Genomic DNA, 112808 nt, shown 5'->3' on the forward strand with positions numbered 1-112808 from the left:
GGAGCAGTGTGGGGAGTGCCCCGGGTGACAGCGACACACCAAGCACAGGGGGAAACCAGTCCAGATTGGGGTGGGTCAAGAATAATAACTGATAAATGATGTGTCATGATCTTTAGATATGACTGGGGATGAATTAGTGACAAATAGAAAACTAAGCAAATAAAAATGCAAGAGGATTACTTTCAGGGAAAAGTTCCATAGTAATCTAGTCTATGATATGACTCAGCTGTGATTATTATGACACTGCCATATTTTTAAAAAGTTTAATCACATCTTAATAATTTAACACTGAATATGATTTAACCAGATTACAATATCAGGGAGATGGGTGAGAGGAAATATATTTATGGTGGGCAGGAGGAAGAGAGGATTCAAAAGATAATGGTGGCCTGGTGCAGTGGCTCACACCTATAATCCTAGCAGGCTGAGGCCGGCGGATCGCTTGAGCCCACGAGTTCAAGACCAGCCTAGGCAACATGGCAAAACCCTGTCTCTACAAAAAAATACAAAAATTAGCTGGTCATGGTGATGCACACCAGTATTTCTAGCTACTCGGGGGTCTGATGTGGGAGAATCACCTGAGCCCGGGGAGGTCGAGGTTTCAGTAAGCCATGATTGTGCCATTGCACTCCCGCCTGAGGGAGAGTGAGACCGTCTTAAAACAAGCAAACAAACAAAAAACCATCAAGGAAAAGCATGAAAACATGTTCATATTAAGACATGGAGGTAAATACAAACAAATCAGCCAAGAGTTGGAAAGACTATCGCGAGACAAGGAAAGTGGGGTAAAGGCAGGGTAGGAGGGCTACTGTCTTTCATAATAAACCTTACGGAACAACTTGTTTTCAGTATGCGTTAACTGATTTTTCCCCCTAAGATGCAGGATATAAAACTGTTTACAAAGCTACATATTTTAGATTGATCCCCCTTCACTTTTCAGGATCTAGGTAGGGTTATAGCCAGTTTCCACTATGTGGAGAATCTGCAAGGCTGGAGATCCTGTATGGGTCCAGGGTGAACTACATCAAAAGTAGTTTTTGGGATCGAGGATGCAGTTCACTATTATTAAGTGTGATGTATTATTATTCAAAGTACTGTTTACTGTGAAAGTATGATGAATTCAGTAATGGTTATACTAAAATAACATATTTAAGTACAGAGTCAAAATATGGCTCCAGGTCTCCTTAGATAGAATACTTAAGAATTGCTAGGGACAAGGGAATTGTTTAAAATGCAGATTCCTGGGCCCCACTCCAGGCATGGGGCTTGCAGTCTTCATTTCTAACAAGATCCTTAGCTGCTGTTGAAAACTACTGCTTTCATTTGTTTTGTTTTTTTAAGAGACAGGGTCTCGCTGTCATCCAGGCTGGAGTGCAGTGGTGCAATTACAGCTCACTACAGCCTTAATCTCCTGGCCTCACGTGGTCCTCCTGCCTCAACCTCCGGGGTAGCTGGGACTGCAGGCGTCAGCTGTACTAGGCTACTTTTCAATTTTTTATAGAGATGGGGTCTTGCTTTGTTGCCCAAGTTAGTCCCAAACTCCTAGGTTCAAGTGATCCTCCCGTCTTGACCTCCCACAGTGCTGGCATTATAGGCGTGGGGCACCATGTTTGGCCTGAAGCCCTACTTTAAATGCCTATTGTATCTGACCAACTCACTGATGCTTATTCCTCAGAAGAATACCAGTTCTGTAACCTCCAAGCAGTATCATAAGACAAAGCTTATTAGAAACTCATTGACGCCAGGTTAACTAATGTGCTGGATTTTTTTTTTTCCTCCTCTTCCATTACTTGAACAATCTGTTCAACGAGCAATATTCTAAAGCCAATAATTGATCACTTTTCCTCTTGATGCTTATACTGTAGCTCATACCGTACTGAATCCCTGGCAAGACCTCTTTTTGGTTATTTGATCTTTTTAGGCTGCTTTTCCAATTTCTGTGTTTCTGTCACAATTATTCACCCTGTGTATCTCACACTCTTTACTACTACTTATGTTTCTTTAAAGACAAAGTCTTGCTCTTTTGCCCAGGCTGGAGTACAGTGGCAAGGTCATAGCTCACTGCAGCCTCACACTCCCAGGCTCAAGTGATCCTCCCACCTCAGCCTCCCAAGTAGTGAGGACTACAGGTGTGCACCACCATGCTGAATTAATTTTTAAATTTTTTTGTAGAGACAGGGTCTCACTATGTCTCGCAGGCTGGTTTTGAACTCCTCTCAATCCTCTACCTCAGCCTCCCAGAGTGCTGGAAGCAAGCCACTGTGCCCAGCTGCTGGTCACCCTTTCTACACTAAAAACTATGGATGTGTCAATCAGTGCTGAGATGCTCTGATAAGCTCCCAAGAATCTGTTTCCCCAAATCACCACAAAACTGCTTGTGTAGCCAGTATAGGAGCCAAGGAAGTTGGCCACTAGGATCCCCTGAATTACTTTTTTTTTTTTTTGAGATGCAGTCTCGCTGTCGCCCAGGCTGGAGTGCAGTGGTGCAATCTCTGCTCACTGCAACGTCCACCTTCTGGGTTCAAGTGATTCTTCTGCCTCAGCCTCCCGAGTATCTGGGACTACAGGTACACGCCACCACGCCCGGCTAATTTTTGTATTTTTTGTAGACATGGGGTTTCACCATATCGGCCAAACTCCTGACTTAGTGACTTGCCCACCCTGGCCTCCCAAAGTGCTGGGATTACATGCGTGAGCCACCGAGCCCGGCCCCTGAATTACCTATGACTTTATCAAGGGACAGGGTCACCTGCATTCTTAAAGCTGAGCTGATGACAATTCCACAAATGTTAACTGAACAAAGTGCCACACTAAGTGCCCGTGTCTGAAGATGAAAGAGACACAATCTGTGTGTTCTCGGAGCTTCTCCAAGGTGAACTCTTCTGGGGCTTAACCTGCAACTGGCCAGGAACAGCAGCTTAAACTCTCATCAATAGCTGTGCTATTTCAAAGTACTGGCATTCTCCCAGGACACCCCCCAGGGTGTCAAAATTTAGCCAAAGCAAACTCCAAATGAATACAAAGTCCTTATTTTCTCAAAGGAAAAAAACAAAACAAAACAGAACAAAAAACCCCCCAGATTTATTTAGCTTCAACATTTCCCCTGATCTAAAGAGAAAAATGTCAAAAGATACCTAGGACATATACACAAGCACCCACCCTCCAGTGAACTCAGATAACCTAAAAGAAAAAAGGGCAAAGGTCTGTTCAGCGGAGAAAATTATCTTCGTTTTTGAAAGATGTTTCCACGTCCCATTCCACGTCCTCTTCCTCTTGCAGCCACTGAAAGGGAAGAAGAGAAAACAGGAGGCCAGGTCAGTGTGGTCAGTGAATGCTCATAGCACAGAGTAGCCAGGGCCTAGGACACCAGTTAGAAGGGTTCTGAAGGGTTACCTGGTCCAACATCACCCTGGCCATGGCATTTCCGACACCCCCCGCCTTTTTGAGACAGACTCCCACTCTGTCGCCCAGGCTGGAGTGCAGTGGCATGATCTTGGCTCACTGAAACCTCTACCTCCCAGGATCAGGTGATTCTTGTGTCTCAGCCTCCTGAGTAGCTGGGGACTACAGGCGTGAGCCACAACACCTAGCTAATTTCCTGTATTTTTAGTAGAGACAGGGTTTCACCATGTTGGCCAGGCTGCTATCGAACTCCTGACCTCAGGTGATACGCCCACCTCGGCCTCCCAAAGTGTCAGGATTACAGATGTGAGCCACCACACCCGGCTGACAGCCACTGCATTTCAGAGCGGGGATGGAGGCAGAGGGGCAGGGGCTGGGGACTGGCATCAGAGCAGGAGGTAGTACCACACTCTTGCCTTCCAGTCCCACACTGCTCTCTCCAAGAGGCTGGGAGGTAGCATGCTGAGGGCAAAGAAGGTGGTCTGAGAGCTACAGAAGAGAAATCCCTGGGGCTGGCCTTGGCTGAGCTAAAAAACATAGATGTACTGAATTCATTTTTTCAATTCTGAAACAAATATACTTAAGTGTTAACATGTGTTAGATCTGGGAGAAGGGTTATTTTTTGTATTTTTTTCTGAGAAAAGAATTATTTCAGGCTAGGTACAGTGGCTCACGTCTGTAACCCCAGGACTTTGCGAGGCCAAGGCAGGCAGATCACTTGAGGTCAGAAGTTCGAGACCAGACTGGCCAACCTGGCAAAACCCCATCTCTACTGAACACACAAAAATTAGCTGCACGTGGTGGTATGCGCCTGTAATCCCAGTTACCTGGGAGGCTGAGGCAAGAGAATCACTTGAACCTAGGAGTCGGAAGAGGTCTCAGTGAGCTGAGATCGAGCCACCGCACTGCAGCCTGGGCGATGGAGACTGAGTCTCAAAAAAAAAAAAAAAAATTCACAGTAGCAAAAAGAAAACACTCTCCATATCAACAGCATGATAAGACTGTTGTTCTCCTCTGTAACCCAGGGGTTCTAGGAGAAGCCAGGGTTTGAAGGACAGATAAAATTTTTTTTTTTTTTTTTTTGAGATGGAGTCTAGCTCTGTCACTCAGGCTGGAGTGCACTAGCATAATCTTGCCTCACTGCCACCTCCACCTCCCGGGTTCAAGCGATTCTCCTGCCTCAGCCTCCCGAGTAGCTGGGACTACTGGGACCCACCACCACGCCCGGCTAATTTTTGTATTTTTAGTAAAGACAGGGTTTCACTGTGTTGGCCAGGCTGGTCTCAAACTTCTGACTTCGTGATCTGCCCACCTCAGCCTCCCAAATGCTGGGATTACAGGCATGAGCCACTGTGCCCGGCCCCTCACACTATTTTATCTTTAAACTCGAGCTCTCATCCATGGTTCCCGGCTCATAACTCCTATAGTCCTCGTGATAGTCTTTTGTTACAACGTTGGGGCACTTTAGGCCTCAGAAGCAGGACTCGGGGGACAGAATCTCTCTCTTGAAATTTCTCCTGCACCCCTTTCACCTGCCCAAGGCCAGACCCTAATCTGAGTGTGGGTCATAAGACCTCACCCCAGAGAAAGCTCCTGCCCTATACCCTGGAGGAACAGATGCTGCACAGAGAGGCCAAAAAGAGTCTGGACAGGCCTTGCGGGGTCTCCCCACCCTGTCTCTTCGTATTAGATCACACCCTTTTTGTCTAATGGCATTTCCACATGGTTGTCCATCCTTTAACCATGTCAATCCAATGAAGTCTCCATAAAAGGCCCAAGAGGACAGGGTTAGGGGAGCTTCAGGACAGCTGACCACGCGTAGCCTGACAGGAAGGTGAACAAGAACTCATCCATGTGCCGGGAAGAAACTCCATGGGGATAGAAGCTCTTGTGCTTGGGACCCTTCCAGATCTCACCCTATGCATCTCTTCATGTGGCTGTTTACTTGTAGCCTATAAAATATCCTTTGTTATAAACCAGTAAACTTAAGTATGTGATTCCCGAATTGTGTGAGCTACTCCAGCAATTAATCGAACCCAAGGAGGGAGAAGTGAGAACCCTGACTGAAGCTATTCAGATGTTCTGGAGGCCTGTGCTTATGAATAATAGTGGGGGGTGCAGGCGCAGTCTTGTGGGACTGAGCCCTCAACCTGTGGTTTTTCAGGCTATCTCCAGGTAGACAGTGTCAGAACTGAAGGACACCCAGCTGGTGTCTACTGTGGAACTGACTGCTTGCTTGGTCACAGAAGTCTTCTTTGTTGATGGTTGTGTTGTGAGAGGAGAGGAAAAACACAGTTTGACTTTTTTCCTCCCACATACATAAAACATGTATAGCAGCTACAGATACCAATGCCTTCCCTGGCTGCAAACCTTTTTTATCAACACTAAGACAGTTTCCAAGGGCCGAAATTACTTTGTGGCCTAATCTAATCAACATGACAGAACTTTTCATGAACCTAATATAAAACCAAATTAGGCTAACCAAGAAGCAAGGCCAGACTAGCGGAATGGGAAAAGGACAGTCCCACTTTTGGAATGTACTAAAAGGCGGCTTTATTTCTGAAAACGGAGCTCCACTATCAGATCTCCCTAACTACATGCAGGGTGTCCATCCATAAGACCCAGTTTTGCTAGGAAATGCGGCTGTCACACTCCACGAGTCAGCTCATGTGCTCCGGATTGTGTGCTCGGCAAACTAGACGAGGGCAAGCTGTCCCACACCTCTCACACAGAACTTCTAGAAAGAAGGGCCTCTCTGGGTGTGGTGGTTCACACTGGTAATCCCAGCCCTTTAGGAGGCTGAGGCAGGTAGACCATGTGAGGTCAGGAGTTCGAGACCAGCCTGACCAACATGGTGAAATCCCATCTCTACTAAAAATACAAAAATAAATAAATAAAATAAATTAAAAATAATTAGCTGGGCATGGCAGTGCACACCTGTAATCTCAGCTACTTCAAAGGCGGAGGCAGGAGAACTGCTTGAACCTGGGAGGCAGAAGCTGCAGTGAGCTGAGATCACGCCACCACACTCCAGCCTGGGTGATAAAGCAAGACTCTGTCTCAAAAAAATAAAATAAAAAAAGGTCCTCCTAGAAATTTATTATAGGAGATTCATCAACCCTTTCACTTAAGACAGTATTCCAGATGCAGCAAGACAGAGAAGGCCAGGCAAAGCCTCATGGCCCCACAGGATCTCTCCATGCTGCAAGGGGAAGGGGTGGCAGTGGATGTGGAGAGAGCAGAGGTCAAGCCCTCTCTGTTCCCAGGCAGTAAGAGGGCCCCTTTCTACAAGACACAAGACAAACCTGTATTTTAAAACCTGTGCATGAAGAGCACCTACCTTGGGCCTTGAGAATAGCAGCTTTTCCTCGGCCAGCCCCTGAGCCTTGGTTTTTATTTTTCATGCTCTTTAACATTGGTGCATTCTTCAGCATGTCAGGCAAAATCAGAAAGCGGATTTTGCTGCCACGGATGTATACCTGCTCCAGCTGTGCCACTCGGCCATCTCTGTATGTGACTGTGATGTTGGACATCTAGAAGGAAATCAGTGGCTAATCAATTAACAGTCAACAGCACCAGTGGTGGGGAGGGCCTTGACTGGTGGGAGGCGGAAGTCCAGAAAAGCAGACTGACATTGTGAGAAAGCTGGTGAATTACACAGCAATCATCAGTACTAACTATGTACACTAGGGACTGCACTGAGCACTTTACCTAAACAGTTCTCACAACACCTCCAGCGTGGGTATGAGCGCTCCCATTTTTTTTGAGATGGAGTTTCGCTCTTGTTGCCCAGGTTGGAGTGCAATGACGCGGTCTCGGCTCACTACAACCTCTGCCTCCCAGGTTCAAGCGATTCTCTTGCTTCAGCCTCCCGAGTAGCTGGGATTACAGGCATGCGTCACCATGTCCGGCTAATTTTGTATTTTTAGTAGAGGCGGGTTTCAACAGGTTGGTCAGGCTCGTCTCGAACTCCTGACCTCAGGTGATCTGCCCGCCTCGGCCTCCCAAAGTGTTAGGATTACAGGCGTGAGCCACTGTGCCCAGCCGAGTGCTCCCATTTTTACAGGTTAAAAAAACCAAAGCAGTTATCCAAGGTCAAACAGCAGAAATGCAGGGAACTCCAGATTCGAACCAGTTGGCCTAGCTTCAGAGCCCTGGCTGTGCAGCAAAGATGTGAAGAGCTCTTGAAGGTGCTAAACTCTAACTAAAACAGCTTCAAACTGCTGGTCCAAACTGTCTTCCCCTGCATTGCCTGGCACTCAGATTTCAAAGGCATCATGAAGGTCACGAGTATATACCAGATGTGGTTCTGACCCTCCAGAGTGCATACTCTAGAATGTGAGACAGAACCCTATAGCTTGGGTGACTAGGGACTGAGAAATGGAGGTGGTACCACAGGGCCTACACAAAGGGCCTGAAATTACTGGAGGGGTATGAGGCAACAGCTTGCACAAGGAAAAGAGCAGGCACTGGACAGGGTCATTACTTCAGATAAGAGTCAAGTTTGTCAATAGAGGAAAGATCAATAGGGTTAAGGCAGCACTTAGGAAAGATAAATGTGTCAACAAGGATAGACGGTAGGATGGACAAATGAGGAGCCTGAAGGTGAGACCAGCTTGGCATGGGAGGGTGATACCAATCTGCCAGCATCAACCTCAACAAGTACCACGTTTACAGAAAAAGCAGCTCACTGTATAAACCTTCTAAAGGGAGAGGACTATAATTTATTCAGAATGGGTCAGCCCATGTTGTAGAGAGATGGGCTGTCTCCCAGATTTCTGTCTAGCTAGATGCCATCTTATACTCATTCATTCTTTTCCTCAAGTGCTAACAGGCCACCCAGCCTCTGCTTGAACACTCAGCGAGAAAAGAACAACTATGGGCCGGGTGTGGTGGCTCATGTCTGTAATATCAACACTTTGGGAGGTCAAGGTGGGAGGATCACTTGAGCCCAGGAGTTTTGAGACCAGCCTGGGCAACACAGTGAGACCTCATCTGTACAAAAATTAGCTGGGTGTGGTGGCACGTGCCTGTAGTCCAGCTACTCGGGAAGCTGAGGTGAAAGGATCACTTGGTTCTGGGAGGTTGAGGCTGCAGGGAACTGTGATGGAGCCACTGCACCCCAGCCTGGGCCACAGAGCAAGATTCTCTCAAAAAGCAAACAAACATAACTATGCTCTGGGGCCACCCCTGTGGTATATGAGCAGTTTCTAGAGGAATGGTTTCTAGAGCTTCCACCCACTATCCCTGTTCTACCTTCAGAGGCACCAGGGCTCCAGTTTCCCATAAATCTTCTGCTCTAGGCTCCTCACTCCCAGCCTGTTATCAAATTTTCATCCAGTTCCCAAGTCCTTACCAATCCTTTTCTTCCCCTGAAGAATACCATAACCTCTAGTGCCACAAATGAACACCAGGTATGGTTAGACTACCCAAGAGAGAAACTGGATACAACTCAGGCTCACCTGAATCTGCTGACAATTGAAATGTGTTTTGGGGCTGGGTGCGGGGGTTCATGCCTATAATCCCAGCACTTTGGGAGGCCAAGGTGGGTGGATCACCTGAGGTCAGGAGTTTGAGACCAGTCTGGCAAACATGGTGAAACCCCATCTCTACTAAAAATACAAAAATTAGCTCGGTATGGTGGCAAACACCTACTTGGGAGGCTGAGGCAGGAGAAAATCACTTGAACCCAGGAGGTACAGGTTGCAGTGAGCTAAGATCACACCACTGTATTCCAGCCTGGGCAACAGAGTGAGACTCCGTCTCAAAAAAAAAAAAAAAAAACAGGTGTTTTGGAGACTGTGCCACACTCATGACTCTGTAAAATAGACCTAAAGACCTATAGGTGAGATCCAGCTCTGCCATTTGTCAGAAGTGTAACCCCAGATACATCTCCAGGCTTCTCTGAGCCTCCGTTCCCTCACCTACAAAGCTGAGGAAAATACAAGACGACAAAGCCAACATTTACTGAACACTTATTAGACATCAAGTGCTGGCCCAGGTGATTTCCCCACAGCAGCTCATGTCACCCCACAAAATCCTACAAGGTAAAGAGATGAAGTGACATAGCCATTCAGAGGCAGATCTGTCCCCAGAAATCCATGCCCTTTCCCCCTATTCTCCTGCTTGAGGTCACACCATGCTTACATGGCCTGGCTGGAGTTTGAACCCAGTTCTGTCTAACTCACACTCTTAACCACTGCATCTGATCACACCTCCTGAAATTGTTAAAAAGTAAACTAGGCCAGGCGCAATGGTTCATGCCTGTAATCCCAGCACTTTCGGAGGCCAAGGTGGGAGGACTGCTTGAGGTCAGGAGTTTGAGACCAGCCTGGGAAACATAGCAAGAACCCATCTCTACAAAAATTTTTAACAATTAGCCAGGTGTGGTGGTGCATGCCTGCAGTCCCAGCTACTTGGGAGGCTGAGGTGGGAGGATGGCTGGAGCCCAGGAGTTCAAGGGTACAGTGAGCTATGATTACAATACTGCATTCCAGCCTGGGCAACAGAGTAAGACCCTGTCAAAAAACAAACAAACAAACAAACCAAAGTAAACAAGCTAAAGTATGTCTAAATGCTGTCTCTATTGCCTAACACACAATAGAGACTCAGTAAATGCTAAATCTGATTGACAGTTAAAATGTGTTTTGGGAGTTGTGCCACTGCTAAGCCATACTCCCTCCAGCACATAGGGGCACATCTCACTCCTTTCCTGACAGAAGCCGTTGCATAAGTCCAACAAGACTTAATCTAGGCATTTCCATAAATGAACTATGTCCTGGCTGAAGCAGGAGAGTCCAGTGTCATCTGACTCCTATTTTAACCCTAACAATCAGGCTCACTACTGCTCTCGCTTTCCCTGCAGCAATGGCTGAGAACAGCTTGCTGTGGACAAAACCCCACAGTCGGCCAGGCGCGGTGGCTCACGCCTGTAATCCCAGCACTTTGGGAGGCCGAGGCGGGCGGATCACAAGGTCAGGAGATCAAGACCACGGTGAAACCCCGTCTCTACTAAAAATTACAAAAAATAAGCCGGGCGCGGTTGTGGGCGCCTGTAGTCCCAGCTACTCGGGAGGCTGAGGCAGGAGAATGGCGTGAACCCGGGAGGCGGAGCTTGCAGTGAGCCGAGATCGCGCCACTGCACTCCAGCCTGGGCGACAGAGCGAGACTCCGTCTCAAAAAAAAAAAAAAACCCCCACAGTCTAACGACACACACGCCTGCTAGAGCTTGCTAATAAGCCTGAGCTGTGTTTGTATGAGAAGCCAAAGGCAGCAACTTTTGAATGAACCAGATCTTAATCAAATCCAGGCAGGAAAACCCAGTTTAATCAACTTTCCTCAACAGCCACAATGAAACACAGATGGTATAAGCCAGGTACTCAACTGAAATGACATCCTGAGTGGGAGAGAGAGAGAGAATTTTTGTAGCACAAAGCGATGGGACTTTCTTAGATACCTAGGGCCAAGATGGAGAAAGTTAGCTCCAGGACTGTGAAGGTGCGTTGGGGTGTCTCAGGCATGTCAATACACCAGAAATGCATTCTTTAGGACAATTTCACACATAAACAAAGGCAGAGGCACTTGGTTGCCACTGCTATAATAGGAATACCAACCGATGCCATCTACCTATCTTTGTTCTTAGGAAATACAAAAGTATTATGGGGTAGAGGAGTATGATGAATGCAATCCACTCACAAACAGTACAGGGAGAAAAGTATATGATAAGTTTAAAAAACTGGTTTTCCTTCAACCTAGAGGGCTAGGTGTCTAAAGAAATTCAACCACATTGAATTCAGAGATTTCAAAAACTTTCCTAGCAATAGTTATGGGCAATTTTCTGATCCAATCATGTGAGAGCTTCTTTCGGGTTCTCATTTTTATACAGTGACACAATACTATATTCCATACAGAGACCATTTTTCCAAAGACGGCTATTATGCCACAGCCAAGAAAACAGATTTCAAACAGTCCCATCAGCGATTGGGTGGTCATGTCAAAGCCCCAAAAGCACAACGTCTGCCTGTGCAGAGTTCTGCACCACATTCGCCCATCAAAACTTCTAAGAATTGGCCGGGCGCGGTGGCTCAAGCCTGTAATCCCAGCACTCTGGGAGGCCGAGGCGGGCGGATCACGAGGTCAGGAGATCGAGACCATCCTGGCTAACACGGTGAAACCCCGTCTCTACTAAAAAAAAAAAATACAAAAAAAAACTAGCCGGGCAAGGTGGCGGGCGCCTGTAGTCCCAGCTATTCGGGAGGCTGAGGCAGGAGAATGGCGTAAACCCGGGAGGCGGAGCTTGCAGTGAGCTGAGATCCGGCCACTGCACTCCAGCCCGGGCGACAGAGCGAAACTCCGTCTCAAAAAAAAAAAAAAAAAAAAAAAACTTCTAAGAATTAAGTCACATTGAATGTAGTGAAATGGGTTTGACCATTACTCTCTGTATTTGCTTGTATCATTTATAATTTGGTTCCATTTTTATAAAATTGGGGACATATTTTGGAGTCTTGTTATTTTTCTCACTTACGCCAACAGTATTTTGACAGACATGCCATATCCTGCAGCACTGGTGACCAGTGCTTGGCTTGCAGCTTGTTGGAACGAGGAGAACAAAAGCTCCCTGCCTTCCCAGCTTAACCTCAGATGCACACCCTATGACCATTTCAGGGACCTCATCCTGAGTTTCATATTACATATTTCCTTTTCTTCCTTAAAAAAAAAAAAATTATATATATGAGACAGGGTCTCACTATGTTGCCCAGGCTGGTCCCGAACTCTTGGGCTCAAGTGATCCTCCTGGCCCAGCCTCCCAAAGTGCTGGGGTTACAGGCATGAGCCAATACGCCTGGCCATATTTTACATTTTCAAATGTCAAAAACATTGCTAAGATAACAGGATACCTTAAAACTACTTGAGGGACCATAAAAGACAGTGTATTTTGTACAGGGATGTTGTCGAGGATATCATGTAATAGTGTCTCCTGTATCTGACTGCCAGGGAAATCCACACGATTGCTATTTTAACTTAAGAACACTGGCCGGGCACGGTGGCTCACACCTGTAATCCCAGCACTTTGGGATGCCGAGGTGGGTGGATCACGAGGTCAGGAGATTGAGACCATCCTGGCTAACACAGTGAAACCCTGTCTCTACTAAAAAAATCAAAAAAAAAAAAATTAGCCGGACGTGGTGGCGGGCACCTGTAGTCCCAGCTACTCAGGGGGCAGAGGCAGGACAATGGCATCAACCTGGGAGGCAGAGCTTGCAGTCAGCTGAGATTGCACCACTGCACTCCAGCCTGGGCAACAGTCCATCTCAAAAACAAAAACAAAAAAGAACGCTACGCTTTTTGGAACTGATGATCTTCCCTGCTTAAGCTTACACTGGAATGTAACTTGATTCAATGTACAGGGATTCAGGTTTACATTTCTGGATACTGACTGCTTGGCTTCATTTTATGTTCTACCCCAGCTTACCTGCACCATGATCTAAATATCTACTTTTATCCTGACATAAATTTTTTTAGAGATAGGGTCTTGCTCTGTCACCCGGGCTGGAGTGCAGTGGTGCAACCAGAGCTTACTGCAGCCTGAACTGCTGGGTGGACTCAAGTGATCCTTTTTGCCTCAGTCTATGGACTAGCTGGACTATAGGCATAAGCCATCACATCCAGATTATTTATTTGTTTATTTATTATTTTTGGAGACAGAGTCTCACTCTGTCACCCAGGCTGGAGTGCAGTGGCACGATTAGTTGGGACTACAGGTGCCCACCACCACACCTGGCTCCTTTTTTTGTATTTTTTTTTAATAGAGACGAGGTTTCACTGTGTTAGCCAGGATGGTCTCGATCTCCTGACCTTGTGATCCGCCCGCCTTGGCCTCCCAAAGTGCTGGGATTACAGGCGTGAGCCACCGCGCCCGGCCCCACATCCAGATAATTTTTAAACCTTTTTTGCTTTTTGGAAGAGACAGGGTCTAACTATTTCTGAAAGGGGATAGAATAAAAAGTAAATACTAAAACCCCAAAACAGGGCAGGTGTGGCTCAGGCCTGTAATTCCAATACTTTAGGAGGCCAAGGTGGGAGGATGGCTTAAGTCCAGGAGTGCAAGACTAGCCTGAGCAACAAAGTGAGATCCTCTATTTATCTTTTCCAAATCTTTGTGGTGTGCGTTTGTGTGTGTGTGTGTGTGTGTGTGAGACCAGGTCTCACTCCGTCGCCCAGGCTGGAGTACAGTGGCACCATCATAGCTCACTGCAGCCTTGACATCCTGGGCTCAAGTAATCCTCCCACCTCAGCCTCCACCTGAATGGCTCGGACTACAGGCGTGTGCCACCACACCCTTATTTTATTTTATTTTTTATTTTATATGTCATGTTATGTTATGTATGTTATTTATGTTATGTTATGTTATGTTATGTTATGTTATGTTAGAGACAAGGTCTTGTCATGTTGCCCAGGTTGATCTTGAATTCCTGGGCTCAAGTGATCCTCCTGCCTCAGCTTCTCAAAGTATTGGGATTATAGGAGTAGCCACCACATTTGGTCCCACTCCACTTTTATAACAGAAAATGTTATTGAAGAAGCAAGGGAAAGTGCTAAGAGGATGTTCTCATTCCCAAAAGGCAGAATGATTGGATCTGGGAAGGACAGACAGTACGGGGCACTGCAGGAGCCATAAGTCTCACAGCCTGAGATATGCTGAACAAACTAAACTGTGCTCAGTGTTCATCCACTGCCAGCTTTAGCTACACCACAGTCTGCTGGCTCTTATTCAATGTGCCTAGGTTTTGGTAGATCCAGTGAAGCCTCTACATCCTGTTATGGGCTAAAAAAATCCATTGTTGAAGTCCTAATACCCAGCACCTCAGAATGTGATCATATTTAGAGACAAAAAATCTTTACAGGCCAGATGTGGTGGCTCATGCCTGTAATTCCAGCAGTGTGAGAGACCAAGGCAGGAGGATCCTTGTGGCCAGGAGTTTGAAACCGGCCTGAAAAACATATCAAGACTCCATCTCTACAAAGAAATTTAAAAATTAGCTAGGTGTGGTGGTGCACATTGGTAGCCCTGGATACTTAGAGGGCTGAAGTGAATAGATCTCTTGAGCCCAGAAGTGCAAGGCTGCCATGAGTTATGATCAAACCACTGCACCCCAGCCTGGTCAACAGAGCCAAGGCTTAATCTCCAAAGAAGAAAAAGAAAAAGAAGAAAAGAAAAGAAAAGAAAAGAAAAGAAAAGAAAAGAAAAAAGGCTGGGTGCAGTGGCTCACGCCTGTAATCCTAGCACTTTGGGAGGCCAAGGTGGGCAGACTGCCTGAGCTCAGGAGTTAGAGACCAGCCTGGGCAACATGATGAGACTCCGTCTGTATTAAAAATACAAAAAAATATTAAAATTAGTGGGGTATGGCAGCCCATGCCTGTAATCCCAGCTACTTGGGAGGCTGAGGCAAGAGAATTGCTTGAACCCAGGAAGGTGGAGGTTGTAGTGCACTGAGATCGTGCCACTGCACTCCTGCCTGGACGACAGAGCAAGATTCTGTCTCAAAAGAAAAGAAAAAAAAAAAAAAGGGCTGGGCGCAGTGGCTCACGCCTGTAATCCTAGCACTTGGGAGGTTGAGGCGGGTGGATTGCCTGAGCTCAGGAGTTCGAGACCAGCTTGGGCAACACAGAGAAACCCTATCTCTACTAAAAATACAAAAAATTAGCCGGGCATAGTCCCAGCTACTTGGGAGGCTGAGGCATGAGAACTGCTTGAACCCGGGAGGCAGAGGTTGCAGTGAGTTGAGATTGTGCCACTGCACTCCAGCCTGGACAACAGAGTGAGACTCTGTCTCACAAAAAAAAAAAAAAAAAAAAAAAAGGCAAGCCGGGCATGGTGGCTCACATCTGTAGTCCCAGCACTTTGGGAGGCTGAGACAAGTGGACTACAAGGTCAGGAGTTCGAGACCAGCCTGGCCAATATGGTGAAACCCGTCTCTACTAAAAATACAAAAATTAGCTGACATGGTGGCAGGTGCCTGTAGTCTCAGCTACTTGGGAGGCTGAGGCAGGAGAATCGCTTGAACCTGGAAGGCGGAGGTTGCAGTGAGCCAAGATCGCGCCACTGCACTCCAGCCTGGGCGACAGAGCAAGGCTCCATCTCAAAAAAAAAAAAAAAAAAAAAAAAAACTTTATTTAAAAAAAAACTTTATGTTAAGAAAAGTCATTAGAGTGGGCCCTATTTCTACATGCCTGGTATCCTTATAAGAAGAGATCTAGACAGAAACACTACAGAGTGAAGACCAAGTGAAGACACAGGGAGAAGAGAGCCATCTATAAGTAAGGAGAGAGGCCTGGAACAGATCCTTCCTTCACATCCCTCAGAAGAAATCAGCCTTGCCAACACCTTGATCTCAGACTTCCAGCCTTCAGATCTAGGAGAAAACAAATTTGTGTTGTCTAAGCTGCCCAATCTGTGAAACTTTGTTATTGGCAGCACTAGCATACAAATACAAGCAGGGAGGCAGGTGGCTGCCCCCCCACCATTGGTCAGGCATGTGACATGCATCTACTCATTTCTTCCGCACTATGGTTCCTTCTGAAGCCAAGGAGCTATTTTTATCCCTGACTTAGAAGAGGGACCAGAGGACGAAGGAGGTCCAAAGCTCACCCCAAGTCACCCTAGGTGGCAGGCTGCAAGCTGATTCCAGGTCTGTCTGACTCCAAGTTCTGTGCACTTTGTGTCACGTGGACTGCATCTCTGAATGGCCACCGAGGTTATCTGGTTAGACACCTTCATGTTATGGATGGGATGACAAAGGCCCTGGAAACCCAGCAGGTTGTCCAAATACATATAGCTAGATGACAAACCCATTAAGATTCACTAACCCAAGTCCTGCATTCTCCTTACCAAATTAAAGTACCTTAAAGTGGATGAGCATGCCTTAAGCCAGAGGTCTGGATATATGAAAGAGAGATGATAAACCTATCTACTGTCAATAGATAAACTGATCTATTGACAATGATGCAATAAACCTGAGTCACCAGAGGTCTACTTCTCTGCATCCAGGGAACTGACCAAGCTTGTCAACCTCGCAGGAAGATGATAGACGCTCAAAGCTACAGAAAAATCACAAATAAATGAATGGCGCAAACCAATAGATGGTCAGGATACCTGACCGTGGTGTAAGACGCTTTACCTCTCTGACCTTCTCATCTGGAAAAAAGCAGTAAACACCATACGTTGAACACTTACAGTATGTGAGGCACCGAGCAGCTATTGCACACATATAGCTCATCTGATCTTTGTAAAAGTCCTGGGGGTGTGGATATTATCCCTGTGGCAGTCTTAAGGGTGTGCTGCTCAGATCTCCCTCCAAAAGAAAACAGGCTATGAGGAGTGAAGGCAGCCGACAATCTCCATCTTTGCAGTCCACCATGGCATTCAACTTGGGGAGAGAGGCTGTCTCCCCAGGCTGCCAGCCAATGGAATGAACACACCAGGGGTGCCAGTCTGCCCATTTCTGCCCCATGTTAGACTCTTCTAATGAGCAATCACTGCCTTGCTGAGACTTCCTCAAAACTACACTGTAGTCTAAGGTTCTTCCTGCTCAATCCTCCTTCTTTCCCCTCTCGTTTCACCAGTCAGACCAGCATCACGGACTGAAAATTTCCCTGCCTACTACTGTTTCCTTGTTCCTTTATCCTTTATTGTCATTTCCCCCAATAAATACCTTGCATAATTCTGTCTTGGCATCTACATCAAAGAACCCAAAATAATAACACTCCCGTTTTACAGATGAGAAAACTGAGTGATTAATACATCTAAGGTCATATAATTAGGAATCAAACCCACATCTCTCTCTGACTCCCAAGTCCAAGTTCTTAACCAATGGTTTAAAGAACAAAGAAAGTGTGAAGATACAACTGAAAAACAATGCTATAAAAATTCAGATGACTATGCAAAAGGCAAAGCTGCGCCATGAGAAGGACACCGTATCAAGAAACTACTCCATTATTTACTATCAGAGTGATGAGTCCTTTAATCTCATTCTCCCTATTTTATGGATGACAAGACTACCACCAAACCTGCTTACCTCACAAGGTAGTTGCAATAATCAAATGAGACTCCTCCTCCAAGAGAAAAGGGAAACAAACACAGTATGTGAGAAGATTCTCCTAACTGCAAAGCAAGTGGAGGCAAATGGATAATGGCTCTGAACCTGAAGGATTCTACTGAAGGAACTTCTCCCAAACAGGTCCCCAAATTTGGGGATGGAAAAAACAAAAAAGGCGAAGTAAAATATTCCAAATCTCCAAATGGCTTTTCTGCCTCAAGACTATGTGTTTTGTTCATGCCCACATCCCCAGAGCCTATAACAGCACCTGACTGGTATGTGTTAGGCACTCAGGAAATCATTGCTGAATGAGAACAATTTACAGAAGACCCCCAACCCACACCTTTCTGTCCTTCAAGACACAGGGCCATTCCTCCCACACAGCCTCACATGCAAAGCAGAATACCTGGCAGTTCATGTTGTCCTCTGCTTCAATGAGCTTCCCCCGATATACCTCACCGGTGTTCGTCTCACATGTCACAATGTGGCCCTCGGCCTCGTGCAGCACTTTAATTGGCACACCAATAGACATCTTGGCAGGAAGAGAGCTCTACAGTGAAAGAGACAACAGTCAGTTCATCTTTCAGAGTCTGAGAAGGCATGCGGCACACGTCATGCCTCCTTCAAGGCCTGGCACTCCATAAAACTTAGCAAAAACGCCAAAGCTGCATTTTCTATCAAAGAAAAAGAAAAAAGAAAGCTCAGCTCCTGGCTTGGAGGAAACTATCTGGCAAATATGTGCAAGATGTCGGGTGAGGAGGAATGGTGGGGTGGACAGAAGTAAAAATAGGAATGAAAAGAGAGCATCTCCCATCGACCATGTGTCCCTGCTACCCTATGTCCCTTAATCTTCAGCTAAAGGACCATTAGCGAATACTGTGTGTGTAGGGGAGGGGGATTGGAATGTTAATCTGTTGCACTGTTATTTGTCAACCCTTAATTGTAGATTATTATATTTTGAGAATCATAACACAGGCCTGAGCTGTCCAATACAGTAGCTCATGTCCACATGTAGCTATTTAAATTAAACTTAACTAAAACACAATAGAATTAAAATAAAAAACCCAGTCCCTCAATCCCAGTGGCCATATTCCAAGTGCTCAACAGCTACATGTAGCTGGTGGCTACCCTACGGAAGGAGCAGATACAGACCTAAGGACCATGCATATCTAGGAGAGGAGACTGTACTTTTAATGCAGCTCTTTAACCCTTCCCTTACTTTACCATCAAGGATATTGAGAAAATATCGAAGTGACAACGTGCTATATGCAGGAAATGCCCGTCATGGAGGAAAATAAGGGAAAGCACCTGACTTGACCTAATTAAAAGCATCAAGTAGTGAACTTTTTATTGACATGAGCGACGACTCAAAGTTGGAACCTAAGTGCACCTAAGACAGGAGAACATGAGGTTGAAAAGACAGGCTCCTTTGGTGAGGATCCCTGGCTTTCAGCCTTAGGAGCCTAGATTTTATGCTGAAGATAGTGGGGAACCACTGCAAAATTATAGGTAAAGAATGACACAATGAAAAGGTAGCAGCATTTATTTACAAAATGGATCTAACGTAAGGTTTAGAAGCAGAGAAACTTGTTAAAATTTCTGCAACAGTTAAAACTGCTGCAACAGTGTGGAAAGCATGACGGGACCACTGCCTGAAAGGGAGCTGGGGGCAGACATGCAAAGAACTTTTTAAAAAATGACCGGCTGGGCGCGATGGCTCACGCCCGTAGTCCCAACACTTTTGAAGGACGAAGCCGGTGGATCCCTTGAGCCCAGGAGTTCGAGACCAGCCAGGGTAACATGGTGAAACCGTCTCTACTTTAAAAAAAAAAAAAAAAAAAACCCTCATAGGATTTGACTTCAAGATTCAAAAAACTCATAGGAAATAACTTCAAGATTACTGCCTGGAAACTTTGAAAAACACTCACCTGGAGAGATACAGAATGTAAGAAGCATGCACATTGAGGGAGCAGCTAATGAACTTACTTCCAGGCGCTAGTGAGGCGACGCTGATGTTTGGGTGGTCCAAACTTCCCGCTTTCTTCCCTCCCCGAATCCCGCAGAGTTCATGCATTGAGTCTTTCTCCAGCCCCCGGCCCCTCACAGGCACCTCGACCTCCCCTCGCCCGTCCCCAGCCTCACCGGTTCTGGCCTACTTTTCCTTCTCTTCGGTGCACGGCGAAAGCCGCTACGGCGAAGGCGTGAATCAAGAGAATGGCGGGCCCAGCTCCCAGAATTCCACTCGTTCCCAAAATGCTGCGCGCAGGGCCCGCCTCCTTCCTTTCCCCAGTGGTGAGAGCGGTGTCGCCTCCGCTTCCTCCTCACCCCGCGTGCCGGCTGGGAAACTAAGGCACCAGTACGATAGTTCCGGCACCGGAAAAGAGGGCCGAAGACTGGGCCCGGGGACCGCCGCAAACAACGACCCTTGGGGCCGGCAAAGAGCCAGAGAGGGTGCTTGCACTTCCAAGCGCCCCACACCAAGGACAGGCTGGACGGCAAGGCGGAGACTCGGGGCCTGGGCCCTCAGACCGGGGGCAGCAGGAGGTTGGGCCAAGGGCCAGGACTTCCCCTCACAATTTAATTTTTTGATCCCAGCACCGCCAGGTAAGGGGCGCCCTGAGTGAGGCTACGTATCTCGTACGGATAAAGTTAGGTATAGAGTAGAGAGGAGGCCGGCTCAGGGTCATCCCTAAAGGCAGTTTAAGGAGAGTTGTTTGGAGCCTCCGGAATACACTGGGCCGGACCAGGGTTTACAGCTAAGACTGGCAAAGGAGCGGGCCCCGGCAGAGGCGGGGCTTGCTGAAGGGAGGAGCCTCTGTTCACGAAATGCACGGGCTTTGGGGCGGGGCTCAAGGAAAGGGGCGGAGCTTCCGGGTCCGCGTCTTGTTGGGCTTCGCGGCTGCGCGAGGATTGGACGAGAGGGCTGGGTCACTCGACGCTGAGGCGGTGAATGGCCGGGGCAGATTTAAATCGGGAGGCTGGGGGCCTCTAGGATCAAAGTTTGGGGCGGGGCTTAGAGAAAGGGCGGGGCCTCCAGATTCGAGACCTGGAAGGGCTGGGGCGGGGCTTGGGGCGGCCCAGCCACCGCCTCCGGTTCTCCCCTCCGCAGCGGCGGCGGTGGCGGAGAAGGAACTCGACACGCACCGACCGCCCTACCGCCCCAGCCGAAGCGGAAGCTGTAGCCCGCTCTGGGCCGGGGCCATGGGCGCCCCGCGCCGCCCGGGTCATGAGGACGGAGGCGGAGGCAGCGGGGCCGCCGCTCGAGCCCGGTCAGTGCCTCTCTGTGGGCCCAGTCTTCACCCTAGGAACGAAGGGGACCCCGCCCTAGCGCGGGGCAGGGTCCAGCCGCGCGACCTTGGGCCGACTCCCGCCTCACCCCCACACCCGCCTCGCTCCAGTCAGTGGGGGTTTCCTGACACTGGCAGGATTGCGACCCTTGTCCGCATGGTGGGAGGGTCCGGGTAGAAGGGGCGCCACCTTCCCCAGAAGCGAAAAGTCCTACTGGAGCCGCCTTGGGAGCTCTCGTGCCTTGGGGAACCGTGGAGGACTGAGGCTGGGAAGGGCAGGAAACTGGCCGAGAGCACCGAGTAATGAAAGGGCCGGTGCTCTGGCCTCCCAGAGTCGGCGTTTTGTCTTGCTCCTGTTCTTCCCCCTCTGGTTCCCTCTGCCACGCGGTAGCCTGAGCCCCTTTGGGGCGGAGACTCGGACTGGTTTTCAGTGTCTTGGCAGTTAGTTTGCTTGCCCAAGAGGTAGGGGAGGGGGAAGACGTGATTCCTGTCCTGCTGAAGGCGCAGGGTTGGTGAGGAACGGAGTGCTAGCTAGTAAACTCTCAAGTGAAGTGCCAACTGTGGGAGAGGTCAACAACATGTGGGACCCTGACCTTCAGGTGTCACTCCCAGGGAGTGTTCTCTTTTGTGTTTGCTGTGTGGAGTGGGGGGGGATTTACATCCCTCCTCCTCCAGTTGTCTAGCCCTGTGATCTGAGACAAGATACTTGCCTTTCCTGAGCCTCAGAGGAGGAAAGGCTTACATTCACAGGGACCTTTCTATGAGGCAGGCAGGCGCTGTGCGCAGTTGTTTACATGCAGTGCCTCATTAATCCTGATAACGACCCAGTGAAGTAGGTGCCCACTGTGATTTGCACTTTTTCAGCTGACCAGACTGAGTCTGAGATGGGTTAAGTATTCAAGGCTAGCACACTACCTGCCTTCCTTAGTGACAACCACTAACTGAGGTCAGACCAGGGCCTTCCAGGCAGCCCCTTGGCTCCAGGCAGCAACATCTGGCTGTGACTTTGTGTTCAGAAGGCTAAAGCTGTTACGGGGACAAATGCCAAGGCCTCGCCTAACATTATCTCCCCCAACATGAGCATCTCTAGGTCCCATCTGCCCTTGCCAAGACTGGAGATGGCCCTATGGGGCCTGCCAGGCCTCAGGATCAAGGAGTTCTCGATTGCAGGGCAAGAGGAGGAGGGGCAGCTGAGTCTCTGAGAGAGAGCTGCTGTCCTGTGCCACATTTTACAGCTGGACACGGAAAGGCATGGACAGAGTCACAGCCTGGCAGAAGATAGCTCAGCTAGTCAGTGTCACAGCTCAAGCCACAGAGTAAGGAGGGAACCTCACACAGAAGGCTGTAGTCTGGACGCCTGGGGGAAGAGGGGTGCAGAGCAGTGAAGTGGCAAGTAGGCCTGGGCATCTCAAGGTATGAGGTCTTTTTGGAAAATGCCTTCCATTCCCCAAGCATATCTAAGTGCCTGCTCTGGGCTGAGGGCTGGAAGGAGGCAAATGCAACCTCGTCTCCATCTGCCACTGAAGAATTCTCATTTTGTGCGATAGAGGAAAGCAGAGCTCTCCCACTGCTCAGCATTTTATGAGTCCCTAGGAGTTAGGGCTTAGGTGGGTTTTTAGTCACCTTTGTGTCCCCAGAGCCTAGCAAACAGTGAGTGCTTAGTAAGTTCATTTCTTCTGACCTGGCACAGTAGTAGCTCACCCCTGTAATCCCAGGACTTTGAGAGGCCAAGGCAGGAGGATTGCTTGAGCCCAGGAGTTTGAGACCAACCTGGGCAGCATAATGGGACCCCATCTCTACAAAAAAAATTTAAAAATTATCTGGGTGTGGTAGTGTGTGCCCATAGTTCCAGCTACTCAGGTGGCTGAGGTCAGAGGATCCCTTGAGCCTGGGAGTTCAGGGCTGCAGTGAGCTCTGGTCACACCACTGCACTCCAGCCTGCGCGACAGAGTGAGACCCTGTTTCAAGTTCTTTTTTTTTTTTTTTTTTTTTTTTTAATGAGATGGAGTCTCGCTGTTGCCCAGGCTGGAGTGCAGTGGCGTAATCTTGGCTCACTGCAACCTCCACCTCCCGGGTTCAAGCACTTCTCCTGCCTCAGCCTCCCAAGTAGCTAGGATAACAGGCTCTGGCCATCACACCCGGCTAATGTTTGTATTTTTAGTAGAGACGGGGTTTCACTATGTTGGCCAGGCTGGTCTCAAACTTCTGACCTCAAGTGATCTGCCTGCCTTGGCCTCCCAACGTTCTGGGATTACAGGTGTGAGCCACCGTGCCTGGCCTAAAAAAGTTTATTTCTTCCAGCAAATATTTATTGAGTTACTACTAAACATCCAACACCAGTGACTGAGAATAACAGGGAACAAGATTGGCAGGTTTCCTGCTGTCTCAGTTCATTTGTGCTTCTATAACAAAATAGTCAGGACTGGGTAATTTAGAAACGATAGAAATTTCTTTTTTTCTTTTTTGGAGATGGAGGTCTCACTATTTTGCTCAAACTGGTCTCAAACTCCTTGTCTCTTGTCTTGGCCTCGTGAGTAGTTGGGATTACAGGTGTATGCCACTGTGCCCAGCTCTAGAAATTTAATTCTTCACGGTTCTGGAGACTCCGAGGTCCAAGATGAAGGCGCTGGCAGGTTCTGTGTCTAGTAAAGGCCTGTTCCTTGTAGATGGTGACACCTGCGTGTCCTCAGTGGTGGAAGGAACAGAAAGGCCGTAAACACTGTACCTTTACATGACAGAAGAACAGAAGGGCAAAAAAAAATGGCCCATGCTAGTTTCCTCCAGCCCTTTTATAGGCAGTAATTCACTGATGAGGGCAGAGCCTTTCTGACTTCCCAAAAGGCCACACTTACTTATATATTTATTTATTTATTTATTTTTGGTTGTGGATATCTTCCACACCCATCTTTTCATACCACCACAATGGAGATTAAGTTTCAACATGAATTTTGGAGAGGATACCATAGCACCTGCCTTCAGGAAGCTTGCAGTCTAGAGACAGAGTGGCTTGATCTATTGCTACTTTTGCCAAGCACCGTGAAGGAAATGAACAGGATGCTGTGAAGGAGAGTCCCCTCGTTTCTCAAAGGCTTAGTTAGAAAAACCTCTAAGAAGAGATTTTGAGCTGGGACTTGAATGACTAGAAGGGACACAACTTTGAGAAGAGCAGCCAGGAGAGAGTTTCAGACAGAGGGAGCCTCACATGCCAATGCGTTGGGGGTAGAATGAAGCCTTAAGGAGTTCACAGGTTAACTAGACCACAGGTGAGGGCGGCCGGCCGAGATGAGGCTGGCGGGGCAGGTTAGGCAGGGCCCCACACACAGGGGAGTGAGGGGAACTGGGGCTGCCACAGCAGGAGGGCTCCTGGGGTGGCTCTGCACAGAGCTGGTCACATGGTCCAGGAGAGACCTGCCAGATGGGGAAATAATGTGGGCTGGGTTTTCACGTGCTGAACGAGTGTCATGAGTGAGTAACAGCAGAGATAAGTCTCCTCCTCTTTAGACTCTGAACTTTGTCCAGGTTCACGAGATGGCTACGGAGGAGGGTCCTGCATGCCACATGCCCAGTTGTCCCACCTCAGGGCTTTAGCACATGCTGTTCCCCCATCCCCTCTAAGGCACACCCCTACCGTTTCCCCCAACCTAGGCCTCTATTTTGTTATGTTTGCTTGTTTTTGCTGTCCATCAGGATAGTTAACTTTGTATCACTCACTGCTGTATCTCCAGTACACACACCAGGCACTTACTAGGCTTTGGGGAAATATTTGTCGACTGAATGACTGAATCAGACCAAAGTCCCCCCTCGTCTGCCCCCTGCCCGTTTAGGGATGGCCAGACTCATTCCAGCAAGAGGAAGTCAGCTGCCCAGCCCACAGCCAGCCAGCAGCGGCACAGTTGGGTCTGGAATGCTAGGTCAGGCTCTTTCTGCTCCACCTCACAGCCTGGCAAAGACAGACCGAGAGGTTGCCCAGGGTTGGTGGGGGGTGGAGCTCACAAGGATATTCCATATGCTGCACAGCTTACCTGACAGTTCCCTTCTCCTGGCCATGGTCTCACACCCTGGCGGTCCTGGGGTCTTTGGAGTCAAGCAAACCTCCAGGGGCCTCGTGAACTCAGATATACGTATCTGCTGAGTCCCTCCCATGTGCCATTCCTGGAATGAAAGCAGGAAACAAAACAGCCCCTGTTGACCAGGCGGGGTGGCTCACACCTGTAATCCCAGCACTTTGGGAGGCTGAGGTGGATTATCTGAGGTCAGGAGTTCGAGACCAGCCATGGACAACATGGTGAAACCCCATCTCTACTAAATTATAATAATCAGCTGGGCGTGGTGGCGCGCCTGTGGACTAAGGCTACTCTGAGGCAGGAGAATCACTTGCCACCTGGGAGGCAGAGGTTGCAGTGAGCCGAGATCATGCCATTGCACTCTAGCCTGGGCAACCGAGTGAGACCCCGTTGAAAAAAAACGACCCTGTCCCTCCTCCTCAGAGTTCCCACCGAAAGAAGGCCTCTGAGTAGGCATGGGGGCAGTGACTGCACATGTGGGTCACTGGGCCCAAGAGGGGCAGCACTGGAGAAGTGATATCCAAGGGCAGGAGTTAGGCACCCAGGAAGCCAGGTATGTCCAGGCAGAGGGACCAGGTGTGCAAAGGCCCCTGGGGTGTGAGGGATTATGACAAGCAAAGGCAAGGGTGCAGAGGGTGCTAGGGCAGCAGCCATGGAGGTGTTGTCTTAAGAAATGTGGGACCCAGCTCACTGGAGGATTTTCAGTAGGGCTGACCTCTCTGGCCAGTGTTTTGGGGAGATCACTGCTTCTGTAGGAGCCTGGATTTAAGGGGGTTGCTGAAGGATTGTGGGAAGGTCCCTGAGCAGCCCCTGCAGGGTCTAGGCAGGAGGCAGTGACACTGTCTCCCATGAGGGTGGCAGTGGTGGGCTCTGCGCTGAGGGTCTGTGACTTCCCTCTGTTTCTGCACAGGGGACTTTGTGCAGCTGCCTGTGCCAGTCATCCAGCAGCTCTACCACTGGGACTGTGGCCTGGCCTGCTCCAGGATGGTGCTGCGGTGAGTGGGGCCGGGGCTGGGGGCTCCCCATCTACATCTCCTGCTCTGGCTTGGGAGAGACCTGGGTGGGATCCATTGTCCCTGTAACTGTCTTTGGTTGGGACTTGCAGGAGGCCAAGCTTCTACCTGGTCCTAGTCCCATCTGCAAAAGCGAGCAAGGGGTGGACCAGGCCTTCCAGGTCTCCATCATAGTAATGCCTGGGGGCTTGGGGTGGCCAGGAAGTCCCAGGTGTCCAGGCCTGTCCCACAAGGCCGCTCTGTGACTGGGACAGGAGGCCCTCCACCCCCGGCCTCTGGCTCCTGGGAGACTGGGGTGTTGGCCGTTAAGCGGAAGCTGTGTGAATATCCCAGAAATCTGGACAGTGAGAGCCAAGAGGGACTGTAGCCGTCACCTTGTACAAGAGTTTTTCATTTGGCTTCTTGGAACCCCAGGGCAGCTGTACCTTCATCTGTTTTACATCCTGGAAATCCCAGCCACATTCAATAAAAGGGTTCTGTGCCTAAAACTTTGAAAACCACTGATGTGATCCAGGGACCTCATCTTAGAGATGAAGCTAAAGAGGTCAGAGAAGACACGACTTGCCCAAGGTCACAGCCCACAAGACACAAGAGATGTGAGAAGCAGAGTCCAGGCCTGCAACTCTGGAGCCAGGATGGTGCCCCAGGCAGCCTGGGCAGTGTGTGGGCAGGACCTAGGGGCTCATGATGAAGGAGGGAGACTTCTGGGGAATGGGACCTGTGACAGGGGCTCTTGGGCCAGCAGGTAGAGGGTGACCTGGTCCAGTTAACCCTCGAGAGCAAGCTGAGCTCCCCACGCATCTCCCTGCAGGTACCTGGGCCAGCTGGACGACAGTGAGTTTGAGAGAGCCCTGCAGGAGCTGCAGCTGACCAGGAGCATCTGGACCATCGACCTGGCCTACCTGATGCACCACTTTGGTGTGAGGCACCGCTTCTGTACCCAGACCCTGGGCGTCGACAAGGGCTACAAGAACCAGGTGAGCGACCAGCCACTGGGCCTTCCCATGTGGGGACACACAGAGGTATAAGGCCACTTGGTTCCAGTAGTTGGAAGAGGGAGCAGTCAAGGGCTAGACACCCAGGTAGATACCCAGGTGTGCAGAGACCAGGCAGCAGCAGCAGAGAGGCTATAGGCAGGATTTGGGAGCCAGTCAGAGCAGGTGCCTTTGCATTCTGGCCTGCCCAGAGGATCTGAGTACTAAGTCCTGGCTCCTGTCTGCCTGCCTTCTACAGCCCTCAGAATATGCAGAGGCCACTTCCTACGTTCTTTGCTACTGCCACAAGGCAGGCCCAGGGCCTCTGAGAACATCACTGGCTTCATCCAGCCATCATATGCACATTTTTTTTCTTTTCACCAGGAGAGCCAGCTTTTAAGCTGGGTAATTGGTAGTCTAGAAGAAAACCAAAATACCATCTTTTCTTTTTTTTTTGCCTTTTGAAAAATAATGCCAACATAGCCATGCCAGCAAAATGTGTTCCGTGGACCACACCTAGCTAAGCCAAGCTGTAGCTGAGCTGTCCCAGGTGGCTCAGCCTCATCCCCCTTGCTTATTCGCTATGGGCTCCTGCTCATGCCTGCCAGAGTGTACAAGCCCAAGGGTGATCGATCCTCCCCAGGGAGCTGACCTGAGCCCAGCTGCTCACCCCTCTCAAGCATCGTCCTCATGCCTCTGTGTGGTCCTGCATCCCTGCTCCTGCTTAGGACAGACAGCTTTCTGATCAGGCTTGCTGCACGTACCATCTGCCCTGGCAGGTGGGGCTCCTCTGCCCTCCTGTTGTCTCTGCCTCCGTAACATGCTCTTTAGTTCCTTCATCCAAATGGAGTGAAGGCAGCCTGGGTGGTGGCTGCTCCAGCTCCCTCTTCTCTGTTCAGTCTTTCTACAGGAAGCACTTTGACACAGAGGAGACCCGGGTGAATCAGCTGTTTGCACAAGCCAAGGCCTGCAAGGTGCTGGTGGAGAAATGGTGAGCCCCCCGACCTTCCTACCCGCCCTTCCTCTCACGCCTGCTCACCCACAGATCTGCAGTGGGGAGGCCTCGGGATAGTGTTCAGGAAAGGCTGGAACTCTGGAGCCAGGCAGAACTGGCTACCGGGTGGCTGTGGGCACTGACTTGCCCCCTTGAGCCTTGGTTTATGGAGATCACTGGGGCTTCATGACCCAGGCTCTGACTGGGGATGGATCCTGAGCAGGTGCTGGAGGGACAGGTGAGCGAGAGAGATTGCATCCAGCCCTTGGGCTGCTTGCAGAAGGACAGCATGGGACACAACACAGGACCCCTAATGAAAGGGTGATGGCCTAAGAGGAATGTGCTGGTGCAGTGATTGACAAGGGACGGGGAGAGGGACGACCCAGTGTGTAGGGGCTGCTGTGACCTTACAAGGGCCTCCCCTTCTCATCTGTATGCATTGGGGCTGGATTCAGGAAGACCCCGGGTGCAGTTTGCCCCAGTGTGAGTGGCATTCTTCTCTGGACTGTGTGAGAGTGGGGCTCAGACCTGCTGCCTCTAGGTCCTGGACAGGCTTTTCTCAGATTTTCCCTTTCTTTGCAGATTTATATTTTCATTATTGACCTGCTATAATCACATGATAGGTGATTTAGAAAATGGGGGTGGGGTGGGATCTCCATTCATACTATGACCACATGGGCACATGTTGGAAGGAAAGGCAGCAAATGTTTATTTAGCGGCTGTCAACAGGTGCCATCTCCTTGAGTGGAAAAGCTGTTGCTGTCTCCGTTTCTCGGGGGAGGAAACTGAGGATGAGAGAGACACCCAAGGTCACCCCCAGCATCTTGACCATGGCATGATCTGAACCCATGCTTGTTATTCCTTGAAGCCTGTAGTTTTTCCTTCCAGCCAGCCTCCTGCTTTTTCCCTATAGCTGAAATTCCACTCTTGTACACTGCCACTGGGAACTCAGCCAGCTATTTTGTTTCAAAGACCAAATGGAAAAATGGCACGTTTCCTTGGCCAAGGCAGCAATCCAAACTGCCACGTGACTCAGCTGTGGCTGAAGCTGGGCCAGGCCATGTGGTACTGATGCTGCCACTCCTAAGGAAGGCACCAAGTGGGTGAGCAGCCCCTCCAGCAAAGATGCAGGAGCCCCTGGCCTAGAGCTCCCCCTGCCCACAGCCCCATCTTCCCTCTGCCCCTCTGGGTGTTTTCTTTTGTCTTTTTTTAAGAGACAAGGTCTTACTCTGTCATGCAGGCTGGAGTGCTGTGCTGCAATATTGCAATATAGCTCACGGCTACAGCCCAAGACTCAAGTGATCTTCTTGCCTCAGTCTCCCGAGTAGCTGGAACCACAATCTCATACCACCATGCCCCATGCCTGGTAAATTTTTTAATGTTTTTGCAGAGACAGTTATTGCTGTGTTGCCCAGGCTGGTCTCTAATTCCTGGGCTCAAGCGATTCTTCCACTTTGGCCTCCCAAAACACTGGGATTACAGGCGTGAGCCGCTGTGCCCAGCCCTGCTCTAGGTTTTCATGTGGATTTGCTGCCTAGTGGAAGGTACAGGATGGGGCAGCACCTTCTGTTAGTGAGGGAGGCTCCAGGCAGATGTCATTGCTGAATTGGAGCTCCCCTGGAAGTAATGTGGCCCAGCCCTTCCTGGGCAGCCCCTTCTGCCACAAGGAGCCTTAGGAAAAAAGTAAAATAACTCTTTCAGAGAAGCATTTGGTTTTGAAAGTGTCTGAGCCATGCGTGGCTTAGATTTAGGGGATTAGATTGGGCAGGCAGTTTTCAACGTAAACTACATATGATTTAGGGTAGAGGAGAGACAAGGCTGGGCAAAAAGAATTCACTAACCAGCCTGGGGCACAGGAGGACGATGGTTTCTGTGTGCTGCTCTAGTGGCCCTTGACTGGACCCACCTGGAGCTGAACTGCCCTCCCCGTGAAGGGCCTGACAGGGCCAGCTCATCTTTGTGCACACTCAGACACGCACACCATACCAGTCTCCTGCTTGGCTCTAGGCTGAGCCTGGGCCACAAGTGACAGAGCAGGGAGTTCAGGGCAAAGGGAAGAGGAGCCGATCTCCAAGCTTTGTAACAGAGAAACAGGAACAAGCAGGGATCCAGTTGAGGGATGGGGAATGGGGGCCCAGCAGCACCAGCTGACCCCTCTCCTGCCCACAGCACAGTGAGTGTGCAGGACATCCAGGCGCACCTGGCTCAGGGCCATGTGGCCATCGTGCTGGTGAACTCTGGGGTGCTGCACTGTGACCTGTGTTCCAGCCCTGTCAAGTACTGCTGCTTCGCCCCCAGTGGCCACCGCTGCTTCTGCCGCACTCCTGACTACCAGGGCCACTTCATCGTCCTGCGCGGCTACAACCGGGCCACTGGCTGCATCTTTTACAACAACCCAGCCTATGCTGACCGTGAGTGCTGGGTGGGGCGGGTGAGGCAGAGTGGGCCACATTCACTGTTCTGTATGGCCAGTGCCCATGATTCCCACCCATGCAATCTAGTGTGGCCAGGGCCTCCCTTACCACCTTTTCCCCAAAGCCCCTGCTCCTCCTTTACTCTTGTCACTGGAGCCACCCCTCAGGCCATGCAGGCAAACCTGCAGCAAACTATGCCAGCCTTCTCTACAACCTGGCCACCTCTCCCTCCCACACCACAGGCCCCACGCCACTGCCCAGGTCCCTGCCTCACCCTTTCATGCTGCACAGGCTGCACCCCTCCCCCAGCCCCCAGGATGGCCAGCACATTCCTCAGAAAGAAGCCGGCCAGAGCCAGCCCCTGCTCTAGACCCATCCTGGCCTGCCTGCTGCCCTCCAGGCACAGGGAAGGGCCGCCCTGACTCTCATAGACTGGATTCACAGAGACAGCCCCTAGACGCCCTGATCACATAAACTTACCCCATCTATGTGGCCTGGAGCATGTTTCTTCCCCTCTCTGGGCCTCACTTTCTCTAACTGCTCAACTGGGGAGGAGTCAGAGAAAGCTCATGAAGACCAGGATGGGCAAGGAGGGCTTCCTGAGGGTGGAGGACTTGAGCTGAGAGGAGTGGCCATGCGGGTGGAGCACAGACCTCACCCAGCTCTCCTGGGCACTGTGTTGGTGGGGTAGGTGCTTTCTCACAACCCACTGACCCCGTTTTGCCCTCTCCACCCCCAGCAGGAATGTGCAGCACCAGCATCAGTAACTTTGAGGAGGCCAGAACCAGCTATGGCACAGATGAGGACATCCTCTTTGTCTACTTGGACAGCTGACAGCAGGAGCCTGGTGTGCCCAGGCCCTTGGACCCCATCCCCACCCCAGCTGGGCCCACTCAGGATGCCCTGGCCCAGGCCTGGGGCTGCTGGGGCTGGAATGTGGAACTGCAGCCTCAGCCCATCTGGCAGAGCCCCAGAAACTCTGGGATACTGTGGCACAGCTGCTTTGTCTGCCAGTGCCGTGTGTTGTCATGTCGCTCACGCCAAGCACCTGCTGGCTGCTGGAAGCATACCCCAAGACCCCAAGCCTGACTCCAGCTGTGCCCACAGGAAGTCCAGTCCCAACAGTGCCCTTGTTGCCTTTGAGCCAGACCCAAGGCAAGGGTCTCCACACAGACCGCAGGGCTGAGTCTGGAGAGAGAAGTCCCTTGACTAATGCCACTTGTCAGGACAGTATGAGAGTGTCTGGAGACAGCATAGTTGACCCCAATCGCCCAGAACTGAGGACCCCTCCAGGCCCCTCTCTTCTGGAAGTGCTGCATATGCCCCCATGCCCCGTGGGTGACGACACCACCGTCTCCTGCCTACCCATGGGCCCAAGTTTCTGTGGCTCGTTACAGGGTGTCTGGCCCCTGCCACCCAGCATAGACACACCTCACAGCTGCCCTGCCGTGCAGTGCCCTGGCCCCTGGAGACGCTTAAGCCACCCACAGCCCTCCAGGTCCTCCAGCTCAGATGGAGGGCTCTCGGGGGTGTGGCCTGGGCCTAAATCCCACTGGTAGGCCTGATGGCTGGCGGCACAGTGCGTGCTCTGGGAATAAACAGCTGCCCTAGACCCAGAGGGATCTCCACACCCAGGAAGCCTCCTGACACCAGCCTAAATCCTGACAGCAGGGTCTGCCCTCTGAGTGTGGGGAGCCCCTAGTCCTTTAAGGTTGGCTGCTAGGGCCTGTGCTCCAAAGCAATGGGCAGGGGCAGCCTGCAGCTACCCACGCAGCCTGGTCTTCACACGAGGTTGCACATGATACTGGGCCTCTTTTATCTTGACGGAAAAGAGGGGTTCCTGCCTAGGATCTTACAACACAGCAAGTAGCATAGAGCTCTTTACTTCCTCTTTTTTTCTTCTTTGGTTGGGGTCAGGGGTTGTTTGAGATTTAAGTTTTCATTTTTGAGGGGTAATCACCTTCAAGTATAACAGTAATCGTAAGAGTGAAGGTACTTTGGAACCACTAACACCTCTGCACAGGGCAGTTAGCCAGCTCAAGTTCTTTTTCAGAGAAAGGGACTTGGCCAGCGGTTTAAGTATCTGCCCCTTCACCTCACAGACGAGGCAGCTGATGAGGCAGCTGGCCCAGTCTGGGGAGGCTGCCCAGGACAATGGTGGAGCTGGGCCTTGAACCCCAGTCTGTACCGAAAAAACTAAGGGAAATTGATCATTTTCAAAGGGGCAACAGTGATACCATCCCTGCACTCCTGGGTCCTGCTCTTACAGTGCCCAAGGCAGGGCATGGGGGCAGCTGGCCCCTCCCCCACCAGGTGACTCTGGGGGCAGAGGTGGGCTCTGTTTAGGAGGGCGGTCAGACCACCTAGCCAAATTGCTCCTCAACCCTAGACAAAGCCTTTGGCCAAGAGGGAGGTGCTGTTAGCTGGGCAGCCCTTCTGGGTTTCAGAGACCGGTGTTGGCTCCAGACTGGTCTCATCTCCATTGCCTTAATGCCAGGTGGCCCAGGAGTGCCCATGCACAGCAGCTGTAGGGTGTGGGCATCTTCAGGAGTGTTCTGGTAAAATTGTGAGGATAGCTGTGTGAAGGAAACCAGTGGAAGGAAATGAAGTTTTCAGGATGGCGGGATGTGATTCAGACACAGTGCACATGCTGTTAGGGCTGTCACTAGGGAGTGGCCTTCATGGAGGGTGGTAACAGCACCTCAGTCCATCCAAGATGTTTAGAAATAGTCTGCGGTCCCAGAGGACGGCTTCTCAGGGCACGCCACAGTTAAAGGTCACCTGCCTGGAAGATGAATGAGAAAGCTGCCCGTTCTGAAGACCCACCTGCCTAGGGAGGGTCACAGAGGCAGGATGTAAGCCACACTGTGTTGCATTCTTGCACAAGTCATGAAAATGGGGCCAGAGAGCGAGCCTGGACATCGGGGACTTCTGCCCACAGCACATGACACCCACAGCTGCCCAGCCTGTCCACGTGCTGGGGACCAGCACAGCACCTGAAGCCATGTGTGACAGTGAGCTTTGTTCATTCTAGCCACAGGGGGATGAAAGGGATCTTTTGCATCGCAGAGATTTTATATATATTTTGTTTGTAATGAGCCATTCTCAATAAACATTATTCTCACTGCAAAATGGTGGTAGCCCCTGGCTGGCCTCTGTGAAGCTGTGTTGATCTGCAGAATTCCTGTCCCTAAGTTCTCAGCATGAGCACATGGGAACCCAGGTCCTTGTCTTGCCATACCCAGTTTAGCTGGGACTGGAATCCTGTTTTCTGTTTTCTAGGGCCATATCCATCCTATTCAGGCCTGGATGCTTGTGGCCGTCCTGGACAGGCAGTACTAGGGGTAGAAGGGCCTCGGGGCTCAGCTCAAGTGAACTGCAACAAATGCAACTACAGGAGACACCACAGAATGAGGGGGATGTTGAAGAGGAGAGACAAAAGTGGGTGGGATGGCCGGGCACGGTGGTTCACACCTGTAATGCCAGCACTTTGGGAGGTGGAGGTGGGCGGATCACGAGGTCAGGAGATCAAGACCATCGTGGCTAACACGGTGAAACCCCGTCTCTACTAAAAATACAAAAAAAAAAAAATTAGCCAGGCGTGGTGGCAGGTGCCTGTAGTCCCAGCTACTCAGGAGGTTAAGGCGGGAGAATGGCATGAACCCAGAAGGCGGAGCTTGCAGTGAGCCGAGATCGCACCACTGCCCTCCAGCCTGGGCGACAGAGCAAGACTGTCTCAAAAAAAAAAAAAAAAAAAAAAAAAAAAAAAAAAAGGGTGGGATGGTGAGTGCTGGGTGGAGCTGGCTGCTCAGAGCATGCAGAGTTGGGGTTGAGGTCTCAGACCAAGAGTGCAGTAGCGCTATCTCGGTTCACTCCAACCTCCACCTCCTGGGTTGAAGCAATTCTCCTGCCTCAGTCTCCTGAGTAGCTGGGATTCCAGGCACACACCACCACGCCCGGCTAATTTTTGTATTCTTAGTAGACATGGGTTTTACCATCATGTTGGCCAGGCTGCTCTCGAACTCCCGGCCTCAAGTGATTTGCCTGCCTCAGCCTCCCAAAGTGCTGGGATTACAGGCGTGAGCCACTGTGCCTCGCCAATGTCATCACTTTTAAAGGAGCACTTCTATTCCTTCCCATCCTCCCTCAAACACATCATCTTGTCTGTCTCCACTGCTGTAGCCCCAGTATCTGACACCTAGTAGATGTTCAATAAATGTGAGTAAATGGATAGTAGGCTGAAATGATACCTGTTTCAGCAGCTTTCCTGTACTTTTCAGAACTAAAGGTGATCATTAAGGGGGAGGCAGAAGGCCAGGCGCGGTGCCTCATGCCTGTAATCCCAGCACTTTGGGAGGCAAAGGCGGGCGTATCACCTGAGGTTGGGAGTTCGCGACCAGCCTGACCAACATGGAGAAACCCCATCTCTACTAAAAATACAAAATTAACCGGGCGTGGTGGCGCATGCCTGTAATCCCAGCTACTCAGGCGGCTGAGGCAGGAGAATTGCTTGAACCCGGGAGGTGGAGGTTGTGGTGAGCCGAGATCGCACCATTGCACTCCAGCCTGGGTAACAACAGCGAAACTCTGTCTCAAAAAAATGATAATAATAAAGGGGAGGCAGAATTTGAATCCTTTGATGTCACCCAGGATCCAGGAGACATTCTCTCCTACAAAGAATGGCGGAAGGAGCAAGACGTACTGCCCATTAGTACATCTGGGTCACTTCAGGTGACCCAGGCATGGTGGTTCATGCCTGTAATCCCAGCACTTTGGGAGGCAAAGGCTGGAGGATCACTTGAGACTAGAAGGTCAAGACTTGTGTGGGGCTGGGCACAGTGGCTCATGCCTCTAACCGTAGCACTTTGAGAGGCTGAGGTAGGTGGATCACTTGAGCCCAGGAGTTTGAGACTAGCCTGGGCAGCATGGCAAAACTGTCGCTATAAAAAATACAAAAAATTAGCCGGGCATGGTGGAGGTGCCTGTGGTCCCAGCTCTTCAGGAAGCTGAGGTGACAGGACGTCCTGAGCCCAGGAGGTCGAGGCTGCAGTGAGCTGTGATCATGCCACTGTACTCCAGCCTGGGCAACAGGGCAAGACCCTGTCTCAAACAAAAAGTGGCCAGGCACAGTGACTCACACCTGTAATCCCAATACCTTGGAAGGCCAAGGCAGGCAGATCACTTGAGCTCAGGAGTTTGAGACTAGTCTGGGCAACATGATGAAAGCCCATCTCCACCAAAAATACAAAAAATTACCCAGGCATGGTAGTGCACACCTGTGGTCCCAGCTACTCGGGAAGCTGAGGTGTGAAGATGCTTGAGCCAAAAGGTGGAGGCTGCAGTGAGCCATGACTGCACCACTGCACTCCAGCCTAGGTGACAGAGTGAGACCTTCTCACTAAAAAAAAAAAAAAAAGAAAAGAAAAAAACTTTTAAAAAAGGCCTCATGTTATTCAAACTTAGGATTCCCCTCTTATTACAGCTTTCTGCAAGTGCAGGTGTCTCCTGGCCTCCACCCCCCTGGTTGGAGAATCAGTGCAAGAAAATGCTGGCACTCTGGCTTACATCTAGTCTGAGTCAGCAGAACAAAAATCAGAAGAACAAAATCCCTGGGGCCTCAACCAGAAAGCAATATGGCTGTGGAGTCAAGGGATCTCCAAAGCTGAAATAAATAAGAGTCAGTAATGATGGCCTTGCCACCTGATACAGGGCTGTGGATGGGTTGAAAATACTGGAAACTCATTTGAGTCACAAATTGCTGCCACACTCTTTGAACCCAGAAGTAAGTGTGCCCTTATTTAATGGCACAGAACCAGTCTCTTGCCCACAAGAGTCTCTTGTCCACAATCCCTAGTCCCTCACTCCCTCTCTAACTCAACCTCAGCTGCTCTAAGGAGAAATGATGAGGGCAGGGATGAGGTCCCCCTGTCTTCAAGGGTGACCAAAGGCCATGAGCACCTGAGTAAGCTAAGGAACACTGGGGACAAAAGTGCCTCAAAACGTTTATGTCTCTTGGATATGGGTGCATAAGCCACCGTCCTACCTGGCCTCATGGGGGAAGGGGAGTTTCCAAATTCAACTGACAGGGTTTGGGCAAGTTTCACAGTGCAGAGAGAAAAAGCCAAGTGCTGTGGGGCCCTTTGGGACAATTCAATGTCTTGTTTTGTTGCATCTATACCTGAATTTGTGGTAGGAACTGGTGCTTCTCCTTCCAGCCCTGAAGTGCCAAAGGGGGTTCTCTCAGTCAATGCTAGTGGGATAAACTCCCCTGCCATTTAACCCCCATGGATGAGTCAGGTTTTAACTCAGTTTCTCTGCCCTCTGATGTCCAAAACTTTCACCATACAGATGATGTCCTCTTGGATGGCAAGTCAAAAGTCCCAGTCCTGGAGATCCTGATCATAGGTTACCACATCTCCACCAGCAGTGGGGACTGACAATCCCTGACAAAATTCCATTTCTTGGAATACAACTGCTGATTCACAAGGTTTTTTTTGTTTGTTTTTTTGTTTTTTTGTTTTGTTTTTTGTTTTTTGAGATGGAGTCTTGCTGTCACCTGGGCTGGAGAGTAGTGGTGCGATCTCGGCTCACTGCAACCTCCGCCTCCCAGGTTCAAGTGATTCTTCTGCATCAGCCTCCTGAGTAGTTGGGATTACAGGCACATGCCACCACACCCAGCTAATTTTTGTATTTTGAGTAGAGACGGAGTTTCACCACGTTGGCCAGGCTGGTCTCGAACTCCCGGCCTCAAGTGATCCGCCAGCCTTGGCCTCCCAAAGTGCTGGGATTATATGCGTGAGCCACTGCACTCGGCCAATTCATGATGTTTAGTCCTTCCAGGAGTCAAGGAAAAGCTTCTGGTGGTCCTTCCACCACCACCAAAAAAGAAGGCTCTGCACCTTCTCAGACTCCTTGGGTAATGGAGACAGCATGTGCCTCACTTGGGCATCCTACTTGGTCCTTTACATCTGCTAACTTGCCAACCAGCACCCTTTAGAGCAGGGCCCAGGCCGCAAGGCTGTATTGGAAGCTGTCTAGCAAGCCCACTCTCTACCTGTGGGTCCTCAAAACCCTAATGATCCCTTTAAGCTATATAAGGTCTCTGTGACTAATTTTGCTAATTGGAACCTTTGGCAAAGGGAAGAAGACTGCACCCAGAGGTGCCCCTGTTTTGGACTTACTGCCTGTCTCCCTGACACAGTGGCCAGGTACACCTCTTTTGAAAAGCTTACTATCTGGGGTCTTCTTACAACAGAATACCTGACCCACAAAAGGCTGGCTTTTATGGAATGGTGTACTTAAGAGGGAAACGGTGTATTTAAGAACACAGCTAGTCTAGCCCTGCTGACATCTCAGTTTTACATGAAAAAACTGGCAGCTAACCCTTTGGGGGACACTAATATCGCCCACTCCACCAAAGCAAAATCACTGGCTCAACAACAGGAACCTCAATTCACAGAGGTTCTCCTAAATGCCAGGGCCTGGTTCACTGATGGGCTGATGAAGTGGAAGCCTCATGGTGTCCACAGGGCTGCTGTGGCTGTTCACCCTCAGAAGCAGCTGTGCAGAATGGAAAATGGATGAGTAACTCTGCTCAGTAGGCCCTGAGCCAATACTCCTCTTGGTAACCCTTGTTATATTTTTACTGACTCTTGGGGCATTGCCAATGGCCTAGGTGTTTGGTCTGACACTTAGAAAACCTCAACTGGTGGATTAAAGACATCCATCTTTGGGGTCATGAACTATGGAAATAAGTTTTGGCTGTGATTGCTCTGTCTGCATCACGCATGTAGATGCCCGTGGTTGAAGCCTGTTCTCTGATGAGACCAACTGAAATAAGGCTGTTGAGGGAGCCTGCACTAGCCATATTGCCATTGGGATCCATCATTGTGCTGGACATGGCAACACATCCACCATCACGGACTGGGCACAATGGCAAAGACTATTTGTGTGTGTGTGGCGGGGGGGTTTGCTTGTTTTTTTAAGATGCAGTCTCACTCTGTCGCCCAGGCTGGAGTGCAGTGGTACCATCTTGGCTCACTACAACCTCTGCCTCCTGGGTTCAAGTGATTCTCCTGCCTCAGCCTCCCAAGTAGGTGGGATTACAGGCATGCACCACCATGCCCAGCTAATTTTTGTGTTTTCAGTAGAGACAGGGTTTCACTATGTTGGCCAGACTGGTCTCGAACTCCTGACCTCAAGTGATCCATCCGCTTTGGCTTCCCAAAGTGTTGGGATTACAGGCGTGAGCCATTGCAGCCGGCCAGAAAAGACTATTTCTGATGCAGAGGCTACCACCACATACCAGGCTGTGATTCCTACCAAAGGTTGGCCCATTTCTTTTGCAAAGGAGGAGGTCATCTTACATAGGACATGGCCCCAGCCTACTCATAGCAGATCAACTTCATTAGACCTTTGACCTCTTGGGGCTATTGATGGTGCCTTACCACTGTTTCAGGTTATTGGATTGTTCCAGTCCTATCAGCCAACTCTGGGCACACCGCTGCAACCCTTGAAACTAATCTGTGTCATGTTTTGGCTCTCTAGACCATCTGCAGTGTGACAATGGTGCGCCTTTTATCACAAAAGCCACTCAACAATAGTCGTGGTATTCAAGAGATCTTCCACACTCCTGCCATCATGAGCATCTGGCATTGCTGAGTATTAGAATGGCTTCCTCAAAAATCGGGCTGGGCACAGTGGCTCATGCCTGTAATCCCAGCACCTAGGGAGGCCAAGGCAGGCAGATCACCTGAGGTTAGGAGTTCGAGACCAGCCTGACCAACAGGGTGAAACCCCATCTCTACTAAAAATACAAACATTAGCCAGGCATGGTGGCGGGTACCTGTAATCCCAGCTACTCTGGAGGCTGAGGCAGGAGAATTGCTTGAATATGGGAGGCGGAGGTTGCAATGAGCCGAGATCGCGCCATTGCACTCCAGCCTGAGCGACAGTGCAAGAGTCCGTCTCAAAAAAAAAAAAAAAAAAAAAAAAAAAAAAAAAAAATTCAACTCAAGGTCTCTACTCTACTTTTCTCCCTCCCTCCTGGTCCACACACTTTCATAAAGCATTTTGTTTTGTTTTTGTTTTTCGAGACGGAATCTTGCTCTGTCGCCCAGACTGGAGTGCAGTGGTGCGATCTTGGCTCTGCCTCTTGAGTTCAAGCCGTTCTCCTGCCTCAGCCTCCCAAGTAGCTTGGATTACAGGCACACGCCACCACGTCCAGCTAATTTTTGTATTTTAAGTAGAGACAGGGTTTCCCCATGTTGGCCACGCTAGTCTTGAACTCCGGACCTCAAGAAATCCATCCACCTTGGCCTCCCAAACTGCTGGGATTAAAGACGTGAGCTACAGCACTCCGCTTTTTCTTTTTCTTTTTTTTAAGTAGAGATGGGGTCTTGCTATGTTGACCAAGCTGGTCTCAAACTTCTGGCCTCAAGTAATCCTCCCATCTCAGCCTCCCAAAGAACTGGGATTTCAGGTATGAGCCAATGCGCCTGGCCCTATTAAAACATTTTGGTTACCAAATGCAGCTCTTTGAAAAGGCTACTTCCTAGAAAGGTGTATCTGAATGAAGAGGTGTAGGAAGGTTACAAAGACCTATTTTCAAAATTTGGGATTCTGATCAGACTCTTCCTGGGCACATTGCTTCCTTGCCTTCCCCTAGCAGCAACCCCAGGCCAGCCTGGTGGGCACACCTTCTAGATGGCAGTCTAACTATAAGGGGGCCTAGGGGCTCAAACCTGATTGTGTTTCAGACACCTGGATTCTCTTGTTGGACTGACATGGTCTTAGAGCATAAGAATAATGACCACTTGGGCAAGTACGCTGCTCACCAAGACCCCTTCGAGTGGTACATATGGGACAAAGCAGGGAACATAATGGGTCTCTGTGCATTTTATAAAAATGCCCTTGTTCCTCTTGGACCTGACTCTTCCACTCAAAAAGTCTGGGTGGGCCGGGCGCGGTGGCTCAAGCCTGTAATCCCAGCACTTTGGGAGGCCGAGACGGGTGGATCACGAGGTTCAGGAGATCGAGACCATCCTGGCTAACACGGTGAAACCCCGTCTCTACTAAAAAATACAAAAAACTAGCCGGGCGAGGTGGCTGGCGCCTGTAGTCCCAGCTACTCGGGAGGCTGAGGCAGGAGAATGGCGTGAACCCGGGAGGCGGAGCTTGCAGTGAGCTGAGATCCGGCCACTGCACTCCAGCCTGGGCGGCAGAGCGAGACTCCGTCTCAAAAAAAAAAAAAAAAAAAAAGTCTGGGTGTACGAAGCAGGTAACTGGAAAAAGAGATGGCTGGTACTGGTCAGTCCACTCACCTCTTTTTCCTTAAAGAGGTGACTATAGGTACTGGAATGAGACACTGATTTGGGAGCAGGCGCAGCAATTCTGGCACCTAGGTAGAAAGTACTTTGGATTCCAGGAGATAAAGAGGAAGAGGCATTTATGATCTTTGTCCTTCATAATTGCCCCTGAAGACTTTCTTATGAACATAAAAAAGATCTGGTGCAGCTCTCCCAAACTTTTGCAAGCACCTTAAATTTAACTGACTGCAAAGCTGGGCATAGTGGCTCCTGCCTGTAATCCCAGCTACTTGGGAAGTTGCAGGGGCGGATCGCTCGAGGCAAGGAGTTCAAGGCTGCAGTGAGCTGCAATGGCACCACTGCACTCCAGCCTGGGCAAGACTGAGAACCTGTCTCAAATAAAATAAATTTAACGACTGTGGGTTCTGCCTTGCCCCATCAGATGGCTTTGGCCACTGTTTGGTTTGCTCACCATTCCCATTAACCTTACTAGAAGTCCACTGGAAAGAGCAGGGGATGTCCCTGGCTCCTGCACCTTCCATGAAAATCACCAGTTGTCATTCCCATCCCTATTCCCATAGACCCCACTCAGCCATTCTGTGTCCGTATTCCCATAGACCCCACTCAGCCATTCTGTGTCCCTATTCCCATAGACCCCACTCAGCCATTCTGTGTCCCTATTCCCATAGACCCCACTCAGCCATTCTGTGTCCCTATTCCCATAGACCCCACTCAGCCATTCTGTGGACAGAACAAGTGCTACCTTGCTGGCGGCATGGACAAATGGGATAGATCGGACTAACTGCTCTCAGGCTGTCCTTCCAAATACAAGGACTAGACTGAATTATTCAAAGTAAACTGGGGGCCAGGCGTGGTGGCTCACGCCTGTAATCCCAGCACTTTGGGAGGCTGAGGCGGGAGGATCACGAGGTCAGGAGATGGAGACCATCCTGGCTAACACGGTGAAACCCCATCTCTACTAAAAACACAAAAAATTAGCCAGGCGTGGTAGTGGGCGCCTGTAGTCCCAGCTACTCGGGAGGCTGAGGCAGGAGAATGGCGTAAACCCAGGAGGCAGAGCTTGCAGTGAGCCGAGATCACGCCACTGCACTCCAGCCTGGGCGACAGAGCGAGACTCCGTCTCAAAACAAACAAACAAACAAACAAACAAACAAACAAACAGGAAACTGGGAAGCTACTCGGGAGGCTGAGGCAGGAGAATCACTGGAACCCAGGAGGTGGAGGTTGCAGTGAGCCGAGATCACACCACCGCACTCCAGCCTGAGTGACAAGAGTGAAACTTCACCTCAAAAAAAAAAAAAAAAAAAAAAAGTAAACTGAACTGGGAAACCAAAGCCCTACCAGGTGGCCAGGACCTGTGCCCCAACAAATGTAGGTCCCACTTGGGGGACCCCCAACAATTATAAACATTTTCTAGGGGTAACTCTATGTGCCCTTATGACTGCACTTGTGTGGAAGCTAAACATTAACTTGTCATCCTCCCCGAAATAGTGTCTGGCCTCTTCAGGGTGGTCAAAAGAGACCTTCAAGTGTTAAGCAAATACCACCAATAGATTATGTAGCCCACAGACAACTATGGACATTTTTGTTTTTGTTTTTGAGATGGAGTCTTGCTCCAGGCTGGAGTGCAGTGGTGTGATCTCAGCTAACTGTAACCTCCGCTTCCCAAGTTCGAGCAATTCTCCTGCCTCAGCCTCCCAAGGAGCTGGGGTTACAGGTGCCTGCTACTACACCCAGCTAATTTTTTTGTACTTTTGGTAGAGACGGGGTTTCACCATGTTGCCCAGGCTGGTCTCGAACTCCTGACCTCAGGTGATCCGCCTGCCTTGGTCTCCCAAAGTGTTGGGATTACAGGCGTGAGCCATGGCACCCGGCTGACGACTGTGGAGATCTTTCTAAAGTGAGGCTGCTCTTGGTTACTCAGGGGAGCTTCTTGGACTGATAATTGACTCATTCCTTAATGTGCACTATAGGGAGAGTTATCCCTATGATGGGAGTCCTCTGATTAGGAAAGGTGATGAAACATTTGTCCCTAACTTTAGCTGGGTGATCCGTTGTACCACCTTGGCCCTGGAAGGCATTCATGTCAGTGGCAACTCACTGGCCAGGGTGGAGGTGGTATGGATGACAGACTTGCCCTAGGCTTCCTCCCTGTGAACCACCAGTGGAGATTATGTAACATCTAATATATCCTGCTGTACCTGGATTAATGACTTGGGCTGAGTGGAAAGGTCAATATTTGAGAAAGTCACTTGGCTTACTTAGGTAGACCTTGATGGTTTATAGGATTTGTTCAGCCTATTGAGTTGAAAACCCTGGGGTCAGCTGGGCGCGGTAGCTCACGTCTGTAATCCCAGCACTTGGGGAGGCCAAGGCGGATGGATCACAAGGTCAGGAGATTGAGACCATCCTGGCTAACACGGTGAAACCCCATCTCTACTAAAAATACAAAAACAAAATTAGCCGGGCATGGTGGCGGGCGCCTGTAGTCCCAGCTACTTGGGAGGCTGAGGCAGAATGGCGTGAACCTGGGAGGCGGAGCTTGCAGTGAGCCGAAATCGCACCACTGCACTCCAGCCTGGGCAACACAGAGAGACTCCGTCTCAAAAACAAACAAACAAACAAAACAAAACAAAACAAAACAAAAGAACAACAAAAAAAGAGAAAACCTTGGGGTCAGGACTGGGGTTAACATTGCAGGTTGGACTCATTCTGCTGTTTGAAATGCTGTTCATTAAATTAAATTCTGTAAGACACACTGAACTGATTTGCTCTATGCCTATTGGCCAGATTAATCAGTGACTGATAAAATGGCATACCCATAAGAAAACTGTCAGAAGCCAAGACAGTATAGAAATGAGGGGTGAATATTATTGGGAGATAATTCTTCACAGGTCTCTCACATTTCTGTATGTGTCTTGCCAGCTAAAACTATGAAGGCCTTTGTTCTGGACTATCTTTTCAAGGAAGCTGGTATGGCCTTGGAAGACAGACACAGGCGCTTTGCATCCATATAGCAAAGGACAGGTGTTCTTGTGACCTTGGTGGAGATAATGCCTCCCGTTAGTGCAAAGGGAAGGCATACCAACCATCCAATATAAAAGACACAAATTCTGTTAGCTCTCTTCCCTCCTCCTTTCCTCAATAAAACCCACTGCATGTGCAGGATTCACTTGGTCCTCTTTGTGTTGCCCTATGGGAACTAGGCTTGGGAAATGGCTGTAAGAAAATGCTGGTACTCTGGCTATTACTATTGCTGTAATAAACTGTCCTTTGTATCTGACCCAAGAGTGTCTTGTCTAGTTGGGTGCAGTGACTCACGCCTGTAATCCCAGCACTTTGGGAGGCCAAGGCAGGTGAATCACCTGAGGACAGGAGTTTGAGACCAGCTTGGCCAACGTGGTGAAACCCCATCTCTACTAAAAATACACAAATTAGCTGGGTGTGGTGGCAGGAGCCTGTAATCTCAGCTACTCAGGAGGCTGAAGCAGGAGAATCGTTTGAACCTGGGAGGCGGAGGTTGCAGTGAGCTGAGATTACACCACTGCACATCAGCCTGGGCAACAGAGCGAGGCTCCGTCTCTTTAAAAAAAAAAAAAAAAAAAAAAAAATGTATGTCTTCTGTGAGCATCTGTGAAACTGCAGTAGGCTAACTTAGCTTGCAAACAGAGTCAAATCTCTTGACTATTCAGTTTTTGATTTGAAGTTTGTGCTTTCTAATATTTCTTCATGACTCAGTCTTGGTAGGTTTTGTTTTTAGGAATTTGCCTATTCATTCATTTACTCATTCACTGATTTGTTTTTGAGACAGAATCTCACTCTGTTGCCCAAGCTGGAGTGCAGTGGTACAATCTTGGCTCACTGCAACCTCTGTTTCTCCGATTCAAGTGATTCTCATGCCTCAGCCTCCCAAGTAGCTGGGAGTACAGGTGCATGCCACCACACTCAGTTAATTTTTGTATTTTTAGTAGAGACAGGGTTTCACCATGTTGGCCAGGTTAGTCTCAAACTCCTGACCTCAAGTGACCCACCCACCTCAGCCTCCCAAAGTGCTGGGATCACAGATGTGAGCCACCACGCCCAGCTGGAATTTGCCCGTTTAATCTAGGGTATCCAGTTTGTTTCCATGCAACTGTCTGTAGTACTTTATAATCTTTTCTACTTCTGTAGAATTGGTAGTAGTGTCCTGATTTTCATTTCTCATTTTAGTAATTTGAGTCTTTTTCTTAATCTAGCTAAAGGTTGTCAATTTTGTTGATCTTTCTGAAGAAGGAACTTTTGATTTTGTTGACTTTTTCTTGTTCTTTTTCTATTCTCTAGCTCTGTTCTTACTGGCTTCCTTCTGTTAGATCTTTCATTCGCTCTTTTTTTAGTGTCTTAACGTATAAATAATGTGTATAGTTCAGTTGCTGTTTTTTTTTTTTTAAGAGACAGGATCTTGCTCTGCTGCTTAGGCCAAAGTACAGTGGTGCCATCATAGCTCACTTAGCTCACTGCAGCCTCAAACTCCTGGGCTCAAGCAATCCTCTCACCTCAGCCTCTGGAATAGCTGGGACTATAGGTGTGCACCACCATCCCTGGCTAATTTTTTAATTTTTTGTAGAGGGGCCAGGCGATTCTCCCACCTCAGCCTCCTAAAGTGCTGGAATTATGGGTGTGAGCCACCGTGCCCAGACTCTTCTTTTTAAATGTAAGCATTTATAGCTATAAGTTTCTTTCAGCACTGCTTTTGCTGCATCCCATAGGTTTTGGTGTGTTTTTGTTTTCATGTGTCTCAAGATATGTAACTTTCCTTATGATTTCTTTTTTGATCCATTGGTTGTTTAAAAGTGTGTTGTTCAGGAGGGGTAGCTGACACCTGTAATCCCATCACTTTGGGAGGTTGAGGCAGGCAGATCACTTGAGACCAGGAGTTCAAGACCAGCCTGGCCAACACGGCAAAATCCTGTCTCTACTAAAAATACAAAAATTAGCCAGGCACGGTGGCATGTACCTGTAGTCACAGCTACTCGAGAGGCTGAGGTACAAGAATCACTTGAGGCCTGGCGCGGTGGCTCAAGCCTGTAATCCCAGCACTTTGGGAGGCCGAGACGGGCGGATCACGAGGTCAGGAGATCGAGACTATCCTGGCTAACATGGTGAAACCCCGTCTCTACTAAAAAATACAAAAAAACTAGCCGGGCGAGGTGGCAGGTGCCTGTAGTCCCAGCTACTCGGGAGGCTGAGGCAGGAGAATGGCGTAAACCCGGGAGGCAGAGCTTGCAGTGAGCTGAGATCCGGCCACTGCACTCCAGCCTGGGCGACAGAGCGAGACTCCGTCTCAAAAAAAAAAAAAAAAAAAAAAAGAATCACTTGAACCTGGGAGGCGGAGATTGCAGTGAGCCACGATTGTGCCAGAGCAAGACTCTGTCTCAGAAAACAAAAAGTGTGTTATCTTCTTTTTTTTTTTTTTTTTTTTGAGATGGTGTCTCACTGTCGCCCAGGCTGGAGTGCAGTGGCGCGATCTGGGCTCACTGCAAGCTCCATCTCCCAGGTTCACGCCATTCTCCTGCCTCAGCCTAATGAGTAGCTGGGACTATGGGCGCCTACCACCACGCCTGGCTAATTTTTTGTATTTTTCTTAGAGACAGGGTTTCACCATATGGGCCAGGATGGTCTCGATCTCCTGACCTCGTGATCCACCCGCCTCGGCCTCCCAAAGTGCTGGGATTACAGGCGTGAGCCACCGCGCCCGGTCGTTGTTTAATTTTTAAAAATTTCCAGTATTTCCTTTGCTACTGATTTCTAGTTTTGTTCCATTGTGATGGGAAAATACACTTTTATGACTTTAATCTTTAAGTTCACTGAGTCTTTTTTGTGGCCTAAAATGTGGTCTGGTCTATATTTAATAATGCCTTAGCCCTTTTCTTTTTTTCTATTATTAATTTTTTTTTTTTTTTTTTTTTTTTTTTTTTTTTTTTTTTTTTTTTTTTTGAGACAGAGTCTCACGCTGTTGCCCAGGCTGGAGTGCAGTGGCGCGATCTCGGCTCACTGCAAGCTCCGCCTCCTGGGTTCACGCCATTCTCCTGCCTCAGCCTCCTGAGTAGCTAGGACTACAGGCGCCCGCCACCGCGCCCGGCTAATTTTTTGTATTTTTAGTAGAGACGGGGTTTCACTGTGGTCTCGATCTCCTGACCTTGTGATCCGCCCGCCTCGGCCTCCCAAAGTGCTGGGATTACAGGCTTGAGCCACCGCGCCCGGCCATTAATTTTGTTTTTAATTTTATAGAGACAAGGTCTCTGTTGCCCAGGCTGGTCTTGAACTCCTGAGCTCAAGCGATCCCTCTGCCTCAGCCTCTCAAAGTGCTGGGATTACAGATGTGAGCCACTGTGCACGGCCTCCTTTTTTTCTTTTGGGCACACTGAAGTTCAGCTACTCCACCCTCGATTCCAGCAATAAAGCTGTAGCCTGGCAGGAAGGTGGCCTGCCAGAACTGAGAATTTCTAGGGAGAAATTCTTGAGCCCAGCCACCTGTCATCTTACCGGTGAGAAAACTGAGGGGTCAGAAGGCATCATCCAAGATTACAGGGGTCCATGGGCCTACCGGCCATGTACACTGAACCATTGCAATTTCTTGTCTGAGAGACTGCCCCATGACATCAGCAATGATCACAAGGAAACAAAAACCTCCACCACAGATTCATTCAAATGTTTACTGAGCATCTACATGTTCCAGGGATGCCTTAAACCCTGAAATGACCCTGCCTGTGCAGGGCCTGCCTACTCTAAGATGGGCCTGACTGTTCTGTTTCCAGGCAATGAGAGTTGCGATAATCAAAGAGTTGTGGTGCATTTATTCATGCCTATTTCACAAATGCACCAATTTGTCACCTAAGCTAGCTTGTGTATTAGGTTGATTACACCCTCTTTCTAGAAACCAAAGACACTAAGTTTTATTATTATTATTATTTTGAGACAGTCTCGCTCTGTTGCCAAGCTGGAGTGCAGTGGTGCGATCTCGGCTCGTAGCAACCTCCGCCTCCCAGGTTCAAGCGATTCTCCTGCCTCAGCCTCCCAAGTACCTGGGACTACAGACGTGCGCCACCACGCACAGCTAATTTTTGTATTTTTAGTAGAGATGGGATTTCACCATGTTGGCCAGGATGGTCTCCATCTCTTGACCTTGTGATCTGCCTGCCTTGGCTGACACTAAGGTTTTGAAAGCTAAAGGACCAGGCAAAAAAAGCTCACCGTGTCTGTGGGACTGGAATTTTTTTTTAAAGGTACAAGGAAGCCATTAGGTAAAGTGAAAACCTGCAGCACAGAGAGTTCAAGGAAGTTACTGCAGAGCTGTGGCCAGGCAGCTCCATCAGGGTTTCTCATCCCTGGTGGCTGTCCAGGAGTACCCTAGCCCTGCCGTGGAGGTTTCCATATAATTCAGCTGCTGGGCCAGTGAAGGGATGAGACTGCCTTCTCTGATTTGGGAACAGTAAGTGGGGAATTACAGAATCTCAACCCCACCCCCCAACTTGATACTCTGGTCAACTGCTGTTTGAGACTTGGCAGATTGGGCTCTTGCTGTGTTGTGTAAGGACAGGGCTAAATAGGCACGGCACTGAAAACTGCCAAGGGGCTCCCTGGCCCATCTAATCTGTCTTTTACCACTGTCTTGACGTAAAACAGGAATATGGTCCCTTTCTTTTTTTCTTTGGAGACAGGCTTTTACTCTGTTGCCCAGGCTGGAGCGCAGTGACGTGATCTCGGTTCACTGCAGCCTTTGCCTCCCGGATTCAAGCAATTCTCATACCTCAGCCTCCTGAGTAGCTGGGATTATAGGCACGCGCCACCATGCCTGGCTAATTTTTGTATTTTTAGTAGAGATGGGGTTTCACCATGTTGGCCAGGCTGGTCTTGAACTCCTGACCTCAAGTGATCCACCCGCCTTGGCCTCCCAGAGTGCTGGGATCACAGGCATTAGCCACTGCCCCTGGCCCAGTTCCATTTGACAGATGTGAAAACCAGGGTGTAGAGAGGTGAGTAATCTGATGTGTAAAACGGAGCTCAACCACATTAGCAGAACTAGCAGAATTAGTAGGTGATGGATAGAGATATACAAGGATTTAGTGCAACAAATGACCTTCTATGATGATGGAATCTGGTCAGGCAAGTCTGATATCCACAGGACAAGCCATCAGAAAGGGCAAGCTGGAACTCTGGGCACAGGCTGATGGCTGGCCTTGCACATAAATTACTATTGCTGCACCATGCTGTGGACTACCAACTACCCTCTTTACCCTGACTCTATGGAAATAGAGTCATTAATGCCTTTAAGTTCAATCAAACTAGAGAAGAATTCTAAAAAATCCAGAACCAATGCAGAAAACTCATCTTTAAGATTCTATTTGTTTAGAACCACTTCTGGCACCAAAATCTGTATCAGTCAGATTCAACTAGAGAAGCAGAACCAGTAGGGCATATATTGAGATTTATTGCAAGGAATTGACTTCAGTGATTGTAGAAGTGGCTAGTCATGTCTATACTCTGTAAGACAGGCTATCAGGAGGGGCAGGCTGTCAGGAACTCTCGCCAAGCGCTGGGCTGCTGTCCACAGGCAGAATTTCTTCCTCAGGGAAGCCCTTAGCTCTGCTCTTTAGGCCTTTTGACTGATCAGGTCAGGCTGACCCAGATTATCTGAGATAATCTCACTTACGTAGTCGACTGGGAATGGACTTTTGTCATATCTACAAAATACCTTCACAGCAATACCTAGATTAGTGTCTGACTGAATTACTCGGGACTGTAGTCTAGCTAAGCCGACACATCCAAAGACCATCCCACTCACCACAGCCTTGCTGTAGGCTCAGGGTCTCTGGATCAGCCTTCAACCTCTTCCCACTGGTGTACAGGATGGACAGCATCATCTGCCTAACCTCAAATCCACCTGCACAAGCAGTACCTGGGCATTTTTTTTTTTAGTTGAGGTAAAAGTCACATAACTGAAACATTCTAAAGTATACACAAATTCACTGGCATTTAGTACATTCACCTCTACCTAGTCCCCAAACATTTCCAATACCCCAGAAGTAAACCCCTTATCCATTAAGAAGTCACTCCCCAAGCCACCCTCCCCCTGCCTGGGGATTTTAAAGCCAAGCTGGACAATGTTATTGGGGATAACTTGGACGTGTTACGCCTGCCACCCTTGCTAATCCACTGGGGCAGAGGTGTCTTCCTCACCCCAAGGCAGGCACTGAGGCCAGCTACTCTTTCACGATGGTGGGTCTGTAGTTGGGCTTGACAGCTTCAGCGAGCTCCCGTGCGTACATCTCATACCTGCCCGTCATCTGAAAGCAAAACAGATATACTTTTGTACTTTAGAGGTTCTGGTTTTATAAATCCCCATCGCTTACACGCCACCACCTCTTGCCACTGGAGGGCAGTCATGGGACATGAATGCATCAGGAAGGCTCATTGACAGTGACCTCTTGGCACTGATTCTGGTACTGTGGCAAAGTTCACAGATGCCACGATGACTCATACAGCCCAGTCTTGGCTGCTGTGACCTCTTCGACCTGTCTATCCGGAAAGTGTGGTCTGCTGAGGCAGGAGGGAGAAGGGGAGTCCTGTGGTCCTGTTGCTCCCCAGAAGAGCAGCCTACAGCCCAGAGAGGACCTGCTCCAGGTCATCAGCCAGTTGTAGAAAAGGCTGGGATTTGAACCAGGGGCTCCTGGATGGGTCTGGAGTTCTGTCTACTCCATGTGGCATCTCATCATGGATACAGAGCCTAGTGGGGTTGGAAAGCCCACCCAGGGTGCTCACACCCAGCACGCACTCCCTCCCTCCCTCCTTTCCCAAGGTGGACTACTCCCATAAAGCCTTGACAGGAGCTCATGCCCATTACCAAAGTTGGGAAGGCTTCTGCTTCTAAGAAGTGTCTAATGAGAAAACACTTGGTTTACTGCTCCTGGGATACTTATTAAAAAGAGTTGGCCAGGCCGGGCGCGGTGGCTCAAGCCTGTAATCCCAGCACTTTGGGAGGCCGAGACGGGCGGATCACGAGGTCAGGAGATCGAGACCATCCTGGCTAACACCGTGAAACCCCGTCTCTACTAAAAAATACAAAAAACTAGCCGGGCGAGGTGGCGGGCGCCTGTAGTCCCAGCTACTCGGGAGGCTGAGGCAGGAGAATGGCGTAAACCCGGGAGGCGGAGCTTGCAGTGAGCTGAGATCCGGCCACTGCACTCCAGCCCGGGCTACAGAGCAAGACTCCGTCTCAAAAAAAAAAAGAGTTGGCCAGCATTCTTGACTCCGATTTCTGATTTGGGTGGAATCCTACATTCATCCTAGTTGCCCAGAAAGAGGAGAGAGAGGTCAGGAGACTCTCTCATGCCCAACACCTTGTGTGTCTGACAAGGATCCGAGACTGAGGAACCCATGCTCAGAAAACAGGATCAAGACCAAAAAAGCCCATGTCTGGGTGGATTAGAGGCCCTGGTGGTCTCTCAGTCACACCGGGGAAAGTCAGTTATAACAATGGACATTTATTTGCTATACGATTTGCTTATAAAAGGTGGCTGAGGCAGGGCACAGTGGCTTATATCTATAATCCTGGTATTTTGGGAGCCCAAGGTGGGAGGATTGCTTGAAGCCAGGAGTTCAAGACCAGCCTGGGCAACATAATGAGACTCAGTCTCTATAAAAAATTTAAAAATTAGCTGGATATGGTGGTGGTGCATGTCTATAGTCCCAGTTACTCGGGAGGCTGAGGTGGGAGGATGGCTTGAGCCCAGGAGGTCAAGGATGCCATGATCGATGGTTGTGCCATACGGTCCAGCCTAGATGACAGAGCCAAGACCTTGTCTCCATGCCCTCTATTCCACCAAAAAAAAAGGAAAGGGGGTGTTGAGTTGGTGGAAATACTTTCGGACACTAATACAGCAAACTCTGAAGCTGTGAGCCCTTCTAGGGTGGAGTCCCATCCTAGGAGGGCAGACGCCTCCATTCCTCTGACTCCTGACATCACAGGGCATTAGGTGTCAAAGCCAGCATGTGACCTTCGAGTTAACCCCCTTATTTTACAACTGGGAGTACTAAGGCTTGGGAGCAGAAGGGGCTTAATTAAGGTGACCAAGGAAGGAAGGTTGTGGCAGAGCCACTAGATTCCATTTCTCTGCATGACCCATTTCCTGCTATCATCAAGGCCTAGACTACAGGGACTAGCCACAAGCAGAACCAGACATGCACATTTATCTTGTGATAAGTGCAAATGCCTGGAAAGGAAAAAGGATTAGAGGAGCCAATCCATTCTATTCTCTGGACAAATGAAATTGAGATTAATTTGTCTGAAGGCACCCAGAATCTAAATCAGATGAGAGGAGAATTTATCGCAGCCTGCTGCCTGTACATTGTTTGACCCAACTGTTCCTCCCAGGAGCCAACAAAGAGGCAGAGATTCCACCCTCAGCTCATACAGAGACCTCGGGTGGGAGCTGGTACCTCATGCTGCCATGGGCAAGCCCACAACAGCAGTTCCCAGCCCTGAGAGCAGGATGAGGGCCAAAGCAGAGGGGCAGGCAACAACAGGGGTCCTGGGGACCTACCTTGAAGTTCCAGACATCATTCACCTGCTGGCAGAGGTTTAGGTTGAGCTTAGCAACCAGCAGTCCATCCTGGTTACGGGACAGCCCAGGAGTCCGGCTGCCATCAGGGGCTGCCACATAGCTTGAGCCATAAAAGTAGCCAAAGTCCTGGTGAGCTTCAAAGGAGGAAAGAAACACATCTGTGAGTTTGTGTAGATGCACTGTGGGCTCTGCAGAGGGTCAGGCACCTTCAGGCAGGCCCAGGACACGGGGTCCATACCATTACAGGCATGAGCCACTGCGTCTGGCTTTTTTTGGGGGGCGGAGGCCAGGGGGGGAACAGAGTCTCACTCTGTCACCCAGGCTGCAGTGCAGTGGCGCGATCTCGGCTCACTGCAACCTCTGCCTCCTTGTTCAAGCTATTCTCATGCCCCAGCCTCCTAAGTAGCTGGAATTACAGGCGCGTGCCAGCCTGCCCCGCTAAGGGGCAAAATGCTGAGGCCCAAAAGGCCTGTGTCTCATCTCAGGCCTGAAGGCCCAGCAGATTGCTGCAAATGGCCCCCTTATGCTGCTCCCCTTTGCCCCTGGGGAAATGTCTAAATGTCACCCTTCTGAGAGGTGTTGCTCCCACCCACAGCCTAAGGAAATCAGAAGGTCACACTCTGGGGGCTTCCTATGAGGGCCCCCACAGTGAGCTGGAGGCTCTGCCTTCATCTGCCTTGCCACCTGCATCACCCTCACCCTCCCTCCAGGCCTTGGTCCCTTCACCAGTCAGGGAGGACTAGCAGCCACCCCACACATGTGTAAGGAACAGGTGGGGCTGGGCAGGGCCTAGCATGGTCCAGATGCAGCAGGCACCCAGTGGATGCTCATTCCCCTGCTCTTTCTGCATCTCTATTTGCAGTAACTAGGATCAGGAACTCCAGAAGCCGGGGGCCTGAAGCGGGGGCATCTGCAACCCTTTCAGGAAGTGTTTTCCTGGAAAACAGATCCGCTCAGAACCTTCTGGTTTTTCTTTTTTCTTTTTTTCTTTTTTGAGACGGAGTTTCACTCCTGTTGCCCAGGTTAGAGTGTGATGGCGCGATCTCGGCTCACCGCAATCTCCACTTTCCAGGTTCAAGCGATTCTCCTGCCTCAGCCTCCCAAGTAGCTGGGATTATAGGTGCGGGCCACCATACCCAGCTAATTTTTTTTTTTTTTTTAGTAGAGACTGGGTTTCTCCATGTTGGCCAAGCTGATCTTGAACTCCCAACCTCAGGTGATCCACCCACCTTGGCCTCCCAAAGTACTGGGATTACAGGCATGAGCCACCGTGCCCGGCCCCCTTCCAGCTTTCTAGAGGACACTCTGAGCTAGTTCAGATACCTCCTTGGTGAGGGAGGCAGTCCCTACCTCCCTCATTCTTGGCCAGGGACATGGGAAAGGAGTCTTTAGGGTTCTTAGCAGAGGTGAAGTGGTATGTGCCCTTGGATCAAAACAAGCCATAGACTCTAGAAACCCAGGGGCATCCATGCCAATGCCCTGTGGCATCTGTACAGCTGGTTTGGGCAAGGGGAGGGGGGACAAGGACAAAGAAAAGTGGAGAGGGAGATCCACAGGCTGAATGAGAGCCCCTCTCCCTTTCAGAGAACTCACAAAGGATCCCCCACATTCTCTCAGTTCATCTTCACACCAGTCCCGGGAATGGATGGAGTCCAACCCACTCCTCAAGCCCAGGACTGCCTATCCACACCCCAGTCACAGCCTGATTCCCACACTGCAGGCAATAAAGCAGAGAGGAGTTGGCACCTCCTCCTAGGTGCCAGGCACACAGACATGATCTATGTGGCAGATCCTGACCGGAGGAAGCAGACAGAGAAGGGGAGAAGAAGGCCCACTCCTCAACTGCAGCCACCATGGTTCATGAGACATACCTTTCTTTCCATCTCCTGAGGTAAACTCGTTCGGGAAGTGCTCCTGTGAAATAAGACCAAGGTAAGAGGAACCTATAGGTGGCACTACCACTACACTCATTCCAGCTCACTCAGTCAGAAGAGCACGGCAATCAGGCCAAGAGGTGAGTCAGCCGGGAAACAGTTAAGGTGAGCTGGAATGGTCTGTACTCACGGGGCAATTAAGCGCTTATTAAACACCCCTGCTGAGCAGCCAGCCCTGGGCCAGCGGGGAATTTGACAAGCAGAGTAAAAACCTGGACAGTGCCTTTGGGGAGTTTATAATCTGAGACAAGAGAAACACACTGGGCACAAACTGGTCCTCAGGGCTGTGGACACCTGAGGCTGGCCTGAAGTAATTAAAAACCCCAGGCCAGGGTCTGTGAAGGCAGTGGGCGGGTACACACACTGCTTTCAGTATTTCCTCCAAAGCCTAATGGAAACTATACATCAACCTGTGATGGGGTTACACAGGCTAACTAAAACATCAGGTTTCTTTTATTTTCATTTATTTTATTATTTATTTTGGAGACGGAGTTTCATTTTTGTTGCTCAGGCTGGAGTGCAATGACGTGACCTTGGCTCGCTGCAACCTCCATCTTCCCGGTTCAATCAGTTCTCCTGCCTCAGCCTCCCTAGTAGCTGGGATTACAGGCGCCTACCACCACATCCGGCTAATTTTTTGTATTTTCAGTAGAGACAGGGTTTCTCCATGTTGGCCAGGGTGGTCTCGAACTCCTGACCTGAGGTGATCCACCTGTCTCGGTCTCCCAAAGTGCTGGGATTACAGGCGTGAGCCATTGCATCTGGCTTTTTGGGGAGGGTTGGGGGGAACAGAGTCTCACTCTGTCACCCGGGCTGCAGTGCAGTAGTGCGATCTTGGCTCACTGCAACCTCTGCCTCCTTGTTCAAGCTATTCTCATGCCCCAGCCTCCTGAGTAGCTGGAATTACAGGTACGTGCCAGCCTGCCCTGTAGAGACAGGATTTTGCCACATTGGCCAGGTTGGTCTCAAACTTCTGACCTCAGGTGATCTGCCAGCCTCGGCTTCCCAGAGTGCTGGGATTACAGGCATGAGCCACCACACCCAGCCAAAACATCAGGTTTCTTTATGCCGCTAAAGTCAGATCGACTTAGTGTGGAAACCTTGGTTATCTCAGACTGAAAAGATCCTCTGATTAGAGTTTGATATCTGATTAATAAGGATGAGGAAGAGATATAGTAAGTGCATTCTGTTTGGCAGTCAAAACTGTTTAGTGTATGGGGTCAAGGGGGAAAATACACTGGACATTTGGACGTGACAGGGTGAGAACTGCCATGTCAAAGATCTTTTCAAAATGGCTTCAGCCAAATACAAAAACAGAAAAAACAAGAGGACAGAGAGATCTTGAAAAAGTAACAGACCAAGCCAGTTTTACCCCTTTCCGGACCCTAGGATTTCTGGATGTGTGCAAAGGGAACGTGGTGTCCCCACCAGGGCCACCAGGGGGCGGCTCCTCCCCCCAGCCAGACCTCGGGACTTACGGTGCCCACGCGATTGATGGCGCAGGTGAAGCAGTGATTGGCAATGGCTGCGTTTCTGGCCTCGATGGGCCACAGGGACTCGCTGTAAGAGAAGACCAAGAGGAACCAGGTTGCCGACTTTCCAGCCAGACTCAGTGGATGCTTAGCCCTGAGCTTGGCCTGGTTGTAGGCTTTCCTGGGCTGGTGGTGGGGACAGCCAGGAGACTCACTGGTCACAGCCCAAACCTGCAAGCAGGCCAGCCTGTCCTCAGCACCTTGCCCTGGCCTGAACAGCCTCTGGGAAGGGCCTGCTGCAGGCATAAGACACGTGGCTGCGCTCTGTCAGACGAATTGGCAGCCCTGGATCAAATCCTCATCCTGAGCCTCAGTTTCCTTTTCTGAAATGTCCTCAAAGGAAGACTATGAAGACTGAATGACCCATGCAGGTGAAGATCCAAGTGGTAGGAGTTCCATAACCACCACTTCCTGCCTCCATCCCTTCTCCTGGAACCCACCTGCTGGGCTGGGCAGAACCTCTCCTGGTGAATGCCAGAAGGGAGCCAGGGGCCTGGCGGGCTTGTCAGGGCCTGTGAGGGCTGAGTGCAGGCTCTACCTACCCTACCCTAACTCTCCTACCCTGCTGTGCTGCCTTACAAGGCAATCTCCAAAGTGGGAGATTTCAGGGCCAGTAAACAAGAAAGGAACTTAGGTAATAGCATAAGAGGTCAGATTCAGCAGCAGGGTCACCTCCTCCAAGCTGGAACATTTCCCAGTGACTTCCCAGTTCCCTCTTCTGAACCCCAAGTCTCTAAGTAAAGGCTTCCTGGTTCTCCTACTGGCCAGGGAGGGAGTGGCCCAGGAGGGAGGCACCCCACAGGCTTGGATGAGCTGTGGGCCTTCTTCACTCCAGCACCTGCAAAGGGAGAGTGCAATGGGAGACATGGCCCCAACCAGAGATCCTGTCCTTCTCTGGCCCGCCAACTAAGATGTGACATGGAATCCAGTGGGCCTTCTTGTCGCCAATTATCTTTTGTCTGAGTAACACCTTTAAGACTCTGGATTGAGGCTGGGCACTGTACATGAGGCATGACTGTAATCCCAGCACTTTGGGGGGCCGAGGTGGGTGGATCATGAGGTCAGGAGATGGAGACCATCCTGGCTAACACAGTGATACCCCGTCTCTAGTAAAAATACAAAAAAATTAGCCAGGTGTGGTGGCGGGCACCTATAGTCCCAGCTACTCGGGGGGCTGAGGCAGGATCATGGCGTGAACCCGGGAGGCGGAGCTTGCAGTGAGCGGAGATCGTGCCACTGCACTCTAGCCTGGGCGACAGAGCAAGACTCCGTCTCAAAAAAAAAAAAAGACTCTGGATTGACAGGAGTAATGCCCACTTAGAAACACTGTGTGACTGGGAGCAAAATGCCCTGGAATCTTCCTTCCTGACAGCATGCACCTGGTTTAAACCAGGGAGGAGGTGGAGGGGGTGGGTGCTTGTCACAAGCCTAATTCTCAGGAGGATTCACAAGTCTGAAAAAATGAAAAATCACAGGCTTGATTGAGGGGACTCATTTTGCTGCTTTTTTCCCCCAGCTGCTAAGCCAAGCTGACAAAACTTTTCAGAAATGATTTTTACAGAAACACACCAGTAAATGACATTTTCAGGAATTAAATAGACACTTGCAGGGCAATTGCCATAAACATCTTAGTTGCAAATTCTCCAGGGAGGTGTTCTGTGTAGGACCCAAACCCACAGCTGGCAATAAAATTTATGCTCTCAAAGCCACCAGGGGAAAGGAAGCTGGGATGAGTGAGAGCCCAGTGTGTGTAGGAATCATGAAGTCTGATGGGGGAGTGGGGACGTTTGCCATATTTCCAGTGCAGTACACACAAATCCCTAAAAATAATCGCAGTGGGAAGGTAAGATGCAGCTAGAGGATAGGACGGTGACTTGCCAGTGAATGTACACAGGTAGTAGAAATCTCTGGTCACCCAAGCTGTAAGGAACACATCCTTGGATTATGAGGATAACCTAATCAAAAGCACTCAGACACTACTGTGTACTTTGAACTGTGGGACTCAAAAATGAATGAGGACACCCTGCTGACCCACGTGTGTGCATGCACATGTGTATGTCTGTCTGATACAGGTGGCAGAAGGTGCCAGAAAAGGGGATGGATGGTTCTGGATGCTGTGATCCAATGTTGGTGGGGATTTGCCCAGCATTGTGTTGAAAAACACTATCAATTCCATCATTCATCATTTTAAGAAAGCCACCCAGGATCCTACCATCCTAATAAACCACCTGTTGCCTTTTATCCACACTCTATGACTATCCTTGTCCATAGGCAAACTTTTTTTTTCTTTTTTCTTTTTTTTCCAAGAGTTCTGACCACAGCCTGAACATGTCTTTTTCTTGCTCACAGGCTTTCGTCACTTTGCATTACCCTCATTATGACTCTTTTTACTGGCTGTACAATAACCTGTGGAAGAGGTGGGCTGCAATGTACTTAGCCCAGACACTTCTCCTGCCGTCAGCTTTTCCGTTATTGTAAAGTAAGCTGTTGTGAGCACCTTCACATACATTGCCTTTCCCTCCTATTTTTTTTTTTTTTCCGTCTTGCTCTGTCGCCCACGCTGGAGCGCAGTGGTATAATCTCAGCGCACTGCAACCTCCACCTCCTAGGTTCAAGCGATTCTCCTACCTCAGCCTCCCAAGTAGTTGGGACTACAGGCACCGGCCACCATGCCCGGCAAATTTTTGTATTTTTAGTAGAGATGAGGTTTCATCATGTTGGCCAGGCTGGTCTCAAACTCCTGCCCTCAAGTGATCTGCCAGCCTTGGCCTCCCAAAAGGTTGGGCTTACAGACGTGAGCCACTGTGCCTGGCCTTCCCTCCTCTTTTAGACTGTTTCTTCAGGCTACAATTCTAGGAATATCATTATCAGGCCAAAGGGCATGAGCATTTTAGGAGCTCAGGAAATATACTGCTTTTCAAAAGACCTGTTAGTTTTTACTGCCAGCCTCACCACAGCCTGGAAAGCCAAGGGTTGGATGATTCTTGGCTGAGAAAAGAAAAATCAATCATTTTTAATAAGCCTAATAGGCTGCTGAGGACATAGCAATTATATGCATATTGCACTGGGGTGCTTCTGTTTGCCTAACTGGAGCTAATAAAAGCCCGAGATAGCAGGGTTAGGGAGGGAGGGCCTCTGCACACAAGGCGAGGAGCCATCTGAGTCCATGGCCACAACTTTGCCTGCCCCGGCCCAGAAGCCAGATGCCCTAGTGCTTTGGGTTCCTCTAGGGACCCCAGTGGGGAGATGGAGCTTGCCAAGTGTCTTACCCAGAGCCAGCAGAGGAGGCTGCTCTAGGGGGTGGCCCCACAGTTCTGCCCAGGCCTGGTAGCTGGATGACCAGTAATAACTCTACTGACGACCACCAATGAATGCTGTCACTGGTGATCTGGCCACCATGAGACTCCAGCATGTTCTCTGAGGGGAGATGGAGGCCTGATTTTCCCCTTCTACCCAACAGTACCCCACCTGGACATGGACCAGATCTCCAGGTACATGGGCAGGGTGGTAGATCTAAGGTAACAGATGAGGGGTTGCATTCTGGCTCCAGAAGGAACCTGCTGTGCAAATAAATGTTGAATGCGGAGGGGATGTTACTCTTGAGAAAGGGGCACTATATGAAAAGAAAAGGTAAATGTCACACCCTGACGTTTAGAAGAAATTCAACTGAAATTAGGCTGGGGGCAGTGGCTCACGCCCGTAACCCCAGCACTTTGGGAGACCAAATCATGAGGTCAGGAGATTGAGACCATCCTGGCTAACACAGTGAAACCCCATCTCTACTAAAAATACAAAAAAATTAGCCAGACGTGGTGGTGGGCGCCCGTAGTCCCAGCTACTCAGGAGGCTGAGGCAGGAGAATGGCATGAACCCGGAGCTTGTAGTGAGCCAAGATTGCACCAGTGCACCCCAGCCTGGGCGACAGAGCGAGACTCTGTCTCAAAGAAAAAAAGAAAAAGAAGAAATTCAACTGAAATTTAGTCAAGAATGAAGACAAGAGAGATAGGTGCAGGCCGACAGAGACTCAAAGCTGCCCATCCATGGCAGGACAGGGCACACCCCTGTCCTGCCAATGACACCGGCAGCCAAGACCACAGAAAGTGAAAGCCAGCACCTCCTGCTGCAGGAATCCTGCTTGGAAGGAAGTGAGTTGGGGAGAAAAGTATTTGCACATAAATTCCTAGAGTTCTGTTACTTGTAGTGATGCAAAACTGGAAACCACCCAAATGCTCAGCCTTTGTGGAAGAGAGAGGCAGCAGCAGCACAGTCATGCAGTCAGATCAGCTCACGGGATGCCCCTCCTAAATGAGGGGCCCCAGGGGTGGGGTACTGCCCAGCTCTCCAGCTTCCAGGGCCACCCTCCCCTCATCCCCCAACCCTGCCTTGACAAGGGCAGTTCTATCTGTTTAGGGGTGAGGCTAACACCAAAACACTTGTTATGTATTACAAAAATTAAATCCTTCTCTGGTTAAAGACAAATTTCCTTGACTGATCTCCAGGCTCCCTCATTTGTGGCTTCTCTTGTCCAGATGTCTGCCCTACCTGTGCAGGATGCTGCAGATGTGAGGACTAGGAATCCACAGTCCCCCAACCAGGAGCCAATGCTGGCTAGGCACCTACTATGCTCCAAGGACTTAGATGTGGGTTTTGTTTTATATATATATATATATATATATATATTTTTTTTTTTTTTTTGAGACGGAGTCTGGCTCTGTCGCCAGGCTGGAGTGCAGTGGCCGGATCTCAGCTCACTGCAAGCTCCGCCTCCCGGGTTCACGCCATTCTCCTGCCTCAGCCTCCGGAGTAGCTGGGACTACAGGCGCCCGCCACCTTGCCCGGCTAGTTTTTTGTATTTTTTTTTTTAGTAGAGACGGGATTTCACCATGTTAGCCAGGGTGGTCTCGATCTCCTGACCACGTGATCCGCCCGTCTCGGCCTCCCAAAGTGCTGGGATTACAGGCTTCAGCCACCGCGCCCGGCCGTTTTTTATATTTTTTTGAGACGGAGTCTCGCTCTGTCACCAGGCTGGAGTGCGGTGGTGCCATCTTGGCTCACTGCAACCTCTGCCTCCGAAGTACAAGTGATTCTCCTGCCTCAGCCTCCCGAGTAGCTGGGACTACAGGCACATACCACCATGCCCGGCTAATTTTTGTATTTTTAGTAGAGACAAGGTTTCACCACGTTGGCTAGGCTGGTCTCAAACTCCTGACCTCAAGTGATCCACCTGCCTCGGCCCCCCAAAGTGCTAGGATTATAGGTGTGAGCCACTGAGCCCAGCCCAATGTGGGGCTTTCTGAAGCCCCCTGGTGACTATAGGGAAAGGGGGGAATTATTTTCATCTCACTGTTCGGAATCACAGCAGAGGTTGGTGTTTTACTGTAGATTAACTCTTGCTGCGGGTGGGGGATTGCTCATTGCCATCTTGAGGATTCTTTTCACTGAAAAGCTGGTCATATGTACAACATACAGTCCTGGGGGCTCAGCTCTGTTAACATCCTGGTGGCTGCGCCTGCCTGCTGCCACCTTGGAGCTCCACAGACCAGCCTTGGGCTTCAGCTGGCTGTGCCCCAGGAAGCCCCCCAGACCCCACCAACTGAGTGACCTTAATGCTCCAATGGTGGCCGAGGGGTTGAAGATGATCTCAGCCCCGTTGATGCTGTACATAAGCCAGTTGAGGGGGTGGTGCCGCCCGTAGCAAATGTTCACCGCAATCCTTCCAAACTGCGTCTGGAACACAGGGTGGCCCAGGTTTCCCTCCATGTAGTAAGTTGACTGAAAAGCAAAGGGCCATACGCTGATGCCTCTGACCTTTAAGATTTCCCTTTTCTTAGACTCGGCAGAAAAACTGAAATATCACCAATGGTCCAGAGGTGATTACACTCCTGAGTGTGACTCTAAGTTCCAGAATTTCAATAGGATAAAAACAAAACACACACACAAAAAAAAACCCTGACACCAAATAAGCCAGCCCCGGGGGGAAATCACAGTGGCTTAAGCATTTGCCCAGTCTCCTTTCTGACATGTCAAAAAATCCCCACAATGACGTTCCACACTATTTCAAACTCTGGTAAGGTTTCAATCACGGTCCAACTCAAGGCTCAGGTTTGGTCGGTGTTAACACGAGTTGGTCAATGCCCTCAGCAACCATATGTCATCATATAGAACAGTGGAGCCCCGGGGACCTGGAGCACATCCAAACAACTCTCTGCCTGGTCAGAGGAGAAAGCTGTTTCCTGAGGGGACATAGCTCACCCAAATGATTAAGGCCAAAGCTTCTAGTAGAACCACACCCTGAAAGCACACCTTCTCCATTCTGCCTAGGGTTAAGGAGGTCCCTGTGGGGCAGGTGGACCAGACCCCATCCTCCCATCCCTGCCTCTCTGTCTGTTCCTAAGGGTACCAGGGCAGGGACACTGTCCTGGACAGCACTGAGGGAAGCTAGAGGGCAAATCAGGGTCCCAAACAGATCTGCTCTGGGAGCCTTCCACCTCCTCCTGATCCTGGCCATCAAAACTGGCCAGGGTCAGGCAGCAACCAGGATGTGTGTACGTGGTGAACACTGGAGCAGATCCTGCTGTGCTGAGACAAGCCCTGTGCTATCTGCAGGGAGCTAAAGATTAATCCCAGGGCAAACAGGTGAGGGGCGCGTCTTTCCACCCCACCTCCAGCTGTTACTGAGAAACGCTGGGTTCTTCTTTCTCCCTGGGAAACCTCCTCTAGCTCTGCAGGCCATTTCTTGTCTGCCTGACCAGCCTGAGAATGGCCAGGATCGCCACAATCATGGAGTGAGAACTGGGGACATCACATCCTGAACAACTGTATAACGGCAAATCAAGTTCAGATTTAGTATCTTAGGCATTAGGCAGAGCTCTTTTCCCTCCTTCAAACGTCCACCTGCTCCCATCTTACCCACCCAGGGGTTGGCATTAACCAACAAAAATGGCCCCCCCAACTTGTGCCCTGATCATGGGCACATGAAACTTCACATAACGCACACTACACAGACGTGCATGTTTGTCCATTGTCACCTGACACACAAACATGGGCCACCTCAGACCCCTCCATGAGTCACAGACAAGGAATGCCACGCTCCAAACCAAACAAGGACAGGGCTGTGGCGTCCTAGGCTCTGAGCCTGAAGGGGGCCATGGGAATCTTTTCATGTTTGTGCAATATTTAATTTATATACCACTTACTTCAAAGAATTCAGGAGGCCAAATCAGGCTGTATTAAAAAAACATATGCCCCATTGTGCTAAAGGTGTTTGGGACTCCTCTGAGAGTCCCGCCTGAATCCGGTCTGCCTGTGTGATATAGAGCAATGTCAGGTAACCCTCTGAACACCGCAGCCACACACTGTGCTCCAGTGGAGTGTGCGTGACATGGAGTATGATCCTGCACAGAACTTCCCCACGGAAAGTCCCACAGAGATCTACAACACACGGAGAGGCAAGTGAGCAGGGCTGGTTATCCATCTTATGGGTGGCTCACCTCATTGAAATCACCCACTCTGGGGATGTGGTTTTTCCTTGTCTTTCCCAGGACTGCTCCGGAATTGGAGATCACCACGGCTGTATTCCACAAAACGTCCCCATGCTCGCTGTCTCGTTCCAGGATGGGAGACACCACCACCATGTCATGGTTCTTCGCCAGCTGGAAAAATGATAAATATAGCAGAGTCCCACTTTCAAACCAATTGTTGTAGTTTTTTATTGAAGAAGAATTTAATGATCCTACTAAATCATTAGGCTTGGGTCAGAGCAATCACTTGCATTTGTTGTTTGGAACACTAAATACCCTGATGTCCATGCTTTGCTAAATAAGAATCACATTGTCCTGTGAACAGTTGGTAGTATAGTAAAATGGTGCAGCTGCTCTGGAAAACCATATGGGAGTTCCTCAAAAAATTAAACAAGAATTACCATTTGATCTGGCAATCCTAATCCTGGGTATATATCCAAAAGGATTGAAAGCAGGGTCTCAAAGAGATTTGCAAACGCATATTCATTGCAGCATTATTCACAATAGCAAAGAGGTGGGAGCAACCCAAGTGCCCATCAATGGGTGAATGGATAAACGAAACGTGGCACATCCATACAATGGAGTATCATCCAGCCTTAGATGCCATGGTTCTATGTTACAAATGGATGAACCTTGATGATATTATGCTAAATGAAACAAGCCAGTCCCCAAAAGACAAATACTGTATGATTCCACTTGTGTAAGGTATTTAGAGTAGTCAAATTCACAGAAATGGAAAGTACAATATTAATAGAATGGTGGTTGCCAAGGACTGGGGGAACGGGGAGCTACTGTTTAATGGGATAGAGTCAGATTTGCAAGATGCGAAAGTTCTGGAGATCTGCACAACGTGCATATACTTTACACTACTGAACTGTACACTTAAAAATGGTTACAATGGTACTATATATACATATATATCACCACTTTAAAAAAGAGTAAAAAGAATAATCAAACTTCTTATCTATACCAAAAAACAAATTTCTTTGGCATCAAATTCCTTTTGTCTCAAGTAAGAACCTCAATCCCTGGTGACCACAGGATGAGCAGCCCAGCGGGTCATTTGTCCTCTACTCTAATTAGCCACCATGATCTCTGGCCTTAACAGGACAGGGGAGAGGCATGCTCCGAAGGCAACACTAGGAGCCATGCTAAGGGCAGCCTCAAGTCCCTGTGGAAGCAGAGTGTCTCTGGCACCAGTTCTCTTTCACCCTCTTCCTCCAGTCCTGGCTCGGGCTTATCATCTGCAAAAGTCCCCTAACCAGTCTCCTTCCTCTTTTTTCCATAGCAAGAAATCAACAACCTGGTGAATGAGAGATTTTTTTTCCTCTACAGCCTAAGAACACCAATGTTGGGAATCACAACTGAGTATTGATAAAGTCACCATGATTATAGTTCTGCCCCCAAAGCCCCTAAGTATATGTATAAAATCTGAAAGAGAATACAAAGAAATGAAAAGAGTTCTTTTGTTAGAGGTGAAAATAAGGATAAATGACCATTCATCACCTCATGGGTTTTCTGGTAACAGTTTTATTAAGATATAATTCACACAGCATAAGATTCACTTTAAGATTGGTCAAGTACAGCAGTGAGAGGTGGGAAAGAGCAGAACAAGGAGTCACTCTTTTGAAGTGTGCAATTCAGTAGTATTCAAGATATTCACAGAGTTGTGCAGCCTTCACCACTATCTAATTTTAGAAGATTTTCATCACCCCTAAATGGAAATTTTTTACCCATTAGCAGTCACTCCCTTCCTCCCTCACCCCCAGCCTCTAGCCACCACTAATCTGCTTTCTGTCTCTATGGATTGGCCTATTCTGGACAGTTTATATAAATGGGATCGTACAACATATATCATGAGGTTTTAATGAAGACAAATCAAAACCAATTTGTACGCTGATGAGACACAGGCCATGCATCGAAGCTTCTGTGACTCAAGCAAACTGCAGTGCAGTATGCAGAGCTCTGGATGAGGAACTGGCTTCTCTGGTCCCTGAATGCCAGCTCTGCCACTTGCCAGCTGCAAGACTTGCTACAAAAGTCACCTCCGACCACCCTCCCTGGGCTGCAGCTCCCTTGCCTGAAAAAGCTACTAATGGCCCTTCTGGAGCCTTACACTCTCTAATTTTAAGAGTACGCTAAAAAAAAAAAGTGGCAAATAGTCTTATCTAATCTCATCTAGCAAAACAAGAACCAAACAGGTGCATTTTCCATGGTGAAAGGCCAAACCCAGCAGCTGTGGTCATGCTCTGTGACTTGCACATATTTGGCAGCTGCTGCCAGAGGCGCAGTTAATGTCCTACCTTCTGACAGAATCTGGTGGTGGGCCCGTCCTCTGCTGACTCAGCAAATTCTGTCCACGGCAGCTTCTCTCTTGTACAGAAGGCAAAGGGCATAGCTATAAACAGGAGAAAGGGCAGAACTGTATCCAACATGCACAGCCTCTGAGGGGGGCTCCTCAGCCCAGCAGCAGGTGGTCACTGCACGAGAATATAGTCTCAGGAGTGTCACGGCCTGGCTTCTGGGTCCCGTTCCTGGCTGTGGGCACTAGGCAGCCCTTACGTCTGGGCTTCATGGCAAAACAAGGGGCTGGGCCAAATGTCTTTCCCAAAGTCTTTTTTTTTTTTTTTTTAGACGGAGTCTTGCTCTGTTGCCCAGGCTGGAGTGCAGTGGCGTGATCTCGGCTCACTGCAAGCCCCGTCTCCCAGGTTCACGCCATTCTCCTGCCTCAGCCTCCCTAGTAGCTGGGACTACAGGCGCCCGCCACCACACCCGGCTAATTTTTTTGTATTTTTAGTAGAGACAGGGTTTCACCGTGTTCGCCAGGATGGTCTCATTCTCCTGACCTCGTGATCCGCTCGCCTTGGCCTCCCAAAGTGCTGGGATTACAGGCGTGAGCCACCGCGCCCGGCCTCCCAAAGTCTTAAAAACAATTGCAGCAGGGACTTGAACAGATATTTGCACACTCATGTTTATAGGAACATTATTCACAATAGCCAAAAGATGGAAACAACCCAAGTGTCTTATCAACAGATGAATTGATAGGTAAAATGTGGTGTATATACACACAATGGAGTATTATTCAGCCCTCTTAAAAAGGGAAGACATTCTGATACATGCTTACATGGATGAACCTTTAAGAATATGCTAAGATACAAAACAAATATTGTAGGAGTCTACTCATAGGAGGTATTTAGGGTAGTCAAATTCTTCTTTTTTTTTTTGAGACAGAGTTTTCGCTCTTGTTGCCTAGGCCAGAGTACAATGGCATGATCTTGGCTCACCACAACCTCCCCCTCCCAGGTTCAAGCGATTCTCCTGCCTCAGCCTTCCCAAGTAGCTGGGATTACAGGCATGCGCCACCATGCCCAGCTAATTTTGTATTTTTAGTAGAGACGGGGTTTCTCCACGTTGGTCAGGCTGGTCTTGAACTCCCGACCTCAGGTGATCCGCCCACCTCGGCCTTCCAAAGTGCTGGGATTACAGGCGTGAGCCACCATGCCCGGCCTAGAGTAGTCAAATTCTTAATGACAGAAAGTAGAATAGCTGTCAGAGGTCAGAAGAGGGGATAATAGGGAGTTACTGTTTAATGGGTAGAGGTGTCCAATTGTGAATGATGAGAAAAGTTCTGGAGATCACAGTGATGACGGTTGCACAACAACATGAATGTATTTAATGCCACAGACTGTACACTTAAAAATGGTTAAAATGGTAAATATTGTTATGTATATCTATATGCCACACACACAAAAAGTTTTAAATTGCCAAAGTTCCCAACCAGCAGATCTCCTGCTGTTGGCCAATCTGCAGGGTGGCAGGAGCTCCATTAACTCCTTGGGGAAAGTATCAGAAGGCCACTGGGGATGACACTGGGACCCTCCCTCTTCCTAGTGACAAGGAGGTTTCTCTAGAAATAAGAAAAGCTACTCATTAATGATCCCACAAAAAGTTTGGGAACCACCGAACAGGATGAACATCTGCAAGGATTAATGCTCTTATTCTCATGATCTCTGGCCAGGCCCCACCAGGGAGCTAATTTGGTAGGAAATTTCATTCAACTCATTGGTTTTTTTTTTTTTTTTTTCTCCAAACAGTAGGTACGTAGACACAGAGTAACAGTTCAAAGATGCTGGTCATCTCCATGCACTCCAGGTTCAGAGCAGTCTCCTATGCAGGGGACAGAGGGAAATCCGCTGGCGTGGGCCTTTGGGACCTTCAGCTGTGTGCCCAATGCTGCTCTACAGCCCAGCCACACATGGATATCTGCAGCGCGTGGAGTTACCTTTAGTACCTGCCAGTCTGCTGGCGTGAACGGTGCCTCACTGTGAGTAAATGTCTCCCATATCCCCAGTGAGGCTGAGTCCTTCACCACACATTCACTGGCCAGTCTGGATTCCTTCCCTACATTTTTTTGTTCATACCCTTTGCCTATTTCCTACTGGGCTATTCGTCTTTTTCTTTCTCAATCTGGAGAACTGAATTCCTTGTCTGGACTAATTCAGTATACTCTGTAGATCTCCCACCTCACAATAACCCAAGTCCATTTCTTTTTTTCTTTCCTTTTTTTTGAGATGGAGTCTTGTTCTTGTTGCCAGGCTGGAGTGCAACGGCGCGATCTCAGCTATGGGAAACATTTACTCACAGTAGGCACCGTTCACACCAGCAGACTGGCAGGTACTAAAGGTAACTCCACACGCTGCAGATATCCATGTGTGGCTGGGCTGTAGAGCAGCACTGGGAACACAGCCAAAGGTTCCAAGGGCCCACCCCAGCGGATTCCCCTCTGTGGTTGGTTATATTGGGAGGCTGGAGGAGGTGGGGTCTGATTTGCATAGGGCCCAGGGGATTGGTTTGACCAGGTGTGACATTCAAGTAGCCTGCAAAAAACCTAGCCCTCCCACCTTAGTCCTTTAATATGCAAATGTGAGCTGAGCTGCCATGACGTCCTGAACATGTGTGAGTTATCTGGAGGTGGTCATGACACTTGGCACAGGTGGTGACAAGGAGAAGAGGACAGGAACCGCCATGTTGGCCATGTTGGGTGGACCTAGCTTCTAATTGCTTGCATTTGCATATCAAAGCTTGCTGGCATGGCTCTTTAAGCCGCCTGTTCAGTTAGAAAAGAAATGGTTCAGGGGTTGCTTCTTATTACAGGAAAATTTCCACTGAGAACCTTTACTCCTTTTACTTCTTTCTAGTTGCCTAAAAATTATTTCTTTATAACTCTTGTATTCATAATAGGCAGCTCATCTCCAACACCCCTAAGCAGGTGTTACCCCCTTTATTTCACAGAGAAGGAAGAGAAGCCTCAGCCTCTCAATTCCTTCCAGTCCCAGGAAGCCTGGTCCTAAGAGTACCACAGTAAATATCCCGCCAATGGCACCACCACCACCTTGCCAAGCAGGCGGCAGGCACTGCCAGCAACAGCCCTGGGGGCCTTGGTACCACGCTCAAGGCTCCCCAGGCTCGCCTTCTGTGAAGAGAGATGAATTATTTTAAGGAAGCCAACAGAAAAGCTGTTGAAAACACAAATGCTCCTTAATGACCATTAATTCTCAGCTTTCAGAGCATTAGGAGTGAGTCAATTGCCCCCAGAGAATAAACGGCTTCTTTTCCTGTTTACACAACCACTCTAATGTAAACACACTTTCAAAAGAAGGATGTGGAAGGGGGGTTGGGTGAGGCTGACTGCAAAGTCCCAACTACAGTTCTTCAACTAGAGGGGACAGGATTCCACATGCATTGACCCAACACCTGGCCCTCAGGCACTGCCAGCCTAGAGGGAAGGAGATGAATTAGAACCTGGTGCAGCCACACAACCTGGCAGTACAGAGTGGTCAGCTCTGCCTGGGGGAGTCCCCAGGGCCCCACAAAGGAGGGGTACCTGTGCTAGACTTTGATAAATGAAGGGGAGTTCCAGATCCAAGAAAGGGAAGATGTTAGTTCAACTACCCAGTCAATACTAATGTGTAGTGCCTGTCATGCACCAGGGATTATTCTTGCCACTAAAGATGAAACAGGGGTGGGTGGAGAGTTGGGAAAAACAAACATAGGTACTATCTTCATGGAGCTCATGGTCTAATGAAGAGTGAGAGTACAGAGGTAACAAAAAATAGGAAAACGACATGAACTTCTGGGACACAGACACATGTTCTTTCCTGAAACCCTACCAACATGACAGGAAAGCAATGTTCATGCAAAGGCATATACCCACAAGGACCAGGCGCTGAGGGAGGGGAAACAGGAAGGCAGAGAGATGCAGGCAAGTCTCTCAGCAGATCAGAGAAAAGAGTCCGCTAGCAGTAGAGAAGGTCTCCTGCTTATCCAAAGCTCAGGACCCAGGAGGACCAGGTACCTCTGAAGGTGGGGAAGCAGGGAAGGATGATAAACAAGGACTGGCCAAAGGTCTATTTAAGAAGCAGTTAGGGGCCGGGCGCAGTGGCTCACGCCTGTAATCCCAGCACTTTGGGAGGCCAAGGTGGGAGGATTGCTTGGGCCCAGGAATTTGAGACCTGCCTGGGCAACACAGTGAGATCTCATCTTTACAAAAAAAAAAAAAATTCAAGAAAATTAGCCAGGTGTGGTGGCATGCATCTATGGTCCCAGCTACTCGGGAGGCTGGGGCAGGAGCATTGCTTGATCCTGGGAGGTCGAGGCTGCAGTGAGCTGTGATTGCACCACTGTACTGCAGCCTCAGTGACAGAGTAAGACCATGTATAAAGATAAAAAAATAGGAGGAAATATACAACAAAATTAGGGTACTAGTCCAGGGTTCCCATATCCTAATAGTAAGACTGTCTAGAAGGAGAAAAAAGAGGAGAAAATAATGAATGAATGAAATAATGCAAGAAAATTTCCTAGAGCGTCAGAATCCAAGTTTCTAGACTAAAAGAACCCACTAAGTACCAAGAGTGGATTAAAATAGATATGCACAATGGAATATCATTATGAAATTGTAGAGTATTGGTGAAAAACAGAAACTCCTACAGTCTTCCAGAGAAAAACAAATCACAGACAATGGGTCACAAATTAAAATGGCTGTGGATTACTCAACAATGCCCCAAAACTAGAAGACAATGGAACAACGTGTGTTCAAACTTTTGAAGGAAAATGATTTCTAACCTAAAATTTGATGCTCAACCAAACTATCAAGAAAATTGTAGAAGGAACATATTTTCAGATGGGCAAGGCCTCAAAAAGTTTACCTCTGATGTGTTCTTCCTCAGGGAACTACTGGTTCTGAGAGTCCCTAGCTAAATGGGGGCTCCAGTACCAGAGTGGCTAGCAACCCAGCACTAACAGGAAATGAAGGGAGCTGGACGTGGTCTCTATAGTGTGCCTTTCACAGGATACATCTTGTACATGGTGGACAGCCTAATGCCTGTCTGTCCAACCCGTGACCAGGGGGTCCCTCATACATGAAACTTGTTTATACTGGTAGATGCTGTGTGGCTCTTGCCTGACCTGTCCCTGCCTGACTACCACTCTGGCACTAGGAGCCCAACTTTGTGTTTCCCCCGGTATCCCAGGGAAAACCTAGCCTGGGGCAGCCCCTGGTTCTTCTCATGGAAGGTGCAAATTCAACACACCATCGCAATAGGAAACAAGTTTGAAGATTTTTACTTACAGATCCTGGGTAAGGAGAGTGCCATGAGTCATAAGGGCAGTCCTCTGTCCCCAGGTCACATGAGGCAGAAATGACGAGTCAGAGAGAGTGTGGGCCAACTAGCAGTACACATAATGACTAAGATGTGGTCACCTTAAGTTAATGGCCAAATGCCTGGATGGTCCATTTAAAGGAAGCAGCAGGAAAGTGGGCAGCCCAGTCGGCTGGCGGGAGAGAGGTCTCTTAAGTTCTTACCTCTGGCCACTTGGCCTGAGCCATTTGGGTGTGGCGTAGAACTGGGAACTGTGTCCAGGGTGACTGAGCCCTGCCTCTGGTATGACAGAGTTAAACTTGTATTCAACATGGATGCTAAGGCAACATAAATCTGTAAGGATCCACTACACTACTAAAATAAGGGCATAAACCAAGAAAGAGGAAGCTGTGGGAACAGAGAAACACAAGAGCAAAGCAAAGGGATTCCCCAGGGTGATGGTGAGGGGGGATCCCAGGACAACTGTGTGGCCAGCAGAGGGGGCACCTGATTCAGCCCACAGCAGTCACAAGGCTCCGGGGCAGATTCCTTGGAGGAGATGAAACTGATAGACTGTTTGATGTGTCTAAAACACATTAAGGGAGATTTAGGAATTCATAGAAAGTTTGGGGTTGAATGGTGGCAAGTAGAAAACAAAGCAAACTCTAGGGAAAACAGAAAATAATTCAGGAAAAGAAATAAAAGTTCAGCCTGAGCAATATAGTGAGATCTCCATCTCTACAAAGTGTTTTTTTTGTTTTTTGTTGTTTGTTTTTTTCAATTAGCTGGGCATGATGGTGTGCACCTGTGGTCCCAACTACTTGGGACGCTGAGGTGGGAAGATTGCTTGGGCCTGGGGTCAAGGCTGCAGTGAGCTGTGATTGCACCACTGCACTCCAAGCCTGGGTGACAGAGTAAGACCTTGTCTTAAAAAAAAGAAAAAGGAATCAAAGTTGACAAAACGGCTGGGGGGATAGAAGAACAAGGACACGTGTATGTTGAAGGGCCAGGAGGAGGCAGGAAAGGGCTAACACTGACGTCTTCCATAGGGGGAACTCAATAGGTGATGCAAAACTAAAAAATTAGGAAGTAGCAACACTAACAAAGGTAAATTCCAAAGGAACTAGCTCAGTGTTGATGCTGGGGATAACAGTTATTTTTTGGTAGCAGACCTTGTAGACCCATCTGACTCTAAACCATGAGCATGTATAACTCTGATAAAAATAAAAACCACAAAGGTACATTGTGCAAGAAATGTTTAGATAGGGAGGCTGGCTCTGGGCTGAGATCTGAAGGTAAAGAAGTCCTGGTTAGGAGGGCACAGGAGACCAGCCAGAGGGAATTACAAAAGTCAGGGGTGGGCTGCCAGAGGCTTGGACCAGGTGGTGGTAGAGAAATGGGGAGGAGTGAATGGATTCAGAACGATGTGGGAAAACTGATGGGCTCAGACAACAGCCTGGTGCGTAACAACAGGAAGGCTGGGGTTCCTGGTGATGTGGACAGAAAACCTTTCCATGGATGAGAAAACAAAGGAGATTCTTTAAAAGTCAGGCAGCAGACACTCTTGGCAACATGGAGAGAATACACAATTGTTTGAAGGCAGCAGAGAAAGCACCATAAAAAAGACTCACTCCATGCTTCCTGGAAACAGATGATGTTGACTCCACACATTGCAGCCACCTCTATGATAGCCTTTATGCGTCTATGAAGGGCAGAGACCTGAGAATTTAAAAAGGATTAGAATCCATTTAGTTCTATTGGTAAGGCAATTTTTAGGATCTCATCCTAATGCATATGGAACAATCAATGCCCACCTGGGCAGGTATGAGGAGTAGGGTGGGGAGGTTCTATATTTGGTTATCTCCTGATGTCCAAAATCTGCATGAAAAGCTGGAGGTGCAGAGGCTCTGGGGTCACAGACACTTTGACGCTGCCTCAGTTTCCTCATCTGGTAATGGGGAGACTGCCACCTGACCTGTGGGGTTGCTGAGGCAGGGATGAGGATGGTGCTGCTTCTGGCTCAGGGCCCATGCTCACACCATCTCCCAGGTCAACCATCCCCTTGGCCCAGGACTCCGCTCTCCGCTGTCCTGCCTTCAGAGGCAAGCCTTGTCCCGCACTTACCCTACTTGTTCTACTTATCCTGTGTGTATCGTATCATGGAATGCCTCGCCTCTCTGGCTCTTTTAAATCCCTGTGCTTTGGTGTGTGCTGTGCCCTGGGCCAGGAATGTACTTCCCTCCTCCCACCTAATCTTCCTGGAGGTGTTATCTATGTCACGTGTCGCCCCTCTGTGGGCCTCTGCAGACTCTCACAGTTGTGGGCCAAGTGTCAAGCTAACTCGGAATCCACTGGCCTTCGGGAGCCATCGTGTGCCACTGCTTTGTGTGCCACTCTTCCTCTGGTGTCTTGTCACTCCCAGGAGCCCACAGGCTCCTTAGGGATAGGAAGAAAGCAACCTCATCGTCTACTTGTCCTTGGCACAATGCCTGGCTCCCAGGAGACATCAAAAGTGTTTGTTCAAAGACAGACCAAAGGAACCAGGCTGAAAACCCAGAGTGCACAAACTCTTTACAAGGCCTATAGTCTCCTCCTTTGAGAGGCTGTGTACCCCACGGCTTTGTGGGTATTTGCTGACAGCATCAGCCCCACAAATACACATTTGCTTGGCGTTAGCAAAGCTTTTTGCTAACTGTGTGGGTGAAAAAAACATAGCTGGTCCTATGATTTGACAGTCTGGGATGATAGAGGGGACATATCCACAAAAAAAGAATCCAGACACAAAAAGTGAGAGAACTGAGAACCAGACATCTGTGAATCCAACAAAAGCAAAGGAAGGACCAATGTGAATGATGATGCAGAACCAAACCTGGAATCCAAGAGACCTTAGGTTTCTCCAGAATCCCTAAGAATCCTCAAACACCCTGTATCCTGAGGAAACCTGTACAGGGAAATCCCTGAAAGTTTGAGCAGCTGGCGGAATGCTGTGGAGAAGTGTATAAAACAAGTGTGCCTGTGACAATATGTTTCTTTAGGGAGATACCAGATGCTGTCACCTTTATTTACTAACTCTGAGGTCATAAGCAAATGCCTATCTATTCCTGTAAGCCTGCAGGTACCACAGCTGACAGACTTCTGGGTATAGCGAGTCCCCGCCCTGAGGATTAAGGCAGAAGAACACACGGACAGACGGTCCTGACCAGTGTGTGCTGGCTGGCTGCCTCCTGGCAGGCAGCTGAGAGGCAGCGTCCCGTGGAGAGCACGAGCAGGCCAAAAGGGCACCCTCCTGGTTGGTAAATGGAGCTTCAGATCAATAGCTGGAGAGAAGTGGAAAGATCAGTGAGGAGGAGGGAGAGACAGAGTAAGAACAAGAAGGCAGAAGAGCCAGAGATGCAGGCTGGAGGGCTGTGGGGAGGCCAGGGCAGGAGCGTCTCTGCTACTGCTCAAGGGATCCAAGCCTGCAGACCTGGAGTATGTGGCCAGCCAGGGTCTGCAGGTGTGCTCCAAAGGGCGAGCCACAACCCCGTTTGTGTATTTATTATGGTCAAGAGTCTGTACCTGTTCTGCCACAGGGGCATCTGCGGGGAGTGGGGTTCTGTTCTGAACCAGCCCCACACGCACGATGCGGGGTCGTCTCAGCTGCTCCTCCGCTGCTTCAAAGGCATATCCCTGCAGTTCAAAGTCTTCTCTGGAGGCGGCTTCGAAAGCTTCCCTGGGCAGATCAAGCTTCCTAGACGGGCAGGAAAGAAGAAGGAAGGTGATTTTGATGCAGTCTGCTCCATTTAAAAGCCCTCTCCCATTTCCTGTAGTTATTTATCAGTCAAAGAGGTGAGTATGTCCTGGCTAGAAGGTGCTCAGTGCCAGGGCCCAAGGGAGCTGGGGAGCAGGGGTGTCCAGCCATGACCGAACACTACACTGAACCTGGACTTTACCTGCAGTTGGCAGGGAGACCTCAGCAGAGAGGCAGCACAGTTAGGCCTGGCAACGGGGAAGCCAGTCAAGAGGTTGGTGTTTTAGACTTGCTGAAATCAGGGTAGGAATTAAAGGCCTGGCAGTCAACACAGAAAGGAGGGAATAGATTCTCAAAAGTGTTTCTGAAGCAAAATCAGGACTATGCTGAGCCTAGAGTGTGAGGTAGGCTGTGGGAGCAGAGAAGGGCTTGGAAAATGAGGCTCAGGAGACAGGCTGGTTGGAGAGGCCATGACCTGGGACCATATGGATGACCTTGTGGTGAACAAAGACCCTGGCTACTCTGTCCTGCTGCTTCTGCTGGGGGAGGCCAGTTCCACACCTGGTGATGGGTGGGCTTGGTGGGGCCCAGGTGTTCAGATGGAAGCCTTAAATGCTCATCCACATTTGTAGTTTATTAACAAAGGCTAGAGAATTAGTTATAAAACACTTCACTGAAGTGACCATTGGCCGAACAGCAAATAACCCCTGATGCCTGTTGCACACCCAGAGGGGAAACCCATACAGGCATGGGATGGGACACGGCCCCTGACCAGGAAGGGCTTACCATCTAAGGGCAAGATGATTATGAAATACCCAGAAAACACATCAAAAAATAACCTGACAGCCATTATCTAATAACAATATTTCTCTCCTACTTTAAATCACTTTCTTAGAGACGTTTCTTTCAAAATCACAGCCCTGTCAGCCCAAGCCCCCTGTCGCCGCCCCCTGCCAGGCACTTTCCATGTGATGGCCCTGACAGCTCTGAGTTCGGTTCCGCCCCTGACAATCAGCCTGCTTTTCAAGTAGTCAAGGTTTCCTTCACTCCAGCAGGTTAGAAATAGCAGCAGTGCCCACACCGTGCCTCTCCTTGCTGTGATTGCCTTAGACAGCCCTCCCATCCTCCAGCGGAAGGGCGCTCCTGCAGGCCTCAGCCTCAGGGCAAATCCCCTCTGGTGGACATAATCACGCAACTTTCCAGGATGTGTGTGTGGGTAGATACCGGGAGAAAAAGGAGCAAGGTTTATGTGTCTATTTCCTCGAAGGCCTGTGGGCCTGGGAGCCAGACAGCCCTTTGAGAGTGTCCTGGTGAACCCTGCCTGGCCTCTCAGCCTGTGGTCTCACAGCAGGAAGATGTCAGGTGAAGAGCTCATCTTGGGTGTGGAAACATGGCTATAACCATCACCTGGCTGAAGTCTCTCTCCCCATCTTCCCACCATGCATAACCTCCATTACCTACCCTTCTTCCCCCAAGTGGTGACTCCGCCTGGCCAGCCCTGAGGCTGCCCACCTCCTCATCCCCAGCTCCCTGCGAGCTCATTCTAAGCCAAGGCGATACAGGAGAGGCCGCTCCACCCTCCAGGACAGCCACCTTTGGGGCTCTACCTCTTCCCAGCCACTCCCGTCTACTATCTGGGCACCACCTGTAAGGCCTCTCTGCCCTTCCATTATCCAAGACAGTCCATCACCACATCCTACACAGCTTCATCTTGGAGAACCTAACCAACTCTCAAGCCATACCTTGTGCAGACGCAGTCAATGATGTGCTGTGTCCATCGAAAGGCCTGGTACGGGAGATGCAGTGGACCACTGAGATGGACTGAATACTTATGTCTGCCCCAAAGCCATATGTTGAAATCCTAATCTCCAATGTGATAGGGCTCTTTGGGAGGTGATTAGGTCATGAGGGTAGAGTCCTCATGAATGGGATTAGTGGTCTTTTAAAAGACCCCCTAAGAGGGGGTGCTTGCTTCCTGTACCATGTAAGCACACAGTGAGAAGGCACCATCTACGAACCAGGAAGTGGGTCCTCACCAGACACCAGATCTGCTGTGGCACCTTGATCTTGGATTTCATAGCATCTACAACCGTGAGGAATAAATTTACCTGGTTTAAGATGGGGAGAGAGACCGCAGCCAGGTGTTGGTTACAGCAGGTTTGCACACTCAGACAAGAGCTCTCCCACCTGACATCTTCCTGATGTGAGACCACAGGCTGAGGACAGGGCTCACTAGGACATTCCCAAAAGGCCGTCCAGCTACCAGACCCACAGGCCTTTGGGGAAACAGATACACAGACCCTTCTCCTTTTTCTCCCTGTGATTGCCCACAAGTACTGGGAAGTCTGTGGTATTTTGTTATAGCAGCTCAAAAGTACTAAAACAAGCATCAATCAATCAGCCACTGCCCAGGAGGACAAGACCAGCAAATGAGCCACAACCTCACAGATGGCCTCATGCTGCCACTGCCCGCCCTGGTCCCTATAGTTGGCTTTCAGACCCTCTATCCCTTACCCTGCTACTGAGGCCTCCTTGCATCAGGGCTTTCCTTCAAACTTCAAGGAGTAAAGCCCATCACTTCCCATCCTAGCCCCACCATGCCCTTCAGGGCCCCCACCTCTCCCACCCAGGGTCAGGCAGATCTCGCCAGAGGACACCAAGTTCCTGCCTCCGCAGCAACCTCTCACTTCTGGAACTTCATCTTTCTACCTCTGATGGCTCTTTACCATCAGCGCTTTAAATAATTAAACTGGAGCTCTTTTACAAAAGAAACGTGCTCATGGTGGGGGTGAATCAAATAGTGGGAAAGGGTATAAAATGAAAAATAAATTCCCCTTTCTATCCCACCCCTAGTCCCAAAACTCAGAGGCAACCCTTCTTAACAATATTTTATGTCTCTTTCCTATTTTTCTATGTGCATGCATTACAAATACAATGGCATCATTCCGTATTTTCTGTTCTTCAACTTGCCTTTTTCACTTAATACACATAGCTTGGACGTCTTTCCCCACTAGTACCTATAGACCTCCACATCCATCACTGAAGCTGTTAAAGAGTCTCTCCCACTGAACAACAGAAGGGGACTGGGGAGGGAGAGAAGGAGAGGAAGAAAGAGAAAGAGGGACAGTGCTCCACACATGTCCACGTTTACTCATTTGCTCTCTCTCCCTGCTGCCTAGGGAGCTTCCACACATGCTTCCCCGTCAGCTCAGGTCTCACCTCCTGGCCCCATCTCAGGAACTGCCACCAGCCTTATCATGGCTAAATCCAGCAGACTTCCTGCTGTCCTCACCTGCTAGACATTTCTGAGCCATCTGACGCTTCTTTCCCTGTCTTGCCCCACAGTCCTCACCTCCAGAATCTCCCACAAAGTATCTTTCTCTGACCCCTTAAATATCTGGGTTTTCCAGCATTCTCTCCAGTGCCCTCTTTTGTATCTGCTCCTCCTCCACCTGGAATGACCATCTCTAGGGCAGCTCAACAAGCCCAGCCTCTCCCACCTGAGGCCCATCTCCACATAGCAAATAGCCCCTGGGTTATTTCCACCTGCAGACCCTGAAGCTACTGTAGCAGGTTGAGCTGTGTCTCCATCCTGACACCTGGAACCTGTCATTGTGATTTTATTTGGAAAAAGGGTCTTCCCAGATGTAATTAAGATCAAGATCTCAAGATCATCCTGGATTATTCAAGTAAGCTCCAAATTCAAAGACGTGTGTGAGTTTGAGACAGGGCCTTGATGTGACTCCCAGGCTGGAGTGCAGAGGAGAGATCTTGGCTCACCGCAGCCTCAACCTCCCAGACTCAAGCGATCCTCCTGCCTCAGCCTGCCGTGTAGCTAGGACTACATTATAGTGCATGCTACCATGCCTGGCTATGTTTTTCTTAACATTTTATAGAAATGGGGTCTCGCTATGTTGCTCAGGCTGGTCTCAAACTCCTGAGTTCAAGCAATCCTCCAGCCCTGGCCTCCCAAAGTGCTGAGATTACAGGTGTGAGCCACTGCACCCTCCTCAAAGACAAGAGACACCACAGGAGAGATACAGGGACAACAGGAGAAGGCCAAGAAAGAGGCAGAGACTGGCTGTCACAACCTAAAGAAAGCCAGGAGCCACCTGAGGCTAGAAAAGACAAGGGAGGATTCTCCCCTAGGATCTTTGGAGGGAACACAGCCCTGCTGACACCTTGGTCTTATACTTGTGGTCTTCAGAACTGTGAGAATAAGTTTCTGTTGTTTCAAGCCACCCAGTTTGTGGTAATTTGTTACAGCAGCCCTATGAAGTAAACAACACTCAAACGCAACCTGTCCAAAGATGCTCCTCATGAGTCAACTGGCCATCTGAGAGTCCAAGCCAGAAGCCGGCAAGATCCTCACTGCCACAGCTGTTATCCTCATTGGCTCACTGTCCACTGACCTCCCTGAAACCTCTGGAAGCCTTCTGTCTCTCCACTCCCAGGTACTCTGTTCACATCAGGCCTCTCGTCTTCCACCTACTTTTTTCCAGGCTAGTCTTTTTTCCTTTCCTTAAATTTCAGCTTATCCAGTTGTTATTCCAGGTCATTCTTCGCTCAGCCACCAGGTCAAACTCTTCAAAGGCTCTGCCATTATCGGGACACAGTTCTGCTGCCTCAGAGACCCTAAGAGCTACCTGCCACTCCTGCCTCCTCTCTCAGGTCTTCCTCAGGAGAGCACTCAATGACTAACCCTCTCACAAACACAGTCTCCAAATGGGCATGTCCCCTGGTATCTGGGGACACGTACCCTTCCTGTCTCCCCTAGGATGTAGCTCAGGCATGATGCTCCTGGGAAGCCTTCCTAATGTCCCTCCAACCCCAAACACACAAACTCTCTCAAGCTCTTCCTGCTTCCTCCTCACAGTGTAAGGCAACCATCAAAAGATAGAAAGCCCTCAAGGGCAGGAACCATGACTTATCCTGGTATCCCCAGTGCCAGTGGCCAGGACTAAGTGCTCAATGAATGCTTGTTGACTGAATGACTGCTTCTTGGTTCTGGTTGTCTTAAAATGGAAAGTCGATGTTCTCTGGGGATTTCATCTGCCACAGGCAAAGGCCCATTTGGCTAATTCACTGAGCAAACATTTACTAACCATTGTAAGTGGGCGAAGAGGTGGTCTTGTGTGGAGCACATTGGGAGTCAGATCCGAGGGGCTAAGGGCTTCAGGTCCACTGGACCTTCACAGAGGTTGCTATGTCCAAATCAGACTTAGAGGAGTTTACAGGAATTTAAGTGGGATTAGAGTTTTTAAATGAGCAGTAATTTTTTAATCTTCAGTTCGAAATGTCATTCATCGCCAAATCCCACACATTAGCAAGGACAGAGTAAGTACAAAGGTTTACACCTTAGGGATAAAAGCTGAAAGGGCTAAATGCTGAGTAGAACAGAGCAAGAAAAGGGGGTAGGAAAAGGAGCCACTTAGTTATTGTGAGCCCCAGGATGAAGCCTGGCAGTGATTGGTCAAGAGAGACAGCTGTCTCCCATTTCACCAGCTATTATCATCATCCCTCCCGCTCTGGAGTGACCCAAATGCTTAGATAAAATCCCTCTTGCATGGGCTGACCTCAGTCCTTCTCCAGAATGTGCCCCAGCCAATCACCTTTATGGGAAACTGACTTATCTTTTCCTAAGACTCTTCTCCTTTACCTCTCCCTGGCACCCACATGCTGTCTTTTTTACCAGGAAGATATGCCCATCCTACTCTTAGAATAAAGTAATTACCGTCCCTAGAAGCATAAGACACCCCTTGCTTTATTTAAGACATTTTCCTTAGGAGTCTCAAATCTAAGACACTTCTCAAGGACTAGTCTTTACAGATGCAGTGGAAATAGGAGCATGAGTGCATTCACTGGGAGGGGCCTTAAAGGTCACCCAGCCCTTTGGATATGAAGAGCCCTTTCTGACAAAGTTCTCTACTACCTCACTCCCAAAAAGCAGCTGTTCTAACTTCATCATCCACTAGCTGTGAAAACACCCTTGGATCTGAGGTCTAGCCTCCCTGCAGTAACTCCATAGCAGCTGTGGCTGGGAACCACCGATCCAATCAACACCTTCAGTTACCGGTAAACTGCTGTGGTTCCTGCTGCAGGGTCACTGCCACAAGGTCATGGAGCCCGCAGACTGGCTGGACTCGGGGAGAGAGGGAGCCCACAAATGAGCAAGGAAGTGGAAGGAGAGTTAGTCAGGGGCTGCATGCAGTCAGAGTTTGGATTTCATCCTAAGAGCCCAGGAAATTCCTTACAGAGTTTTATGCACAAAGGAACAACAGGATATGACTTTTTTTTTGTTTTTTTGAGACGGAGTCTTGCCCTGTCGCCCAGGCTGAAGTGCGGTGGCGCGATCTGAGCTCACTGCAACCTCTGCCTCCTGGGTTCAAGCAATTCTCCTGCCTCAGTCTCCCGAATAGCTGGGACTACAGGTGTGTGCCACCACGCCCAGCTAAATTTTTGTGTTTTTAGTAGAGATGGGATTTCACCATATTGGCCAGGCTGATCTCGAACTCTGGACTTTGTGATCCACCCGCCTCTGCCTCCCAAAGTACTGGGATTATAGGCATGAGCCACCGCGCCAGGTCAACAGGATATGATTTACATATTAAAGGGATCCTCTGGTTGCTGCAGTTAAGAAATGCACTGAAGAGAAACAAGAGTGGAAGGGGAAGTATCTTTCTTTTTCTTTTTTTCTTCTTTTTTCTTTTTTGAGACAGAGTCTCACTCTGTCACCCAAGCTGGAGTGCAGTGGCAGTGATCTCTGCTCACCGCAAGCTCTGCCTCCCGGGTTCAAGCCATTCTCCTGCCTCAGCCTCCCAAGTAGCTGGGACTACAGGCACCCACCACCACGCCCGGCTAATATTTTGTATGTTTAGTAGAGACGGGGTTTCACCGTGTTAGCCAGGATGGTCTCGATCTCCTGACCTCGTGATCCGCCCGCCTCGGCCTCCCAAAGTGCTGGGATTACAGGCGTGAGCCACTGAGCCCGGCCGGGAAGTGTCTTTTTCAGCTTTGTGGACACAGTGTCCAGCAGTACACAGCCCTCAAAGTCCTGGTGATGCACACAGCTTGCAGGGAGTGGAAAAACTAGCTTGCCAGTGGGAAAGGTTCCCTCGCCAACTAAATGTAGCCAGCCTCTATTTCCAAGAGTCAGCCAGAGGTCGGGTCACAGCAGGAAGGATGGTCTGGGGCCGGACAATCAGTACACCTGCTGGGTGCTCTGGTTGGAGACAGTGATCCAGCCAGACACCCAGAAGACAAGCCCGGCTCCATGGAGGAGGGTTGGGATGGCCACAGAGAAAGCCCTGGAGAGTAAAATCCCGTCCTTTTCCTTCCAGTTCCGGGCAACGTGGGGGAGAAGAGATTTGTAAAGGTCACGCCAGGATTCTGCAACCACCAAGGACCCCAGGGTTGTCCCATCAAGACCTACTATGGTCTCTACCCGCCAACTCAGGACTTCTCACTGCCTCCCCTGAGCCCTTCAGACTCTGAGGCCCTCCCTGCCTGCTCCCCGAGACCCACACTCTGTGGTCCCAAGATCCCATAAGTTAGCCTCTGGGCTGCGGACCTGAGTTCCTTGCCATAGAGAACGCGCTTCACCTCCTGCAAGTCGGGGAGCGGTAGGTGCTTCTCCAAGCATTCCTCCAGCGACTTCCACTCAGCGCCCGCCATGGCCATGGTCCGCCAGGGCTTGTGTCCCCGCAAGAACTGCCTGCCCTTTGCCCGCAGTGGGAGGAGCTGCCCGAGCCTGCCCAGGCGCTCTCGCCTTTATCTCTTACTCTCGCTCAGGGACAGCTCACGTGGGGACACGCCCCTTCCTCGCGCAGCCAATCTGCCCTCCAGGGCTTCGCGAGTGGGACCGCCCCTGGCCTTTAGCGCTCCCTCGGCACGTGCCAAGACACGTTCCTCTTGCCGCTTCCGCAGCACACCGCCAATCAGCGCTCCAGGGCCTCGCGTGGGTAGGGGGAGGAGGGATTCCCTTCTTGCCCTTTGCCCCTTGCCCTCTGCCCCTTGCCCTTCGCCTCTCCTTTGGCACGCGATGAGACACGCCCCTCCACTGGCGGGACTGCGCGGAGCCCTAGCTCCTCGGCTTCAAGTCGGGGCTGAGGGTGTCCCCTCCCGCCTCCCTCAGGGGCCCTCGCGCGGGTGCCCCCAGGTTCCACCCCTCCCTTTGGTGTCAGGGCCGGAACCTGGAGAGGTCTTGAGGGAAGCCTGGGCGCGGCCTCGGGGGCTGCGGCGCGGGTCTGAGGTAAATGGTTCCAGCAGCAACCACCGGGCAGGTCTCCTCCGGACCGCGACCTCCAGTCCGAAGCACAGGGCAGCCGGCTGGGCCAGCCTCCCGCACAGGACGACGGAGGAAGGTAGGGGAGAGTTTCAGTGTCCCATGGGGACGCGGCGGCTGCACTTCTGTCCGCTCCGGAGCCTTTATGTCTGGGGAGTTTTAACCCCCGAGGGGCCAGGCTCGGAGTCCAGGCCACTACCTGGGCTGCGCGTTCCCACCCCCGGTTTTGGGGCCGCGTTGGAACCGAAGGTCAGCTGCTCGCCTGCCCTTACATGCACCTCCGTGGAGCTAATACTGTAAAATGCGGGGTCCCCGGGCAAGGGCGCGCCCCCTGCACCCTAGGACCCCCTTTCAGCCCTGCCCTCTGCCGTGTGTGTGCGCGCGCAAATATGGGCACTTTCCTGGGGTAGGGTGCGCTTTAGACTGTCGCTGAGATGGTAGGAGTGAGAGCCCCGTTTGCTGTTACCAAAGAAGCGTCCTCTTTGGGGTCCTGTTGAGAATTAGGGCAGTAAGGCCCGCTTACCTCGGTGGGCAGCCAGGTGAAGGAACCAGTCTGTAGAAATCCTATTTAGCCACTTGTAAACCTTGTGACCCCCAGGAAAGTTATTTAGTCACTGGAGGCTTCTGTTGCTTTATCTGTAAAATAGGAATGCAAAGATGACTCTGCAGGGTTGTTTAAAAGTCAGAAAAGGCCAGCACGGTGGCTCATGCCTGTAATCCCAACACTTTAGGAGGCCAAGAAAGGAGTATTGTTTGAGGCCAGGAACTCCACACCAGCCTGGGTAACACAGCAAGACCCTGTATCTACAAAATAATTTTTTAAAAATTAGCCTATCATGGTGGTGTGCACCTGTTTCTTGGGAGGCTGAGGTGAGAGGATCACTTGAGCCCAGCACTTCAAGGCTCCCTAGCTGTGATCTTACCACTGCACTTCAGCCTGGGCAATAGAGTGAGACCCAATCTCAAAGAAAAGAGGCAAGTAAGATGAGCACAAAGGGAGCTAATTTATATCTCGAAGCAGCTACTAACATTAAAAATTAGTGCTGTAAGGCCGGGTGCAGTGGCTCACGCCTGTAATCCCAGCACTTTGGGAAGCTCAGGTGGGTGGATCATGAGGTCAGGAGTTCAAGACCAGCCTGGCCAAGATGGTGACACCCCGTCTCTACTAACAATACAAAATAAATAAATAAATAAATAAATAATTAGCTGGGCGCGGTGGCAGGCACCTGTAATCCCAGCTACTCGGGAGACTGAGGCAGGAGAGTCACTTGAACACAGAGGGCAGAGGTTGCAGTGAGCCAAGATCATGCCTGTGCTCCAGCCTGGGTGACAGAGTGAGACTCCGTCTCAAAAAACAAGCAAACAAACAAAAAAGGTGCTGTAGGGCCACATACTACACTTCAGGTATTTTGTTTAGGCTACTAATTCGCAAGTTTTGTTCCTTGTTTTGATAAATGTTAACTGACAGTTTCTAGTGTCTGATGGAGCTGCGTTTTCAAGAATGCAAACTCTGAGGACTTTCTATGTGTAAGGCACTGCCAAGAGAGCCATATAAAGACAGATAACACCTAGTACTTTTTCTCTGTGATTTAAAGTAAAGACGGCTGGCACGGTGGCTCACGCCTATAATCCCAGCACTTTGGGAGGCCGAGGCGGGCAGATCACTTGAGGTCAGGAGTTGGAGACCAGCCTGACCAACATGGTAAAACCCCATCTGTACTAAAAATACAAAAATTAGCCAGGCATGGTGGCGCATGCCTGTAATCCAGCTACTCAGGAGGCTGAGGCAGGAGAATCGCTTGAACCCAGGAGGCGGAGGTTGCAGTGAGCTGAGATCGCGCCATTATACTCCAACCTGGGCAAGAAGAGCAAAACTCCATCTCAAAAAAAAAAAAAAAAGTAAAAACAAACTTGTAAATACAGCAGATTGAAATAATTTGAGATGAAAAAGATACGATATACTATGGAGTGCAAAGAAAGAGGTGATTTCTGGCTTAGAGAAATTGTTGTAGGTCTCATGGAAGAGGCTTCAAAGCCAACTCAAAATGCTTCAAACTGAATGAACTTTCATCTCCTTTCTCAAGCAGGCTCTTAACTTCTTTGGTTGTTGTTGTTGAGACAGAGTTTCGCTTTTGTTGCCCAGGCTGGAGTGCGATGGCGTGATTTTGGCTCACTGCATCCTCCTGGGTTCAAGCGATTTTCCTGCCTCAGCCTCCCGAGTAGCTGGGATTACAGGCGTGTGTCACCACACAGGCCAGTTTTTTATATTTTTAGTAGAGACGGGGTTTCACCATGTTGGTCAGTCTGGTCTTGAACTCCTGACCTCAGGTGATCCGCCTGCCTCGGCCTCTCGAAGTGCTGGGATTACAGGCATGAGCCACTGCGCCCAGCCTCTTAGCTTCTGCATGTCTTCCCTATTTCAGTAATGGCCTTACCACCCACTGATTTGCCAAGTTTTTAAGAGTTATCTGCAACTCCTCCATGTTCTTTCTTTCCCCCATAAAATCAGGCATCAAGTTCTGCTAAATTTATCTCCTGGATTTTGTTCATATCCTTCCTCCTCCCTCCTCATGTCTGCCTCCTGTCATCTTTTACTTGAATTGTTGCCAGTCTTCTAACTTGTCTCTCCACCTCCAATGTCTATCCTTAGTTGTCTTTCTAAAACTAGTATCTTTCCATCCTTTGTACCCTCTCATTCAGTGTATCCCTACCTGGAATCACCTTTCATCCTTCATTTTGTGACCGCCTTCTCATCCTCTACCATGTAGTTGAAACGTCACCTCTTCTGTAAAGACTTCTCGAATTGCCTCAGAAAAAGTTAGGCTCCCCCAGGCCTTCATAGATAGCTCTCTTGTTATATTTATTAAACAGTATTGTGTAGTTATTTCTGTGCTTTCCTCAGAAAATGGACCGGATCTATTTTTGTATCCAGAGGACTTTAGCACTCAATAAATGATTATTGAAGGCATCAACTCTGGGATCATGGACAAATTCATTAAGGTGATAACACTGAGCTGGACCTCGAGGCAGTAGTAGAAACTATTATTACTAGTTAAAATATTTAGTTCATCTTTCCCAATTGTTAAGTGACAGGTCATTCATACTAGTTCGTTATAAACCAGTGTTTCATAAATAAAAAGTTGTATTAAAAATGTTTATATTTTCCCAATTTACTTTTTACTCTGAATGATACCGAGACACTTCACTAGCTCTTTCTGTGGTAATCATTTTGTTTTTTGCTTGTTTTTGAGATGGAGTCTCCCTCTGTTACCCAGGCTGGAGTGTGGTGGAGCGATCTCGGCTCACTAAAACCTCCACCTCCTAGGTTTAAGTGATTCTTGTGCCTCAGCCTCCAGAGTAGCTGGGATTACAGGTATGTGCCACCACGCCTGCCTAATTTTTGTATTTTTAGTAGAGATGGGTTTTCACCATGTTGGCCAGGCTGGTCTCAAACTCCTGACCTTAGGTGATCTGCCCACCTCAGCCTCCCAAAGTACAGGGATTACAAGCGTGAGCCACTGTGCCTGGCTCTGTGGTAATCATTTAAAAAGACGTAAGGCTCTGCCCTCGTTTCTTTCTGAAATATCCTGCCAACCCAAAAGGTTATAACTACATGCAAGCATACTAGAGTGAGGGATTCTTCCTTGTTTGGAAGAACAACTCTTTCTCTGGCAACATGGTGTGGTTTAAGGATGTATAACCCATAATTTGGTAAGTGTATACAAACATGGGCAGGAAGGACAGAATACACGCAACCTCATCATGATGGATACCTCTGGAGAGGGAGATAGGGGAATGAAATAGAAGAATGGGAATTATCTGTTAATAGATAATATTTTAATTCTTTTTAAGAGATCGGAGACATATGACAATATTAACATTTAAAAAACCTGGGTGCTGCTTATTACCAATACTTTTATGTTTGAAATATATTTTTAAAAAATTATAGAAGAAAAGAGACTTAGAACAGGAGTCAAGAAACCTGCAGTTTAGTCTGGGTTCTACTTTAACCTTAGTTTTCCTGTTATAAAAAAGATAGGGGCCAGGTGCGGTGGCTCACGTCTGTAATCCCAGCACTTTGAGAGGCCGAGGTGGGTGGATCATTTGAGGTCAGGAGTTGGAGACCAGCCTGGCCAACATGGCGACACCCCGTCTCTACTAAAAATACAAAAATTAGCTAGGGATGGTGGTGCATGTCTATAACCCCAGCTACTGGGGGGCTCAGGCAGGAGGATCATTTGAGCCTAGGAGGTGGAGGTTGCAGTGAGCTGAGATCGTGCCACTGCACTTCAGCCTGGGAAACAGAGCAAGACTCTGTCTCAAAAAAAAGATTGGGGAGGGAAGGGAACTGGTGAAACAGTCTATAGAGATGATGTAAGTCTTGTCCTAATTCTAATAAAGTATGATTCTAATAATCTAGCTATGTATAAATTCCTCTATTTATATGCTTATTTGTGAGAAAACAGTTTCATTATAGAAGCTGGTTCTGCAGAAGGAGCTTATTTGTTAAAAGTGTATTAGTGTCTGTTTTTAGGTATTACTTTTAAATTCACAATATGTGTTTATTTTAATCCTTAGAGAAGGTATTTAAAGTGCTTTTTAAAAAGTGATATGTATAGGAAATTAAATTTTCTTATTTTTAATTTTTGTGAGGACATAGTAAGCATATATATTTATTGGGTGCATGAGATGCTTTGCTACAGACATGCACTGTGTAATAATCACGTCATGGTAAATGGGGTGTCCATCCCCTCAAGCATTTATTCTTTGTGTTACAAACAATCCAATTATACTCTTACAGTTATTTTTAAATGTACAATTAAATTATTACTGACTATAGTCACCCTGTTCTGCTAGCAAATACTAGATCTTACTCATTCTAACTACTTTTTGTACCTATTAACCATCTCCACTTTTCCCCCACCCCCAACTACCCTTCCCAGCCTCTGGTAACCCTCTTTCTACTCTCCATCTGCATGAGTTCCGTTGTTTTAATTTTTAGCTCCCACAAATAAGTGAGAACATGTGGATTGTCTTTCTGTGCCTTGCTCATTTCACTTAATGACCTCCAGCTCCATCCATGTTGTTGCAAATGACAGGATGTCGTTTCTTTTTGTGGCGGAATAGTACTCCATTGTGTATATGTACCACATTTTCTTTATTCATTCATCTGCTGATGGACATTTAGGTTGCTTCCAAATCTTGGCAATTGTGAACAGTACTGCAACAAACATGGGATGGGCATGCAGATATCCGTTAGATACACTGATTTCCTTTCTTTTGTATATATACCCAGCAGTGGAATTGCTGGATCATACAGTAAGGTACTATTTTTACTCATTAACATTTGAAGGACTAAAATTTTATGATGATCAATGGTGAGCAATTCTAATAAAGGCCATGACATGGAAATCCTACCAGTCTTCTCCTATGACCCAGAGGGCCTGTTTATGCCTTCATTTAGCACTTTATAACACACAAAAGGCTTTTGCATCATCTTGTCGCATTTGATCATCCAATAATACTGTGAGGTAAGGGGACAGGGTTTTTGGTATTTGTCAGATTTCCAAGTTAAACGTGGTATTTACTGGAAAGAAACTGTAAGAGCCAATGTTTTACTTATAGTCAAGGGAAAAAAGATCTGAGGTGATCCAATTTCTAAGCAACATTCTAAAACCCAATTTCTGGTTAATTTGTCCCTACATTGCGTTCCTTAGCCCAGAAGTCACAATTCTTTTTTCACTAACGTTTTTTATTGTTATTATCCTTATGTAGACTTAAGTGTCTCAGATGAAAAAATCTTGGAGTAGCCCACCTAAACTTACCGAAAATGGATTTTGCAGCAGAGCAAGGCCAACCCAGCCAAAATTGTGACATATAAGGTTTTATGGCCTCCATTTTAGCAGCCTCCTTTTTGTCCCTTGTTTTTATTGTGGGTTTCTTCTCCTCTCATGACCAGCTCTGCTTTACTCATAGTAAACCTTCTTTATTCATATTACATCTTTTTTTTTTTTTTTTTTTTTTTGAGACGGAGTCTTGTCGCCCGGGCTGGAGTGCAGTGGCCGGATCTCAGCTCACTGCAAGCTCCGCCTCCCGGGTTTACGCCATTCTCCTGCCTCAGCCTCCCGAATAGCTGGGACTACAGGCGCCCGCCACCTCACCCGGCTAGTTTTTTTTTGTATTTTTTTAGTAGAGACGGGGTTTCACCGTGTTAGCCAGGATGGTCTCGATCTCCTGACCTTGTGATCCGCCCACCTCGGCCTCCCAAAGTGCTGGGATTACAGGCTTGAACCACCGCGCCCGGCCTCATATTACATCTTTAAAAATGTTTTTTAAATTTTATTTTTAATTGACAAATAATAATTGTATGTATTTATGGGGCACAATGTGATGTTTTGATACATGTATACATTGTGGAATGATCAAATCAGGCCAGTTAGCATGTCCATCACCTCAAATATTTATCATTTCTTTGTGACTATTTTGAAATAAATAATGCATTATTATTGTTGTCATTATTATTATTTATTTTTAGAGGTGGGGTCTCTCACTCTGTCGCCTGAGCTGGAATGCAGTGGCACAATCATGGGTCACTGCAGCCTCAACCTCCTGGGTTCATGCAGTCCTCACAGCTCGGCCTCCCAAGTAGACCACAGCCACGAGCCACCATACCCCCACTGTTTTCTTTTTTTTTTTTTTAGAGACAGGGTCTCATTATGTTGCTTAGGCTCATCTTGAACTCCAGGGCTTAAGCAGTTCTCCTGCTTTGGCTTCCCAAAGTGCTGGGATTACAGGCACGAGCCACCATGTCCAACCTGAATCTGTTGTTTCTTAAGGATAAAGGTATGGCATGTCTTTGAGTCTACAGTGATTTACATGTAACTGGCACTCAATAAATGATTCTTGAATCAAATTGAACACCATATCAGTATTGATAAATATTTAGAGACAAGGTCTCGATTTGTTGCCCAGGCTGGAGTGCACTGATGCAATCATAGTCACTTACCAGGTTCCTTTAGCTATATTAACTCAGCTGCTTATTTAGCCTGCTTTTGAAAAAGACCACCTTTGGCTGTAGCAGATTTATAATTATTTCCTTTCAACATGACTTCTAGCTATCTCTGCAGCCTGGTTATCTAGAACACAAGTAGTCTAAATCCTCGAGTGGCTCCAACAATGGTAAATATTGGGGGAGCTGCTTCATATAGCACAAATCTGTTTACTGGGAAGTTGCTGATTCAGCATCTCATGGTTCATCCCTCTCTGATTAGCTTCCTGGCCCATATTCCCTTGGATTAGGAGTTTGGTGGGATCCTTAGCCATAACATTCCTGAGTTACAGAGAATGTGTATCAGATCCCATTTTCAGAAATGTCCTTGCTATAGATAACAGACAGTTATCTGCTTATATCTTGAGAAATAGTAGTGTAAGAGAAAGAAGATTGGTCTGAATACTGATTAGAATATAAATATGTTCTAATCCTGGTTTTACTATTAGGTAACTGCAGCTTTAGGTGCATTATTTGATACTTCTTCCTAATCTTTAAAGACATTAATTCTCATAGATGCTATGATTTTATGATTACCAGAGTATGAGATCCTTTTTAAAATCCAGATGGCAAGGGCAAGAAGGGCAGATGTTGCCTGACACTTAGAGGAGAACGCCCTGGATATGAGTGCCTTAATCACATGGACTGGGTCTCACTTATGTGGGAATACCACGGGTCCAATAAGGACTGAACTGGACTAGAAATGAGAACACCCTGGATACGAGTGCCTTAATCACACGGGCTGGGTCTCACTTGTGTTGGAATACTGTGGGTACAATAAGGACTGAACTGGACTAGAAAAGAGGATAATGATACCTTCCCCACTTTCTTGAAGGAATGGAATAAGCTAAGTTGAAATATCTTTGAAAATCTATAAAGCATTATCTCTAAAAGGTGCTATTTTTAATCAAGGAGAAGGTGTTTAGATATAATTCTTCCATGGCAAATTATAAATATGCCATCTTTAATGTACTGGATACTTATCTTTGAGTTACTTTTTCAGTGGTGATAACGACTTTGCATTGAATCGTTTATAGTCTTTCCACCAGTTCTTCTTGGGATAAATAGCATACACTTGAAAGATGGGTGATTTTGAGAAGGCTGCATGAGACCATGAAACAAAGCAAAGCTGACTAGCCTAAGCTGAACTCTAGTCTGTGACTCATCACTAGTTTGTCTAATCATTTAGGATAGCAAACTAAGCACAGGCTTATGTATGACAGGAATGCAAAATCCCAGGTCAAATTTTGGGCCCCAAATTTCATGAAGTATCAATGTGATAAATAAACCTTTCTCTTTACCTCCTTCTCCCCCTCCTAAAACAATTGCAGAAGTATGCAGTGGGCCTAGCAGCAGTATGTGTGGCTGATTTAGCTGGGGCGGGGGGGTACTCAGTTGAGTAAAAGATCAATGTGAGTCAACAGTGTGTTGTGGCTGCCGGAAAAAGCTGATACAATCTTAGGTTGCATTATGAGAAGTATAGTGTGCAGAACACAAGGAAGACGACTATCTTACTCTGTTCTGCGCTGACCAGAGCACACCTGAAATTAATCTAGCTCTGGGCTAGATATGCGACATATAGATCATCTTGAATATGCAGAAAAGAGAGATCTAACAACAACAACAATGTTAAAGGCACTGGGAACATTTATTTAGCAAAACAAGGCAAACAAACTCAGGAAGGATATTGTCACTTCATTCAGATTTCTGAAGGGGCCACATATAAGAGGTTTTTATTTGTTCCACATGTCCATAAGGAGAGGAGCTGGAGTCAATGGATAGAAACTAAGTGAGGAGGCTGGGCGCAGTGGCTCATGCCTGTAATCCCAGCACTTTGGGAGGCCGAGGCGGGTAGATCATGAGGTCAGGAGTTCAAGACCAGCCTGGCCAACATGGTGAAACCCCGTCTCTACTAAAAATACAAAAATTAGCTGGGCATGGTGGCACGTGCCTGTAATCCCAGCTACTTGGGAGGCTGAGGCAGGAGAATTGTTTGAACCAGGACCCGGGAGGCAAAGGTAGCAGTGAGTAACAGTGAGCTGGGATCATGCCACTGTACTTCAGCCTGGGCTACAGAGCGAGACTCTGTCTCAAGAAACTAAGGTAGGTGTATTTCAGGCCAATACAGTTATTTTCATTAGGTGATGTCAAAAAAACAAAAAAAATGATGAGTTCTCATTCATGGTGTTCAGGTATGGTCCAGATGACCACTTGGTGGGAGTGTTGTAGAAGATAGTCATCAGATGGGTAGTTGAATTAGAGTCTCTGATTTCTGTGTATTGCTGTAACATGAACCAAGAAAACCTTAGGAATGTCAAATACAAAGAATCATAAATAAGCCATAGAACAATACAAGACAGTTTGGTATTTGATGAAGTAAAAGTCAGTAAGTATGAGCTTACTGAAGAACCAGATGATAGGAAGGTTTTATTATTAACTTTTTAAAAAGTGTGTTTGGGTTTGTTTGGATTGGGTTTAAAGGAAGCACTTTATTGCAAGAGTATATGGACCCTAGTTTCTGGAACCTAATGGTGAAAAGAGTTCTACTCCCAGAATCTGGGGATGAAATAACTATCTCATGGTTGCAAAGAGCAATTTCAAATTGCAAGTGGTTGTATCTGGGGAATCATAAGGGGACAAAAATGGATGGGGGTTAAGAGATCAAGTAGGTACACAGCCCAGGGGTGAAACAAGTGTATAGAAAGAATTATGTATTTGTTAAGTTAGGCCAAACAGACTCATGTTCTGTACTTCATCAGCTGCAGATAATTGGCTTCTTAAAATACTTTATACTGAAGCAAAGTAGATTATGTACTCTGAGAAGCTATAAGGTGTACTAATGATTCATTGTGGAGGGCTTACAGTATTGTAATAACTGACCAGGTTCTCTGTCCCAGCAACAAACTCACCACTGGCAAGTTCAGCCCCACCTTAAACACTAGACTAGTTCTGCCCTTAGTCCCAGAACCTGAGTCCTACTTCAGATCTTAACCTTGCTTGCTGCTAGCCCTGCCTGAATTAATGTCCCAAATCTAATAACTAGTTTAGGGCATTAAACCTTTTTGTGACCGGGCATGGTGATTCACACCTGTAATCCCAGCACTTTGGAAGGTCAAAGTGGGAGGATCTCTTGAGCCCAGGAGTTTGAGGCCAGCCTGGGCAACATAATGAGATCCCATCTTTAAAAAAAAAAATCAGCTGGACATGGTGACATGTGCCTATAGTCCCAGCTACCTGGGGAGCTAAGGTGGGAGGATAACTTGAGCTGAGCTCAGGAGGCAGAGGCTGCGGTGAGCCGTGGTTGTGTCACTGTAGTCCAGCCTGGGTGACAGAGTGAGAACCTGTCTCAGAAAAAAAAAAAAACAAAAAACAAACAAACAAAAAACAAAAAAAAAACCTTTCTGTGCTCTAAGTTCAGTAATTTAATCTTGAATCTCTTGTTTCCTTAAACTCAGGTCTTTTTCTGATATCTCAGTGCACAACCCCCTTTTAAACTTAGCATTGCCAAAGACTTGAATCTGGAATCTGAATTTTGTGTCCTGCTGCCTCTTTTCTGTGAGTTGTTCTTTGGTTTGTTTGTTTTGAAATGGGTTCTTGCTATATTACCCAGGCTGGTCTCAAACTCTGGGACTCTCGCTATTCTCCCACTTCAGCCTCCCAAATAGCTGGGACTAAGGAGTACACCACTGTGACTGGCATATCCTGCTACATCTTGCCAGACTAACATAGACTATTTCCTAGACTGCCATTCGTAAATCCCAGAGCCCCACAGCCCCACCTTTGGGCCCCTGTGAGTGCAACAATTACAGCCTTCGGTTCTAAGAATCAGGAATCCCTTCATTGTCCGAATCCTCTCTTACAGTCTCATGTTTCTCTCTGATCCCAGTAAGTTGGTCTGACCAAACATTCTGCACCTAGGGAGCCAAACTGATACTGGCCTGTGTTGGAGCAACACACTGAAGGCCCTTTGCTATACTCAGCCTCTGAAGTCAGTAGCCAAAAAGAGCTTCTTGCTGGACTTCCAGGCCCTGCATCTGGGCAACGCAGCCCCACTATGTACTTGTCCTGTCCAGACTCTGGAAAGAGTTAGTTTCAGTAGTCCATGGCAAGCTGCACAGTTTGCCTTACACATGTTGAGAATAATTTAACATTTATTCTCTTAATTGCTTAATGTGTTTTTGTTTTTGTTTTTGTTTTTTTTTTGTTTTGTTTTGAGACGGAGTCTCACTCTTGTCGCCCAGGCTGAAGTGCAATGGTGCGATCTTGGCTCACTGCAACCTCTGCCTCCCAGGTTCCAGCAATTCTCCTGCCTCAGCCTCCCAAGTAGCTGGGATTGCAGGCATATGCCACCACACCCGGCTAATTTTTGTATTTTTAGTAGAGACAGGGTTTCACTGTGTTCACCAGGCTGGTCTTGAACTCCTGATCTCAAATGATTCGCCCGCCTTGGTCTCCCAAAGTGTGTGAGCCACCGTGCCCAGCCCACTGCCTAGTTTTGTAAACAAATATTAAATGAACCAGACATTGGGGTCAAACATGAATAAGTCATATGGTGCTTCTTCTCATAATTATGATAATAATGCCTTCCATGTCTTGAGCACCTGCTGTGTGCCAGGCACTGTGCCAGGCCTGTAAGTGACAGACTTTATAGGGGCTGGAAAGTGCATTGCGAGGGGTAGGGGGAAAAGCCGGATAGTTTGTGTTACATACATAAGGCTGCAAACACAGCACATGGCTAGTGCTTAATAAACAGTAGCTATGTTTACAATATTATGTGATAACATTACCAAAAGTACTGGGCAGGTCCAGAGGTGGGAGAAAACAAATATCTGAGCCAGAGGGATGTGTGGAGGGCACAAGAAGGTCAATCAAAAAGAAGGAAAAGCAAGACCACAAGCAGAAAAAGATAGCCATTGCAGAGTAGCTAGTCTATCTGGAACACAAGAGTAGATAAAAGGCCGCATTGAGACAGCATATGTGCAGCAGATCTAGAGAGTTCTAGAGACGTGCGTGCTAATGAGAGGACCGTAGCCATAAAACCCTTTACTGTAGTCACAGGAGAAAATGATTGCATGAATTTGTAAAAACCGGAAGGATAAGACAGAAGCCTAAAAATTATTCAATTAAAGGAAGGAAGATTGCAGACTGCTTAGTCACCTGAAGAGAGAGAATAGAGCTTACAAAATGAGAGGAGATGATTGCATCACTTAAGTGAGCATTGATCAAGTACTTGGCAGGACAAGTGGAAATGTTTTTCTTTTAAATAATTCAAGCCTGCAGGCTTCCAATTCAGTTTAAGATAGTTTGAGTCTGCTATATATAAATGTGGATACTGTTCCAGTGGTAAATGAGTAGAATTCAAAGGAGGAATAAGTAAAACGTATTATCTATGTTCGACTAAGAGTACATGAATAAAGCCCTGGTGTTAAATACACAATAGCCTCCATTTGAAGATGTATAAGAGAAAGGAAATACTATTTGCTTGTTGACCTGGATTATAATGTAATTAACCCATATTATTCTAGTATAATCAGAGAGAGTCAAGCCTGATGCTCCAAAGACATTTCTGTTTCTTACATTCTGCTTCTATCAGATAGACTTAACTCAAAATCTATGACAGACTGTCATGGCTGGTTGCTCATATTTCTCTCAGTATTTTCCTGAGTTGATCAGTACAGAAAGTGGCAGGGAACCAAATGATGTTAAAAGAGTATTAAAGCTATAGGCATATAATATAGGATTATATAGTAACGATACTGTTTAACTGATCATTTTTCTGTTCATTGGGAAGCAGTGTTCTTATTTTATTAGAAGCAGCATGGTACAGTAGCAAAATCATGTTTTTTAAGTTCTAACTCTGCTATGTATTAGTTATATAAGTTACTTTTTTGAACTTTCTTTTATTCTTCTTTATCATGAAATGACAGTACTTGCTTGAATGGTTGCTTGAAGGATTACATGAAAAGCAGGTCTGGGAAATAATTAGCAGTCCAGTGCCCAGCTCTCAGTAGGGGCTCACACATGTTAATTCTCCATGTCTCCCCTACAGGAAAGCCTCTCATGAAGTTGCCTAAGGAGCACAACCCCTGGAATAACCTTAGTGTTGGTTAATCAAGAAACTGTTTTTTTTTTTTGTTTTTTTTTTTTTGAGGGTAGATTTTACTTTTTAAAAAACAGAAATTAACTCTGAGCTAAGTTAATGGATGATCAGGTTAGAGATGTTCACAAAGTGTGACTGTGAAATAATTGGCTTCTTTGTTGGGATTGTAGATGGACTCTGAAAGCAGCTCCAATACAGAAGTTCCAGAAAAGTGTTAAAGCAAAAACAACATTTTTGGAATCAGTTTTGGATAGATAAATTCTTGTATGCTTACACTTCAGCTTTGTTACTTTATAAGCACACTTCCTTTCCAGGAAGAGGTGATGCAAACAGAATTGATAATAGATACCAGTGGAGAGTGAGGAGAAAATAAAACCAAAGAAAACATGTAGAGGCCATCCCACTGACACAGAGCCTAATTGAAATATTTTTAAATTCTTTCTTTAGATACAACTCAAGCCTGGTTGCCAACAATTTCTAAAGTCTCATTTCTGAATCTATATTATATTCTCTCAGAGCAAAGCAGTCTTCAGCTCAGTATACCATACGTTAAAATAAATGTATCTTTGTCTTTGCTAATATCCTTGAGTTTCCAAGACTTACAAACTTGAGGCCGATTCTTTATTCTTACATTAAACTTGTTACTGTCATTCCTGTTTGTGAAATGTCTTGCATCCTGCCCCTTCTCCAGTCTTACTGCATCCACCATCATCACCTGCCTACCTGGATCTTGCCTGCATCATTGTATTAGCAAGCAAGCTGTATTAGCTAGGAAGCTATTTCTCCTATTTCAGTGTGTTTGTCTTTTAGTAGAGCCTTTTCAGCGTAATAGTTTAAGATTAATATTAACACTCCCATCTTATGTGTATATTTATTACAATACCCAACATTGATGTATAGGTAATTGTTTATAAGAGAATCATTATTTATGTTTCAGAATTTTCTATTAGATTTTGAGATATTTGAAAGCATGAACTATTTTATTAATCTGTCTCAGTAGTGCTTAGTACGGGGTCTTGCATGTAGCTGCGTCACTTCAAACAAGTTATTTAATGGCTCTGCCAAAATTTCTTCTTCTGTGAAATGGGGATAATATCTTTCTCAAAGGATTGTTTCGTTAAAAGAGTATGTATATATGTGTATCAAAAGGTAGTGTTTCTATTATAGCTTTTCCATATGTTCTTTTTTTTTTTTTTTTTGAGACAGAGTCTTGCTCTGTTGCCCAGGCTGGAGTGCAATCGCACGATCTCAGCTCACTGCACCCTCTGCCCTCCAGGTTCAAACAATTCTTCTGCCTCAGCCTCCTGAGTAGCTGGGATTACAGGCACGTGCCACCAGGCCCAGCTAATTTTTTGTATTTTTAGTAGAAACAGGATTTCACCATGTTGGCCAGGCTGGTCTTGAATTCCTGACCTTAAGTGATCGCCTGCCTAGGCCTCCCAAAATGCTGGGATTACAAGCATGAGCCGCCGCACCTGGCCACTTTTGTGTTATTATAGCTCTCAAAAAAAGTTACTGCTTTCTGGCCGGGCGCAGTGGCTCATGCCTGTAATCCCAGCAATTTGGGAGGCCAAGGTGGGTGGATCATGAGGTCGGGAGATCGAGACCATCCTGGCTAACATGGTGAAACCCCATCTCTACTAAAAATACAAAAAATTAGCCGGGCGTGCTGGCGGGTGCCTGTAGTCCCAGCTACTCAGGAGGCTGAGGCAGGAGAATGGCGTGAACCCAGGAGGCAGAGCTTACAGTGAGCCAACATCACGCCACTGCACTCTAGCCTGGTCGATAGAGCAAGACTCCATCTAAAAAAAAAAAAAAGTTACTACTTTCTTATTTTAGGCAAACTCCTTTTTCCTTACTTTTTTTTTTTTTTTTTTTTTGGTGGTAGGGTGTCATTCTGATGTCTGAGCAGGAGTGCGGTTATGCTGTCTCGGCTCCCTGAAACCTCTGCCTCCCGGGCTCAAGCCATTTTCCCTCCTTAGCCTCCCAAGTAGCTGGGACTACAGGCGTGTGCCACCACGCCTGGCTAGTTTTTGCATTTCTAGTAGAGATAGGTTTCGCTATGTTGCCTGGGCTACTCTCGAGCTCCTGGACTTAAGTGATCTGCCCGCCTCGGCCTCCCAAAGTGCTGGGATTACAGGCATGAGCCACTGTGCCTGGCCCAGTTTCTTGTTTTTATCTTGTCTCTCCAATAAGAGTGTTAGCTCCTAGAGGACAGGGACCATCCTATATTTCTTTCATATGCCCTGCTATACATGGCATAGTTCTGGGATTTTATTCATTCATTTAATAAACATTTCTTAATATTTAATGTACAATAATATGCCATGGAATATAATAATTAATAAGACAAGGTTTTTAATAGTGTTGAGGTACTTCCATTCTAATGGGAGCTAGACATACTAATATTTAGTATTTCACTTAGTGCTATGGAAGACTTTGTAGCAGATGATTAATATTCTCAGATCTATTAATTACATAAATCTGGGATCTAAGCAGAGTATGAGCAGGGTGAGTGCCTGGCAATAAGGGCTCCCAGTCTGCAGCAGTATCTGAGGTGAGACATGATAAAGGACTGAACTAAAGCCCTAGAAATGGTGTGGGGATGGATTCAAGAGCCACTCTGGAATTGAAAATCAAAGGGATTGTGATGACTCCAACATAGAATATGAAATGTAGAAGACAAGGACATTCAGGATGATTCTGGCCTCTTGCCTCAGCATTGGCTTAATAATATAAGCCATTTAGGAAATAAGAGCCATGAGAAGAAAAAGCCAGTTTGGACATTAAGATGCCCCTGGGACCTCCAGAAAGAGATCCCTGTGAATAGCTAGAAATTCAAGTCTGGGGCCTAAGGATTGGAATTTGGACTAGAGAGAGAGAAAACTGGAAATTTTAGCAAATAGTGGTTGTTGAAGCCATGGGAATAGAAGAGACCAGGATGTGGAAAGATGAGAAGTATAAAGTACCTGAGACAGAAATGTACAGAGAAGTTAGAGGAGATGCAGGAATCAGCAGGCCCCCAGTGTCAGAGTGTCCAGCAGTATTAATGCTGCAGTGAGACCAATTTGTAATTATGTGTTGAATTCAGCATTTGTGAGAGTATTGAAAAGGTGGTCCCTGGCTCAGTAAATAGTGATAAGAATGAATTGAATAGGGGGCAAGAAAGGATCTTTGAAGATGAAATAGGGCCTTTTTTTTTTGACAGGGTCTTGCAGTGTCACCCAGGCTGGAGTGTAGTGGTGCAACTACAACTCACTGCAGCCTCGACCTCCTGGGTTCAAGTGATCCTCTCGCCTCAACCATCTGAGTAGCTGGAGCCACAGGTGCATGTCACCGAGTCCTGGCTAATTTTTAAATTTTTTGTGAAGACAAGGTCTCAAGATCTTGCCCAGGCTGACCTCAAACTCCTGAGCTCAAGCAATCCTCCTGCCTCGGCCTCCCAAAGTGCTAGGGTTATAAACATGATCTGCTGTGCCTGGCCTGGGCTTTTTAAAAATGAAGCTTTCTTGAACATTTTTTGTGAGAAGTAGGAAAAAGGCCAGAAGAGAGAGAGAAAGCAGTATCTGTTGTGTTCTAGGATATGGGCTGACCCCTTCACATGTTTTATGTTTAATCTTCATTATCACCTTATAAGCAGGAGTGTCCTGTCTACTGGGCATGAGACAGCATGGTTAACTAACTTGCCCAGAGGAGTCAAGAATTGTTTGACTACTAAGACTAAACTCTTTCCACTACATGTGGCTGTTTCCAGGCTCTTATTCATCTCTAATCCTTCACTAAAGAAAGGGGATAATTTGTTGGTCTGGATACAGAAGAGGGTGGAAAGGTTAGTGGGGCCAAGGTCACTGTGGACAAACTGCATGGGAGGAATAGGGACACTGTCCCCATGACAGGAGGCAGGATATAAGAAATAAACTACACACAGTAAGACCTAGAGATGGAAAGCTTCCCTAGAGATGAGAACTAAGGGAGCATACTGGAGCCTTAGCTGGTCATTTCCTAAAAGGGAGGGGTAGAGGAGGGCATTATGCAGAGATCAGGAAACACTCGATAATTGACTACTAGAAATCATAACTGGGGCCAGGCGCAGTGGCTCACATCTATAATCCCAGCACTTTGGGAGGCCGAGGCAAGTGGATCACAAGGTCAGGAGTTTGAGACCAGCCTGGTCAACACGGTGAAACCCTGTCTCTACTAAAGATACAAAAAATTAGCTGGGCATGGTGATGCTTGTCTGTAATCCCAGCTACTCAGGAGGCTGGGGCAGGAGAATCGCTTGAACCCGGGAGGCGGAGTTGCAGTGAGCCGAGATTGCACCACAGCACTCCAGCCTGGGCGACAGAGTGAGACTCTGTCTCAAAAAAAAAAAAAAAAAAAAGAGAAAAAAATCATAACCGAAGGCTGGGTATGGTGTCCCAGCACTTTGGGAGGCTGAGGCAGGTGGATTGCTTGAGTCCAGGAGTTTGAGACCAGTGGGCCAACATAGTGAAAACCCATCTATACAAAAAATGCAAAAATATTAGCTGGGTGTGGTGGCACACACCTGTAATCCCAGCTACTTGGGAGGCTGAGGCAGGAGAATTGCTTGGACCCTAGAGGTGGAGGTTGCAGTGAGCCGAGATGTGCCACTGCACTCCAGCCTGGGCAACAGAGCGAGACTTTGTCTAAAAAAAAAGGGGGGGGGGGAGGTGACCAGGCTTGTGCTTACACCTGTAATCTCAGCATCTGGGGAGCTGAGGTGGGAAGATCACTTCAAGCTGGGAGTTTGAGACCAGCCTGGGCAACATAGTGAGACCACATCTCTACAAGAAAAAAAAAAAATGGGCAAAAAATTTGAACAGATACCTCACCAAAGAAGATGGCAAATAAGCGTAGGAAAAAGCTTAAGATCATGCATCATTAGGGAATTCCAAATTAAAACAACAATGAGATACTACTGTACACCTATTAGAATGGCTAAAATCTAAAACATTGACAACACCAAATGGTGATCAGGATGTGGAGCAACAGGAACTCCCATTCATTGCTGGTGGGAGTCAAAACAGTACAGCTACTTTGGGAGAAAGTTTGACAGTTTTGTATAAAATTAAACCTACTCTTGCCATATGGTCTAGCAATTGTCCTTTTGTATTTAGTCAAAGGAGTTGAAAACTTATGTCTACACAGAAACCTACACATGAGTGTTTATGGCAGCATTATTCACAGTTGCTAAAACTTGGAAGCAACCAATATGTCCTTCTGTAGATAAATCAGTGAATAAACTATATGGTACATCCATATAATGGAATATTATTCAGTGCTAAAAAGAAACAAGCTATGAATCCATGAAAAGACATGGAAGAACCTTAAATGCTTATTATTAAATGAAATAATTTGAAAAGGCTATATACTATATGATCCCAACTATATGTAATTCTGGAAAAGGCAAAACTATGGAGATAGTAAAATGATCACTGGGTGTCAGGGGCTTTGGGAGGAAGGGATGAATAAATAGAGCACATGGGATTTTTAGGGCAGTGAAACAGTACCATATGATACCATAATGATAGATACATGTCATTATACATTTGCTAAAACCCATAGAATATACAACACCAAATGTGAACCCTAATCCAAACATATGGACGTTGAGTGATAATGATGTGTCAATGTTGGTTCACTAGTTGTAACAAATTGTTTGTTATGCAGCACCACTCTGGTGCTGGATGTCCATAGCAGGGGAGGCTGTGTGTGGAGGCAGGGGGTTTGTGGGATAGCTCTATATGTTCCACTCACTTTTGCTGTGAACTTAAAATGCCCTTTAAAAGTCTACATAGGCTGGACACAGTAGCTCATGCTTGTAATCCCAGCACTTTGGGAGGCCGAGGCAGGTGGATTACTTGAGCCTAGGAGTTCGAGACCACCCTGGGCCACATGGTTAAACTCCATCTCTACAAAAAAACACAAAATTAGCTGGGCGTGGTGGTGTGTGCCTATAGCCCCAGCTACTCAGAAGGCTGTAGCAGAGGATCACCTGAGCCCTGGAGGTGGAAGTTGCAGTGAGCTGAGATTGCGCCATGCACTTCAGCCTAGATGACACAGTAAGATGCCATTTCAAAAAAAGTCTATGTAAAATAGTTGAGGGGGGAAGGATTGGGAAATCAGTATATTGTAGAAAAACTATGTGAAAATATTTTATGTTTATATAAAATTAAGTTCCATTCCCTAAAGAATAAGGGATAAGATATAGAAAAGCTCCAGATTCTCAAGATGAAGGAGAGCACCCAAAGCATTCTTTTTCTATTTTATTTTATTTTTTTAGAGATGGGATTTCACTCTGCCTCCCAGGCGGGAGTGCGGTGGTGCGATCATAGCAGGGACTACAAGTGTGCACCACATGCTTGGCTACGAACCTGAAGTATTCTGATGCAGTGGAGAGAGTGTAGAACTCTGGAGTGAAGAGACCTGCCTGGAACCCTGACTTTGTCACTAGGTGATTCCTATAATCTCACTAGGCCTGTTTTCTCAGCTGGAAAATTGATTGATTTGTAGTATCTGAAGTGCCTTTGAGCTTGGGATATCCATGCTGGTGTTTGGCCGCAGTACAACATAGTGATTAGAACACAAACTCTGGAGTTAGAATGTTTAGGTTAAACCTCAGCACCTCACACCCAAGCTATGTGACTGTGGGCAAATTATTAGCCTCTCTGAGCCTCAGTTTCTTCATCTGTAGACTAGGGATAATAATAGTAAATATCCTGCTGGGCAGTTGTAAAGATTCAATGAAAAAATAAATCTATAGAAAGTGCCCGACACACAGTAAGTAGAAGATAAATATAAGCTATTATAATTACAAAGTGTATATGCTGTTATTCTGATACCCTTTTGCTACCGCTGAGAGCACACTACTCTACACCTACATGTAGTTGCAAGGAACAGGAGGTAAATGGAATTAACCAATTGGAGTCTGCCAGGTTCCCCATTTGGGAAAGGAATGAAAGGAATCTTCAAAGATCTGAGTGGTCAGGACCTCTGGGTTATGACTCAGCTACAGTCAACTGCCAGATTTTCCCACAGCTCAGTGGAAAGTCACTGAAGACTCTGTGAAAACAGTGCCATCTTTCCTTCAGTGTTTCTCTGCTAGGATGCACCGCTGACTCTGGAAGTCTGACCATATTTTTGTCCTAGCAGGCAGAGGGATCTAAGCAGGCTTGGTCGATTTTTCACCCAAAATGTCTACAACTGTTTCTGCTGTACTGATGATGCCACAAGGCTCAAGCCTGTAAGAATTTATTGTCAACCCCACTGCAGGGCATCAAAGAAGAAAAGTTTCGGGTCTGAATTGTTTTTCCAGGCAGAAACAATGATGTAGTGACTATCATAGGTTATTTCAGAGTTCAGAATCTCATGTCTCAATTCCCCTTGGTGCTCTCTACCTTTCTCTGTGGATGAAATTAAGATTATGGATGATGGCCGGGCACGGTGGCTTACGCCTGTAATCCCAGCAATTTGGGAGGCTGAGGCGGGCAGATCACCTGAGGTTGGGAGTTTGAGACCAGCCTGGCCAACATGACGGAAACCCCGTCTCTACTAAGAATACAAAATTCGCCGGGCATGGTGGCGCATGCCTGTAATCCCAGCTACTCAGGAGGTTCAGGCAGGAGAATCACTTGAACCCGGGAGGCAGATGTTGCGGTGAGCTGAGATTGCACCATTGTACTCCAGCCTGGGCAACAAGAATGAAACTCCATCTCAAAAATAAAATAAAATAAAATAAAATAAAAAATAAGGTTATGGATGCCACCTTGAAAGATAGTATAATCTTTCACACCTTGAAAGATAGTGATAATCACTAATATTTTTTTAAGTTTGCTCAGATTGCCCCAGTAGAAGCTCCATCTCTTAATGTAATTGTCCACAGTTTAAACAGAAGTGGAAACATCCACATAATTTGCTTATAATTCTAACATCTTTTGAAATCTTCTTAGGTCCTCCCTCAAATTTGAGTTCAAGAACCCTTTTTATCAACCTGATTAAATGTTTCTCAATCTTCCTCTTTCTAGCCTTGCAGAGAAACCTCATGGCCAGATCTACACCATGATGTTCAAGTAACAGAGGGGCTAGTGATCTGGGACAAAGTGCCTTTTCTTTCTTGTATTTCCCTTCTTAAGAGTAGAGATGCCATTGTCCAAAGCTGGTCTGGAATTCCCCCTGCATTGAGGTCTACCCAATATAAGAATTGATTTTAAACCTAAATCTCTCGCCCAGGTGTGAATTCCTTATGGCTGCCCCAGGACTGGATACTGGATGCCATTCAACAAACACTGGTTTGTATTACACCCCTCTTAATTGCATTTTAGTGGCCTTGGCACCTCCACTCTGAGTGTTTCTCCCTTTGGCCCTCCTACTTCTCTGTATACCTTTTTGTCTTCAGGTGGATCACTGGGATCTGCCCTTTGCAGAAGAATCTACACTGTGGTACTTGAAATGCCATGATATACATCTTAAAATAAATTTTTTTTTTGAGAAAGAGTCTCCCTCTGTTGCCCAGGTTAGAGTGCAGTGGGCACAATCATAGCTCACTGAAACCTTTAACTCCTGGGCTCAAGCAATTTTCTCACCTCAGCCTCTTGAGTAGGTGGGACTACAGATGTACAACTACCATGCCTAATTTTTTTTCTTTTTTGTAAAGACAGGGTCTTGCTATTTTGACCAGGGTGATCTTGAACTCTTGGCCTCAAGTGATCCTTCCACCTTGGCTTCCCAAACATCTGGGATTACAGCCATGAGCCACCAAGCCCAGCCATGATATACTTTTTTTTTGGGGGGGAGACCGAGTCTCATTGTATTGCCCAGGCTTGAGTACAATGGCGTGATCTCGGCTCACTGCAACCTCCACCTCCCAAGTTCAAGCGATTCTCTTGCCTCGGCCTCCTGAGTAGCTGGGACTACAGATGTGAGCCACCATGCCTGGCTAATTTTGTATTTTTAGTAGAGATGGGGTTTCACCACGTTGGCCAGGCTGGTCTCGAACTCCGACCTCAGGTGATCCACCCGCCTTGGCCTCCCAAAGTGCTGGGATTACAGGTGTGAGCCACCGTGCACAGCCAATATACATTTTTTAGATGAAGAAATTGAAGCGCAGAAAAGGTAATTGGTTTTCCCAAGGTCATATAGCCACCCACTCATTAACAGAGGTCAAGCCCAGAACACTGACTTCCCTGAATCCTGTTCCATAGTGACTCTGTTAAGCCAGTAAGTCTCGCCTTTTTAAAAATATGTATTTCCAAAGTAGGGGTTAGGAGGAATGGAAGGAATGAAACGCTCACTGAAGAAAGGATAGGGCTAAAGGAAGGATAGAACCCACACAAGGAAAGAGTTCTGGGTAGGCAGAAGGCCTGGGGAAACAGTGAGTATCTGGCTGTGGACAGGGAGAGGAGGTGCCATGGGGTGAGGAAAATCGCCACAGAGAGAGTTGAGAGACCACCACCACCACATATTTGGCCTGCTTGAAAATCTAACTCGGCCAAACAGATAAAAGTGCCCCTCCAAATCTTATTTCTACAGCTGTGACTTAACTGCTGCTTATCTTTCCTCCAGGAGATTCCTTGGAATGAAACCAATGGGAGTCCAGGGTTTGGGAGAGTCTCATCAGAGCAGATGGGCCAGCAGCAGCCAGAACGCTTGTTGCCTTTGGCTGAGAACACTATCCTGGATCTGACTATCTTGTGAGCAGACCCCAGCAGGCTCAGCCTTAGGCCTGAGTGAAGTTGGCCTGCTTCTCCTTGATGAACCTTGTGTACTCTCACATCTCCCCTCCCCTCTTTTGCTTGTTGAAAATCACATTCTCAGAGCACTCTTGAAGCTAAAAACCATATTGCCCATTAGCAGCCCCAGAAGGATGGCGTCTTAGTGCTTTTGGTCCCTTGGTATATTTGCAAGTGTACTGCATGGAGGGTCAGGAGGCCTGGTTCTGGTTCTTACGTAACCACTAATTTTCCCTGAAACTGTAGGCAAACTATTCATTCCTGGGCCACACTTTCCGTAGCTATAAAGTTGTTTATAATAAGAATAGCTTTCATTTAGGAAATTTTTACTGTATACCAGACAATATCATTGAATTCTTTCAACAATCCTATGGCATAGGCCCTTTTTTTTTTTTTTTTTTTTTTTTTTTTTTTTTTTTGAGACGGAGTCTCGCTCTGTCGCCCAGGCTGGAGTGCAGTGGCGCGATCTCGGCTCACTGCAAGCTCCGCCTCCCGGGTTCACGCCATTCTCCTGCCTCAGCCTCCCGAGTAGCTGGGACTACAGGCGCCCACAACCGCGCCCGGCTAATTTTTTGTATTTTTAGTAGAGACGGGGTTTCACCGTGGTCTCGATCTCCTGACCTTGTGATCCGCCCACCTCGGCCTCCCAAAGTGCTGGGATTACAGGCGTGAGCCACCGCGCCCGGCTTTTTTTTTTTTTTAATGAAATCTTGCTCTGTCACCCAGGGGGGAATGCAGTAGTGTTGTCTTGGCCCACTGCAACCTCTGCCTCCGGGCTCAAGCAATTTCCCTGCCTCAGCCTCCCGAGTAGCTGGTATTACAGGTGTGTACCACCATGCCCGGCTAATTTTTATAATTTTAGTAGAAACGGGATTTCACCATGTTGGTCAGGCTGGTCTTGAACTCCTGGCCTCAAATGATCTGCTCACCTCAGCCTCCCAAAGTGCAGTGATTACAGGCATGAGCCACAGCCCCTGGCCAGCATAGGTACTATTGTTGTCCTGCTTTACAGATAAGGAAGCTGAGGCTTAGAATTTTTATACCCTAACTATCCTATTTAAATTACTAGCCCTTACCCATGGCCAACACTCCTTTCTCTGCCTTATTTTAGCCATAGCATTTTTTTTTTTTTTTTTAAGCTAGAGTCTCACTCTGTCGCCCAGGGTGTTTTCGGCTCACTGCAAGCTCCGCCTCCCAGGTTCACACCATTCTCCTGCCTCAGCCTCCCGCGTAGCTGGGACTACAGGCACCCACCACCACGGCGGGCTAATTTTTTTGTATTTTTAGTAGAGATGGGGTTTCACCGTGTTAGCCAGGATGGTCTTGACCTCCTGACCTCATGATCTGCCCGCCTTGGCCTCCCAAAGTGCTGGGATTACAGGTGTGAGCCACCACGCCTGGCCAACCATAGCATTTATTACCACCTAAGATGTTACATATTTTACTTTTTGGTTTGCCCTCTCCCTCTGTGAGACTGTAAGCTCCATTAGGGAATAGATTTTTATCTTTTTATTCCTGTTGTTATTGCTCATTTGCTGTGTCCCCAAGACTTAGAATTGTGCCTGGGTCATGATAGGTACTCAGTGTTGGTTGAACGAAAAAAGTGAGTGAATGAATTCTTGGTAAGAGTAAACTGGTATAGGTTCTATGGAAGTCAGTTTGGCAATAGTAATACTTAACACGCGCTAACCTTTGGACCCTGCAACACCAGAACTAGGAATTTATCCTATAGATGATGTATTCATGCGTCTGCCTAAAACCATGGGTATCAGGCATGGTGGTTCATGCCTATAATCCCAGCACTTCGGGAAGCCGAGGCAGGAGGATCACTTGAACTCAGGAGCTCAAGACCAGCCTGGGCAACACAGTGAGAGTCCATCTCTACCAAGTATATAAATAAACAGACATAGTGGCACCTGTCTGTGGTTCAAGTTACTTAAGGGGCTGAGATGAAAGGATTGCTTGAGCCCCAGGAGTTGGAGGCTGCAGTGAGCCATGATCATGCCATTGCAGTCCAGCCTGGGTGACACAGCAAGACCCTGTCTCAAAAAAAAAAAAAAAAGACTAGAAACAAGATATTCCTCAGTTAACTCATTAAACAAAGTATGATAGGTCCCTCCAGTGGGCTTCTATGTAGAAGTGGAAAAGAAGGCAGTAAATCTGCACGTGCTGATACACAATAACCTAAGAGAGATTAAGTAAAAAAAAGCAGAGTGTAAAATGGTGTATCACTTCCTTTCATTTGTATGAAAAGAAAAAGTATGATAGATTTTCAGATGCACTTGTTTATGCCTAGACTCTTTCTAGAAAGAAAGCTAAGAAACAAATAGTTGCCTCTGAGGAGGGGACAGAAGTTTTAGGTTGGGATGGAGAATATCCTTTTACTGAGGTATAATTCACAAACCATATAATTCACTCATTTAAAGTGTATAATTCACTTTATATGAGTGAATTACTTTTGGTATATTACTTTTAAAGATTATGGTTTAAATATATATAACATAAAATTGGCAATTTTAACCCTTCCCTTTCCCTCTCTTCCCCACCCACTTTTTTTAAGAGACAGGGTCTCACTCTATTGCCTAGGCTGGAGTACAGAGGCAGATCATAGCTCACTGTCACCTTGAACTCCTGGACTTAGGCAGTCCTCTTACCTCAGCCTCCCAAGTAGCTGGGACTACAGGCATGGGCTACCACACCTGGCTAATTAAAAAAAATTTTTTTTGTAGAGATAGGGTGTTACTATTCCCAGGCTGGTCTCAGATTCCATAATCTCAAGTAACTCAAGTGATTCTGCCACCTCGGCCTCCCAAAGTGATGGAATTACAGGCGTGAGCCATCACATCTGGCCTATCCCTTTTTAAGTATATAATTCATTGGCATTAATTACATTCATGATGTTGTACATCCATTGCCACTATTTCCCAAATGTTTTCATCCCCCAAACAGAAACTTTAACTACCATAGTGTAGTCTTTTATAGTATTTGATTTTTAAAAAATAGTACATATGTATTACACTTTTTATTTTTAAAACTAATTTTAGGCCAGGTGAGATGGCACACACCTATAATCCCAACACTTTGGGAGGCCGACGCAGGAGGATAACTTGATCCCAGGAGTTCAAGACCAGCCTAGGCAACATAGCGAGACCTTGTTGCTACAAAAAACATTTTTACATTATCCAGACTTGGTGGCACATGCCTGTAGTCCCAGCTACTTGGGAGGCTGGTGAGGGGATTGCTTGAGCCCAGGAGTTTGAGGCTGCAGTGAACTGTGATTGTGCCACTGCACTCCAGCCTGGGCAATAGAGCAAGACCCTGTTTCAAAAATATAAAAGAAAATAAAATATTTAAAAATTAAAATGCATTTTAAAAAGAAAGTATAACAAGTTTAGAAAACTTAGTAACTTGCCTAAGATCGCACAGCTCATACTCCATAGTAGCAACCACCAGTTTTATTATAAAGTAATAAAAATTCTTACAAAGAATGAAGTTTTAGCCATCTTTGTGGGTGTTATAAGGGACTTTGGGTATCATCTAACCCCTTCATTTTACAACTGAGATAACAGATTCATTGAGGTGAGATGGCTACCTTGCCAAGTCAGGAATCCCATCAGTAGCAGGCTTCCTAATCCAAAGGACAGGATTTAGAGTAGGTCACAGAAGAGGTCTTTTGCTGTTTGACAAAACAAGTAGGGTTTGAATCTCTCCTGCCCCAAAATGAAATGTAGGAATCTCTTTCTTGAGATTTTTTTTTTTTTTTTGAGACGGAGTCTCGCTCTGTCGCCCAGGCTGGAGTGCAGTGGTGCTATCTCGGCTCACCGCAAGTTCTGCCTCCTGGGTTCACGCCATTCTGCTTCAGCCTCCCGAGTAGCTGGGACTACAGGTGCCTGCCACCACGCCCGGCTAAATTTTTGTATTTTTACTAGAGACAAGGTTTCACCGTGTTAGCCAAGATGGTCTTGATCTCCTGACCTCATGATCCACCTGCCTCAACCTCCCAAAGTTGAGCCACCACGCCTGGCCAGATATCTCTCATATGTCCCATGCACCTGTACTGTCTAGTAGGAGGGAATGGGCCCACTGCGCCCTGATATTATTGTTTCTGTTTATCTGAAACCATGCAGCAAACCTTCAGGGCCTATCTCAATTTCTACTTGTAAGAAAATTTCTCTGATTGCCCTACCACATCCAATTTCCACCTAATTCTTATATACATTATTATTTGAAACATGTAATTAGCTATCAGAGAATGATGTGAGGCATTTTATAGCTGTATCCATTTATGAGTCCATTCTGCCCACTACTGTAAAGCTCCAGGGAGGCCAGAGGTGGGTGATTGATTCCTGCTAGAAGATCCCCAATAGATGGTTGTTGGTTGCTTGGATTAATTGAGCTGTGCCTTTCTGAAAAAAAACCCTATGATTTTAGATATGAGTTATTCCAAAGGCTTCTTTGCACCTCCCTGCAGAGCAACATACTAGGTCACAGAACATTGGAATTGGTGGACATTGTGGCTATCCCTCAGTTGCTGAGAACCAAGTGTGACCCTTCCCTGTTTTTCTTACCCTGGCATTAATTACACCTTCATTTATGTGATTGTTTGATTATGGTTCATCTTTTCCTCCTCCCTTCCGCCCCCAATAGACTAAAAATTCCATGAGAACATAGACTGTGTCTGGCTTGACTCATCATCATATCTCCAGCACCAAGCCTGGCACATAGTAGGTGCTCAAGAAATATTTGTTGAAGTACTGGATGAATGAGTATAGCACCTTATTTTATAGATGAGGAAGCAGAGGCCCAAAGAGGTTAGGTCAGTGGCAGAGCTGGGACAAGAAGGCAAGTCTACTGGTTCCTTAGCCAGCGTTCTATTTTCCTCTGTATCCTCTCAGCATTGGAGTTGGAAAATCTTGGAACCTAGTCTTACCCTTTTATTTTACAAATGGGAAACTGAGGCCCAGAGAGGGGAAAAACTTACCCAAGGCCACAGAAAGAGGCACTGGCAAAGCAAAGCCTGATACCTAGGTCTCCTGACTCCCAAGCTAGTGCTCTTTCTTTGTAAAAGCACAGAAAAAAACAAAGCTGAATTGGGCTTCTTGCCAAGCCCCTGCAGGAGGTCACATAGCTGAGCAGCTCTCAGAGTTCCTTGTCTATTCTTAGCCTGAACTTTTAGTGACTCTGGTCTTCAGCAGCCTTTTTCCCCTTTTTTCCTTTGCATTTGGTCTGTTGTGTATATGTAGTGTGTGTTTTAAATAAGTGGTGCTACGTGTAGGAAATGGGCTTCAGCACAGTCCTGCTACAGAGGCCCTGGAAAGAATAAACGTGAGAGAAGGGGCCCTGAGAAAACAATCAACTTCCCTTCCTCTGAAGTGACCCCAGTGTCCCAGAGCCACCCCCCTCTGCTGCTTGTCACAACACAACTGCCAACAGAAGGTTAAACTCCTCACAATAAGAAGGAAATCAACAGAAAGAATTTACAAGAAGGATTGGCTGTTAGTATTTGCCACTGAAGCCTCATTTTGATGAAGATCAAAAATCAGCTTTTCCTAAGCTGTGGTCCCTCTTCTAACATACACTTTGATTTCCCATCAACAAGTCATTTTTCAGTCAGTCACCAAACATGAATGAAAAGACCCTTCAGACACAGTTCTAGCCTCTCAAAGCCTACTGCTTTCTCTCCTTGTACAAATACTTGCTCCAGAGACATACAAGAAATTTAAGCAGCTACTGACCTCAGGTTACTTGGAAAAGACAAGAGACACAGAGGATAGAAGGTAACTAATGTTGCCCTTGTACAAAATGACCAATGAGAACAGCTCTACATCAAGTTCACATGAGGCAGAGGTTGCTCTGGGCTAAGCTAGGTCAAGGAAAATTCAGGAGAGCAACTTGAACTGGTCTTGTATATCAGTTATCTATTGCTGTGTAACATACTGCTCCACTTTGTGTTTTAGTTGTCTATTTTTTTTTTTTTTTTTAATAGAGATAGGGTCTCACTATGTTGCCCAGGCTGGTCGTGAATTCCTGGACTGAAGGGATTCTTCTGCGTCAGCCTCCCAAAGTGCTGGGATTACAGGTGTGAGCTGCCACGCATAGCCTAGTGTCTATTCTTGCATGACGAATTACCTTAAAACTTAGTGGCTTAAAAGAATAAATATTTATTATCCAACAGTTTCTGTGGATCAGAATCCAGGTGTAGCTCAGCCAGGTGCCTCTGGCTCAGTCTCTCATGAGGTTTCAGTCAAGCTTTCAGCCTAAAGGCTCATCAGAGGGTAGAGAAGAATCCAGTTTCAAGCTCACTGAAGTGGTCGTTGGTAGGCCACAGTCCCTCCTGACGCAAGCCTCTCCACAGGGCTGCTTCAAGACTTGGTGCCGGCTTCACCAGGGTGAGAGGTTTAAGAGAGGAAGCGTGACCAAGATGGAAGCCACATTCCTTTTGCAACCTAATCTCAGAAGCAATATCCTATCACTTTTGTTGTATTCTTGTTATCAGCAGTGAGTCACCAAGTTCAGCCCACATACGAGGATGTGAATACCACGAGGCAGAGATCATGGGAGCCATCTTAAAGGCTGCCTGCCATACCTGCCAGATGGATAGAATTTAAATAAGGCATAGTAAGCATTCTAGTTAGGGAACTGGAGATTTGAAAGGTTTGATTGGGGATGATTTGGTTGGAACAAGACATCTAAATAGGAGGGTAGGAGGTAACTAGAGAGGTTAACTGGGCCCAGATTGAACTGGGTTTTCAATGCCAGGCCAAAGAGTTTTAGAGTTATGTGCCATATAACACATCTAATGGTGGTCCCATAAGATTATAATGGAGCTGAAAAATTCCCGTTGTCTGGTGATGTCATGGCCATTATACCATCCTATTGCAGTGCATTACTTACGTGCTTTTGGTGATGTTGGTGTAAACATACCTATTGCACTGCCAGTGATATAAAAGTATAGCACATACAATTATATACAGTGCATAATACTTGATAATAAATGATGTTACTAGTTTATATATTTACTATAATATTAATCATTATTTTAGAGTGTACTCTTTCCACTTATGGGAAAAAAACTGTCAAACAGCCTCAGGTAGGTCCTTCA

The 112808-nt window shown here is 47.8% G+C and overlaps 3 protein-coding genes across 9 annotated transcripts; 1 reads left to right on the forward strand and 2 right to left on the reverse strand.

Annotated features, from left to right (window-relative positions):
• Nucleotides 1-3061: 3061 nt before the first annotated feature.
• On the reverse strand, nucleotides 3062-19729 carry SNRPD3 (small nuclear ribonucleoprotein D3 polypeptide). The gene is made up of 4 exons (XM_045364416.2): nucleotides 19641-19729; nucleotides 17905-18048; nucleotides 6743-6935; nucleotides 3062-3282 (listed from the first exon to the last, which is right to left on the reverse strand). The coding sequence occupies exons 2-4, from the start codon at nucleotides 18028-18030 to the stop codon at nucleotides 3221-3223; spliced, it is 381 nt and encodes a 126-aa protein (XP_045220351.1). The 5' UTR covers nucleotides 18031-18048; nucleotides 19641-19729; the 3' UTR covers nucleotides 3062-3220.
• A 48-nt stretch (nucleotides 19730-19777) lies between these two features.
• Nucleotides 19778-33376, forward strand: GUCD1 (guanylyl cyclase domain containing 1). Of its 5 annotated transcripts, none has more exons than XM_074004271.1 (7): nucleotides 19778-20102; nucleotides 20608-20767; nucleotides 25760-25844; nucleotides 26674-26839; nucleotides 27736-27827; nucleotides 30000-30241; nucleotides 30984-33376. In XM_074004271.1, exons 2-7 carry the CDS (start codon nucleotides 20725-20727, stop codon nucleotides 31076-31078), a joined length of 723 nt encoding a protein of 240 aa, XP_073860372.1. In that variant the 5' UTR covers nucleotides 19778-20102; nucleotides 20608-20724; the 3' UTR covers nucleotides 31079-33376. The 5 variants fall into 5 exon arrangements, with proteins under 5 accessions (XP_073860372.1, XP_073860373.1, XP_045220347.1 ...); XM_074004272.1 differs by having other exon boundaries at nucleotides 30987-33376; XM_045364412.3 differs by lacking the exon at nucleotides 19778-20102 and having other exon boundaries at nucleotides 20578-20767.
• A 15643-nt stretch (nucleotides 33377-49019) lies between these two features.
• Nucleotides 49020-82271, reverse strand: UPB1 (beta-ureidopropionase 1). 3 transcript variants are annotated; one of them, XM_015457577.4, is made up of 10 exons: nucleotides 82096-82271; nucleotides 74354-74525; nucleotides 72427-72514; nucleotides 65462-65556; nucleotides 63129-63290; nucleotides 61241-61365; nucleotides 55585-55666; nucleotides 54044-54086; nucleotides 52152-52306; nucleotides 49020-49895 (listed from the first exon to the last, which is right to left on the reverse strand). In XM_015457577.4, exons 1-10 carry the CDS (start codon nucleotides 82203-82205, stop codon nucleotides 49812-49814), a joined length of 1116 nt encoding a protein of 371 aa, XP_015313063.3. In that variant the 5' UTR covers nucleotides 82206-82271; the 3' UTR covers nucleotides 49020-49811. The 3 variants fall into 3 exon arrangements, 2 of the variants coding, with proteins under 2 accessions (XP_015313063.3, XP_005567841.3); XM_005567784.5 differs by having other exon boundaries at nucleotides 61241-61410; XR_012418960.1 differs by lacking the exon at nucleotides 61241-61365.
• Nucleotides 82272-112808: the final 30537 nt, after the last annotated feature.

This window comes from Macaca fascicularis, chromosome 10, assembly GCF_037993035.2.
Source record: "Macaca fascicularis isolate 582-1 chromosome 10, T2T-MFA8v1.1".
In the NCBI taxonomy this organism is placed as follows: Eukaryota; Metazoa; Chordata; class Mammalia; order Primates; family Cercopithecidae; genus Macaca; species Macaca fascicularis.

Bases quoted from the DNA above. Each gene is read 5' to 3' on its own strand.
- SNRPD3 (XM_045364416.2), bottom strand. From the start codon at position 18,030: ATGTCTATTGGTGTGCCAATTAAAGTGCTGCACGAGGCCGAGGGCCAC. The intron at 6,936-17,904 runs GTATTCTGCTTT...ATTTCCTTCTAG, and splicing joins AGGACAACATGAACTGCCAG to ATGTCCAACATCACAGTCAC. The intron at 3,283-6,742 runs GTAGGTGCTCTT...CTTCCCTTTCAG, and splicing joins TGCTATTCTCAAGGCCCAAG to TGGCTGCAAGAGGAAGAGGA.
- GUCD1 (XM_074004271.1), top strand. From the start codon at position 20,725: ATGAGGACGGAGGCGGAGGCAGCGGGGCCGCCGCTCGAGCCCG. The intron at 26,840-27,735 runs GTGAGCGACCAG...TTCTCTGTTCAG, and splicing joins ACAAGGGCTACAAGAACCAG to TCTTTCTACAGGAAGCACTT. The intron at 30,242-30,983 runs GTGAGTGCTGGG...CTCCACCCCCAG, and splicing joins CAACCCAGCCTATGCTGACC to CAGGAATGTGCAGCACCAGC.
- UPB1 (XM_005567784.5), bottom strand. From the start codon at position 82,205: ATGGCCATGGCGGGCGCTGAGTGGAAGTCGCTGGAGGAATGCTTGGAG. The intron at 61,411-63,128 runs GTGAGCCACCCA...TTTGCTTTTCAG, and splicing joins GAGTGGGTGATTTCAATGAG to TCAACTTACTACATGGAGGG. The intron at 52,307-54,043 runs GTATGTCTCATG...CCTCCTTTGAAG, and splicing joins CTCAGGAGATGGAAAGAAAG to CTCACCAGGACTTTGGCTAC.